Source organism: Oreochromis aureus, linkage group 10 (assembly GCF_013358895.1).
Source record: "Oreochromis aureus strain Israel breed Guangdong linkage group 10, ZZ_aureus, whole genome shotgun sequence".
NCBI lineage: Eukaryota > Metazoa > Chordata > Actinopteri > Cichliformes > Cichlidae > Oreochromis > Oreochromis aureus.
The window spans coordinates 9311915-9429250 of NC_052951.1; the positions used below are offsets into that span (position 1 = coordinate 9311915).

The window sequence follows — 117336 nt, forward strand, 5'->3', positions numbered from 1 at the left end:
TTGAAGCTCAAGATTCACACAGAAGGCTTTTCTTTTTTTTTTTTTTAAAGATAGTGTACATGTACCTCTCACTCGCCCTTAAGGCCTGCAGTAATCTGCACTCTATCTTCATTCTTGACTCACCACAGTGTCTTTGGAGGCAAAACATTTACAGAGGTTCTGGGTGTCCAAAACCAAATAGAATGACTTGCAAATAGCTTTAAAATATGAGTTTACACGTGCAGGTTATTTGCTTTTTATACATAAGTTAGTGAATTTATAGATTTTCTTGTAAGGAAAAAACAACAACAACAGCAGAAGTCTGAGAATAAGTCAAGTATTAAGTCTGGTATAGGCTACCCTAAAAATGCCATCTTTATATACTCTTGTTGAACATGAACGTGGCTGTTGTGATGATTAAAAGGAAGGCTGTTAAAAAGAAAAACATCATCACAAGAAGCTCCAAAGACCGAAAGAACGACTTCAATGAAAACGCACTGAGCTCAGTTATTCCTCTTCCTCCAGCTAACTTTGAGGCTGTTCCATCAGCAGACGCTAGGAGCTGTCCGCGGTGCTGAATCCTCGGCTTCCTTTTTCTCTCTCCCCCCCTTCCTCTCCATGTGCCGATAGCTCACACAGCCAGCAATCCGCTTACTGAGCGTCCAAATTAAAGAGGGACCTCCGCATTTCACTTGATTATTCTCGACGGTCTTCAGTCGGCGAATTATTGAGGAAGTGCGAGAGCATCCCGCGAGCCTTTGTTTAAAGTCCTCGCCTTGCTTGTTTTTATTCTTTTTTTGTTTTTCCTCCCCTGGAAGTATTCTTCTTCTTCTTAACACAAGGACGTGCTCCGTAGATACGGGAAGAGCGACCTCGACTTTAGTAGACATGTGCGTGAAACAAGGCTGCCAATTTCAGACCCTCTGCACGGTTTTGCTTCTCGCCGCCACCGTGGCCGAAATCCGCGGGCAAGGTAAGAACTTGCGCCTTGGTGCTTTTGTACTTTTCTGGAGAATTTGTTTTTTTTTTTCACCCCTCATTTCGGGGGAAACTGTCGGCTACAAAGCGAAGGCAGAGCTCAATGACACCGGGCTCACGATTCTCAGATCTACAAGTGTGATACAAGTGTTAATGTTTCCAGAATGACTCGTTACCTTTGTTAAGTTTATGACGTACTGCACTACAGCACTGCTTGGGCTAAAAGTTGCGAGAGGATAGTCCTGTTTGTTTTCTCTACTGTACACTGTAAACTACCGGTAGAGGGGAGTGGAATCTGAATTTAAAGCGAGAGGCAAATAAATGAGTGCAAACAGAGCGTGGTCAATTAGAAGTTATGGCGCATCACTGGAGAAATGCGTTTAACAGTCAGTCACATAACAATAGGCTGTCCAGCACAACTTACACAAAGTGGCTTTAATTTGTTCCAAAGACACACACACACATCCACGTGGCCACATAAATAGCATGAAAACAGCCTCTCTCCCCAGCTCAACCAACCACGACTACCACCACCAGGCAAGAGGAAAACTAAATAAGACAACCAAAAACTAAACACCAACAAAGATGAACCTGAACCTAATGATCAATTTTCCAGCAGGATGTTTATTCGGTGGGAGTAAGCAGTCAGGAAGCGACTTGTTTGGGCGCTGAGGTCTGTGTGACAGACGGTGCTCGGTAATAAGACTCTAATCCTTGGGAATTGCTGAAGATTATTGACCAAGCTGTTTGACACAGATGAGTGCTTGTGGGAAGCTGCAACGGATTCATGCACAGTGGCCTTGTCCTAATTATTTCTCTAGTGTGGGCCTGCCCTCTCATCATCTATGCTTTCTGCTGGACACTATCTGTGTTTCCGCTTGTCTGCACAGCTTTACTGTCACCCCCCCCTCTCTCTCTCACACACAGCCCTCTTTTGTGGAAATGATGTATATCTATTATTGTTCAAGTAACTGGATATGGACAAGAGCCACCACAGAAATAGTGAATGTTGAGTTTGCAACTCACAGAAAACACAAGGTGAAACAAATGCATATGAGTTTATTATAAAAGTAGGATTTCTGGATGTTATTTTGCCATTTTTATCTAATGCGAGCAACATGTAAAGTTCTGGGTCAAACAGATGCCGGCAAATCGAATGCCCCTGTACATCCTCTTGTGATGAAGCCTTTTATGAAAGTTGTCCGTTTGGTGCTGAAAATGAACACATTCACGAGCAAATAGTGATTACTAAACAATGCAATAACTGCGAGAGTGCATTCATACTGCCTGGGCTGGTTCAGTCATTACATCTCAGCCCTTTGAAAACTGAACTGCAATTCCACACCAGTGCCTGAAGCAATATTTTACACCATCAACAAAACATCAACTGATTGAATATCTAGTGGGAGAAAGGTGTGCTGTACGGGACAGCATAGACCTTTTATGATTTTTATATAATAAGAGTTCAAATCCTGATCTTTTTGATACACCTGAAATACATTTAGAGCGTTTAAATCTTAATTAGCATGTGAATAAATATACACTCAGTGGTGGAGCACAGAACAATGCCGCTTTGAAAGATGTGTGAATTTTTGACTGTTTTCGGATTCACGATTGCACAGATCCCAGGCACACACCTGCTCTATTCGCCCGCTGCTCGAAACTCTAGGGAGAGTGAGAAATGCAGGGTGCATTATTTTTAGAGCAAAATAAAATTTAACAGCTTCCATTAGCTGCTGTTGCTTACCCAGCAAATGTTCACACTGTAGTAAACTCTCCAAGGTGGGGCATATCAATTTTTAATTCTTGAAAGTTTGCCATTATCAGGAGTTTTGAATGCGTACTCAGTTACAGGAATGATTGACTTTGTAGTTTTGAAGAGGTCCCAATCTCTCATTTGTGCTATGACTTGTTATTATGAACTTGATTAATTTACCTTGCAGGGGGAACACAAAAACAACCATTCATTTTGTTGTCAAGTTTTTTGGAACCGTGCCATTATTTTCCCACCTGAACTGGATTTCTTTTTTTTTTCCAAGAGAAAAATCAATCTCAGGTATTTATTAATGAAACACTTTCATTTAATTTATGATTTTTGCTTGACTCTAATGTTTCAGTCAGTAGACGTAAAGATTGTAAAGATGTATAAAAGACTCTTAATAATAATTACAGTATCAGTCCAAACATATTTGTGCTGGCCTTCGAACAGCACTCAAATCATCCACCTACATATGTTACTTTGGAAACGTATTACTCTGCCCTTTATTTCGTCACATTAATAAGGGGTGATTTGCAGAGAGAGACAGAGGGAGGATCGCTAAAATTCGGACCAGAACCTCCCAGCTAATAAAAGCACCATTACCTGCAAAAACAACGAGGAAAGCCTTCCTGTACAGCCCCTGTATATATCCTATGCTTTTAATTAGGCATTTACTTTTAGTTTGTCCTCAAACATCTCCAGGAGTTCTGTGTGTACTCTGCATGGTTTCCTTACACTTACATATACACTTAGATATCCATGCTTATATTTTCTTCATCTTAAACACAGACAAGCCGACACTGTGTTACGAAAAAGTCTCACTTCATAAATAGACAAGCAGAAAAAAATCTATAAATCATATTGAATATAATTAAAATGCCATTTATGGATTGCAATTTAAACATACTTTATAAACTACTGCATATGTGTCGTGAGAACAATACAAGAAGCAGCATTTTTCATCATATTTGTTGTCAAAGGGTAACAAGCCCTATGCAGTGCTCACTTACACTCTCTGCAGGATTTTGATTGCCTTAATACACAAGTCTGCTGGTCTGACTTGGATAGACAACAAGAAGGTAACAGCTTGAACTTTTATTCAGTGACAAATCAAATTTACCCTCTGATCGACAACGCGTTCTAGCGCTGGGTCAAATCTCATTGTAGGCCATGCAAGAAATGCTAGAGGAGTGCACTGCATACAAAGTCTAAGCAGCCAGAGAAAGAAGCCCACATGTGACAACCTCCTTTATCTACTTAAAAAAAAAGCCAGTCTGCTAAATCAAAATGTACTAAAAAAGCATATTATATTTCGACTTGTTACAAAGTCATTACCAACAAAAACAAAGCAATAACTGAATTTTTTCCAAGAGTATTCAAACAAGTATGCCTAATAAGATGCCGCAGATGTTAAATAGCTCATTGTGCAGTCATTTAGTGTGCAAAGTTTCTGTTGGCCCTGGTGTGAAACTTAAAGTGTTACACAATTTAATGACATTCAGCTGAGCCTATTATCTTTATGCATGCACATTATCCCTGCCTGTTAATAATGATCTGTAGTGATCTGGGAGTTGCAGGAGATGTGTTTTATGTATTCTGAAGTTCATTAAATCAGTGGCGATCTCCTCCTGGCAGACAGAATTCTCATTGACACACCGCTGTTGATTTTAAGAATGTATGTTGAATTTTGTAAATCTTTGTTGTCTGAAAATATAATATTAAGTGTCACGTATTCTGTCGATAAAACAGTTGTAGGCTGATAATAATATTATTCACTTTATGGGAGATTAGATAATGTAAAGCAACAATTTTACATCAACACCACTAACATTTACCCTGCTGTAGTCCCTAAAACTGATGTGTGTTATAAATGAAAATGTCTTTATTTGGTCTTAATAATGGATGAGATGCATATTAAAACCACCGCCAGATACTGAAATGTTGGACTCACAGGAAGGATGAAACACGTTTCCGTGCTTATGCTTTTGTGCTGACACCTGTTACCACTACAGCACAATGAAGCGCCTTTCATTTCAAGCAATTTTTTTTTGTATGCTCATTCAACTCGGTGGCAATTCTTCCTGTTTGTCATACTAATGGTACAGGTTACAGAACAAGCTTTCTGTCTTCCATTGCTGTATGTGTTGTTCTCATTCACATATTCACACAGTTTGCCAAGATCATGGTTATAAGGTGGCATAATTCTGCCTTTGGGTAGATTGCTGCTACGAGCGGAAAAAAATCCAAACATCCTATAATTCCAGGGGAGGTAACAGAAATCATTCAACACCTGTTTGTTGGATTGCCAGTTATTAACTTCATCAAGGGCTATTCAGCATCTGTGTGCTGTCATAATTAGTTTAACTTTCCCAAGGCCTGTCAATGGTAAATGAGAGTCATTATGCCAGAATGCCCCTCTTCAAGGCTTGGCGCCTGCTTGCCTGCCTCAGTCCCTCTCTGTGCCTGTCTCAGTCTCTTTCACTGCCTCCTAGGTGGAGCTCACAGCTTGGCTGAATGCGACTCATTTTCAACTCTTCATGTGCAAATGCCTTTCTCGCTCTGTGAGAATGTTCTATGCATCCTAATTTGACTCATTGCCTCATATATTTTCTTCCTCAAAAAGTGTGGAGGCTTTATTTGTGAAAGGCAAATGGCTATTTTTGGAAGGATTTTTTTTTTTTTTTTGGATTTCATCGCCGTATTGCTGGGATACTTCTCTAACAGCTGGAGACTCATTTATAAAAATGCACTCAGATTTATACTTGTCTTAAGATCATTCCTGGTAGCGTGCTCATGTTTGATTCATGAAAGATGCTGAGCATAAAAAAAACCCCAAACCAAAAAACATTGGTTAAGCAGGTTTATGAATCGATAAATCTCAATCAACTTAAAGTGACAACAGCTGTCTTGCGATTTTTCCTGATGTAATGCCTGCACGAATAAGGGTTTAGTGTGAAACAGCCATAAACCAAAACAGAAAAGCGAACTTCATGGAAGATGAGATTACAGCAATGGCAGAGGTAATGCTAGGTAACATATTATTCAGTGGATTAAGTCGTGGGGTGACAAACAAAGCATAACACGCGGCTTGAGAGTCTGTCTTTGGTGTAGTGAATGGGTAGAAACACAAAACCGTGACTGATGTGTGTATGAGAATGAAGGATGGATACATAATTGCTTACATGAAGTCTTGACTTCAATGAAAGGGATGAGAGAGAAGTTCATCTGTTTAATTTGTCCTTAAGATCAAAACTGATTGTTAGATTGTTTAATAAATGAGGCCTTTCATATAGCGTGACTAACACTTCAAATCTAGATGAAAACTGTGTAAATGACTTGACATGTTTTTAACTGCCCAGCATCTTGTTACTGTGTGGTTAACACACCTTAGGCCAGGTTCTATTAATACTAAAATGATTGGATTGGACTAATCTATTCTAAATCTTAACCTGTGTAAAGCAATACAATGGCACTAATGTGTTAGCTAAGAAAACAAATGTTATCTGCCATACATTCACACTCACGTGTGTGTTTTGCTTTAATATTCATCAGCACTAACATACATCAGTTGTCACTTGGCCATTAAACAATTTAGCAACAGAACCAGTGCAGTTTAAGCACTGAGCAAAGCTGCTCTTTAGTCCTGTACAAGGAAATTATCACATACACACTAGCATGCTAAAAGAATACAGGCACAGTATTAACCAATTATGATTTATGCAATGCAATTTGATTTATCTATCTACACTACACAAAAAAATCAGCCCAAATTTACATGTAAATTTTCCATGTGAGTTTGTTACATAAGTACAATGAATATATTAAAATGATAAATTTAATTGCATCTGGTCAAATGAAATTCACAGGATTGGTATAAATTGAGTTAATACCAATCTATCTATCTATCTATCTATCTATCTATCTATAGTACTTATTTATCTACTAATTGTACATTACTAACCCACCATTTTTCACACATACAGCATTACAGCTAATAGCAGCTGATCTCATTTCAGCCCCAATCAGATGCAATCTATCTATATGTCTATATTTCAGACTAGCTTTTTTTGCTGATAGCGTTTCACAGTCTGTTTGTTTAATCAGCCTGACAGTTTGGATAGACCTGAAATGGGTTCCTGCATCTAGATAATTATGTGAGAGGGTTTTTTTTCTTAACACAATCACCTCTTAAGAGAGTTCAAGTAACATTTTTACAATGAAATTGTCAACACGTATCCTCGGCAAAGGAGAGAGTTTTCCTCCGGAGCGGGACCAGGCAGTCTGAGACTGAATGCTCCCTTTTACAGTAGATGATTTGGGCAGGACCCTGCAGGAAACTGTACGGAGCTAATTTGGGGAAGGGGGATCCATGTCTAATTTATATCAAGTGAATAATAGTGCCCCTGTAGCAAAACTCTAAATGAAGAGATGTCGACCACTTTGTCAAGGCACTACATCGAAGGCTTACTTTGTACCTGTTTTGCCTTTGGCCTTGTGCCTTATCGATTTCGCCAGTTGTACACTGGAGGGTGGGGATGGGATGGATTGGTGGGCGCAATAGCAATAGCAACCACCAGGCCAAGCCTCCTTTCTGCACCTTTTTACACTCTGCCTGGCTGTGTACACACCTCCCTAATCAGGACTGGCGTGTTTTGCGGCTGCAGTGGGGATGGCTCTCCGAAACGATTAGGCCTGGGGACAGCTCCAGCTCTCTTCCCCTCTTCTCCACGCCAGATCCCATCTAGAAAGCATTTCATCTGTGGCAGTGGAAAGGCTTATGTAGGGTCGGAGAGTGCTGTGTGGAAAGCAGCAGCTAATAGGCTGTGTAATGTGTTTGGGGGAGTAGTTTTAGTATTCACAGTTAGTGCTGACCTCTGGCAGGCTGAGCCACCCCCACAGTAATTTCCTATGAAAAGATGTAATTGAATTCATCAGGATGAGTAAACATATTAGAAGGAGCGGAGAAAGATAACAATGTTGTGGATAGATCCAGGAAGGGGATAGTTGCTCACCAAGTAATTGAAAATAGTCAAAGACAAACACAAGCAAAGAAAGTGTGTAGGACGGTGGGAAAAGTTACAGCATTTACGGTAGGGAATGATTTTGATTGTATTTCTTCCTCTCTGTCATTTTAAGCACAAATATTCTCAACTGCCATTATAAGCTCACCCAAGCAGTTTTCTAGTGGAAATAACATCCATCAGTTTGAATCGCTGAGTGCTATAAAGTATCGCAGCCATGCATACATTTTAAAACTTTTATATGTGCGGTGACATCTCCAATACAGACAACACGGAGGAAAGGGCCACGTTTTGACTGTAAGCCTTTTGAGATATATTGAAGTCATGTCCCAGAGGACCTTGTGTATAATTTACAGATATCGAACATTTTCGGTCCAAGCTGCTGCTTGGTGGTCAGGCAATTGGCTGTCAGTTATAAGGCAGTCATCTGCCTTTGGTTCTCTCTTGGTGATTGTGGTCGCTCTCATCTGTCAGAGCAGTAAGGCAGTCTTTAAAAAGAATACTCACCCTTAAAAATGGATTACTTAGCGGGGAACAGCCGGGGCTCTGTTAGACCATGTCATTGATTGCTGGACTATACTGTAGCCCTTAGCTGCAAAAGCAGGTTTGTGCATTTCTGACATTAGATGGTGTGTGAAATAGAAGGTTAGTAGCGTCCTAGTGGAAAAAGAAAAGCTTTGCAGACTCAACAATCCCCTTTACAGTGCATTCTGCATTCTGTTGCTTATCATGCATATTTGTGTTTCAGCTGCATTGGCATGGAATTTGGGACAAATGCTTAGTGAATCCCCGAATAATAGCTTTGGGCAATATAGTAACATTTTCCAACAGCCATTGTGTAACTGTTGATTGCTGATGTATTTACAGAGGTGTGTGCACAGTGCAATCCTGCTAACACCTCTGTTTGTGAAGCAACATGTAAGTATTAGCATGAACTGCAGGGCAGGTTGTTAGTTCAAAAATTTGTTGGACATGGGAATGGAGACTTTCACACTACTGCTTCACTGACCACAGGAGCCCAGTTCTACATGGCACTGCATTGGCTAGTCATTTACCAATCATATACATCAGTGTCTCTGTATAAACTTAAACTCATGGTCAACACAACAATAGAAGAGACATGTTTTATTTTTAGAAATTGTGAGCTACGAGTTAAATTTGCAAGCCCACGAAACAGTAAATCCTTCAGCTTATTTAATTCAGGGATCCAAAAATAAAATAAAATAAATAGATAAATACAATAAAAACAAATTGTACCTCCATGTTAGAATTACCACAGTGGCAATGTTACCATGCTGAATGCACACTGAGTGACTATTTTCATATCTCATTTCTTTTTGTTAATCAGATTTTTTCTCCAAAGACATGAAATAAAGACATAACTTGGAACACTCATTAAGTATTAAACCACAGATAATGTCCAGGCTACATGACTTATCTGAAGTACCTGTTACATTTGTTTTTGTAAAAGAATTCACCGCATTTGATTTGTTGGAGATTTCTCGGCTCAAATGGCATTAAGATGTGATTTCCCTGCATTCAACTGCTCACGGTTCTGTTTTCTTTTTTTTTGGCATGTTGATTTAGTGAATCCATTGTGTTTGCATTGAAATAGAAGTGTATTTAGAGGGATATGTCTATGCACATATTGTCATTGTTAAGTTAAGACGTTTGCCTTTTAAATGTGGATTCCCTGATGCCCTATAAGGCCTGTGCTTTCATGCGATGTGAATCTTAAATTATTTAAATCCCTTAAACATAATTTATACCCCAATAAAATCTAACTCAGGCATAAAACTAATACCTGTAATCAGTTTTTAAACAAATGATGACTCCTTTTATTCAATTTTAAATGACACTAATTGAAAAAAATAACCTCTTTGCCTTTTTTTATGCTTTCTTAGTATATTTGTTTAATAGTTTTCTTTTTCTCTTTTGTAGTTTTTCTTCTGTGAATTTATCTTTATTTAATTTTTCATTTTGCATTAAGATGAAAAATTCCTTTTTGACTTCTCATTTGACCTAGACGTTTTTAACATAGCCTAGTAGCTTGGAGTGTATGTATTCAGTCCATGAGGCCTTGTCGTGTATTTTGAAAGATTAAATCTGAATTATTAAGGCAAAGAGAGACAGAGAAGGAAATCTGACAGTAGGCGATCAGCATTGCAATGACCAGACAAGACCTCACACATAGTGTATACACAAAAACCCCAAAGTGCTCAAGATCTGGCTGGGTGGGAATAAGCCAGATATTTTTATACCAGTTTTTGGAGTGCTCTCCCTTGTGATAAAGTGTTAACATCATTCCTTTTATGAGAACAGCTGTAAATTAACTGTAATCCAGATAACATCACATTTTCTGTCATGCTCTCATATAATAAGAACATAAAAGAAAAATCACCTGCTTGAAAAGATCCCATTGTGGAAGTGAGCTATTGAAATATACTGCAAAACAGTATTATCAACCCAACCATGCTTGTAATGTAAATGTCTTATGTATAACTATAGTTTGAATATTGCTACAATCAGATCGTTATGTCTTTTTACTTACTATCTTGATTTCTCAGCTCCTCTGGGAGCTTAGTGTGCTCGCCAACCTTTTGGCTACAGGAAAATGAAAAAAATAAATACCATTAATATAATGTGTATAAGTTTAACAAGTAGAATTTCTACAAATGCAAATACTTTCGGTGATTTAACATTGCTTCATTGCAATCCTGTTCATGCACGATTCTGCATCAGGCCTAGATGGTGACTGCTTTGTTGAATCAAACTTGCAACATGCAGACAGGAAGGTAGAGATTGAGGAAGAGGACTTGATATGACAGGAAAATTATAAACAAAAAAAATTCTAGAAAACAGAGAAAGCACAGGCAGTAAACAGGTAACAACGGGAATCAAACAGGCAGACACACAGCTGTAAAACAGATAAGGGAAGCAGGAAAAATAAGAAGATGCAGCTTGGGACACAAGCAGCAGGTCAAAAAAGCCGGTTAGGGGATGAGTCACAGGTGCTCAGGTTAGTGGAATAGTGTGGACACCAGGGGCTGAACGCTGAACGCTTTATAAATCTGAAAAAAAGAATCTGTATGCACATTTTTTTTATTTGCCCTTGTGAATGCACGCAGTTCTTGTACACTGAGTACATTGTGGACAGGTTTATTAACTGAAGACATTTTGACATGTGTAAAAATAAAGTTATTGATGTGCAGATTCCTTTTGTGCACTCTGACTCACTCGGGCAGTTGAAAAGACTAGAAAAGGAATATAATTCTGAATAGTGAGATCTTTCTGATGTTTTGATGTGCTGAATACTCTTTCATGTACTACATGATGCACTTATTTGTCTAGTATGTTGACAGGTTAGCCTTTGACTGCAGTTGTGCTAGCTAAAGCAGTTTGCAACATGTCAAACCTCTGACCATTCATCATGGTTGATACAATGAAGAAAATGTAACATACATGAAAACTTTAGCTGAATTGCCTGCTGAATGAGTCAACTGTTAGTTCCACTGCATCAGTCTAAAGTCATACCAGTTAATTATGAACATGTGGAGGGTCTACATTTATATGTCTACATGTCCATATGACTACATACAACATTTCTCTACAGGGGAGAGCGACTTTGAACTTCTTCACTTCCTTCTTGCACAGCATCTTCCCAAAGTGCAATTAAAGGATTGAAAGATCCTCCATGATGGCATACGCGGAATCATGGGAGGAGAGAGGAAGCATAAGTTTGCATAATGAAAAGCACCCTATGGGTGAGTCTTTTTGCTGCACCGGGGCAAGCACATAATGAGCTGTTACATATCTCAGAGTCTCTGAATAAATACTCTTGGGCAGAATCTGGAAAGGGAAACAAAGCAGAGTTCATATTTTGAAAAGCTTTCTAGTACAAAGAGTTGCCTCTGGTGATAATATTATTAGAATTTTGACCTTTTCGAAGAATTCCCCTTGAGGTTGAGGTCGTCTTAAAGATACAAGTTAATCACAAAGCATCTTAGTCCTCTAGAGAACTCCTAAGGTGAGACTATAGGAATTAGGAGTTGGCAGGAAGTCTTTGGAGAGACTTAACAGCTTTTAGCTCAAAGGAGAAAATGGCAGAAAGACAAAGGACAAATGTTCTCTAAATATGAAATAATAGCAAGGAAATGAAGTGCTCCAGATTAATACCTAGAGGGATGTTTGTGGTCACTCTCAAATAATCACTCCAAATCTCTAAAATGAGGCTACTTTGGGATTTTCCCTTGCTACAAGGGGATGCCACAGCAAGTAGCTCCACATGTTTGAAGAGATTAGCATGCCTGACTGGAATTGAACCAGGAACCTTTCACTTGTCAAAGTTCTGCATTAGCCACTCCACCACTGATAACACTTCCATAGCTGTCAAGCAACTTTCCAAAATGATTAATACACATACATTGTGCCTGCCCCCATTTAAGCAGACGAGCTCTTGGCTGACCTTCTCTCTTGAATATCAACATCAGCGGCATAGAATTCAGTGAAGCCTGTTTTGCAGAAACAAAAATACCAAGATGCTTATCTGCAAGCAGCCTCGAAGAAGGCAAAGAAAATCCTCACACGGGGTATTTTTATGAGTAAGTGTCCATGCTACTACCAGCCACTCTCGCATAGCTCGCTGTTTCTATCGCTCTATTTTACATGGAATATGCTTCCACAGCCACATATTTTTCACCAGGACAAAAGGAGCAAAAAGGGAATTTGCAACACACGAGTGCAACTCTTGAAGTAATGACTGGGTTAGACTCTCCAGTGCATCCTGTCTTTCTCATTCTCCGTTTTTGTTCTTTTCTGTTTTCTCTTTTTGCATAGGTAGCTCTGCTTTTTTCTTCTTTTTTTTTGCTGACATTGAACTCATATATAGTGTAGCATAAAAGTCATATATTTCAATGTGAAGACTAGAACATCTTCAAAGAACAAAGCTGTTAGAGTGTATCCTTTGTTTTCACACTAAGGATTGGGCCTTGGCTCCCCTGAGGTATAGCTGGTAATAAACAATTTGACAAGGAGGGTGCAAAACTGGGAACAGAGTTACAAAGACATGGAGGAAAAATAAGCCAGAGTAATGGGGGATCCCCAACATCTATTTTCTTATATCAAATTTAGGATATCCCAGCTATTATTTGGCAATATTGTTGGGGTAAGCAATAACAAAGACACCGTGTTGAATTAGCAACAGGCAACATAACTAAAAGCTGAAAATGTCATTTCGTGCATGTACACAGCAGCAGGGCAGTTGGTAAATAGCCTTTCAATGTCAGCGACCATTCCAGCTCGTAGGTGACATGTTTGCGTTGAGCTGAATTTGTTGTTTACCCCTGTCATAGTTTCGCTTGGCGAGTAGACAAACCCAGAGGTTCTAGAAGGTTTTAGTAAAGCTGGAAAAAAAAAATCTCATCACAAAAGTGCACCACTTGGCTCCAGTGCAATTACCCTCTGTAAATGAAGCTCAGCCTGTCCTGTGAGAAGCTTACCCTCTGTGCAGGCGGTTTGCACATACATTGTGTCAACAAAGTAGCACAGGCCTCTGTTTGGAAGGTGTGAGGCTGTTTACCTTTGTTGCTGTGTGGATTGATGAGGTAGCTCAGGCAGAGGCAGGGACATGATGTGAATAGTTGGTGTATTACTGTGGAAAGAGGTGTTTCCCCTCAGAGGCGGCTAACTGAGTTTGACAAAGCTGTTTCTGCTGAGAGGCTGTAGGGACGCTCCCTGGCTCTGGTCCAGGGACCTGATGCCTAAAACTCTGTGTAGATTCCAGATGAAAGCCGTGTGTACGCATAGAGGCAGAAATGGGCAAAACTATTCTATTCGTGTGATTTATTAAGCCGTGCGTGTGTTTGGTCCGCTTATAAATCTCAGTAATCGGGAAATAGTACGCACGTGCACTAGCCTGGTTTCCATTCCTATATCAGACAGATGTGGATGCTCCTTTAATTAGTCATTTGTATGTAAAAAACGCCATTTGCACCACATGCTATTAGACATGGTGCTGAAAACAACAGCAAAAAAGAAGAAATGTGATTTCAGCAAATTGGGGACAGTTGTGAAATACTGAAATGAAATGTTTTTTCTGGTGGTGTTTTGAAATCACAAGCAGAACAAAAACTCAGGACAGGAAATAAAAGGCTTTAGCTTTGGAAGTTAAGGGCAAAGCTTTAAAATAAAAAACGCTCATCCCAATTATTTAAAATACAGATTCGATATGAAAAATTGCAGATATTAATATGGGATTGTGAGTGCGTGTGACTGTGTGTGTGAAAACAAAATATATATTAAATGCAAGATCTGTGAAATTGCCTGTTTCAAGTTAAATTCTGTCTTGCTTTGCTTTTCCATTTCCACTTTATCGTAACAGGCTTGACTTGCCTAAAAATATTTGTGTAAGAATGGTCTGAATTGTGCGTGAGATGTGTACATTTGTACTGAGCTTTCTCCCTTCACAAATATCAGTTTATATCTGCCACAGTTTCTGTGCAGGATGTTCATACACACCGCCTCAGGAGCTCTCTCTCTCTTTAAGTAATGCAAGTTAGTCTACAAAACTATGTAATGCCTTACTAGCATGACGAATGTGGAATAATGATCTAATGGTTTGAGATCTGTGTTTTCTTTCTGTGTATTTATATTTTTAGGTTTTGGGAACAACTCTAGAAAGGTCTGCTTTTGAATAATAATCCACAATGTAACTTGAAAATCAACCCTGGAACAAAAGGGAGATTGCTTCATTCCTTTCAGTCCATGCCTGTTTTTACTTGGTCACATCGATTTTTACTTCTTTTCGTGTGCAGCGGATTCCCTTTAAATCGGTCTTTCTTGTTAGATTATTGATTTATTCTGCTTTTGGTGATTCGGGATTGCCTGATGGTATTTGGATGGCATATAGCCATCCCTGTGGCTTTTATAGGGGACAAACCACAGTGGTTTCTGCACAGCTTTGACTGCCAGGAAAATTGGATTAAACTTCTGCTGTGATTTTGGAGTCATTTTATTCTGTTTCTTTTCCTTTCATTGTCTGTATGTGAGCTATGTCTCAGCATCCCTTGCCATTTCTGAGTGTGCTCTGTGCAACCTACCACCCTGTTGTTTTAACCTTCGAAACTCTTAACAAAGTTAACCACAGACTTGACTTGAATGCACTCAACTGTAAAAGAAAGAGAAAGGTTACCCCTTAAACCACTGGGACTGATGAATAAGCATTTCCTACTACAGTCAGTTCAAATTCTTATAAAGAGAAATATACAGACTAATTGAGAGTCAAATTTGAGTTCAAACATAGGGATTTCAGGGATTAGATGGTTACTAGACACAAAATTGATGTCACTTTATATTATAAAGTAAAGACTTTACAATAATAGAAAGAGAACCCCCAACAATCAGACAACCTACTCTGAGCAAGAATTTGGTAACGGCGAGAAGAAAAACCTCCAGCAGAACCAGAAAAAGGGAAGGGCAGCCATCTGCCGTGGCCAGTTCATGGGTGGGGTTGAGGGGAGGGAGACAGAATAAAGACTCACTGTGGAAGAGAGCCAGAGATGAATAATAACTAATAATTAAATGTAAATTGGTGTATAAACACACACAGTGAAAAGAAGTGAGTAAAGAAGCCCCCAACAGCCTAGGCCTATTGCAATGCAGGGTCACCTGATTCAGCCCTAAAAGCTGATTTTCTTTCCTTTATCAAAAAGGAAAGAAAAACAAATGGTACCAAATATAATTTATTGGGTATTTTGGGTAGTTAACAGATATTGGATCTTATTTAACAGAGTGTTTCAGATGTTTCACCGACTTAAAAAATGTTCTATAATGGTTCGTTGCAATGTTGAGGTTAAGATGTGTTAAATTTATCTTTGGTTGACATTTCACTCCTTTTAAAACATACTGCATACACGGTTCAGTGAGGAGGGAGGAACCAGACGCAGGACACTGCAGGCAGTGTGCACAAAACCAAAGGCACCCTTTACAAGTTTTTCAATAAAGGTTACAAAAATAAGCCAGATAAAAGTCGGGAAGTGGTGGGAGCAGAGTCCAAATGAACGAGTACAACAAAAGGCAACAACAAATCCTGTGGTTAACACATCACACGCTGAGATAAACACAGACGAACTGAGGGTGCCGCATGGACTATAAATACACCAAACAAAGGAGGGAAGACAGGAAGTACTGACATTTGAGCTTTCAAAATACTACAGGAAACAAAACAACAAATAAAACAAAAACACTGTTAACTCACTGGTGAGTGCAGCTTTCACATGTTTACTGTTTCAGTGTCATAATTCATCTTTTTTCTTTCAAACACAACAACAGGAAAAAAAGAAACACGATTAAGTTACCTATTAAACGCACTGTGTGTTTAACAGCTAAAACTGCAACGCACAGACAAAATATTTCAAAACATGAAATGTTTCTGTGGACAAAAAAAGAGAAAACACCCCTTTACCTTCTAAATAAACAAACACATTTTGAAATAGTCAATTTTCTTTTCCCTCGCAAAAATCTATTATGAGCAAAACGATCTGTCTGTCTTTACGGTTTGCTTTGAAGAAGCTAAAACAAAACTTATTGACCAAGCCACACACTGGCAGACAAAGCAGGTGTCATATTCAACCCTTTCATTGACTCATGAATGGATTCTCAGAAAAGAAGTGTTTTAATAGATCCTCGGGGGTGGGGGAAGAAAAAAAAAAACCCAACCCAAAACACCAATCTGGCTGTTTCCATGGTGATATGAGTGTGGCTTGTTAGCTTGCAGAAAGTAATTGCTGGAAGAAACTTTAGTTGAAATAAAGCGGATGCAAACAATAGTAAAAACATTAAGGAGCCCTCATCCTTTAATTAAAACATCTCATCAAAGCCGAAAAAGCAGTAGGCAGAGTAAAAAAAATAATAACACGGCATACAAAAAGTATGGAACGATTGCTGGAGCAGAGTGGCATAAAAGGTTGTAACAAAAAAAAAAAAAGGGTCAGTGCATGCATACAGCAGACAGCTCTGCCATTACGCAAATGGATCTGGAAAGGCACTTCAGTATGTTTGCTCTTTGTCTCAGGCCGTCTGAGGATTTGGTGAGCTTGAAGACAAACAGCCCCTTGATCTGAAAGCTCAGAATCATGGAGAAGATACATCAAAGCCCGCTCCTTCTCTCTGAGAAGCTTCCGTTAGAGTCAGGAAGATTGAGGGAAGGAAGGAGAGATAAAGGAGGAGGAGAACAGAGGGCAAAGTTTGTGTGTGTGTGTGTGCGCGTGCCTGTGTATGCAGTGTGTGTAATTAGGGTGTTTTTTTTTCTGGTAAATGCGTAGGGTCGGAGATAGATCTGCTCAGAAAAGCGGCAGAAGTAAATCCCTCTATGTGGGTCTCGCATCCCCTCAGTCACACAGGCTTCACGGCCCCTGTCAGACGCTGCGAGACAACATGAGGTCTGCTAAATGATGTGCGCAAATTAGAACTTGAAAATGATACATCTGCTTCTTAAGTCAAGAAAGAAAAAAATAAAAATTGTGTAACGATTTCACCCGTTGCTAATATGAGTATGGCGGCCACATTTGACTCACTCACATTAAAGTTTGAGAATTTTAACTTTGGAGGTTTTTCTGGCTTCATCAGCCAAATCAATAGCTGCAGCACATTTCGGAGAGCGTCGAAGAAAAGAAAATATTATCTCACATTAAGTTTATATTTTATAAAGCGTTTAGACCCTCGCAGGTTCTTGGCTATGCTCGGCATTCAGTTAATGATTAAGCAGAAAGCTGTCCTTCTGGCCTTTATTTGAAACACTTCCTGTGAGAGAAGCTTCTTAAATTAATTATGTTTGCCTAATGAATAATTAAGCCGGGGGAAAGATAATTTGGTGTTATGCAGTGAGCCAGGCCATTGTGCGTGTAGAGGAACCGGCGCTCCGTGTGCCGGGCTGATTTCACATTGGGAGTGTGAAATGAGAATTAGCAAACAATTTGCCTCCTGTTTCATCCTTCACCATGACTAAAACATCACTGCTGATTATGTCTTGACAAGTGTCAATACGGCACGCCTGTTTGTTAACTGTACCAGACACAGGTTGTTTACACGGCTCCATTGTTGCGCTTCTCAATCGGATCCTGCCGCTGATTCACAGTTGGAATGAAGGCAGACAAATACCACCGAGCCAGATTGTACAGTCGCATAAGTTGAGGCAATGTTTTAATGGCAGCAGACATAAATGGTCGTTAATAGCATCTTTTCTGTTGAGGGGAGACACAGATGATGATAGAGATTAAGCCAAGAGAGAAGGCATTTAATTATCTAAGTCATGCCAATTGTTACAGCTGAATAAAACATGGGTGAAGGGTTCTAAGATAGCACACAATCCTACAAGGCAGTAAGGTTTGTAATTAGTTTTTCTCTCAAGACCCTAGTGTTGTTCCACATAATACATTTATGAGAGAAAATTTCATGACATTATTTTTTGATTTTACTGACTTTTTACACTCATTTTCTTCCTCCTTTCTCTTGCAAAATATAACACAATCTGTCAGTTGAAAGCAGCCTTCTTGAGGTTGTTTAATACTTTTGTAACACATTTCTAACTTTCACAGCTCATTTTTTGATAACATATCAAATCAAGCAGAAGGAGAAATTGGAATGTGTTAAGGTATCCTTCTTTATAATACACACACCTAGCTTAGATACAGTGAAACAAGGCAAACACCGCTGACAGTTTCAATTTTGGTGCCCCCAGTGATTTATAGGCTCCATGAGTTAGAGAGAGAGGGAAAAAAGATAGAGGAACAGAAGGATATAGACACACACCCATTCTATCTCTTTGTCTCCTTTTCTCCCCCTCTTTATCCCTCCCTGGTTATAAAGACACGCCAAGAAATCATTGGCTCAACAGAGAAAGGGCAAATCCTCTTCAGCCAATTTAAATTCTCCTGAGCACACGGTTCAGACTATTCCAAACTAATTAATAGACATGTCATGAATAAAAACACTTTGATTATGAAAAGAGGTTGCCCTCTGCCTCCTTTTAGGCTTGTCATTAGTATGAGGACACATGTGGTGAATGGCTCGAGTGTTGGTACCAGCAGACAGAGACAGCCACAGATGCCCTCTCTTGATTAAATTTTTCACTCCATGTTTTATTCAGCGCCGACTGCATGCACCCAGTACTGCGGTCTGTGATTAGCTCTACCTGTACCAACAGGAAAGCTGGGGCCAGAAGGACCAGGAGGGCAAAACCCATTCAAAGAGCAGGACACAAAGACATGTGACCCTGGAGCCCGCTCTCACACAGATGCACTTCATCACCCACTACCTTCCTGCTCTCAGTCAAAGTGACATACAGTGCAGATCCTCCTGTTCTTTAGAACCTGCGCTCGCTTAGTTTTATTTATGTGGCTGCTGCTGTGCACTGTGAAGTCGTGGCAGCAGAACACTCATAAGAATAAATTAGTTCTTAGGAAGCAGCGGGCAACAGTTTGTCTACCGGGATCAATTAATAGTGAGTGTTTACATTGTTTGCGTGACTCTTTTTCTTTGGGATTTTGGTGACAATGACTTTGCTGTGTGCACCCATATTGTTACATTTATAAAAAAGCCTTTGAAATTCTTAATATTAATACTGCTACTACTATTATTAATAATAAAAATAATAATGATAATCCTAGTTAATTAGTCATTGGTAACAATTACAGGCCATTTTAGATATGCTGCTATTTATATTTAGATCTAAAATCTTGTTTTAAAAAACAAAAACCTACTTTATCCTTATATGACAATAGTATAAGTATGACACTCCGTTGCAATGATTTACGGGGGTATTAGTTTTCAGAAGGGAAACATCACACACCATGTACAGTCAAGAATGGATGCATGTGGGAGTTGTTAGTGTTACACTTGGCTGCTTTATTGATCGTGTGGTAGTAGCGGAACATCAGAGGGACATGCATGGTCTCACAGCTGTTATGGATGACTCTGTGGTGCTGCATGTTGCACTGCAAAGAGGGTCTGCCTGTCAACATGTGGTCTTCAGCTCAGCTGACTTGTCCCAAAGGGGAAGCAAACCCCCTGCAGGAGCCATCTGTATCTTGGACAAGACTATCCATCATCCTCACTGCGGTGCTCAATTTAGGGGTTCTGTGCAGACAGCTCCGAGCGGCATTGAACAGCTTTACATGTACGTGTCGGTAATGAGAGCCCTTGAAACCTGCTCTCAAAGCCAGCCTCAAGGGCTAAAGGGAATCAATGAGCCAGTCCCCGAGGCTCAAACCACACCTATGTTTCATCTTACAGTGTTGTTCCAAATATGGGTATCTGCAGTACACCGTGCAGCAACATTAATTAAGAGAAGAGGCAGATTAGTGTGTTTAGTATTGTACAGTATCATACAGCCATGGCATCTGGGTCAGTAACTCTCAAATAAGCTGTGGTATTTGAGTCTTGTGTGAAGATTTCACAGAAAATTGAATCTGTCACTGCAACTGTGGATTGTGATACATGGCATCTAAAACAAAAACACTTAGAATACCACATTACACCCAGGAAACTGCTGAAAGCAACCCTGAAACACTTTATCAGTCCATTTTTACAACTCCTCTGACTTGATTTCCCAGTTGCTCTAATGATCTATTCATGCTCTTTAATATTTTGATCAGAGCAATGGTCTCCTTGTGGCACTCCAGCACCATATTTCTTTTCTGTTGTTCTTGTGGAATTTACACAATGTTTGCATTTATTTTAGCAGTAATGCAGACTTATAGCTCCCATTCATTTGCATCCCAGGGGCAAAAAGCTGTGTGGGGAAGGGAGGATTATATGCAGTTCTTGGAATTGCATTAACTCATGCTTGAGGGCTGCCTGCTGCAACCAGAGAAAAATTCTTCTCATTAATTTCTACAACCTAGACTCCTCAGGTAACCTCCAGACAACAAGGCTGCTTGTTTAAACTTAGGATACCACTGGCCATTGCTAGGAAACAAATACACATATACGTCAAACAATCAGCTCTGCCTTTGATGCGGTGCAGAACCAAGAAACTTTACTCAGAGCCCCTGAAGATCATGCCAGAGGTAAGAGCTGATTTCTTTTACAGTCATTCCAGTTTTATAGCATGATACACACCCCACAGAGGATTATTAATAATCTATTAAAGATCTGGACGAATCAATTTCAGCTCCCAGCACAAATGCACTTAAAATGGCTCTACAGTGTGTGATCTCAATCCAGGAAGGCTTTCAGTTGTAATGATTTATTTATGATGCATTTATTTATATTTAACTGAATCTTGGTTACAAACTATTAATGAAACTCCGTCCACCACGCTATAATTCCTTCATGCAACCCAGCGTAAGCTGTTGTGGTGGTAATTGGTATGCGTGCAGTCTGACACATAACGGCCGTGTCTTTTCACTGGGTGTAAAAAAAATAACCCCTTTTGAATTAGGGGATGCAACATTAGATCAGATTTCAAATGCATTGCTTTTGTGAACTGTAAATCATCTCGTATTAATAGCGTAGCACCCCGCTTTTCATACAGCTGCATCTTAAAAGAGCAAGATCTGTCAAAAGCTCTGCAGTTTTACTTTTTAAGCCGTGCGGACGAAATATTCCAAAACCATTTAAATTCTGCTTGCTTGTCCTCACCAAATATTTTGAGGTTAGCCCTTGGAAAGAATGTAGTCTTGGGTAAACAACAATATTTGCAGCTGTACAAGGGAACGTTGGAAGGTAGAAAACAAATGGAAAATGTCTACAAGTACAAAAAACTACAAAAGAGCCATTATTGTAGCATTCTTGCCATATAACAAGAATACAAGAACAGACATTTTTTTCTTTTTCATAGCTTTTATCCATCAGCATAGTCCTATATTTTTATTTCCGATCGCCCATCCAGTGGTAAATCCATGCTCTACTTTTGCCCTGTTTATCCTAGTTTATTGATAGAGTGAATCAATAAGATCCTCTCTGATGTCCTCTGTCCACATCAAGACAGTTTGAACCAGCATTACAATTTGAACTTTTAAAAAGAAACTTTTTAGAAAACATCTTCCATCCCCCCGAATGCAGCATTTACAGTTTCTACTATTGATTTTAAATGTCTGTAAGTTGTAGGCAATTAAATTTGCTTGTCAAATGTTTCTGTCTTTGGTTATGTTAAAACTGCTTTCTTGAACCCGAAAGAAACAGAATGAGATCCCTCTCTGCCTCACACATATCTAAACCCATTTCTAATTTACCAAAAAATATTAGAGAAAAAATAGCAGCCAAGGAAAACCTCAGAGCCAAGAGAAGCAACATTTCTGAGAAGTGCCATAAGGGTTCAAGAAGCAGCAACAATCTCTTAATGGCTGCTGATGATAGCATGTGGTCTGTCACTGTACAGTGTACATGGCTTTCGGCTTGCTAGAGCACAGGACTCCATGGGACAAGCTTGTTGTCTGACAGTCTAAAAGTCCCTTTCCACGGGCTTTCAGTATGTTTTAGAAAAGATTTTCAGATTTTACTGCTTATATTAGTGAAGCGTGGTGTTGATTCTCTACTTATATTCTGACCTCTTAGCACCAGATATTCTTTGAGAACAGAGAGAGCAGAGGTCTTTGGCCTGGTCTAGGGGCCCAGCTGAAAAACTAAAGGGGACATTGCAGTCAGGGCCCCGATCTGCCCAAGGAAATCACATCAGCTGAGTCAGTGACCTCCTTTGGTCTCTTCTTTAAAAATACTTGGGAAAGAGTCTCTGAGTTTTACTCAAGTTTTTTTTTTTTTTTTTAATTTAGCTTGAATGCTATTTATTTATTTAAGAAATCTCCCTTTATTTTCCCATACTGACATTTTCATGCACATTTTTTTTGTAATCATTGTAGTGGTTTACACTTTTGCCTAACAAACGAAAGGTCCCTGGTTGGATCCTGGGAAGAGACACAAATCCCTTTGGGGTTGGGTCAGGAAGGACATCTGGCATAAAAATCTGCCAAATCAAATATGCTGTGGTGACCCTATGTGAATAAGGAAACAGCTGAAAGTAGCTTTTTCTTTTCTTTTTCCAAAAACGGACTATTTTATTGCTCGTCTGTTTTATTTTGCTGCCCTTGTAAAGCACTTAGTAAAGTGGATTTTGAAAAGTGCTCCATAAATAAAGATTATGATTATTACACAATTAATGTCTGTCTAAGCCGCTATGTCCTGGTGAAAGCTTGTATCAGACACACTTTAACTGCCTGGATTCAAAGTCTGTCACTGATGCATTTATCTGTGCAGCAGGTTGAACAAGCAGAATCTACTTCGTGTCAATTAATTCGATCACCATCAGCTGACTACTGAGCGCTGATGGTACTCTCAGAGACCACGGGGGTTTCAGCCAAAAAAAAAAAAAAAGATAGGAGGATCCTCCTGGCAGGAGGGGTGAAATGTCATAGCCCACTGCTCGGGCCAGATGATGCTGAGTTACACACCAACTTGGCAGCTCGAGACAAGATAGCTGCAGCTTATCACAAGTAAGCTCAGGGAACGAGGCCAGTGGGCTTTCCCACATTTTGTGTTGTTGTACTGAGTCCACATCTCTACATTACAAATCTCATTCTTCATGGTGGTTTGCTGAGCTTTCATACAGTTTCTCAATAATCGCATAGGCTGGTTGGCAACAAATCTAAATCCCTCTCCTACAGGTTCCCAATTCCATGTGCGATGCCTGATGTTGCACATTACTGCAGCCACTAGTCAGCTCCCACTGACTCAACTTATACTGTAAGATGTAAGATTAGAGGATGGAGTTAAGTCTGGTATCTTAACAAAAGAAATGCTAAAGCATGCAGAAGAATAGCTTCAGCTTCAGCTTAAATTAACCTAACTCTGGCATTTTTGGGAATATGAAGCACAGAACATAAACCTCAGCAGGACCATACTTCCATTGTACTTCTAGTTATTAGTGTGTTTTTTTTGTATTTTGTTACTTTTTTTCATTCCACTTGGTTTTGCGAGATGTGCTTTGACAGAAGCAAATCTGCACAGACATGTGATGTCAATGAAATACATATTTTAAAAAGCCAAATGTAGTGCGCTTTTGTTAATACAGTATTACTGGAAAGTTTCAAGTTTTATCACACTGAGATATTTAACTGTGGAATGCTTTGAAACCAGTTGTCTTCAGTTTCTATCAGTGCATTTAGCTCACATGATTTGTAAGCTTATGTTTTGCTTCTATTCTTAGGCAGCCCCCAGAGGGGCCCTTGCTTTTATTTGGATCACACAAGACTATATCCTGATTTTTCCAGTGATCATGCGCTTCCTCACCATCTGTCGGACTAACAGCAGGCCTTCCTATAGACAAACACCTACCTAGATTGTCAAAAATGTAGGGAAATACCTCCACAACATAGATCCACCCATTTGTTATTTTCTGATTATTCAATTCAGGGTTGCAAGAGGGCTGGAGCGATAGGTGGGGTACACCCTGGACAGGTAGCCAGTCTGTCATAGTGCTAACACAGAGAGACAGACAACCATTAGTTGTTAGTTAACTCAAAGTTGTCTGTGTCTTTTTGGAGACAATGTCCTTCATCAGCTTTAATGAAAACATTGAAAACAAAAATGAGATTTTCTGAATATCTGCAAGATGTTTAGCTCCCGCATTTAAACCTCGTGGGTGTTTGTGTGTTCATTCTCACCATGTCTGTATCTGGAAAATGTGTGTGTGTGTGTTCGCCGTGTATGAATCATGTGTGAACAGTCGAACATGTGGCCGAGGGACTGTCACTAATAACAGAAATTACATTTTTGTAGATAAACATATGGAGATTGTGGGCTGTGAAATTGACTTCAGGCTGTGAAATTAAAGAAAAACAGAAAAAAAACCCCACGAGGTGATAGCTCTAGTTGTTCAGAGGAGAGTCATACTGCACTGTATGTCCGCATATACTGCAATTCAATTAGTGTCCTTGATCGTCTTCTTTAGCAAGTCTGATGTGGTGTGACTTTGAGATCCAGGCACAGAGAAGCCGACTCAATTGCAGAGAGAGAGATGCTTGATTTATTTATTCATTAGGAGCTCTCTCTGTAGACACAGACCTCTCATCAATCCCTGTTCACACTCAACAAGAACAATCAACTGACATCTCCTTTCATAGCCAAAGGGAAATACGAGAAAAATTGCTATGCATCATAATCATCGATAAGGTCGCACCCTGCCAAAATTTTCAACTAACCCACTGCTTGGCAATCCCTTCCAAAGTGGATTTTATATTGCTTAGTTTGGCACGTGTGAGGAAGGAGAGGAGGCTAGTGAAATGCCAGGAGGATTAAGTCGAAGTGGATATAGTGCAGCAGCTATCCTGGAGTTGCTGTTTCTCAATAATACAAATGTCAGGAAGGGGAACGGGGAAGAGGGGAGAAGGGGTTGAGGGGAATGTCTTAGAAATCACAGCCAGTGTAGAATTCATCATTATCACTACCCACTCACAATGACTTTAAAATGGCATTAACCTTTGCTGCTGAGAAAGTTCACACTTGTTATCTAGGTGAGACTTTTTTATTCAAATGATTTGGAACAAAACTGCTTGATAATGAGAGGTTAGTGCAATAGTTTCCCCTCAATGAAAATGTAATCAATTGTTCTTCATTACGCTCGCACACAGGCACACAAAACAAAGCATATATTTGTCTTTGCAAAATAATAACAATTCATAACATTCTGTTAATATGCGGTTCCATTTAGTGAAACAAACATTAAAGCAACCTTGCCTTGTGGAGGCAGTGTTGTTCATCACCATTTTCTCAATTTTCTTTTTACAGTGTTATATTTTTACCTGAGCGATCACATTGTCAGCATCAGTAATTCCTATAGTAAATCCTACCGCAGAAAAGATTAATCTATGAGCAGTGCTGCTGCCTGCACTAATTAAAATTCTGCTGGATGGCCAGGGTTTCTCCTGCCATCATTGCTTCCAAGCATCAGTCACTGTCTTTCTTACTGTCTTTGTCCTTTTGTCCCTCACAGCAGTTTTAGTCTCTTACAATACATTTCAGGCCTTTTGCCGTCATTCTTTGTCTTTAAGGGGATGATAAGCAGAAAGAACAAAGGGCCTTTTCAAGAAATAAAGCCAGAGATTGCCAATGGCAGCCATCGACTTTAACGGCTTTAGATCTTATCTCTGGGATCATGGTTATATACAGTATTATCTAGAAATGAAAGATTTTGTTTCTTTAGCAGTTCTGATGAATTAGAGGTCGCCAAGTTTGATAGCATGCGTTGCATGTGGGGTGCAGCATCTGGATTCGCTAATTTCCCAATAAACCCACCATTTTTATTATTTTATTTTTCCTTAAAAAGTTATGCAGCCTTATAGTGATGCTGTCCAGAAATGAACTACGGCTTAAGAAACTTCTGTTATCCGAGACTGCCTGTCTTGCTCAATAAAGATGTATTTTCTTTATGACACTACGGCTCATAGCTTCACACATATATTCACTCACAGACAGAAGGGAAAGGCATTGTGCATCTCTCTGCAACATCAGCATTATGCAAAGTCAGTAAATTCTGTTGACAATGTCTAACAGCCCAGTAATTTATAATTTTCACACCCAAACTTGACGCCTTCCATTTGTAGTTCACTCAAATGAAGTAACAGACACCTTTGCATGGGCTCTGTCCCTCTCTATCCATACAGCTTTATGGACATATTATGGCAAAAGGTCACCTTAAACCCTATTTAAAGACACATACTGTATATAAACTATATTTACAGCCACAGTGTGTTTTTTTTTCTTTAACATCTTTATCATGAAATCCGTGGTGTTTTTTCTTCTTAATAGCCCTTGAAAAATGGCACCAGCAGTGTTTAGCTTGGTTCCCTATAAATCTGCTTTCCAGGTTAAATCAGATTTTCTTTACTTCGAAGAAGGTTGTTAGTCATAGCACAAAGTAGCTAGTTAGCTGTTTGATTAAGCTTATTAGCTGTTAAGCTAACCTAATGAAATGATATGAATAATCTTCAGAAGCCGATACTACAGCAGTTCTCTGGCAGTCTTACGATATAAGAAAGTACATATAGTAAAACTTTAGTTTTTAGCTTTTTTTGTTATCTGTGGTGTCACACACTAAATCACTATTAGCTGCACACTACTCGCAAAAAGCACGAGTCTGTTTGAAGTAGACACGCAAACTAATATGACGATAATGTTAGTATGTAGAACAAGTACAGTACGTTGAGGCATTGCTAATATAAACAATAAACATGTTCCTGTTAACACCTTTCCACCCTCCTCTTTATAAATTAAGGAGCATAGAAAGGACAAAATCATGAGAAGCTATTTTATTTGTCATATAAAAGATGGCTGAAGATAAAGTTTTACATACAAAACTTACAATGTTAACAGGTCCTCAATCTATCGCCCTCTGGACACACAGCATATATCAAACTGGTCCCATACTTTGCCCAGCATGTCTGGAGTTACTCTAGCCACTGCTATTGCTGTGCTACCTGCTAGCTATCGTGTGAAATTTACGAATCCGCTTTTTCAAACAGTACATGTTTCGATCGTTACGGGTGAATGGCTGTGGAATAAAAGCACATTCAAATCAGATGATTCCATCTGATACACTCTGTATGTATTATATAATTTAATATACAGACTGTCACATCTAACTATTGTCTTCATTTTGAAGAAATGTGTTGTTTATATTGAAAGAGGAAAATTAACAAAGAGATAAATTCATACCTTTTTCCATGATTTTGATTCTTAAAGATACAATACAATAAAGTATCTGTAAGGAAATTATTTATCATTCGCTCACTGCTGTCACAATAGTATCTGCTGCCTAAAGATTATACAGTTACTTCAAGTCATGCCATATTAGAAACATAAATCTTGTGTAAACAGCTGATTACTGGCAAGGAGAGAGCTCTGGGAGATAAAAGTGTTTCTTCCACTATTCACACCTCTCCATTTGCTATATCAAACTCATTTCCTGCATAAAATCTCTGGGTGAGAAACAGGAGCTATGCAGACAGAGAAACAGGTTTCATTCCTTTTAGTTACACACTTAACTAAGTGACAGTGTTTTGCTAAAGACCTGTTTCTTCATGTCTTGTTAGAATGACAGCAGTCAAAGAAGTGACAGATATAAAAATACTGTAAAGCAATCAGTTTCTTATCTAAATCTGTCACAAGGCAATGGTGCCAACTCAGTGAAGCTCAGCAGTATGCTCTTTGAAAGATCTTTGATGACAGTAATCTGCCCTGTTTCGTAAGCTGTGCGACAGACCATTTTTCAGACTATATGATATAGCGCCATCGTTCCTGTCAGTTTAAATTTATTCGTGCCCCATCTTTGCCTCTTATTGCCTCAAATGTCATCTGTTTATCGGCTCTATCACCTTATCGAACTACCCTTTGTCTCTGCCTTTTACAATTGATTGATGAGTCTGTGTCCCATTTGTAAGTTCTCCAAGAATTATGTGCAAGATTTCTAAGTTTTAATCAACAACCTTGCCCACTTATTGGGAACCTGATTTTGTTTACAGCTTTGGTGACCTTTTCTGTTCCATTAAAATCTGCCTGTGCCACTCTTTGTAATATCGTAGGGTCATCGCTTCATCGGTTATCTTTCTGCTATAGCAGGAACATGACCTAGACTCCCCCCTGTCCTCAGCCATCAGACAGCGAGAGATAGATGGTTTTTTATCTGTAAATGTAGCTATTGCACTACACATGCTGACATAAATTCCCAGATGATAAGAGCAGCACTTTACTGGCCTGATGGCTGGTCGTGGTTGCATCCTACCATGAAGCAAAAGGAAAAGGACATGAACACATGGGGCGCATAGTTTTGTAAATACAATTGCATTAAGATTGTATTTGGTGGCAAATCAGCTATTTTTAACCCACTGAAGCACGTATTTATCAGAAATTTGCTCTTTTAACTTTTTAATTTTTGCTGTAATTATAAAGTACCTTTGAACAGTTATATGTGGTGAAGAGCAATGCAGCAGTAACAACAACAATACCTGCCAAAAAATAATAATTATTGTTTCTGCTCTCTGGATAAACCTTCTCACAAGTATTAAGTGAGTTGATTATCCCTCTGGCACTGTGCGGCACGTCTCTCATTCTCAGACCTAAGACCCCAGCGAGTCAGCCGTCAGTGCTATTGATGCTGAGCTTGATAGATAAGGCATGGTAGAGAACATCAAATGAAGAACCTACAGTGGAGTGGAGTGAGCAGCTGGGTTGTCTGGATTACGGATTTTACCACAGAAAATTTGCTACATTCTAAAGCAAGTGCATACCAATATGAGCAAGACAGGAGAGTTTATTTAAATAATATGGAAGGGTGGGGAAAATTGTTAATGAACCATTTAAGGTTTTATTTCATAATAAGAGCTAAACAATGCACCATGTTGATTAACAAATAAATGAGCACAGAAGACCTCAGGGTCATTTAACTTACAGACCTTTGTTTGTAAATATTTAATTTAGATTCATCATTCTTTCAGTCATTTGCATGCTCATTTTTATTATTTTCCTTTGTTTTATTTTTTGTTTTTATAACATCTCAAAGCACGGCCGAAAGGGTTGAGGAATTTGTATTTGTGTTTTGGGTCTAGAATATTAAAATGCGGGTAACAATGCCTGATGCTCTCAGGCTCCGAATCAGATGAAATCTCTGATTTACTTTTACTTTTATTTTGTTTTCTCGGGAGAAGCATGCAAATATATGAGATATCGCTGGGAGATGAAAAAAAAGCAAAGAAAACAAGTCTCACAATCTCAGTTAAGATCAGAATTACCTAACCTCTCTGTGGACAGTCATACATATAGGTTGCTGTCCTTTTAACCTTGTGGCAGGCACAGCTCGCAGCACTGACACTCTGATGTGCTGGACTGCTTGCTTATTCACCTTCCCACAGGACAGAGCAGACAGGTAGCTTAAACTGTGTGAGGGTGGCTGGCTGACATTGTAGTGATGACATTTGATTATGTAAAAAGCCTTAAACAAGACTTTCTATTATATAAACATACTAACACTCAGTTGACGATTCCACCAAGATTTCAGGTGGGCTTTTTTTTTTTTTTTATGCCAGCATGACATTTTACTGCAAAGTCAAAAAATGTCAACTTTGAACACCAAATTTTAAAATAGCACTACAATTAAATATAAAAATACATAATTTATTAAAAAGTATTATTTATGCTATTAAGGAAGATAATTGGTGTTTTTAATGGCTGCTGCACGGTTGGAAATCTGTCCATTTCATTTATTTAAACATGTCAACAAACAGCAGGTGACCAAAGCTCTTTTCACACGAGACCCAGCTAATCAAACATTTAACAATGTGACAATGTCTAACACGTAGTATGTGTTTCCAGAAATGCTGGCTTCCCATAAGCTGGTAGTTCTGCCAAAATTTAAGGGATTAGAGAAGGGTTGCATTTTCCATGGTGCTACAGACCACTTAACCCTGCACTGCTGTGACAACAGCTTTCCACTCAGATTAACCATCTTACTGTGGGATAGCGAGCTTAGTACTGCTTTCCTTAGTAAATGTATACCCATACAGTGTAAATATGCACTTTATATATTTCAAAAATAAGATGTGATTAAGTGCTTGGAGTTAAGCAAATTCTTTACATACGTATGAGTAATTTAAAATAAGCACAGGAAGTGCAGGACAAACCTAGGTCTAATTGCCTTGTACTTACAAAAGATGAAACAAGTGGTATCACGGCTAATTGAGGGGTTTTGAACAATTTTTTTCCTCAAGATAATAGCTGTTTCATAATGCTAGCTCTTGAGATGGCTCCCTAATTACTACTTCATGAACTAATGTGCTTCATTTCATGCCAGAGATCATTTTATAACAGTAGGTGCTTTTCATTTCTAATGTTTCATTTCTACTCCTGGCATTTAGCTGTTAATAACATATAATGAATTGTTGCTTGCTGGGTTGCGGTGCAATGTTTCTCTTTGTGAAAGCACTGCTGAGTAGCTGAGGCAGAGCTTTAAATCAGCTTGCAACTCACTACATCAAGGCGGTGACATTGAATATCTGATTTTATCTGCTTAAGCATGAATACAAACAGGAAAACTGAATATGGAAATGCATGATTTATGTTGCCCTAAAGGTCAAGTGGCTAGACATGCAGTACAGAATGGGCATGCATTGAAAATCCTTTCTGCTGCTGAATGCAGAGCCTATCTATTGATGATTAAAAAAATTACTGTGGCGAGATACTTTCTCTGAGCTCTATCTCAACAGTAGAGGATCACATATGGTAGCATGCTGAACCAGTACTATGGGCTTTGTTGACTATTCTTGTTTAGATAGACTCAAGTTTTAAATTGGGCTGAAGCCTTTGGATCGAAATAATGCCGCATTATTGTACTGCATAGTAAAAGAAAAAAAAGAATCTGCCGTTTCGGGTTTGATAGGTTTTGATTGCTATAGAAATACAGCCTCACATACACATCTGTTTAAAAGTCAAATCAATAAAATTCCAAACAAGTAGAGCCTATGCAGCATTCTTCTGCCGCAGCCCTCACCGATTGTCATATAATACTCTGGGTTTCTGGTATCCCTGGCAATTCAGACTGCTTTCAGACTGAAGTTTGTGACTGTGTATGCATCAAAAATCTTAACAGATACCTTTACTGCCAGCATTTTCCATTACACTCGTGGCTTTATCTAGACCTTTACCATTTATTTAGTAAATGCAGGCTACGTGGTAGATCTCGGCTGTGATGAAGGATGACATTTGTGATAAATGCACTGACCATAAACTGTCAAATCATAGCAGAACCTGCCTCCCAGCTGCTCCCTTAGTTACACTCTGTACCCTTCCCTTCCTGTCTTGTCCGTGTTTCTCCCCTTCAGCCCTGCACGGCTGCCACGTTGGAAACACTTGGTCAGAGTTCACTTTGATGGTGAGTCACTGAGTCGCCAAAGGCGTTTGGCAGCTAACGTTAGTCACCATTAAACATCTCTTCACCTCTTTCGACGAGTCTGCTTTTAAACTGTAGAACAACGCCTTGATCTGCACTAAAAAATTCAGAGGAATAAATTTGGAAATCTTTTCACGACATACACAAACAAAAACAACAAAAAAAGAAGCGTAAACATATATTAAAGAACACTGCAGAAAAGTGGATGGCAGTGAGTTACTTACATCTCTTAGCTCCCTTTTATTTTCTTCATGTCTTATTCATTTGCCCAGTTTATCTCCTGCTGACAAGTTGTCATCCTCCAATTGTCTTTTGTCCCTTTAAAAAAATACATTGAATTATTCACCCTGATCATGCATGATATTGCTGCTGTCAGTATATTTCACTTTGAAGGGAAATGCTGTTGGATCATGTTTGTGAGAGCTTCCAGAGGATATTGATTAGTGATGATGGCTTGTGGTGGACTTTTTTTTTTTTCGTCATGCGGATATGGTTGTGTGAAGTCCTATCAAGATTTTAGTTCCTGCTAGAGTCTGAATCTTTCTTTAAAATATGAGCAAAACTGTTTAAAATTCTAGGAGATACTGGCCTCAACTCAAATGTATCACAGTTTAAACTGAGTAGAGTTTATAGTTTTAAAGAACTGCTTCAGCCTGGTGACGCTACAGTAAAAAAAGAAAGGAAAGAATATATCAAAACAGGTCAAATGTGTGTAGCCTACATCTTGAGCAGCTAACATCATAAACACTAGGTTGAATGCTGTTATCTGTCTCTGCTCCTGGTGGACAGAGTCAAGATCTCAAAAGAATATGTGAGCTGTGTACGCTGGGATTTTAGAAATTCATGAAAAACCACCCAGCTGACAAAAACAGATTACATGGCAATGAACTATGTTTCCTTTTCAGGGGGCAAAAAAGATCCCATTGTTATGTACTTTTTCTTTTTCTTTTTTTGCAGCTGGCAAGTTTGATGTCGCAACATGGATGATCATGGTGCAGGACTTGTGTGTGTGTATTTATGCTAAATAGGATGCTAAAATCAAGAGCTCTTCATCTCCTTGCTGCAGAGCTACAGAATAAACAAAAAAGCTGCAGATGTGAGCATTAGCTTTGATGTATGTCTCTTGCAAGTGTGATAGCACAAGGGTTAGTGCTGGCGTGGGTGTGGTGAACACCTGCTGTCTTTTAAGACCTTGAGGAGCTGTGCTAGATTCTCAAGAGGGTTCAAAGAGGAGCATACAAAAGAGACATGAAAGAGGCAGATGAGAGAAGAAGAGTTCCATCATTGATAGAACATTGTCAGTTGTGTTGCCAGTCACCTACCAATTAATGCTCCTCCAGCTTCCTTTAGTTCAGTTTAATCTAGATGGGATCCAGACACAGAGCTCATTATGCTAACAAAAGAAACAGATTTACACTGAAAGCCCTATTTCAATATGAACTTGATGCTTTCCCTTTTTTTTCTCTTCCAGAATGAGACAGGATAATTGTCCATATTGTGCAGTTTGGTTTGCAGGTAGCCTTTCTGCAAAAGGTTCAGTTTAGTATTGTGATTTGGATAAGCAGAAAAAAGATGGATGCTTAATTTGGTGATAAAACTGCTTACATATCCTGTATCATCAACACAGCAGTACGAAAAACAATCAGCTCCAATTCACAAAAAGGGTGTAAACACAACATAGGTCCTAGCAACACATCTTTCTTTTAAATACTGTAAGGAGGTGGGTCATCTATGCCCCATAACCCTGTCGCTGGCTCACCACAGTTACTACCTTGGACCACTTTTGATTGATCCTGACCACTGCAGACTGGGAACACCCCACAAGAGCTGCAGTTTTGACCCAATTTGTCTAGCCCTCACAATTTGGTTCTTTTCAGACTCTGAAATCCTCACCATTTTTTTCCTGCTTCTAACACATCAACTCTGAGGACAAAATGTTCACTTGCTCCCGAATATATCCCACCTACTAACAGGTGTCATGATGAAGAGATAATCAGTGTTATTCACTTCACCTGTCACTGCTCATAATGTTATGCCTGAATGGTGTACATATTATATATTAGTATTACTGCAACTATTTCAGCAGTTACCTGCCACTGAGTTCGGTGGCTTTTTATGGGAAATCTTAAAATGTGTACCATGTACATCACAAGGATCACAGAATGTAATAGCGCACACTGGTAAGGGCTGGGAATTTACAACTTCATGCATTCTTAGTGTTCTTAGTGTCTCAGTGTTGTTGTATAAAAGACTGCTCAGGTTGCTCCTCCTCTGAGAAAGTAGCTGCAGTTGATCTAGTAGCATAAGCCTAAAATCCTAAGGGCATGGTTGTGCTCATCATATTATTTTTAATTACTAGTTAGTTATTATACAGAAAAAAGTAGACGACCATAGAGTCCTATATTGTTGCTTAACTCAATACAAAAAAATTTTTGTTATAAGAAACATAATCCATGGGATTACAAATAAATTATTTAAACATCAAATACTGAGAATGTTGCACTGTGTTGAGTCATGGTGGTTAAGTTAAAGCATCAGTGCTCACCAATGTTTTGGTAATTTGCTTACAGTATATAGTAGAAACTCATGACATCTGTTGGTTGTTGGGACCTATAGTTTAAAGACTGGATTAATGATGCAATGACCCACACATCAGTTCAGATGCATAAAACAGAGTGAGGGAGAGGAGCACACCCTGACCCTCCTGGTTTGTTTTGTTGAAACAGATACAACCTATTAAAAATGTATTTCAACAGTGAGAAAAAAGAGTAATTACCGGGCACTAAAATTTACTTTTCATGCCCTTAAATCCATTCAAGCTAAACAACTTTAATTTCAACCCTTATTTTTTCCACTCGGTGCTTTTCCACACACATTTGCTCTTGCACCACGTGTGTTTGTAGATCCTCTTAGGGTAGCCAGGCTTGAAATCCAATTTTGGTGAAGCTATAAAGCACAGAAAAAAAAAAATTAGATAAAAAGTTTACAAACTCTAATGATTCCTTTCATTACTTAGAAGCCTAAAGAGAGCAACTTTTCAAATTCAGTGCAGGGATAGGTGTTCTGTTTGGTTTTTGTCACCAGTGCTCATGCGATGTTTGCCAGGATATCTGTCCAACTATCTGGTCTGTCGATGTTCTCTGGTTACCTGGGATGGTAACCTAGCAGGCTCTTGCACCACATCCCCTTCTGTTAAATAAAATAAAAGCTGAATATCAGGTGTCTCTCAGTCATGAGCGAGTGCACTGTGCAGCAACAGTTTATTAAAGCAATAAGCTACAAGCAGCTGTGATTGGCAACGGAGCTGCTCAAAAGAGCTATTCTTAGCTTAAACATCCTGCTACTGTAAAGTGGGTGACTGTTAACGCGATATGATGAATAAGTGCTTTGTTCTTTTTAATTAATGTAATTTTCTTTTTGTTTCCTTTACCTTTCAGGACCTTTTTGCCTTCTGAGCTGTAAAAAGCCTGGCAGTGCCATATGTAGAGAGAGAATATGAAAAGTCCAAACATAAACTACAACAAGTGTCTCGCTGTTGATTTCAAATATAACCATCGCAGTGGGAAGAACAACATCAATTTTATCTGCTGAGTGCAGCAGAGGCAGATAATATAACATTGTTTTTGGAGAGGAGGTTTTTGACCTTTAGCTGCTCTTTTTCTTGTCTGAGGCCAGTAAACTGATCTGTTTTTAGGTGTGACACTATTGAGGAAAGGGAAGTTAATACTAATGCACATAAACCTGACACAGTAGCTTATTATGACTGTGCCATAATACATACTGGTCTTTAGTGTTTGGTGCATTTTGTTGTTGCTATATTTTTTTCATAAATTTGACTGTTTTTAGAAACATTGCAGATCACTAACTTTGAGTAATCTAGCTATTTACTTTACCTAAAGAGTGGTGCAATTTCAAAAAGCGAAGATGTGGAGGCAAAAATTTGCTTTTAGAGACAAAGCAAGCACTGCTGCACATTAGGAAAGAGCTTTTAGGAATATCTCACCTTTATTTGTTGGTAATATTTAAGCATATATGTAATAATGGACCCATTGATGGCAGAAAACACCGTCTATATCTATGCAAAAGAAATACATTAATGTTGCACACCTACTTTTTATAACGCACATTTTACTCGTGTAACACACAAAAGGCCCCTTTTAGTCTAGAAAACAGTGCTTCGTACCTGTAAAGAGTCCTCCATCCATCAGACCTCTACAGGAAGCAACACCATCCATCACTGTCGGTGTTAATATTGTTTCCCCTCACCTCCCAATAGGCAGCTTGTGTTTTGGTTTACAGCGCTTATGTTTTGAGACTTGTGTACTCACAGGCCCTCACCTGACTTTGCTCTTTGGCATCCACCTGCCAAAATGAATAAAAGTAATTTAAACTTTACATGCAGCTGGGATATTAAAATGCTTCTGGTCAAAAATATGTTTGTCTCTCTCTTTTGAACTCTCTTATCCTCTCCTTTACTGATTATCATTTTTTAAATTCTCATTCTTGTTTTGAGATAAAATATTGAGTCTCTGAAATATTAAAATGTTGCAGTCACCCAGACTTAATCCAGTTAGAGGACAAATTTATATTTTAATTGCTAATTTTTTTCAAACATTTGAAAATACCTTTCATTCTTAAGAGGGTTGATAAAATGCAACAGTTAGAGCTGTCCGAATGTAATGGCCCAATGTCTATGCTGACTAAACTATCACAAAGCATGCTGAACACACTAAAATAGAAAGCTTCGGGGCAAAAAATAATTCAAAGCTAAAAACAATAACAATAACAATGCTGTCTAGCCTCTTCTATGTTTGTATCAATACTGTCTCTGCATTTGGATGCAGTTTTCCAGTAAGCTTGTCACCCTGCTTGAAGAATAGTTACCTAATTGTGGATATTTCTTAGTGTCTGCCCTTCCTTGAAAGAGATTCAACTGTCGCATCTAAAAACATATATCAGTTTTGCCACATTGTGTGTACGCTGCTTGCATTCTTTTCTCTTCTATTCTAAAAAAAACCCTGATCAGTTATTTTACCCGCTTGCTAAGTCAGAGTGCACATAGAAAATGTCCAAAATGCTCTGATTTTGTCAGATCTAAGAGTAAAAAGAGAAACAAAAAACCAAAACTGTTTTTGTCCAAAGGTCTGCTCTCTACCTCTATCCACCTAATCCAGTCAATATGGAAAAGGTTAAGGTTCACAAACATGTTTAATCCTTTGATCAATTAGTACTCCATGGGATCATAAAATATACTGTAATTTTTCCTCCTTATCCATGCTCATTCCACCCATGCATCAATTTCTACAATTCTCTGCTTCTTTGGGGAGGGGGTGCTGAAACATTAGTTATCACACGGTGAGACTCGGGGTACAGTCACCACTCCATCACAAGGCTAACAAATAGGGAACTACACACTCACATTCACACCTATGGCCAATTTAGATTAAAAAATGAAACGATCTTTAGACTGTTAGAGCAAGCCGGAGGGATTTGGCAGTGCTAACCCATGCACTACAATGATTCAAACTGTGTGTGTGTATGTGTGTTTTTTTTTTAATAGAAACATGTAACACAATATATAGAAACAAATATTTCTTGGCAGATTAAAATTCAGGTAATCCAAATATATTCACCTAGTAGCCACATCTAAGATCACAGATGAAATATAGCATTCAAGTCACCTAACAAGCTACTCATAGCAGCATGTGGAAATGAGCAGCACTAGCCTGAAGCAAGAGATCAGAGTACCAAGACCACAATTTGAGCTATAACACCAAATGCATTTTCAAAAACAAGTGCCCACAAAGCACTTTCATTAATACCGTCCTGAAACATGATCCATTTGCCTTAACTACTTTTGTAGTTAAACTGCTTGTGCACTTATGTATCATAACATAAGCACTGTGTCGAAGCTGAGTGTCAAAACAGTGTTGGGTGTGGGTTTAATATACATCTGTTTGAATGTGTTGAAAGTAAGTGTTGTGTCTGCACCTGTTTTTAAAGACATCTCTCACAGTCCTTGTCATGCAGGCAACATGGAAAATGGAGCTTTGGAACAAGTGGTAAACTTTGTTATGTATAATATTATTTAATATTTCTTATTAATTTTTTAACTATTTGAACCCAAACCTTGATCCTTTTCTAAACTTGAAGTAGACTGCTGCTCAATCCAAACAAAACATGAAGGGAACAGAAAGCAAATAAAAGGGCAACATAAGCGCAAAAGGAAAAAATACCAGATTAAACTGTAAAAGAATTTGAGATTTGAACTCTATTCAAACTGTACTTTTTTGACTAATGAGTTTCTTAATGTCTGTGAACAATAATTAATAGATAAAATTTCTTGACTATTTCACACAGTGCTTTGTCTGTGTTGGAAGCAAGGTGAACTGTGTTGGAATTTAAGACGGGACTAAATGGAGCCTGTATCTCATTTTCTCCAAATACCAGGAAGCTTATTTAAATGGAAGCTGACTCTGCAGGAGGAGATTTCTACAGAGTGTAACACTCGGGGAAAACATTTTTAGTTTTCAGTGCATTCAAGCAAGTGCATTTAAAACAATTTGTGTATTTGTGAAGGAAGAAGTGCTGGATCTGTTCTACATAAAACAAAATATGTCAATATAGATTATTGTTAAGGGATTTTTCAAAAAATAGAGGTTTCCGTTTGATGTTTGCTCTTCTTTTCCCCATACTTTCTGCAGCAATGAAAACACATACTGTAAACAAACTAAAAACTAAAAATGATTCTTTGCCCTTGTAAACGTGCACCTTTTGTTCAAGAATAACAGTCATTTAGAGTAAAATGCAACTGAAATATTTAAAATCACAGATTTATTTATTGAAATAACTAATCATTAGGGAAAATATGTTTGATATGAACTCATTATATAGCATGTACTTAAGTAACAAAATTACATCTAATCAAATTACTTAAATGTTTCGTCACTCATCTAAGTGGTTTCTTTCATTTTGATACAGCTCTTTTTCATTAGAGTGTTTGAGATATTTTGTCTCTGCCTGGATTCTCTTAATAAATTCACTGTGTTTAGTTTTTTCATTATGCACTGAGCCGAATGCTGATCTGAGACCTGCATGTCTTCCAATTTGTCTGCGATGACTGCAGCTTCCAATATTTCGGCCTTGGTCTGGACCCTCGATCATTTTTCTTTCTGGACTCTGAGAGTGGTCAGCTCATGAGTAAGGATCTGCTTTTCAGCTAGATGCTTCCTTTTTACCTCCTCAAGTTCCTGGAGAAATTCCTCCACTGTGAAGGAGCAGGCTACCCTCTTCTCACTCATCTCATGATTTTTCAAGCCTTCTTGACTCTGCAGCTCATTTTTCAGGTCTTCAATTTCCAGGAGCATGACCTCTTGGCCCCAGTACACTGTGATAATGGCTTCCCCCCTCATAAATACCTCAAACATAATTCTAGAACTCTCACATATCTCACAAAACAAACCATAAAAATAACAAAATAAATAACAAAGTGCTTTTTTTCCCCTCTCTTTTGTCTGGCTTCAATTTTCAGGTGGTCTCTACTATCTGATGAAGAAGGAGTTCTTGAGGCTAAAATGAACCTTGTTTTTGTGTCTGGTCTAATTCAGAGTTATAACATAAGCCTCCCCATGAAATAGAGAGTATTGACAGGTGTAACGGTCCACATTGGCAAGTCGATCTATAACAAGTACACGGATGAGATTGAAAATTGCTGGGGTGGCTCTTTAGTAGTGTTTTCCTTGAGCTGATGGATTTCCTGTAGGTTTGGGAAATCATTTGAACGTGGGCAAAGGGTGTGACATCAATCAAGTAGCTTTTAAATTCAAAGTAATGTCTGCGCTGTCACCAGAAGAGCCACAGATGTACACCGCGCTCTCTCTCAGATAACTATATTTACGGGATAATGATGCCGCCTATTTATGCATTTCATCATGTGTATGCGTCTACATGCTGAATACCTGGATGCATTTGACAGACACGAGCAAATGAATTCAAAGTTTTTTTTACTCAGTCTTCCAACTTTTTTTTTTTAACTTTTTTTCCTTAATAACTGTTGTTAAGACACGGTGGGGTAATTTTCTCACTGTACTGTAACTGGCTACAGATTTTAAAGTTGTAGTTCTTGTTTCACCAACAGCTCTCTTCTTAATTGACTCCACCATGGAGTAAATGAGAAGAAAATGAAAAGATAAATTACACTAATGGAAGGAAATGAAGTGTGAAAACAGACATTCCTCCCAGTATTTTTCTAGGATGCAGAGCAATAGTAAATTGAAATGCAACAAGGCTTTGGCTTCTACATAAGACAGATTCTATCATGATTACGGAAGATGATGTAATTTTAATGCCAGGCATTTGTAAAACAAGACACGTATTCATTTATTATTTGTTCTTGGGCCAAAGAAAAGCTGGAAAAAAATTGTAAATAAAAAAATAGCAGAGGTTTTTTTTTTTCAAATAACATTCAGCTGGCAACAGTTTATTACCAGTTAAAAAGCTTTTCAATTTCCGCTTTGGTTAAGAACGACCTGCTACCACCTGCAACTTAAATGCTTTACAGTAGGTTTTAATGCAAATAGTGGTGATGTGTAACTCTGTTTTTGTTCTTCTCCAGCTTAAAGGTCAGGCCTTACGAGCTTCATGGCACCATTAAGACACAGTTTGTTTAAAGGCTGTCTGAAGGACGATGTTCAATGAACCGGAACTCAGAGAGGCTAGAATAAATGAAAGGGAAAAGTTATGGTTCCGCTCAATGAAGTCAAAGGTCACATGAAGGATAAGAGCGTGTCTCATCTCAATATGCTGTTATCCTCATGACTCAAAAGCCAGACAGACAGTACAAGGAAAATGTGATGCTTTGAAATAGGAATGTCAGTGCAGTCATGGATGCACACTTCTGTTTTTAGACATAAATTACTGCCTGAGAAATAAATCGTGACTTTTTCCACCCCCTTTTTTCATGGCGGTTTTATCCAGTAATCAATTTAATTTTCCTCATTTCCTTCCTTCTACCTTTTGTTTGTTTATTTATTTCCCCTTCCGTGCACCTGTCACACCCACAAGGAAAATTAAAAGATCAATTCATTAAGTTGACTAATGGAATCATTTATCAGTTTCACCCCATTATTTCCTCTGGTCTCTCCTAGTCGTTTTATGCAAACAAGTGTAGAATCTGCACATACTCTGGGAAATGGAGTCAAAGTCAGCAACAGGAAATTTTTGCCTTAGCATTACAATGAATTCATGAGTGCAAACCTCCACTGAGAATCCTAGAAGGAGTTACGTAGCGAGACCTGAAGGCCTTGTATCTGAGCCCAGCGGAAGTGGCTTATTGATTTGCTTGTCTAGTGGCTCTCTGTAATAATAAGGAAATAAAGCCCCTGGATATTAGGAGATTGATGTCAATCAGAAGCCTGCCTCAAGTGTGGCTTGTCCCATCTTATTAGTGCTCTCTCCATGCACTGAGTGTTCACTGATGACTCCATTTATATGCAACTGAAGAGATGAGGCTGTCTGTTGCCATCTTGAGGAGCGTTCCCCAATGATTGCTCACTCTGTCATCTTAGTCAGTGTAGACTGAGAGATTGTCATGGATCCATGGACAAAGCATGATCGTGTGCCTCCAATGTAAATGATGCACATAATCAGGATTGCTGGAAAATCTTTATTATAATTGGCCCTGCAGGCCATAGGACTGTAAATATATTCTTGGTTTTCTACATTCTCATGTTAGCCTTCTCTAAGGATTTCACTAGATAAAAACCAAATCACAGCCTAGTTGAAATTTATAACATTTTGCACCATTTAACATTTGTTACGGTATCAGGGTGACATCTAAAGGATGCAGAGTTGTCTCGGTTTGTTAAGGTTATTTTATATCACGAAGTCTAATATTCCCGTTTCTCAGTTTTGACAGCAGAGCTGGTATTTCTTGATGTAACGGGGCAAGAGAGCACAGCAGATTTCTTTAGGGGCAAATGAATATATTCCACACTCTTTAAATGGTTTCCTTCCTCTCAGATAAGTGCCTCTCATAAACGTGTACTGAATGTGCTCACAAAGGAAACATGTCACTAACTAAATTTCCCCCGGGACAATAAATGGCATTTTATTGTACTTGTTCTAATGCACTGAATAATATCACAGTAACGTCATTCTGTCACTGCAATTACCACCTTTAATTTATGAATTAGCTCTAATTAACCAGCTGCAGTGTGGTGTGATGTGATTCAGTTATACACGTAACCTCTTTAGTGTGCAGCATGGTTGCTACTTTTAGCTGTTGCACGTCAATAAATGATGTTTACCTGAGGTGCAGAGAAACAACAGCTTCCACGAATGATAACAGCGGTTATGGCTTTGTGATTTAAAACAAATCTTGTCACAATTCTCGTGACTTGACAGAACTTGCCTGTCACTGTTTACAACAGCATGACATCTACTCCACAAACCTAACAAAACACATAAAGGTCACACTTTAAAAAAAAAAAATTACACTGTGTATAACAGTATATTAGAGTACATCGACACATGATTAGACAATAAAGTTAAACTGCTGGGCAGTGTGGGGAGATTTTATAACTATATACCTCATAGTCATGTGAAATAGAAACTAAGTACACCCTTAGTGCTTCCATAGGAATTAAGAGGGTAAGTAGCAGCCAGCCAAATGCACTTGATGAACTGATCATCAAAAAGTTTGAGCGCCTCTATAACAGCAGATGTTTTGGCAGTTTTATGTAGCGTTAAGTCACAACAACATTCACCTCATGGTGCTTTATATTGTAAGGTAAAGAGCCAACATTAATACAGAGAAACCTGTATCATATATATAATCAGAACACCCATCATGAGCAAGCACTTGGTGACAGCGGGAAGAGTGAAGAAGAAAGATTCAAGCATCACGGGAAGCCCTCAGCAGCCTAGACCTATTGTAGCATGACTAAGATGATGCTACAATAACCTGATGCTGCTCTAACTATAAAGTTTAAAAAAAAAGTAAAGTTTTAAACTGGGATGTACACTCCATCTCCCCAGCAGTAGAAATCCAAGCAAATTACCAGGAGAAAGCCTCTTCTTTCTAAAAAGAACATGACAACGCAGCTTAAGTTTACAATGTTGTATCAGAACAAACCACAAGACTTCTGGTACAATTCTTTTGGGCAGACAAGACCAAATGGTCAGCACCACATTTAGTCATGATGATTGGAGATGATAATTTGGGCTTTTTTTGGAGCCTTGCAGTCACTGAATTGACCATGAACTTCTCTGTATACCAAAGTATTCTAGAGTCAAATGTGAGGTCATCTGTCAGACAGCTAAAGCCTGGTCAAAATCATGTCATGCAACAGGACACTGTTGAACACCAGCAAATCTAAAGCAGATTGGCTGAGAATTAAAAGAGATGATGTAATGGTCCAGTCAAACCTCAACCCTTGAAATGTTGAGGTGGGACCTTACGAGAGTTGTGCATAAAAGAATTCCTGTAAACCTAAAGGAACTGAAACAACGCTGCAGAGTGGGCCAAAATCCTTCTGCAATGATTTGATAAAGGTCACATCACTTCCCGTTATTGCTTCTAGAAGTGGTTCTACAAGCTACTAAATCATGAGGTATACTTAGTTTTTCCCAACTACATAGTCTTACTTTCTTTTTTTCACAACTTCAATAACAAGGGTGTCTGTGTTATGAGGAATGCTGCCTGAAACCCCCAGTTATTTTTCATAATGTAACATTACCATGAATAGCATCACAATTTAAACATTTGCATGACATTTTGAAAGCTTTGCTTCTGGTCTCGCTTTTTTTTTTTTTGCATTACTTGAGAACGTGTATGAGAGAGGACTAAAATTACAGTTCAGGCTGCTTAAGCAGAATATTATTTTTGTTTAGGCCACTGTGGAAAAAATTCCTGGCAAATGAACCCCACAAATGGTGAAGTAAAAACGTCTTGATGCATTCTCAATCATCCAGGCAAGTAAATCTCCAAAAGTTGAATCTGTTCATCTGGACGTAGCGTTTTGTGGGAGAAACGCTTCGTCACTCATCCAGGTGACTTCTTCAGTCTCAGCTGACTGCAGGTTTCCCCAAATCTTATAAACAGTACATTTGCATAATGACTGAAACCAGCCCACTGAAGGAACAATGGGCTGTGAGGTCAGTTCCTTAATCATAATTATGCAAATGACCATGACCATTGATCAACAACCACTGACCAAAACCCACTGATCAAAGACCACTGATCAATGGCCATGAGTACCATTCACAGAGAGTTGGGGAATGGCTGCAATCACAGCATTGTAAGATGGCGAAAGATGTACCCTTAGGCCCCCTCCTCGATTCAGAGATGGTCTTTCCCTCTTCACGTAAATGGCCTCCTTGACTCTGCGCTCAAACCAGCGTTCCTCCCTGTCCAGGATGTGTACATCCTCATCATTGAAAGAGTGTCCACTGGCCTGTAGGTGTAAATAGACTGCAGAGTCCTGAAAGCGAGGTAGCTCTTCTGTGTTGTGCCATCCGCTTCGCTAGAGGTTGTTTGGTTTCCCCGATGTATAAATCCTGGCAATCCTCCTGGCACTTAACAGCGTACACTATGTTACTCTGTTTGTGTCGGGGGACCTGATCCTTGGGATGGACCAGTTTTTGGCGCAGCGTGTTTTGGGGTTTAAAAGCCACAGAGACCCGGTGTTTAGAAAAAATGCGTCTCAACTGCTCCGATACTCCTGACACGTACGGGATCACTACAGGTTTTCGCTTGGGCAGCGGTTGTCCTTCTCTCCTCGATTGGCTGGAGCTTTGTTTAGGTGCCTTTCCAGCTTTGACAAAAGTCCAGCTGGGATAACCACATTTACTCAGGGCCTTCTTGATGTGCTGTTCTTCTGCCTCCCTGGCCGCTGTGTCAGTGGGGATGGTGTTCGCTCTGTGTTGTAGCGTCCTGATGACACCCAGTTTGTGCTCCAGTGGATGATGAGAGTCAAACCTTAGATAATGATCCGTATGCATAGGTGAAGTAAAAACAAACAAACAAACAAAAAAAAACAAAATGATGATGATCCTGGCCATGCTCTCAACCTGAGCATTCACTTGGGACTTGGACGAGATGGTTCTTCTACCAAAACCAGTGCTCATTAAAAGTGATGATCCTTGACATCACGACAGCTGAGCCAGTTTGAAATAAAGGAATTTTAAAAAGGGAAATTCAAGCCAATGTTTGGCTTGAATTACAGCATTAGATAATTAATTATATGCAGTCAGTATTTTAATGATGTACCTGGATGAAGCATAACTATTTTTAACATGTTTTTTTTTCAGGTTGAAACTAATAAATAAATTACTTTCCTGATTAGATTGCTTCAGAATTATTTTATTGATTAACTGTCCAATTTGTTGAGATAGCAAAAATACATGTTAAAATGCATAAATACTAATAGAAATGGTACTTAAAATTCAGTTTATGCCTGTTGCTCCAAACCTCAGCTGTAAACAGCCAATTAAAGTTTGGAGATTAGAACAATATGGTAGCAGTGCCTCTCTGTAATCACCACAGTGAGGTCTTCAACCTGTACACATTGATCCTCTATTGATCTGTGTATGAGAAACTCTGGTTCAACCCAGCCTTCCATCCTCACTCTCCACATTCACTCAATATTCTGACTGGAGGGCAGAAAATAGATGGTCGAAATCTGTGCTACAAAGATAGAGACAGAGGGAGAGGAAGATAAGACAGCAGGAGGCAGGGTTTAACAGTCACAAGGAGCAATTACAGTAATTATGATAAAAATAAATAAATGAATAAAAAAACCTCTCAATTTATTATGCAGTATGTGTGTATGTGTGTGTGTGTCTTTGAGATTCTGGAAGGCCAGTCTTATATACTTCAATCATTTATGAAGACCCCCCCCCCTTTAGACTCTTTATTCTCTCTGCTAGAATGACATGTCAAATATGCTTAGTTTGCCTTTATAGAGCCATTCTTGCTCCCCTTGTTGTGACAGAATAAGGCTACAAGGAAATGTTTCTCCTCCATCTTAGAACATCAAAAGGTCTTTGAATTGCTTCTGTCGCCACAAAAGATGAATGTGGCGTTGTCGTGTTTGTCAGTAAAATGTAAAACCATGTGTCAATTCTGTCCGCCTAGGAGAGGCTTTGTAATAAAGCTGTTTACTCTTCCTCTTGAATAGCCCAATCAAAGTTTTATCAATGTGCCGGATGGTGGTAAAAAGTACTCTGCATCAGCAAAATGTTATAGAGCCTTACAACTTCTTTCAAAGTTTATGAGCTAAGCAGAGCGTCTTCTTTGGCACAGCAATTTTTCACATTTATTCAGACACTATTTCTTTTTTAAAAACCCAAATGTATGTTTCCTGTCGTGGAGATCCTTAGGAAATCAATAACTTCAAATTTGACTTTGCAGGGTGAATGTTTACCAACTGGGAGGCTGATTTGAGCCTGAAGTATATGCTATATTTCATATGCAAGAAAGTGACGGGATCTTATAATCAACTCATTGAAAAGTGTCGGTCGATTGAAGAATATGAAAGCTTTATAATTGAATTGGATGTGAAGAAAGAGGATTAAACAGAGAGTTCTGTAAGAGTTCACACTGAGGATCATGTTATAATTTTATGTACAATTCAGAAACAGGCCTATCTAGAATTTCAAGGCACAAACAGTTGTAAACACATAATAAGCATTATTTGCATTGTTATTTAATGCGCTGTGTATCTATGTACTCAACATTTTTTGTGCAAATGACCTCTAAGTGAATCACAAAGGCCTAGAGACCAGTGGATGATCACCTAGCAGCCTCTGGTCACTATAGTTAAATATTATCCAGACAATATAAAACACAGATGCAGCCAGGTTGGAAAAATTAAGCCATCGCAGAAGTAGCTTCAACATGCACTGTAACTGAAAGTGACCAGATGGCAAGAGTTGTGGTTGCAAAAAGGGTCCCAATCCTATAGAAGTCTACAGTATGTGAAAACACTTCTCTGACTTGAGGTCTGTAAACACTTACCTATTAAGTTTATACTTACTCAGTCTATTTTGTAAATCTTTGTCATACCGTCTTCCAGAAATGAAGAATTATCTATATGAAACCACATGCTTATTGACAAATGGCTTGTGAATCACAAGTTGTTAGTCAATGAGCATGTGGTTTGATGCTGTGTAGTGGAAAGCCAGAAATCCCCTCAAGTCAGACTCAGATTCGGAAAGTCGGAAAAACCCCACCATCCCCAACTTCACAATACAAGATAGTAGCAGTGCATGTAAACTGAAATAAAGCTGTAAACCTTTTTATGTTTGTGGAAAAGTCAGTGTCCTCCATGAATACCAATAGTGACTTTCAACCTGCTAGCAATCAAAGCAGTTGCAAGGTGCATCACTGTATAGTTCTTTGTGACCAGTTTCACACAAATGATCTGTCACTCATCAGCCTGTCACAGAATACTTATTTTTCCTCATGTCTACCTGGAGTCACTGACCACTCTTTTGACCTGTGTGAAGGAGGCTTTAGCAATTGATTTCACAGCAGCTACCTGCAGCAACCGCGCACAACTAGTTGGGGAATACACGTTTTTTTCTCAGTTCCGGTGGTTGCCAGATGGTTGCTGACAGGCCTTTAGGCTTGTCTGACTGAAGCCCTAAATATATAACGGAATCTTCCATTGGTTTTGATTTCAAACTTAGATTCTGTCATGCTCTTGGAGTGCTGTAATAGAGGCACTCACATAGGGATATCTCATTGATTTGCTGCCACAGTGTCAACAACATCCTTTCATCTTTAAGTGTGAAAAGTGTGCCGGCAGCTATTCTGCCTCATTAAGACAAACTGTCACCCCAAATGCAAGCTAATTAAAGTGCCAAAGCTGACAGCATTGTTTCATGTTGACATATGTGTATAAAAGAAGATTATATGAACTTGCAAACATTAACAAACCCTGCATATTATCGAAATAGTACCAGGCTGACGTGTCAAATGCTGAAAGTTAGATATATTTTTTTAATATTAGAAGTGCCAGTATCAGAAAGGCAAAATTACTATTTAACTGGTTGATGATAACTGATTTTACCCATGACTGACTAATAGAGAGCTTGTTTTCATTTGGTGGTGTTTTTACTTTTTTTCTTGTTTATCCAAAAGCTAGACTACATCTTCTCAGTCTCACGCCAAGCTTTCATTGAATGGACAGTGTAATTATGGAATCTGTTTTTGATACTACCTTATTAATTGTGTTCATGGCCTTAAAAATACCCTAATATGTTAAGTACTAAAAGTTTTTTACATTAACATAGAAGATGGATACACTCCATGTGTTTAAATACTCCCTCTGTACAGTAATATGCACACTATATATTATATTTATGTCAACCTATTAGACTGACTTGGTAGTGAATAAATTTATAAAGGACTTTATTATGGTCATAGTTTCTCCAGCCTCACTGCACACAGACGCACGCACACACATATACACACACATGCATAATGAACTGATTAAAAATAGCAAAACGCAAAAAAGAAAGTGTGGAAGAATTATACAGGAGGAGAGCCTCTCACCTCATTAGGCATAATTTTGCAAGATTATAGGCTGGCAGAGTTGATGATTCTATAATGAAACTGTCAAAAAGACATACTACTCTCGTATACTGCATGTTGCTTCTATAGATCACTGGACTGTAATATTTTGCTTAATATAACTATATTACTTTTTTTTCTTTTTTCTTTTAATTTTCAGTTGCAAAAGACAGTAACAGCATCAGTAAGAGGACACTGGACCTAGACAGGGACCTCTTCACACACTCATCAATGCAGGACACAGAAAGTGAAGTCCATTCCATCACTACCGTCTCACCAATGAACATCCCCAACCACCAGCCAGTCTTCAAGGGGCTGCTGCTTCATGAGCATCTTCTTACAAGGGACTTCCAGGGGGACCAGCATTTTTTTAGGAAGGATGGCTCTGTGGCCGCATATCCCACCATGCCAGGCTCTGTGTCTGCTCCAAATGCAGCAGACCTTGTCAGTCAACTTGTGCCCCATGAGGATGCTCCAGCTTTTTCAGATATTGCCTCTACTGCTACTGTGGCTGCCACATCACCGCTGACTACATTTTCCCCCACAACACCAGCACTGCCCGTGTCTATGCCTCAAAAGAAATCAAAGGAGAGGACCAGGGGGACAGACAAGGTCGAGCCAACAACACACTCACTTACCACCCAGGTGACACCAAATAACAGAGGTTCAGGTGGTGAAAACAGCGGAGTACATCCCTCATCTTCACTAGGAAGTCAGCCTCAAAGTTTGGGTGCTTTTCCGGAAGAGGCCACCTCGGGGAAAATGGAAAAGGGGGAAGCTAGTGAAACTGCACTAAAAAACAAAACCAGCCCTGGTCATCAGCTCCACAAGCTCACTCCGGCTTCTTCAGAGAAAGACACCACAACAATGTCCACGACTGTTACCACAACTACCACCATCACCACCATGCAAACATCAGGTAGGCAGAGTAATATTCTTTTTCTTTTTCTCTGACCTTCAAGGATGTACTGTACTGAGCTGGACATTTACCCTTAAATATAACACATGTATCCCAGAGGAAAAGAAAATTAAGCATCAGATCCTCAGCATTACTCCTGTTCATTTTGCATTCTGCACACAGCTATTCATCTTTCCATCAGGGATAACGGAGTTGCTCATGTGTCAAAAACAATCTGATTTTTCCTGATGTGTCCTGCCCGCCCTTCCCACTGGCCACAGAGGGCTGAAGGCCCAGATGAGTAGTGTCAGAGAGGATCTCTGCAGAGATAGTTAGAGGGTTATAGGGCCAGGGAGACACAGGTGGGCTGTCAGAAAGATCAGTGATCCGGGAAAAAGGGAATCACTTGTCATTTTACTTTCTTCCACAGAGCCGTGTAGTCTGAATTTCACTGACCCTGAGGGTAACATTGAAATCCTGCAGCAAGTTGACTCGGGAGTGGAGTGTAACTACTTGATTACTGTCTACCTGGGATATGGCATCGAAGTTCAGGTCAGTGCTAAAGGCTCACAATAATTATAATGTTAGTAATTTGATGAACTTTTGATGAAGTGGCTCTTTGGTAAGTTTCAAAACTCAATTAAGCAGCTAACTGAGAACAGGCTAAAACCAGCTGTAGCCAAAGCACTGCGAGAACTTTGGGATAAAATTTGAGGTCTGAAAATGTGACATCTAATGATATTGTCAGGTTGTGTGGAGCGTAAAGGTTAGGGCCCAACTGCAGGAAGCTGAAGGCTGAAAAACCACAAAAGGTGATGGAAAAATACAAGACAGTGCATGAGGAATAGACAAGGGAAAAATAACAAATGCTATGACAAATGCTAACTCTGCAGTCTACTAAAGGGAAGACGGGACTATTTATAACAGAGGGCTGATTAGGGAATGACAGATAGGAGAGTGGTGAAGGCAATCAGGACAATCAGATAGAGACAGATAGGAAGTAAAACTAAGAAAATAAACTTTCAAAGTAAAGCAGGAAATAGCGAGAGAAGACTAATATAATGAATGCTAACATTCCTCAAGATGCCAACCTAAGAGAAAGATAAGGAGACTCACACTACACATGAGGAAAGAGACAAAGGAACCAGAACTACAATCAAGAATAATTCAATTTCAACTCAGTTTTATTTATACAGTGCCAAATCACAACAACAGTCGCCTCAAAGTGCTTTATATTGTAAGGTAGACCCTACGATAATGCATACAGAGAAAAACCCAACAGTCATATGACCCCCTATCAGCAAGTACTTTGGCAACAGTGAGAAGGAAAAACTCCCTTTCAACAGGAAGAAACCTCTGGCAGAACCAGGCTTAGGGAGGGGTAAGAGAAGGAAGACAAAAAATATAAATATTAATTAAGATGTGAACCAAAACACTGGATTACCAAAGCTGAACTTCATTAGAAGGTCAAAAATAAAGTAATATCAGGAACTTTAGACTGAAAATCACAAGAACCAAGGTTTACAATGGGATACCAATAGAATCATGTAAAAAGGAAATCCCAGTTTTTAACATATACACACAAAGATCAAAATGTCATAAATCTTTAAAACCCCCCCAACCCCACTAAACTTTTTTTAATACTGAAAACAGCTGTCAGTGTCTGGAGAGAGTGAACCAAAATACTAACTCTGCAGTCTGACAAAACAATTAGCCGAAAAAGGCTATAAAGCTCATGGGAGCTGGGAGGAAATGCATAATTGTTTGTGGGTTTGTCAGAGCGACCCAAAAAACATGTTCTATTGTTAATCTAAAAATACTGATTATAGCCATTTCAACCTGAACTGTGCTTTCTGATGCTTTATAAAATGCTTATTAAACCAGTAAAGAGCAGTGACATATTTTGGTTTAGTTTAAGCAGTAACAGTAATTTCTGGTCTTGTGTGGGTTGATAGAGATAGAAATGCAATGAATTACTGGGGTGAGTGGGTGGATGGGGACACAAGTGACGGGGTCTGTCTCAGGTTGAATGTTTGCCTGGTAAGTCTTTTCACAAAAGGTTATAAAAATTAACTGTCAGTGCATGCGTTCCCTGGCATTTGCAATTCTTCAAACGCCTCATTTACCATTGGAGACTTTATAAAATGTGTGAGCTTTGTCTTGCTGCCTCTGGGGGGCGAAGATAAGTCTTGACAGAGTATATGTTTGAGAGTGTGCCTTTTTTTTCTGAAAGCTTCCTCTGGGTAACTTAAGTAAATCTTGAAGCACTTATAAGCACGTACACACTCACCCGCACACGTGCATGCATACCCACATAGGCATTTGATGTATCAGCTTTTTGCTTTCACAGCTTCTCCAGTGCTTTTGGCAGAAGATTTCTTAAACTGAAAGGCTATAAAGCTAAAATATATAGACATTTTATATTCACACATCAGTCGGGCTTGATAAAGAAATAAGATGAAGCCATGCGTTTCAAACCGCCATGCAAGCAGACGGGGGCCACTTTTTCCCCTCCCTCCTGCAGACAAGCTGATAGTGATCTGATGGCAAACTTACAGACAATTGCTTGGCACGACTGAAGAGATTGAGGAAACAAGGCCCCTGTTCCTTGGGAATGCATGTGACTGAAGGTGGAGAGATAGAGATTGAAATCAAGCATGTGTCATGCCATGCCTTTTCATCAGCACTGTGTGAAGCTTTTCTTCAGGGAGCCTATCCAAGGTTTGGAAGGTTTTAAAAGGAAAAAAAAGATTATCACAAAGTAGCAATGTGGAGTAGAAGTGTCCTCATACAATCATATGCAAAGAGAACAACCTTAAACCATAAAATATAACCCAAAATTGGAACTGTTTTAGTTTTTCACTTGTGAGTAATTTGTGCAAGGAAGCAGAAAAATATTGAATGCAATTATTCCTACTTAATAAAAATATAAAATTAAATATGAATATTTAACATTAATAATATAATAATAGTAATTCTTTACATTACTCGCTACATTTTTTTTGCACTACTCCATAACATGTTACCAGTAACCAGATTACATTTTTCACTGTTTAAATTCCATTAATAAATTACACAAAGGTTCTTCAATTATCTGCATGCTGGGAGGATAGAGGAGAAAAACATCAAACAAACATGCTTTTTGTCTCCCTATGCTCTTGCACTACCTGATTTCAGTTCATCTGTGGAAGAGGAAAATACTGGAGCGGTCATTACATTTATCTTTAGTAACCAAAAAGACAAGAGACAAGTGTATTATACTGCTAACTAAATAAATGACTGCTAATTAGCATGCTAACACAAAGCTAGCCTAGAAGTCAGAGCGGCACTAAAGCTCAGGGCATCCCAACCCCAGTCTAACAGCCTGATGCTGAACTTTTTTCAGGTAACAAAGGCAGTGATGAACACAATATTGTTCCTCAATGTTTGGTCTCCTTCGCTTCTGTCCCAACTGTTGAGAGAGGCTGGTTGTTTTTAGGGTGCTTCTAGGTAATTAGCAAGTGAGCACAAAGGATGGGAGTTCACTCTTGTTGTTTCTTTTTTAAATCTGTGGGTAAATAGATGGTAAATACCTTTTTTTCCCTCTTTTTTTTTCTCTCTTATCTCTCTTTTCCACATGTATAATTGTAAATGTATGTAATGACTTTAAATATATGTGATTCCCTTTGTTTTTTGGTTTGTTCTGTTTTGTTTTTGTCTTTGTCCTGATAATGAATAAAAACTGTTGAATCATGGGGGGAAAAAGGCAGTGATGAGCAATCGAGTCACAGCCTCCCTTTCTACCTGTTCATGTTTTTAAAATAGGATCATCATGATGATACTTTGAGCTTTGCTTTGTGGTGTCAGCTTTGTGTTCGCGTATAACAACTAAAAGAAAGCGCCTAATGTGTCCTCATTAGGATAGATTTGTATGATTTGTATTGGTGTGTGGAAATGTACCCTAAGGTTTGTATTGTTAACTGGTAATTGTGAGACATTGCATTTCAGGTCATTTTACAGAGTAACAAGAAAGTAATGTAACAAGTAAGTGACAAATTACTTTTCTCTGCTGACAATATAAATAACACCTTACAGTCCGGCATCCCAAAACAGTTCCCAATCCTAGTTAGAACACAAATAGAGCCTTCTTTAAGTGTTTAAGCCAAAGCTGAAGTGTTGAACCCTAAGCTGAATGCAAAGCAAAGTTGAAGCCCAAAAAGTACTGGTAGAAATGGAGGCTAAAATGGTACAAGCCTGTCTTCTTATCACTGCCTTTGTTACCTTTTGAAGATCAGGCTCTGGCTACTGGGCTGGTATCAGTATACACTGAGCTTTAACATCACTCTGGCTGCTTTGCTAGCTTTGTGTTAGCATGCTGTCAGTGGAGATCCTTGCAAAAGCTGATGATGTGTTGGCAGTATACTTTTGTTTCTTTCCTGAATGCAGTTTGCACTTTAGCACTTCGCTCTCATCCTTTTGTGCAATAAAAGTAAAAGATCCAAAATTCCTCAGAAATTTTCTGTGGACCACTGTGGACCACTAGACCATTTCCCACCTCACTTATTATTGTAGGATCTTTACCTTACAATATAAAATGCATTGAGGTGACTGTGATTTGGGGTTATATAAATAAAACTGAAGTGAAACTACTTAAGAAGAAGTTACTTCATCTAATCACTCTCCTGGAAAAAACACTTGGAAATCAAAGGGTTTCACAAAAGCCACCATTTGGCCCAACATTAATAACAGGAGTATAATCAAATAAAATGCTTATTAAGATTTTCAAGCACTTTCATGTTCTGTAACAGCAGGTGTCTTCTTTGTACGCAGCCCTTTGTGTGGAGGTTTTTGGGAGATTTTTCACTAAGATATCATTGCAAATCAACAGTTGATTGTTTAAGTGGAAGGGTATAAAGTTGGTCTCTACTAAAGTTTGAAATCCTTCCTTTTTTTTTAGTAATTCTGATAACAGATAAACAGACAAAAACATACCCATGTTGGCAGGGATGAAATAGATTAAATTACCAGTTGTTGTCAAAAAACAATTGATTGCTTTCACTTTTCTGATGAGCCTATTTGCAATAATTACATATTGATCTGTGAAGGGATCACACCTTCCCTTCAATTTCTCCAGTTAGGTTATGGATTTGTTGGTTTGCTAGAAACATACAAAATAACTCCGACCTGGGTTAAAAGCTCTTAGTGCCCACTTTTCAGGCTGTGTACTGATACAATTTACTTTACCAACCATTAACACAGATTGAATGCACCGCACTTTGTTCCAGAGGAGCTGTAGTAGAGACATTATCATGAAGGGGCCTCTATTCTGGAAGGTAGCCATCAGTACAGAAGGCAGGGGAGGAAAATTAGATGAAGGAAATAATCTGAAGGGCAAATATGGAGACTGTGATAAATATTTATATGTTGCTGTTATGTACCTATGGCTCAGAGAAAAAAAAATCTAAACAGCATTCAGAAACCCCCACTGAATTCTACCAGCATTGAAAAAAAAAAAAAAAAAATCCCGCAGAAATTGGTGGGGAATAAATAAGCAAGATCAAACCTTTTCTGTATTTAGTCAATATTCCTTTCAGCAGTCTGGCTTCTTGTGAGAGAGGGAGGATGAAAAATGCATCACGAGAGTTTACTGCCCCCAGCCTGACTGTTCAACCCCTCTGCCACGGCTAACAGAATATAATGCATCGCCCCATCTGGTGATTCTGAACATATAATGATTTTTTTCCTGCAAAATAACTGCAAATATTAAGAAGCTGCTCTAACATGCCTTTTAGCACTAATCTAAACTATTAGTCACTACCCCCCCACCCAAAACCAAACAAACAAATAAACAAACAAAAATGACCCCAAACCCAAAAACCAAACCTAAAAGTGGTTTTGAAAAGGGCAGGACACTTTGACATTAGGTGCAGCTTTTAATTGTTATGTCCTGGCCTGGTATTCAATAGTTAAATACAGAAAATATGTACAGGATGATAGCCTGTGCAAACTATGAGCTGGATATGAGATGTAAAGTACTGATTTCCATCTGACACTCACTCCTATTTTATGAGGTTAGCTGTGATGAATTCCTTTAAAGCCACAACACTAGGGACTAGGGAGAAGTTTTTTTTTATGGGTTTAATTCCATCCTTGGCTCTGAAACTGATTGTAGATTCAAGTTGTGAAAATAGGAAGAATTAGAATCAAACTTAATTTAATATTGAATAAAAATAAAGACTCATGGGCTTACAGATGCCATTAGACAGTCCGATGGAGTACGAATGCTACCAAATCAACAGGAAGGAACATATTAGCCCCTTTTCCCACTGTATAAATACATGTGGAGGTGGGTTTTTTTTCAGCTGTGAATTAGTGATATCTAAAGCACATCTTATCTCTATATCAATCTCCCCTTGTACTCCACTGGCACTTTTGCAATAAGGTTTTAGTGGAGGACAGATGGAGGTTTTCCAGAACTGGACTGTGGCATTAAAGTGCTTAGAATCTGTTATGGTGCTTTTTTTTTATTTATTTGATCAAATAAATCCAGTGGGTTAGCTAGATATCAGTGCTTTCCAGGCCATCTGTCCTGCTCTGATTTCTCTGTTTCCTCTGCTTGCTGAACTACCTGCCTGGCTTTCAAGCAGAAACCATTTGAGGCGATGCACTGGTTGTCTCAGTTCTGTTTCATACCCGATTCTACATTCTAGCTCAAAGCAGCTGTAATGTGTGAGTACCATTGGTTAATGCATTGCTAGAATTATAAACCAATTGCAAATCTCTCCAACTGTGTTGAAGTCTGATTATATTAGTGTTTCCATTTACTGACAAGCTTATACTACTATCATTCACGATAATGTTCAGGAGTTACTATGCAGTCAGTACTCTCAATTTTTTTTAGTCTTTCACCGTCAACTTTTATTTACTTTACCCAGTTATTTTTCCACCTTGCTCTCATCTATTTTTCCTTCCTAATTCCTTCTGTCTTCTGCTTTGTCTAATCCAGTTCAGAGTATTTTAGCAAAGGGGAGTAAATTAATAGAATATGGCAACCAATTAGCATGACTCCTGTTGATCTGATGTTCCATCCATCCATTTTCTTCTGTTAATCATGACCGATCATGGGGACAGCAGCCTAAGCAGAGGCCCAGACCTCCCTCTCCCTGGCCACCTCCTCCAGCTTGTCCAGGGGAACACCCAGGTGTTCTCAGGCCAGCCAAGAGATATAATCTCTCCAATGTGTCCTGGGTCTGTCTCCTCCGGGTCAGAAATACCTGGAACACCTCACACAGGAGGGTCCCAGGACCCATCCTTGTCAGATGCCCAAACCACAGCTGGCTCCTTTTGATGTGGAGGAACAGCAGCTCTCCTCTGAGCTCCTAAAGGATGGCCAAACTCCTGAACCTATCTGTAAGGGACACCAGCCACCCTTCGGAGAAAGCTTATTTCCGCCACTTGTATCCACGATCTTGTTCTTTTGGTCACTACCCAAAGCTCATGACCATGGGTGAGGGTAGGGACTTAGATCATCCGGTAAATTGAGAGCTTTGCTTTTACCCTTTTTAGCTCTCTCTTCACCACAACGTACTGGTACAGCGCCTGCATCAATGCAACTGAATCTGTCCATTGACCTCCCACTCCTTTCTACCTAACTCATGTACAAGAACCCGAGATACTTCAACTCCTCCACTTGGGGCAGGAACTTGTCCTTTAACTAGAGTGGGCACTCCACCCTTTTTCAGCTGAGGACTGGAAACAGATTTGGAGGTACCAATTCTCAATCCTGCCACTTCACACTCTGCTGCAAACCGCTCCATTACAAGCTGGAGGCTGTCACCTGAAGAAGCCAACAGAACCACATCATCTGTAAAAAGCAGAGATGAGATTCTGAGACCACTCAAGTGCAAGCCTTCGCTCGCTTGGCTACACCTAGAAATTCTATAATAATAATTATGAACACAATCAATTCTGTTCTGACTTGATGTTCTTTACCTTCATTTTTGCTGATTATGCTGGTTAAAACGAGTCAGATATGATATTCAAAAAAATCATTTAAAAGTATGGTGCAAAATAGGTATTGCAAACGTGATACAGTTAGTAAATAGAAAGTGGGCCTGCTACTGCAGGTTTCCATGATCGCAGCAGCTCTAACCAAGCAAAAATGGTCTGCTTTAAAAAAACACATCTTATAGTAAAAGAAAAGAAAACTTGCCCTTTGTTTGTTTCCTTAATTAAACCTTAAATATCAAAGGCTTTCAGTCTCAGTGGAGAAATGTAAAACTTCCAAGTTTTTATTTTCCATCCTGAGAGGAGTAAATATCGTTTTAGACACTTCTAAAGTAAAACCAAACTTGAAAAAAACAACAACAACAACAATTAAAAAAAAAAAAACACTCAAGAAAACAAAAAATAACAACCTAATTAGCTCAGGGCTGTATACGCTAATGAATGACACTGAAGGCAGGGCCGCCAAGGATGACCATCAATGAAATGCCCCTTTAAGGATTAAGATGTTACAGAGCATGCCAAGAGTTTATAGCTAAACCTGACTAGAGGGTTAATGATTGGTATTTGATGCTGCTTCTGTGACCATGCTCCTCTGACTCCAATCAATAGTCATGTTAATAAGCGGCACAAATACTTGACACACAGGCCCCTCTCAGTGCTGGTTGAATTGCTGTATTGATCCTTGCACTCTGATTTTAATTCTAGCATTTCTTACAAAAGAAGCAAACTGCACAAGGCATTGACCCTGGCTGAGGGTGGCTGATGAGGGAGGGAATTAAATTTGTTTTGTTGGCGTTCAGTGACCGCTGGTGCTCGTTTCAGATGGAAGTGCCACAACAAAGATGGAAAGATTTTCAACAAAAGCGAGTCACAGCACTTTTGTAAAAACAAAAGTTCCACTCTTAAAATTCTTTGATGAATGTAATCACGCGGTCTTTTAACAAGGTAATGTTTAGGCCATTCTTTGGATCGGGTCCCAGACAGCACAAGCGACAAAGGACACAGCAGATGTGTCACAGGGAAACGAGTCTGACTGAGGAATGGAAGCCAGCAGAAGCTTGCTGCCTTTAATCAACTTGAGATGAGGCAAAAGGAAACCTTCATCAGCCTGTGCTGTGGGTGAGTAAGTCAGGTCATAAAGAAGGCCAGTTTGATCTTGATGAGCTTTTCAGGGCTTTGGCGAGATGAGTTTTCATGGCGCCTTGCAATCCTGAGAGGAATGCTTTCAGGTGACACTAATTGCTCCTCCACCCAGCTAGCTGTCATAAAGGAAGAAGAAGAAGTCTGTCTGGCAGAAGGTGAAGTCCCCCCCCCCCCCACAACTCTTTTAGTGCCATGATGAGAGTGGGAGGGTAGAGATGCATGCTTGAAAATATGAAGAGTAATCAGTAATGCATGAATTTAAATCTATGCAAAAAATGCAGTGTAGCAAATAAAATGAGGTGTCAAGGCCTGAGAGAAAATGAAGCTGATTTATCAAAAAGAAAGAATCTCATCTAATGAAATGGCTTCTAATGTCTGAGTAACTGTAAGCAAATAGAACAAAAAACGAAAAACAAAAACCCAACATGCACTATTTAACTTATCACTAAGGTGGTTGCATTTGGTAAACTCAAGAGCCAGCTCAAATTAAACACAAGGGACAATGAGCAAGTTATTGTATGCAGCTTCTGGCACCTGCACATTCTCATTAACATTCAGCATTTGCTTATTGGTAAGAATCCATTGTTTTAGACAGCAGGGCAAACAGGAAATGGCCTTGACTGTTTTATGTAGAGGTGAATGTTCAATTAAGATAACGTTTTTATATAATGAACACTACAACTCCTTTTTCTTTTTTTTTTGCTTGCACAAATCTATCCAGAGATGCACGAAAACTGCCAACTGGATGTGCCAAAAATTATTCAAATGGCAGTGGCTGTGATGGTGGTTGTGGTGGGGCGGGCACAAGCAAGGTAGACACATTTCTGGTATGTTCCAGTTTATAAGCCGGGGGATTTTATCATAGTAATTATGATACTGCAGCTGGTGAGTCCAGTGGCTGTTGATTTATTGCCCCCAGCGGCAGGGTCATTTAATTTCCATGTATAGCGGTATCATTTTGATTACATACAGCTCATTTCTGCATAAGCAATAGCTCCTGTGAGTCAGTGTAAATGTTCATTACTTTTTGCCACCAGATGTTTTCAACAATAAAATATCAGCGAGAGCAAGCCTCTGTGGACAGTTAACTCATTTTGCAGATAAATGAATAAATTAGTGAATAATGCCCATATCTCACGTGTATAAAGTCAGATTGGTTTGATATAGTGTCTATTTTAGGACACCAGGAGAAACATTTGGGTTTTGTCCAAACTGCATTTGTACTTTACATTTTTAAACATAAATATCAAAGTTTGAAGTAACTCCTGGCTTTATAATATGGATTATTTAGTTTATGTTTAGTATTAGATTAACTGTACAGTATGATGCAATCACTCCCTGAACTCTGTGTTAGGCTGTTTTCTGTTCGAATGTGATAACATGGATCTTCACCCCTACACACTGTTGACGCACACAGTAGTACAGTTCAAAGAAAGCTCCTTGTTCTACAGGGCCACGGGTAACACATCAAGATCAAGGTGTTCAGTCCTACAAATATCGTCGTCTTTTTGAACATTATAATGGACATTTTCTTTCATAGTTAGTATTCCAAGTGCAATTCTAGGCCTGACAATTGTACTGTAGCCTTGCAGGATGGTGTGTTTATTACAGTGGTTTGATTGAAAAGACACAGGGTAGAGGAGAGGGGTGACCTTCTCTCCTCTAGTCCTCTCATTTTGATTCGTCTGTGGAAAAATATTGGACCAAGGGTTGGGAGAAAGATAATGCTACTAGAGAAAGTGCACCTTATCCGAGGCCGGTGTTGCATTTCTTTTATTGTCCCGAGCTTATTTCATGAAAAAAAAGACAGAAAAAAAGAAAAAAAAAAGATATTCTTTCCTCTCTCAACATAATTCTGAAAATGGAACAGCATACTGTATAGATGGCATCCTGTGATAATGATGTGGTTGGTGCAGAAGTGTGCTTGGTCAGCCAAATCCCTGGCCACACAAATGTGTCTGCTGAGGCAGAGATTCCAGCTAGGACTTACCATAATACTGCTCTCATTACAGTCCAGAGGAACACGCATGTGTGTGTGCTCTTCCACACACACACATGTAAGTGTATGTGTGTGTGAGTGAGACAGTGAGTCCCCGTGGGCATTTGGCTGTAGCACTAGAGAAGATAAGGTAGTCTGATGTCTCCTGACATGGTCAATGATTCATAATTGAGGCAGGACAGCTGTTGCTGGGTGCACTGACAGGTCCCAGGGTGGATGACAGATGATAGGGCCCTCTGGGGCTGAGCTATCTATCAGTCCAAATGTTCTCTGTCCACTATCTGCTCACCTATCCTTCATAAGCCTCCCTGATATATGTAAACCAAGTAGTCACAGATCCACAATCTTGTTCTGCTCACTGAATATGATAAGTTGTTGCAGTATCAAAGACTACCGCCGATACCATATCCAAGGTGGACATCAAATAATTAAGAATCCAATGCACAGTCAAATTATCTTCTGTGTTTCAGTGAATTAAAATGCTGTTTTTAAACAAGGGCACAAAAAGCTCTTAAGGGAATATTAAAAATGACAAAAATAAAAAATGTTAATATTTAATGTTCTCCACCAATCCCCATAAATTGCACAAAGCAACATTTATAAATTTGAACAGCTGCCCCTTCAATGTAGCACCCTTCCACACATCTGGACCTCTTTCCAACGGCTAAATGTGTTTTTTAGGTGTGTTGTAATCAGAGCTTTTCTAGCAGGTCCACCCACAAGCTCGTGATAGTGAGAGCAGGTATGCTACGAAAGTCTTTGTTTCATTGTGCTATGAAAGCCACTATATGGATGTCTCCTCTGTTAAGACACTTTTATTGTGAGTTGCAATAAAGGTGTCACAGCAAGTGTTAATCTTTTTTTAAGGCGTCAACATCAAACGTCTGAAAGCCAGGACAAAGCACATTGGTGACAAAAGAAATAGAGAGGATATGATGCACTAAAGTAAACCAGTGGGATTATGTAATGTTTTACACTGTACAGTATATACTAGAGGGTTTTTTTCCCATTTCAGAAGGAAATTATTGTATTTATAGCACAGAAAAACTTCTTATCTCACAGAATGAACTTTACATTTTGCATGTGCTTTTACCTGGAACAACGGTGCATCTGGGAATCGCCACTAATTGATTAGTAATAATAATAATAATAATAATAATGATGGATTGGATTCATATAGCGCTTTTCAAGGCACCCAAAGCGCTTGACAATACCACTATTCATTCACTCTCACATTCACACACTGGTGGAAGCAAGCTACAGTTGTAGCCACAGCTGCCCTGGGGCAGACTGACAGAAGCGAGGCTGCCATATCGCACCATCGGCCCCTCTGGCCAGTAACTACAAATTAATTACAGTTTCCTCAGTAACTGTAACTGTACAATTAAATGTACATAATAACACAATACAGTTAAGATGACATCATTCACATCTGTTTTCTAAGGCTTTCATTTGCTAAATTTGACAGACTAAATTGCAATTCCACATTGACTAAAATTCAGTCTCATTCTTTGAATATATCAGTGTGACTGTTAAACTCAAGGAGAATTTCTGTGCTCTCCTGTGAGCCTGTAGGGAGAATTATTAGGTTATAAAACAGTCAAATAACCTAAATAATCTGATTTCCAAAAACACTCCGTAGTGAGAAACAGCACAATTCAAGAAAGAAAGAACTGTGCCTACAGCCTTGTCATTCTCATTACCCTTGAGGAATTGAGAATCTGATTCTAAAGTCACGTGTCATTCTTTTATTACTCACTGTGACGCTCCTATTTAAGGCTCATGCAACTATGCAACTACAAAAAAAAGCATCTTGGCATCTTTGACCTGATGACTGACTGCTTGTTGTGCACCTTGTATCCCAGAAAACCTTCAGAGATTGTGTTTAAATCTGGTATTGATTAAAAAAATCAAATAAATCAAAGTGGCTGATCTCATGGATCATTCCGGAAGAAGTCACCTCTAAGCTCAGGCTCGCAGCGTCCATCAGCCTCTCTGCAGTCATTGTCAGCACCTCCTCGACTGAGTGACAGTTTGTCTACGTGACCAAATTCATTTTGCTACCATAGTGTGACTAGTACTCATCCTGCCCACTGTCTCAGCTTTTCCAAACTGCTGCACTAACAATCCTGCAACACATATTACCTCAGGGACATCAGCCTAGGGCAACCTTTTTTTGCCTCGTGACATACCTGAAACCTAAGCCCACTACCTGTGACAGCATTCAGTTTCACATACTGTGCAGACCTCTTGAGTTTTATGCATGGCTCAGAAAATGGGAAGATATTTTAGAAGACATTTATTTAAACATATGCAAACATACATGAAATACAGTATATAAGGCAAAAATTTAGAGTTACAGTAACAGTTTACAAAATTCTACCAAGCTTAATCTTGTGAACATCTCTTGTGTTGTTCTTCTTCTTGTGTTCTTGGCAGAACTTAGTCTTTTCTCATAGTTTTTCATAGTTTCTTGACAGCCACCCTTCCAGTAAGACTATTTCTAATGATGCTTTGACAGTAGACGGTTGAACAGTAGAAGAACTAGTGTCAGATCTTTGCTTAATTGTTTCTTGTTTCTTAAAGATGTGACTTTCAGATACAGTTAATGCGCTCTCAATAGTTTTTCAGCCTGACACTCCTTTTATCCTCCACTTTACAGTTTCCTCCGAATTTTTAAGGATACACTGGTCACCAATGCCATATCATTTGGGAATCACCTTGTTGGTGCAAAAATAAAATGACACAAACTGTCCTCCTCTCAGTCTTCAAACTCTGGAAATGAAGCCGTTTCTTCTCTCGTCATATCTCCGCGACGGAGGTACAAAGAGCTATGAAAATCGCAGTCAAAATACACCAAAGTCCGCTGATTCACCCAGTAAAAGAATTATGCTGCTAGCCCTCCTAGTTTTTGAGTTACACGACGTTTTGTAACTCCAAAAAACGGCGTTTTTCGCCTCTCACCGCGATCTATTTTTTGACTGGTCATGTCTGTGTTTTTGAGCCGCCCGCCCCCTTCCCAGGTGGCGCAATCAGTAATGACACGGCTCTGCAGCTCAAAGGTCGTGGATTCAATCCCACCTTGGTCCACATGTTTTTTTTTTCACTACAAATTTATACACTATCACAGACCTGTAATTTATATTGATAATTTATTACAATTCTGCAAAGTTTTATGATTTTAGCAGCTTTTCTAATATGGACCTCAGATTCTTGTTAGCGCTGCATGGCAGAAATACATACAAGTACACAGCCTGATGAAGCAGATAGAGGCAGTACCTCTGATTGGTGAATTTGAGCAGAACCAGGTTGTTCTGCCTCTTTTCAGCAGAAATTCTGCTCATTCACCTCTTTTCAGCGCAACTTTCTGCATCTTTACCTCTTTTCTGCAGAAATTCTGCTGATTCACCTCTTTTCTGCAAAATTTTCAGCTTTTTCACCTCTTATCAGCACAATTCTCAGCAGCTTCTGCTCATTTCAGCAGAATTGTCAGTCTGTCCACCTCTTTGTTGTGAGAATGAGATTGGCTGAGTGAGATGAGTAGCTGCCTTGAGTCCAGGAGGGCCAGGTTTGAATCCTGCCCATGGCAATGTTTTTTTTTTTCACCACCATACAACTTTTTGCAACTTTTCATCTTTTTCATCTTTTCAGCAGACAGCTTCAGCGTTAAGGCATCCACACAGCATTTTCGCAGGAAATGCAAATTTTTCTAGTTAAATAAATGATGCTCCGAAAGATGTCATTACACAGACCGTTTTACTACATACAGTAGTCCTGATTCCTTTGCCAAATTTGGCTGCAGATTCTGAATCCAAGACATAAGGCGTTGCTAACAGACTATTCTGCAGGCAGAGAGAAAACATAAAAAGAAGAGGAATTGTGCAACAAACCATTAGTGGTATGACTCAGATAGATTCTACTATTAGTCAAAAATATGTTTTCATCCCAGCTGCAGGTTATCAAAGAAATGAAAGCAAACATGTTTTCTGAAGGGGAATATTAAGGGTGAATACATATGCTCAAACTAGTACTGAAAATAATATGTATGCAATGTAACATTTGATAATGTGTTGGTCTAAAAAGACCCTTTGGAGTTTTGTTGGAAAAAACTTTTTTTGTTTAGTTTTCCTGTGTTACATGATGACTACATTATATGTGACGCACAGTAATGAATTGCAGCAATGAGGGCTTTTGTTTAATTTTACTGCATGGGTGGTTTTTTTTAGGTGCTAAATGTGAGCGTGTTGGAAGGAGAGCAGGTGACCGTGGAGGATACAGGAGGTCAAGAACCCTTCATCCTTGCCAATGAGTCGGTTTTGATGACTGGCTTAGTGCTACGCAGCTGGAGCAACCAGATCTCTATCAGTTTCCGTAGTGAGAAACGCCGCAATTCAGCATATCTCCTACTCCATTACCAAGGTGAGCAGAAGCTATACAGTACTAGCTTTGTTGCTACATCATTCAAACATGTTACATTAAACATGACAAACAGCTTATTGTTAAGCAGCAGCTTTCTATCAGGTAATGCTTATCCTCAAGCAAAGATGGTGGAGAGCTGGTGAGAGGCTGCAAAATGGTTGACTAATTGCATTTAAAATTGCTCTATTTCAAAACACTATCTGTTGACCTTCAGCTGGCCAATGATGTGTATGTGCCTTTTCCATTTTAATTTTTTCATTTGCCATTTCACGGATCACATTTGTAAAGAATCATTAAGTGTAATAAAGTAGTATCTAGTGTGTCAGCAAATCCTGTCAGTAGAAATAGTTACTGTGTTGTTGGTGAATATAATGGCCTATAATTTCCAACCTCTCCCTCGCTTATTTTGTGTGTGACATTGATCTTCTATGTCTGTAACAATGTCTGTTTATCTTAGCAATCACACAAAGTGGCCGCCAATTACATGCCCCATCGATTTGAGCTGACGGTGGTCGCTGGTGGACAATTCATTCTACCACATTACCGTGGTACTTTCATCAGCTAGAAAATGAAAGGGGCCATCAGAACTGTGCGGCTGATGTGAGATAAATCAGCCCATCGCTGTCGGATGTATGAATATCACTGTGAGGTCAGGTCGAATGATGACTGTGAAGGGTCACCACAGAACATACAGGGTGATGTATAGCGGGGAACACATGGTGATAAACAGTTGAAATATATATAAGTATTGTTTTATATCAGTAGGTACACTTTTCACCTTTACCTTTCCCATTTGGATTTTGCATTGTTTAAACACCTCAAACTCAATTGAGGTAATGCAATGCAAATGCAAAAATGCAAAAAATAACATTCAATACATTATGTACTGTATAATATACAGGACATCCTTAAGTGAATAGCATACCTCCACCTTGGCATGGAAATTATGCATGCTGTATTTGCTGTAAAAAAACCCAAACAATTTCTAGATTATCCTATATTGCACCAAAATAGGTCAACATTTTGCTGTGTTGCTCAGTTTTAACATCAGCAGGGCATTTTCCCCCAAAATTCCTGCCCACTATGAAAACAATTTAACATAATAGGCTTCCGTATTATACTTCTTTGGCAACAATGTGTCAAAAAAATGATCACACGTGCAGCTTTGTCCGTCTAAAAACCTGTTTGGTTTGAAAGTTGATGGAACAAATTCAGCTACATTAATGAGAAAAATACCAGGAGCAGATTTCATGAAGATTAGACATATCGGAGTCACGGAAGATATTTCAATTTGTGTTCTTCTGCTTTGCAAGCAGGGTATCTTCTTGTCCTTTACAATGGACTGTGAGAAATGTAATTGGACAAGCGTGGAGAAGCAGATAGAACTGTGAAGAGACGCATCTCAGCTCGGGGTAATTAATATTTGCTGCAGCATGAGCTCTGCTTGTGATGGCAGACTGATGTATCTGTCTATAACATGAGCAGTTTGACACTTGGAAATAACTTAAAGTGTTTTTTACTGTTTATATTAAGAGAACATAAAGTGTGGGAATGAAGAGGGGCTTACCACTCTCCACATATGTTCTTATAAGCGTCTTTTTCTCAATACACCCACATGTTTGTGATCTAATCTAGAATTGAAAATATAATTAATAATAACATCTTAAGAGAATTTATGTCTTGATTGTTCAAATATTTTTCTTAAAAGCTGATTTTGTTAAAAAAGGAAAAATCAGAATAAATACTTACAGTAAGGGATTATTTGACTTTTTCTATTGCACAGATTAGCCATTACATGGAAACCGACAGATGAAGTGAATATGATCTGATGTGATTGAGCAATCTGAATGAGCATCGACGACATGCTGTGGATCAAGCCCAAATCCATGGAGATTCCGGCCCACAAACCCACAGAACGCAAAAGAGCTTCTGCCAGTGTTGTGTGCCAGACTCTACATGATGCCGGCGTAGGTTTCATTGCCATGCCGCAGTGAGTTAGAGCTGCTTTGGAGGCACAACAGGGAACACTATATGAAGCTAGTGGTGTTAATGCTGGGGCTGATTAGTGTACAGTTTTGGTATTAATAACAAAGGAGTTGGGTCAATTAAAAAAAATGCACACAACGAAATAAGCACCCACCCCCCCACCAATACATTTTTTTTTTTTTCAAATTCAGGCATCTATTCTCTGTAGGATTAAACTGAAAACAATTTAATTTCTCAGTCAGGCATTGCTGTTTAATACAAAATAACAATGTGAAAAATTTATGATATTGCTCTTTTAATGAGAAGAATCGGTTTAAATTTAAGTTTTAAAAATGAATTTGCATGCTACAGTGCAAGTAAGCATTATGACTTATTTTATCCCAAACCAACCCCTGCTTTCTGAAAACTACTGATTACTGATGATGAGTAAAAGTAAAGCCCACCTTTTGGCTATTTTATATCTATAACATACATAAAGAATTTTGTCTGAATTAAATGTAATACTGATGTAATGTCTGTAATATTAAATGTAATACTGCCAAAGCCTTATTTGATTCCAAAATGTTTGATTGAAATTATTTACAACCTCTTTGCATTGAGAGGATGATATAATAATTGTATTTGACATCTAAGGTGAGTTAGGATTTTTTAGCTGTATGGAGTAATCCATGCTGCTGATGGCAGCGGTGTTTCACAGCAATTATTGATTGGTTTTAACTTAAAACCTGCAATGACAAGAGATGTGGTCAGAGGACCCCTGCCGCTGGTAGCGATCCAGCATATGCCACCTGTTCTAAGTAGCATTGATAAGATTCTTGTCTCTAGCTCAAAGTTATTGCTTTTTAATGGCCTTTATTGAGTAAATGGCCATTTAGATTGAGGCTTTAACCAAACCACATAAATATCAATAGGCTATATCACCGCGGAACTATCGTCTGGCTTTGTACAAGTGAGGCACTTTACCAGAGACAACACTATTGATGTTTCTATAAAAGGTAATGCTTTGATGCACAGCCAGGTCATGTGGCTTAGATATATATTGACAGCCACACTCTCCCACATGTCGCCTACAAACTGAGCGACTGATGTTATATCTGTATATTAAAACAGTAACTGACTATTAAGATGACTAATCATTGCCATGGAATCTTCGCTTCTTGCACATTTTACTCTAAATGTCAGTGTAACACACAATGGATAATATTCTCCAAATATCGTGCCATTATATATAATAACAATCTACACTACATTCATTATCTGTGTTGTGTTTTCTGTCACCTCATTTCATTATCTGCTGCCTTCACTTTGCCATTTTTGATCCTATTCCAGCTCTCCACCTGAAGGGATTCAGGCAACACATACAGGAGTGTAACAGTTTATTAGAGCTAAATTGAAATGCATTTTATTTGTTTGGCCAAATACACTGTGGGTAACTGACTATTACTAGCTTCCTCAGCTCATCTATTGTGCCCTAGTCAACAACATTTGTCCATTATTGGTTGAAGAGCAGCATTCTCAATTTGAAGTACTCAGGCAGATGAAAAATGTGCATACAGCTGAATGAGGCTCATTAATGGAAGGAATGTGTGAGTGCATGCAGGTGTCGCATCAGGCGTTCTTTTGGGAAATGTTTACTTTCTTTAAATGTTTTCCGAAGGTTGATCTTAAGTAAATGTTGATAGAGGGCGGAAGAATGGGGAACTCATTATTGGATCCCAAATACACATTTAGAGTTCCACATTTGAAATTCAAGTTTGTTTTTTGTTTTTTGTGCCAACATGTAGGTGTGAAAGGGCAGGAAGCAAAATAAAAAGCATACTTTATATACAATAAAGACAGTACAAATCCACAGCTTGTGCACAGATAAGAGAAAGAGAATAAAAGAGAGAGTGAGTGAGGAAAGAATGGCAAGACAGGGCACGCGTCCCTTGTGCTTTTTTGTAATACTGACAAAAATAAAATCCAAAAAGACAATTAGCATGTGCCCAGGTTCCTTATGGTTATGTATTGCTTGTGACAAGGTACAGTGTAAAAAGAATTTCCTGTTTTTTAATCCATCCCATATAAATCCAGAAGTGTTTTGAGCTACTTGTCCTCTTCTATTTTTAATATTTACTAAAGTGACATTTCATTCCATATACTGTCGCATTTTTGTCAGTAATGCTTCATTTTGACATCATCCAAACATTGTAATATACACCGATCAGGCATAACATTATGAGCACTGACAAGAATAACACTGATTATCTCTTCATCATGTCACCTGTTAGTGGGTGGGAAATATTAGGGAGCAAGTGAACATTTTGTTCCCAAGGTTGATGTGTGAGGAACAGGCAAAAATGGGCGCGTGTCAGGATTTGAGTCTGAAAAGGGCTAAATTGTGAGGGCTACATGAAATCACAAGTGGTCCAAAGAAGGAACAGTGGTGAACCAGCTCCTGGGTACTAATAGGGTCAAAGAGCCAAGGCTCATTGATGCAACACAGCATGATCCGATCCAACAGACAAGCTATTGTAGTTGAAACTGCTATAAAAAAAACTTAAAACTAGTTCTGATAGAAAGGTGTCAGAATACTGAGGATACTGAGAATACCTGGGGAACCCCTGGCACCTGGAGGCACTATGGGAAGAAGTCAGTGGAGGCAGTGTGATGCTTTGAGTAATGTTCTGCTAGTAAACCTTGGGTCATCCATGTGGATGTTACTTTGACACGTGCCACCTGCCTACCCACTGTTGCAGACCAATGTACACCCTATCATGGAAAAGGTACTCCTTGATGGGTGTGGCCAATTTCAGCAGAATAATGTGCCCTGCCGAAAAGAAAATATGGTTCAGCACAACGATGAGTCTGAGGTTTTGACCGCCAAATTCCCTAGTTCTCAATCCAGCTGCGCATCTGTGGGACTTACTGGACAAACAAGAGGGCCCACCTTGCTACTTAAAGGATCTGCTCAGCTACATCTCAGACTCTATAGGTCTCTGTTAGCAGGAATTAAATGTCAAAGGTCATGAAAGCATATTTACAAAGGACTGACTTGTTTGGAAGGCTTGCCAGCAGAAAGCCTCTTTTCCCTAAAACACCATGGTAGCATGGCTTAGGACTGCAAAGTCGCATCTGAACAATCACAAAATTCCTGGAATAATATCCTTCAGACAAACAAGACCAAAGTGGAGATGTTTGGCTATAATGCACAGTGCTGTGTTTGGTGAAAACCAAACACAGCAAGTCATCACAAACACCTCATACCAACTTTCAAGCATGGTGGTGTTGGAGGGGTGTTGATTTGGACTGGTTCTGCAGTCACAGAACCTGGGCACCTTGCAGTCATTGAGTCAACTATGAACTCCTCTGTATACCAACATATTCTAGAGTCATCTCTTTAGCATCTAAAACTTGGCTTAAATCAATTAACGTAACAAGACAATGATCCCAAGCAAAGCAAAAAACGCCCACAAACCTCGATGTACTGAAGCAATGTTGTAAAAGACAGTTCTTCCACAACAAAGTCAGTGACTGATAAAGTCATTCAGAAAATGGTTACATCAAGTTATTTGTTCTAAAGATAACTCTACAAGCTATTCTATTGTTGGGTGAACTCAGTTTGTCACCTATGCTGCTTCTGCATTTTGGCATCACTTTTATAAAAAAAAAAAATACTGAACCAGTGTAATATTTATGTCTTTTTGTTCATCAGAGTTCGTGTTTTCCCTAGGTGCAAGTCCACATTGTCTTTACCACAATCGTAGAGTAAATGTGTGGTATTTAACAAGTAATAAACAATATTTTAATGAGAGAATTTGAATATTCTAATGATACTTTTGCAACTAGCTTATGCGTGTACTGTACTACTGTGGGTTTACATGAGTATTACTATGACTTTTCCTCCCCACTACAAGAAAACAATAACTAAAGACATACGCTTCACATCTGTTTCCTGTGGCTCTACAGCACCATCAGCTAATCTTCCTGGCTGTCTGCACTGTGGATCTATTATTTCTAATGGTGAAACAATCAGACTTTATGGCCCAGCACCACATCTACTGGAATGGAGGCAGCACGTAATTTAATACTTCAGGAATTGGCTCCACAATTTTTGCCTCTGGCTCTCCCACTGCATGCTCAATAGGGATGTAAATGCTGCTATGATAATGGCAATAACTAGGTTCATTGGAGCTAGTGATAAACTATGAATGGAATGGATGACCCAGGGGCAGTGTACCTCGTCCCTGTGGCTCACTGATTTACTGCAACGCAAAGGCCGGTTTCATTATGGTAGAAACCAGTGGCTTGTGTAAAAGAAACACATAAGTCAGTAGTTTCACAAACCTTTATGGCCGTTATGCATTTAGGGCTGTTTTCCCTCGAGTTCAAGTTCAAAGATTGATAGAATGACATTTTTTTTTTTTGAATAGACAATTTAGCTTCAAGGTAATGGTAGAAAACATCACTAAAGTGATGTTTTTTCATGTCCAAATGACTTGGTTGAAATGAAAGCGCTTCAAATCCAACCTGCTGCATAGTGTCTAATCTGTTTCCACTGTTTAACCTCCACTTGCCCTGCTTTTGTGGAGGTGGGCCAACAACCCTGTCTATGAAGTGTCTGCTATTGCTTTATACATGTGGCTACTACTCTAGCACTAAACACACCATCTTAAGATGCCAGTCTTGTAGCTCTTTTATTGAGGATCCTGTGTCAGTGCTTTCTGGTATTTGAACCAAATTAGACTCGATATATTGAAGATAAACCCATTTCTTGATGTAAACGTACTTTTTTGATGTTATGTAGCCATTTGTGAAATCATGCAAATATATATTAAAATTATGAGCGTTATACAATTCACTTAACTGTGAGCAAGCTACCTTTACCATACATTATCATTATTATTATTATTGGCCATTGTGCTGTAATTTAAGACTTTTAAGGCTGCAAATATGATTTCAGCAAGACAGTTTTAACAAACACATGACTACCAACTGCCCTTTGCTTTATTATCGTTGTCTGTTAGCACTTGTTTAGCTTTCGCATCCGCTCCATTAAGCTAAAGCATGTTATACAAGGCTTCTAGCTTTCTGTACTTCTGCAGCTTCACAATCACACTGTTATTATAGCACAAGCCATAGTGCGTCCAATTATATTCTGTTGTTCACACATTTCCAGAAGTTTAAAAGTTTTAGTCTGGTCATTAAAGTGCCTACACTAATGAGGTAGAACAGTGTGGTTATTAGACAGGAAGAGAAGGTTGTTTAATAGCTTCCATTAAAGACTTGGTTAGCTTACTTCATTATCGAAGTGAACTCCATGCCGTCCTACACCATTTATTTAAAAAGGGAACAGGACAACAATGCATAGCAAGTCTGGGAACATTGATCTTACCCTGCTGCAATCGCAACTCTTTGACAACCACTATAGAGGCTATTCCTCAGCCTAACGTTACAGACCCACTATGATGTTCATCCAACCAACCATGCATCGATTTGTCAAAGTATCTGCAGCAACTATACACCAAACCAAACAGTGATGATAATTACTCTAGTGCCAAGAACATGTCTCTGTACATTTGCATACTGTTTGTACTGGTAAACTACAATTAAAAGATGTAGTGTATATAAACAAATCTGAAGGTTGGTTCTAATAGCGTCTTTAATTGCATGTTGAAGAGAAACAGGAAGACAGAGACAGATTCATTTGCACAAATTCACAGTCATTTTAAATATTTATGGGTCTTCAGCAGTGGTTTGGAGGAGAGACAACTTGGTCAACAATGAATACACAATGCAGGACATAGAGGATTATGTTGTGCAGCCAGTTAACATTGTTGGCAGTTTGGTCCAGGACTGAATTGTGCTCAGACAAATAAAAGGCTGAAAAACCCTGGAAAATGATTTTTCTAAATGCTAAATTAAAATAAATAAATAAATAAATAAAAATAAGGTTAGACCAAGCATGTCCTTTCCCAAAATAATGCATTTAGCTATTTGCACTGTGATTTCACGGCTGATAATGGTGAAATCAATTACATTAAAATGCATTACTGGTCCTATTGTATAAACATGCTTTGTTTCTCTGTCTCTCATTCCTGTCACTACTGTATGACATACTGAACTTCATAAATAGATACATTGCAACAAAAATGATCAAATCACTATATTTAAATTGAATTTATCACAACATTTTCATTCTTACAGTAAAGCCAAGGAAACTTTCAGATGGGTTTTTGGCATAGGGATGCCAAAATAAATGAACAAATACAAGTAATAACACTGTAAAATAATGTATTCATGAGAGCACCTTTGTTTCCCTTCCCCTCTATTTTTGACTCCTTCCTCTGCAGCCTTTGTGCTGAGTTGTGCATTCCCCAAAGAGCCTGCTGGTGGAGAGGTTTCAGTGACGCACCTGCATCCTGGCGGAGAAGCCTACTTTCATTGTTTCACCGGATACAAGTTACAGGGTCCAAAAATGCTCACCTGTCGTAATGCAACCACGCCTTACTGGAGTGGAAAAGAACCCCGATGTGTGGGTAAGGCAAACCGGTTCTCTGGATAGACAAGTTTGCTAGTTAACATTGCTGGAGCAATTCTGGGCAATGAGACCCCCCCCACCCACCCAACTGATACTCCAACAATAAAACTGCAAAGAATGTAATTAAACTAAATGAAATCTAAACGCTATAACAGTGGGTTATGGGCTTATCCCTTCAGCTTAATTGGAATGTTGGGTGATTTGGTTTGATTTTTAATTTTGCTTTGTAAACTAAATTACCTTCAGGCTCGCTGCCTGACAGTCAGTGTTAAATATGTTCAAGTAGTTAACATTGACTGCCAGGCTTCCAAAGCAAACATCTAAGTGTTGCTATTAATTTTAATCATTATTTAATTATTCTTATATTTGAGATTTAAAAGAAAAAAAAGAGTTAAGGAAAATAATATGCAAAGTGAAACTTGCAATTTTAAAGACGCAAGCCTGTTTCTCTTCAGCTTTCTCTGAGAGAACAGGTGATTTTGATTAACAGAGCCTTTCACTGGGTTGTCTCCTACTGAGTCACACTCGGAGGGCAAATGAGTGTGTTTGCATGTGATTAGCAACACAGGGAGCTGTTCTTTGGAGACGGGGCAAAATAAGGCCATTGGACCTGGCTGCCTTAATTAGAACTGGGCCACATGACTCTCCTACTCCTGCTGGTAAAAACTCATCTGCTAGTTCCAGCCTTTCACCGCGCCTGCCTGCAGCTGTTCTAAACTGATAGTGTTACTGCCGCTGTTTTGCTTTTACCTTCACAAACAATCAGGCACTCTTAGACCCAGGAGAGCCGCCTGGTGTAGCTCAGCCACAGTCCACTGGATATCGATGCAATCTATGCTCAGACAGGGACTTTTCTCCAAAATCCCCCTACCACAGTTCGAATCATTACTTTTTTTCATCAAGTTTTTACTTCCTACTCTTTTTCCTTTTTTCTTTTCTTTTCTTTTCTTTTCTTTTCTTTTCTTTTCTTTTCTTTTCTTTTCTTTTCATACAGCATCCTGTGGGGGAATGATAAAAAATGCCACATATGGCCGCATCGTCTCTCCTGGTTTTCCTGGCAACTACAGCAACAATCTGACCTGCCACTGGGTTCTGGAGGCACCTGAAGGCCACCGGCTTCACGTTCACTTTGAGAAGGTGGCTTTGGCAGAGGATGATGACAGGTAGTTTATGCATGCTGTTAAAATCAAAACACACATTGAGAATAAATGTGAGCATAGTGTGGAAATGTGAGTGGCGTCGAGCTTTGAACTCTGAATAACAGTATTCCTGCAGATGGAGGATTAAAATTCTCGAGGGCTATAAATGACCAAAATCTTTAGGGAGTGACAGATGAATTTGAAAGGACCTTTTATCATGATAATCCTTTAAGTGTGCTCTGTCAGGCAAATGAATTGAGGGGACCAGAAGGTAGTGAGAGGTAGGAGACTGCAATTGCATTATGTATCCTTCTGTAACCACTGATCCATATGGCAATTGTCATGCATGCCCATTCACCTCATTACAAGGTGTAGAATGTTATCACAAAGTTATTACAGCTGCAGCTGGAACAATGAGCAGGTCTCGGCTACCTTGTAATTTCTTTCTTTAACATCTATTTTAATCCCATCAGCGCTCTCTCCCTGTTTTCTTTTTTTAGGTTGCTAATAAAAAATGGCAACAACATAGACTCTCCCCCTGTGTACGACTCCTATGAAGTTGAATACTTGCCCAATGAGGGAGTGCTCAGTACCGGACGTTATCTGTTTGTGGAGTTCACCACAGACGGGACGATGACCTCCACCGGCGCAGCCATAAGATACGAAGGCAAGCTGATGAGGCAGAATGCAGAGTTTGCTAATAATATCTTGCACCATCCTTGTCACTTATGTTCAATGTCATACACTCTGTCTGCAGCTTTTGCGAAAGGGATGTGCTACGAGCCCTTTGTGAAGTACGGAAACTTCAGCAGCAGCGATTCCACCTACAGTGTGGGCGCAGTGGTCGAATTCTCATGTGACCCTGGCTACACACTGGAGCAAGGCTCTGTGGTGATTGAGTGTGTGGATGCACAAAACCCTCAGTGGAATGAGACCGAGCCAGCTTGTAGGGGTGAGTTAACAGATGTCATGATTGCAGGGCATAAAAAAAAATAAAATAAAAGTGCTTCCACTGGGGAAGAAGAACTTGGAGCAATATCAGATTGACCCAAGGACCCGAAGCTTTCATTGTCTGCTTGATCACTGCAGGAGTTAGTTTTTCTAATATTAAATACCAGTGACAGTTAACTATATCTTCCTAAGCTGCTTTCCTCTGATCCGTGATAAATTTTCTCTCAAAACTGTAACAACGATTTACTTTGAAATGTGCGCTCGCAGGGCAGATTTTCGAAGTGCTCGAGATTAAAGGCGCACAATAGCTGGCCTAAGATGAGAACTGCCACAGTTCACAGGCGACGCATCATATTTAATAGCGGCCCAACCCTGAGCCCTTCCCTTCCCCTCTCTGTTTCACTCCTCCCACATGCACATACACACAAACATGACATGCTGACCTTACTCTTGGTCTTTAAAGCCTTCATGGTTATTCTGCAACAGAGTGAAATTGAAAAGCTCTCCAGTAAAGCTAGCTATAAGAAAATTTAATTTCTGCTCGTATGGGTCATGGTCACCAAGTGGTTCAGTGTCAGTTTGCAGTTTTGCGAGGATCACACCAAGACGCTTGCACAGCACCTGATTTCAGCTGTATTTTATCAAGCATTAAGGTCACGGGCATAATCTAGCTAGTCAAAATTATTTATGTACCAACATATATTTTAAGTGAATTGATTTCTAATTTGCATCTTACTTTCCTGTATCTTCAAATCTTTTACAATTTGTTTTTTCAGCCTGTACTGTTTGTGTGTTGCAGCTGTGTGCAGCGGGGAGATCACAGACTCTGCTGGTGTTGTGTTGTCTCCTAATTGGCCCGAGGCTTACGACAAGGGGCAGGACTGCATCTGGGGTATCCATGTGGAAGAGGACAAGCGGATCATGCTTGACATCCAAGTGTAAGAGACTGCACCCAGGTGTAAGACTAGAAATCACTCAGGGAGGTCAGAGAGGATGTCAGACTCCAGATATAAACACACACACCCCTCTTGGTTATTTTCCCATCCTTTCTCTCATCTACGCAGACACACTACAAAATGCGAACAGGAAAGTGTTTCTGTGGTTGCAGTCACTAATTAGATTTTTTTTTCAACATCCCCTACATTAAGAATTCTGTGTTGCTTCCAGCTCGCTCTCTGACCAGATTAGCCAGTAAGCCTTCCTGTTCTCACTTCCCTGGTGTCTGCCTCAGAGTTGGCTTTGAAATGAATCTGCTCTGGCAGTCAACTACTCTGAGCCACTTATTCAGCCTACCCAACTGTAATTCAGCACACATGCACAGAGATGTCAAAACAGACAGATGCGCACACAAAATCCAGGCACACTGTTTCACCTTCACCAATCACTCGTGCACAAATGTCCCCTGAATGCACACACATTTTGTTTCAGTCTACACCAGTAATTGATCTTAACTGAAGTGAAAATAATCGCACAACCTTTCTTTATGGTATGTGGAGCCCTTCTTAAAAACAAAAAACTCTGCAAAATTATATATCTTGTGCCACTGTCTTGTTATCTTTTATGGATTTATTCCTTTGCTTGGGTTGAATGATTTCCACAATATTGCCTTGCACATGCAGCCTATAGTAAGCACAAAAACTACAGCATAAGTGATTCCTGTTGTTGCCTGAAGCACTTGCAAACAAGAGGGCACAGAGAGGTTAAAAATAAACCAATGGGAATACTGCCTGAGGTTGTAAAAAAAAAAAAAGTCGCTGACAAATCTCAACCAATGGCAATTGGTCAGAGTGGTCAATTGTGCATGCGTGCATGAATTTGTTCCCTTCACTTTTCATATTTCCCATATTCATAATTCTTTCTGAACAGTGTGATAAAATGAGGACATAATCATGAAATGAAGTCAGAGGCTGTACAGACAGATTGCAAGCTGTCCTTAATAGACAACCTCCAGAACAAATCAAATCACCATCATTACTACAAATCTACCGTAGTGAACGGCAGCCAGAGGTGGCAATCATGAAGCTTTTTCACTGATTTAAATCACTCCATCATTTCAGTTAAGACATTCATGGTCACTTTTGTGCATGCATAGGGAACAGTACTCACTAGGTTAAGATTCAGCACTAATGCACCATCTTCAATTCATCATTGTACATCCTATGCATTAATGTCAGTAGCGGTATAACTGACGTTTGGTCAGTTGCTCAGCATTTTATTATTTGAGCTATTTAAATTTAGATTTTTCTTCTGTGGAATTTGTTTTAAATATGTTTTTAATAAGGAAGTAACACAATGTGAAACATAATAAAGCTGAGAATGCGGCTCTGAAGTTCCACCACTGAAAACGATTAAGTCTCTCAGGGATGATGGCAATGTTCCCTCTAAGCTGCGCGCGTGCGCAATTGCGCACTGCTGGCACGGTCTCTGCGCACAGAAAATCTGCGTTGCGCACACAAAAAAAATCTAACCTGAATTGAAATTAAAATTAATACTTTAACAATTCTGTTTTGCAGTGTTAGTCAGTAAGTGACTGGCTGCTCCCATATGGGATTAGAACGATGCCACCTTATCCCATAGTCCAGCCAATGATGCGATTCACATTCGTACGTCCTTATTCGTCCTTATGTGGCGACACCGGTGTTTTAGCTAGCAAAGCGGCGTGGCTGATGTGGAGTGAAGCCACGTTAATGACAACGTGTACAACCATTGGAGATGTGAGCAGGACAGACGGAACAACTGATGGAAAAGTGTGGACTTTATACCAGTTTTTAAATTGTGTTGATAGGCCACGTAAAACCAGAGTTATGATAAAAATATATGCAGTGTTTGGTTTTCTTCCTGAATACTATCGTTGTTTATATTTACTGCGGGAAGAAACGGTAAAAACAGCGTTTTATAAGGAAAACCTCAAAAACACTCTCCGCCTGTGAGCAAAAATGACGCCAAAAAAATCCCACCCTTTCCTATTGGTCGAAAAATGAAACCTGGTCGACCAATCAAAAATGATATGGCAAAATGGCATTTAGTTTTTTAGGAAGGGGGGAGTTTTAGGAGTAACTGCGGTGTTTTGAGATGTGAGAGATTTTCGACATTTAGCGCAAATCTTGTGCAGTTAGTGTGTATAAGAATAAGAATAAGAACAACTTTATCCCGAGGGAAATTCTTTTGTCATGTACATGCTCAAAGCAGCAGGAGAGACAGAGGAACAGATGAAATAGATATAAGATATACAATATATACAATAAGAATAGTGTACAGTAATATACAGTAGTAGTGTAGTGTAGTCAATAGTTTTGATGTGTGTGTCAGAACAATGAGGCGACTGCTGAATGTTACAGGTGTTACAGGAGTGATATATCTCCTGTTGTCAGGCCTGCAGGTATCAGGCTGTTGTTCTCCTTTATCTCATAGTGGACAGAAATTATTTTTTGGAGTGGAACAAATAATTTGTGTGGCATCAAATTTGATGCAGAACAGCTGATTGTTCTGTAAATAGTTTGAAATGTTTATTTTAAAAAAACGCCTTGGCTGCACTTTTAGGTAAACAGCTGCAAAAAACTTTGTTTGCATAACTCAGTTACTTTTTTGAAGAAGTAACTATATAATTAATTGCCCAACATTGGTCATTATATACTGTATTTTGCAGACAGAGAGTTACAGGACTCTCTCCCAGACCACAGACTCATACTCACAATACTAGTCAGAGCTTTATGAAAAACAAAAAGAAGAAGAAGAAGAAAGTTTTGTTTTCAAAATTGGAGTTCAAGTTATTTTTGCTTCCAGTAGTGTTAACATACTACACAGGTCATGAACAAGATTTTTTTTTTTAAATTTTCATTGTAAGTGGGCTAAAGCAGTTAATTAAAAGTAGTCTAACATAAATGCTGTAATTTGATTATTTTAATAAACCATGTAACTTGGATGGATTCGATGCTGGCATAACCACAGTGCACACGTCTGATGTCGCTCACAGTGGTCCAAGGGACCGCTCAGGGAGTTTGCGTGTTTGCTCAGACACATGAAAAATTAGAGGGAACATTGGATGATGGCAATTTGGTTGATGTAGACACTATATGTATATATATATGTGTATATATGTGTGTGTGTGTATATATATATATATATACATATATATATATATATATATATATATATATATATATATATATATATATATATATATATATATATATATATACATGTAACTGTCATCATAGTCATCATATGGCATTCTTATCTCTGTGCAGTGGTACAGGAATTGTGCTAAGAATCAGAGTGAGGTGGTCACAATCTACAACCAGTACTGTACTCATGAGTGGCTCTGTTGCTATAAACTGGGATTTGACTAAACTAGAGACTGTATTTTTGCTAAGAACTAAAAATATACTGATAAAATAAACTAACCTGTTCATATTTAATGTACACTGGAACAACAGTAACAACAGTAGATATAGTAAGAAATACTGTGTTCCACTGGAATGCTCATTCATCTTTTAAAAGTTGCTGAAGTAAGCATAAAGATACAGATTAATATCGCCCAGCTGTGTCGTACTGAACATTTGTGTGGGCGGGGATTATTTCTGCTCATGCCCAGTTTTGTATGCTGCTGCGTGGTCTAAATACGCATCATTTCCCAAACTATATCTGTCGGGCATTGAGATATGAGCCATCACTCAAATATGAGCCGCAGATCAAAAGGGAATAAATGCATTAGAGGATACCAATACAAAACAATGTCTGAATACAACACTGAGCTTTATGTGACCCCGCATGCCACTGTGATCTTTAGATAGAGATTAAGACCCAGTGATTAATCTCTGTTATTAAAAGTCAACCAGTGCACCTAGGGTAATAAAAAAAAAAAAGATCAGAGAGGATTTTTTTTTTTTATCACGCAGAAGTAAACAAGTTTGATTAGAGGTAAACTGATTTTCATTCAGTGCCCTCTTTTTAAATTGCACCAGCCTCAAATTTCTTTTAATCCTGGCCACATGAGACTGTTCACTGTAAATTAATGGTGGTGTGGCCGGCTTTAGTTTATCTCAGGGTTGGTCATGTGTAGCTTTCCTGGCACTTGAAACCCGCAGCTTGTCTGATCCCTGCGGACCCCACCATTACCTTCAAGTCTGGTCCGCTCTGCTTGAGAAAAAGCATTCCTTTAGGCTCGGCCAACATGTTATTTGCATCAACGTGTGTTTGTGTGCATGCCTTTTGCATGTTAAAGTGACAAAAGGCTCTTGTGGATAAGAGTCGTCTCATTATAAGGGTGGGCACACACTTTTCCGCAGTAATGAGAATGTTTTCTGTGTTATCATTCATCACTGTGCCAGTGCTGGCAATTACAGAGGAGCAATGTGCATAATGAGGACTGATTAATTAATTTAGGCCAAACAGGAGGGCCGACTCCTTGCTAATTAGCATGGAGCATGGCTCCAGCAAGAGCCAGACACAAGAGGTTACAGCTGATATCCCCACCTGTGGAATATAGGTAGGTAAGTGGTGTTTTAGTGTTGAGCGTATTGTATCTGGAAGTGTGTTTCACCAGACAAAATGATCACCAAGTCTCTTTAACAGTGCTAATGTTTCAGTTTAGTGAGCAGGATTGGAGACTTTGCAGCTTGAACTTACTGGTTTTTAGAGTCCTCTTGTGGTGACTCTATACATGACATGCAACCTGCAAGTCAGCTTATGCTGTAGTTATGTGGGTGCCTTTTTTTTTTTTTTTTTGTTATTTGAACTGAGCAGAACAATTTAAATGTCAAATATGTATGAAAAAGATGTTAGAAGGTTGCTTTTGAAAGTATGGTACCCTGAGCTATTTCCATTCTGTTAAAGTTAATAGAGATTTGCTGGGTTCTTTAAACTTGACTGGTCAGTGAAGGTGACAGAATGCCTACAGGCTTGTAGAAAACAACTGTCATTCCCTCATCTGCAGAACTGAGCTGGTGGCATTGGTATGCAGAGGAGTTTTCAGAAATTGTTTTTCAAGCAGACCTTGGAACTTTGCAAATGCCTGTGCCAAGTTGGTGAGGGAGATGTTCAGTCAAGTAAGATCTGACTAAATTTAGTCAAATAAATAATCTTCTTTAAGTCTGTCTTGCATTCTCACCCGTCTTTGTTTGTGGCCAGTAGTAGTTCGTGACTGTTGTTTATCAACAAATATCTCAGATGTTGTCGCTGTATTCCCAGAAACACAACATCTTTCTAAAATTGAGAAGAATTATGAAATCATGGATACAGAGCAAATGACACAGGGACAACATATTTCTAAGATTAGTTACTAGTTTTCAAACCAGGACAGGACTTGCTTTTCATGACTTGGGGGCCATCTTTTAAGAAAGGAGCCATGTGGGATGACATTTGGATGCAGTGATTGCCAGATTGGTGCGGTGTGTGGCCGAGTAGCCTGCAGTGACTCACTACTCAGTGCTGTGGATGTCTGGACTGGAGGCATCTTGCATTTGGCAGTCTTCTGTGGTGTCACTGGGATTTTTTTAATAAACTTCAGGTAGAAAGGTTAGAGAACAGATGAGGTCAGTAGGGCAATTTAAAACCAAGGTTGACCGCAAGGTTCTTGACGAGCTACCGTGACTGAGGGGGCTATTTAGGAAGCCAGACGTGAGTGGTTTCAGTGCATCGAGTGGAAAACCAAGTTATCCGCTGATGGTGCCCACTACAATATTGATTGTTTTTGGATATTACAACAGTGTTGAACATGATATCTAAGTGGAGTGGACCTAATACCACTGAAAGGCAATTTTAGATTTGACAATGTCTTTGAGTGTTAAGATATGAGACAAAGTTGTGCACCTAATTATTTTTCAGAACGTCAACTATGGCACTAGTAAACATATTTTTATCAAAACACTTTAAAGACCAAATCACTGCCAAAACTGAGGAAAGATTTCTCAGATGCACTGGTTTGCACAAAGGGAGCAAAGATCAACACAGCTGACATGGAGCTCACCATACATCATTAGTGTCAAAGAATGTGGGCCGTGGTGCTAATAAACCACCGTAGTAGGGAAAAAACAGGAAAATCAATCACAGTGAAAGTAGTAAAATTAGAAACTAGCCTCATTTTAAAAACAAGAGAAAAAGAACAGCCAGTACATTGGCAACATTTTATAGTATGTGGCAAAAGGGATCAGTGGGTGTTGGTATATATTTGTGACGGGAATGCAGAAACTGGATGTAATCACACAGTATGATGACCAAATGACAGATCTACATCACTCCAGGAGGAAATCCATGAGAGACGAGAAGACTGATAGCTTTTATGACCCAAAGGTGAAGGAGAGCTCAAACAGAAATGAAGATTCCATGCAGTCACTATAGTGTATGCAGAATTCATGTTATTCCTCAAACAGATTTAGAAGAAAGTGGAAGTTTAGGTCAAGAAAGTTTTTTGCCTATCCTGTAGATGCCCTCATAGAAGGCACCAGGTCTGTATTTGCACAGCTTTTACAACAGGGCAATAGCCCTGATCAACGCAAATAGCTGACCTGACTGGCTACCTACCTGGACTTTTTGGGGGAGGGGTTAACAACGGTAAAAACAGTAATAATAATAATATTTATATTTATAACAAGGTGCAATAATAATTAATGTGCAATAATAACAGTGTGCAATACAAATACACTTATTCTTCTTTTTTATTACTAAGTTATTATACTGTGTTGTGTTGGTTGTGTTGGTTGTGTTGTTTGTGTTGCGTTGTGTCGTATCGTGTCGTGTTGTGTTACATGTAGTGCCGACGTAGGACAGTTTTCCAATTTCATTGTACTATTGTACTATGTATGACTGTGCAATGACAATAAAGAGTTATCTTAGAGTATTATCATGGAGATTTGGAAGTGAAAATTGGCTTTGTCATTCCTGTCACTTCAATCCACAGTGGTCGATTGTCAAAGAACACGGAGGTGTAAATTGCCCTCATAGTGTTCCAGCTAACCAGAGGGAGTACATTGCCACCCAGATTCATGCAGCCCACATTCATTATTTGTGTCCAGGAGGAAAACCCTGTCCAACTTTCTTTATATAAAAAAAAGATCCACCCATCATTCTGGCCATGTTGTGTTAAAATTTTATTTTGCATTATTTTCCACAGAAGCAAACCTTGTGGGGCTAATTAGATCCGCTTTTTGTTCATACTGTTAGTCAACATAAAATATTCAAGATTTATTCCTAGTCTGATTTTAACAGCAGTTTGTTTGCTCTCAGAGGAATTCTGTGGGGAGGTTCTGGGTAAAAGACTGAGTAGAGGAGAGGTCATTTGTTTCCCTTTATTATCAAACTCTGTCAATCACAGATAACATGGCCTTATCTCCTATTACAGTGTTTGTCCCAAAAAGCTGAAATGTCAGTGTGGATGTGGACAGGACCCAAATGTTAACTCAGGCAAGCCAAAAATAAGCAAAGAGCAACCCTTTTTATTTGGCTGTTTTGAAAATGGCCAAACATATTCCAAAAGGGAACAAGACATATATCCAAAAACAATCACCACGACGATGGAAATCAGAGTATAAACTGGGTCTGAACATCAAAAAGGAACAACAGATGCTCTGACAATAGACAAGGCGGAGACAGGACTATGCATAAGGGCTGTATATAAAGAATATAATAGGGCTGGGCGAAAAAAAAAATGATACAACATAAAATTCCAGTATTTTGTGTGGCAAAATTTTTTCTATACAGGGACACCAAATATTGATATTTTATTAAATATTGATTAAAAAAAACTCTGGGAATACTATGAACAGGAGGGCTCATCAAATGCACCACCATCTTGAAATAACATTAGCTGAGCAAACTTACATTAAATTGGCTCAGCCAAATTACCATCAAACACTGGACATACTTGACAAAGCTTGCTCCTAATACACAGCAAGCTAAGAAAGCTAATAGCTCAGTCAGACGAATGAAAATTAAACAGCAACCTTCTCCCATCTACATAAAATCCTTGGCTCCTAGGTGATTGTATTGAATTTTTTAAACATTCTCCAACCTCCTGCAGCTTGTGGTGACTGAATGTCTGCCCAGAACTTGAGAGTGTTGCACAGCATGACAACTTAGGATCACAAGGCAGTTGCACAGGTCGTTCCTGATAGGAGGCAACCTTTCAGCAGACATTATAGTCTGACTTGGACTTCCTGCAATCACTCTCAGAGAGATTGTCAACAGTTTGCAACTATGAATTAGTTTGCAACTTATAAATGCAAACTGATTACCAACAAGATGGGACTCGACTCAACTGCCTGCCAGCTGGTTACATTTGGTTTATATTCCTATAGAACAACACATGGTTGACTAGGTGCAAATGTGGATATTTCTGTTTGTGTAAACAGCAACAGATATGTGATTTTTGACAATTCATTATTTAATTGCTGTATTATCAGAAACAGATAGCATTCAGTTACAGACTGATATCAGGCTAATAGCAGGCCCTGGTAATATTTACAGCAGGTTTTAGTGACAGTGTTGGCATGTTTGACAATTTCAAGTAATTTATTGGATAAAACTATTTAATTTGGTTGGCACAATTTGAAGTTGAACAAAGGTGATCACAATCACAGTATATGTTTTTGCTTCAAATCTTAAAGACCACTAGGGTGACCGCAAAACTATGACTCAATAATATCATAACACTGAGGTCATCATAAAAAATAACAATGCAAAACTGGAGCCTAAAACTCAATCATTCATTATTGTTAATTTATTTCAAACATGTAAACAATATGCAGGTACATTTAGTAAAGAAAATGAGAGAGAGAAAAAAATACTATACATAAGTCAATACATTTCAATATTGCTACCGTTCATTCATTCAATCAAGAACATCCAGAAGCTAAAAGATACAGTAAGCAAATTTGGGGATCATAACAGCAAATCAGCTGGTAGTTGCATTTTGTCTGTCCTCAGCATGTGATTGAAAAAAATTCTGTCATGTTGTTGCAATGGCTCATGTGTACATCGGTCACATATATCAAATCTGGTTGAGCATGAGATACTTGAAACATTCACAAACATAAAGTAGCACAAAAATGCAATAAAAGCAAAAAATACTATAAAAGCTGTAGTTTATTACTTTACTTTTCATTCATATTTTAACATTAAATATTTATTACAGATCTGTGCTCTTTATATGCAGAATTGTGCTGCTGAGATATTTTTTATTTATTTTTTAGAGTGTGAGCATATGTTTGCTTGAAAGTTTGTTTTTTGTCAGTATTAATAATCAGCTTGTCAATGTGATTTTTTTTACATTTGAGAATAGCATATTATCTCAGAGCTTATTATTATTAATATTATTATTATTTATTTGTAACATATTCTTACTCATTTGTGTTCAGACAGTTGTTACAAACCAGTCACTTTTCTTATAGATGAGCTTGACTCAGAATTGGATATCTTGACAATATGGATATCTCTGCAGTGTTACTGTAAATCTATTGCTCAGACAAATACATGTAGAAAAGACAAAGACACACCATTTAAAAACAAGCCGTAATTACATACAGCAGCTACAGAAACTGCACATTTTTGAGGCATCGTAATTTGAAACTTGTACTCTGAGCACTCTTTTCTCACCACACTTTGTGCCCTTGGTTGGTCACTTGATCTGGCACAGTAAACAGTGATGTACAGCTTGCATGGGAGACGGGTAATGGCTGTATAGGCACCGCTGCTGGGCTCCCATGAAGCATGTGATTGAAGGCATTATGCTATTCTTATTCTTAATTTTTAAATGGTACAGTTCAGTGATTATTAACACAATCAAGTTAAGTCGTAAAAACTAGCTGCACTGCTATTTCGACACCAAATTTAGTCACGGGTAAGAGCAACCATTTTCTTGTCCTCTACAGCTTATATGACTACATTTCTTCCCCCCAGTATTCTTCATACTCTGTGTCTGAACAAATGTCAAGCTTTATTGATGCTGATGTGATTACAAAGACATATGAATTTTCCAAATCGAAAAAGGTTAATGCATTTTTATGTTAATCAGTAACAGCGAAGAATCCACCAAACTGTGACTTGACTACCGTATACTCTATCACACATTAACATCACAAACACAACACAAAACATGTAGAACTGAATTCATACGTATTTATTCATTATTTATTATCTATTATTTTTTTTAACAGTTTTTGTAGTCCTTCTATAATTCCGTTTTTGGCAACTTTTTGTAAAAGGCCGGAAAAAGGACAATTCAAAAGGCAATTCCTTTGGATTATTTTGATGATATGCTCAAATACCCCTATATGCACACCAGTATATATTCATGGGATGTGGGGTGGGGTGTTGGGGGGCATCAGACAGACATGAATCATGAATAATTTAATGTTTACATTGCATCAGATGCATCTAATATAAACAAAATTGCAATTTTCCAAGTACTGCTGACACTGTCTAGTATCATCAGCTTGTGCTTTCATCAGCGTAAAGGGAGACAGAACACATTTACCAGCTGAAGCTCTGAGCACAACACTCAGCAAATACACCTCAGAGCCAGGGAACTCTGTCTAAATCTGCAAAGTTACTAAGGGGAAAACAAACAAAAAGTAAATTTCTTTTTGTGATGTCAATCCTAGTCTCCATTTGGGAAAGAATGACCTGCTGACCTTCTATGATGGTGATGACCTGACTGCCAACATCCTGGGCCAATACAGTGGCACGCGACCACATTTCAAGCTCTATACCTCCATGGCTGATGTCACTATTCAGTTTCAGTCTGATCCTGCCACTAACATCTACGGCTACAACAATGGCTTTGTGGTTCACTTCTTTGGTAAGACGGTGGTTCAGTTTCATTTCTCTTAAAAAAAAAAAAAAAAAAAAATATATATATATATATATATATATATATATATATATATATATATATATATATATATATTATTACATGCTTTTAATATAAGGCATACATTCTTCTAATTCTCTTAGGATTACATATATTGTATACTTTTTACTGTAAATGTACCACAGGCAATGGACCAAAAATGGTAACAAATGTGGAATGTAAAATGTTACTCATATCTGGAACCTAACACATCATCATTTAGGGAACGAAAAAAAAAGAAAGGTGTATTTGTTCCCCTGTCTCTTTGTTCCACACTCTTGCTGTGCCTTTGTCTATCTGTCTTCTGGCTTATCCCAGGTGCACAGGATTAAATAACAACAAACACGAAACATAATAATAGTGTTCACTTCAACATCAGCTGGTTTTACCTAACTCTTTGTGTTCCTGGCCATGTATGCTGTAGTTAGGGAGGCACAGATTGACTGGTGCCAAACCACATGCTGCGCTCCTCCTAGGAAACATCACAAGCCTCTATTTACATTTTCTTCCCAAACAGTTTCTGTTTAGAGCACAAAGAAAGCAAAAAATCTGCAGTCGTATTTATTCCCTGCAGTGGGGGTTGCATATTAATGCTCGGCTTTTTCCTTGAGGATCCTCATTATTCCTTTTAGATCTAGATCTGCTCTAAACAATAAAAAATTGTTTGTTATACAAGAAAATGGATTATTAGGAGAATATTTATATATCCTCAGTAACACATTGTCCTCACAATTTTTGTAAATCCTTATTTAACATCCTGTCTCTTCTCTCCCCTACCTGCGCTGCATGACACCAATGGCACCAATGCCAACAGAGGTGCCAAGGAATGACACCTGCTCAGAGCTGCCGGAGATCACCAACGGCTGGAAGAGCATGTCGCATCCTGATCTCATACACGGCACTGTGGTCACCTACCAGTGCTACCCAGGATACACACTTGTTGGCTCTGAGATCCTCATGTGCCAGTGGGATCTCAGTTGGAGCGGTGATGTGCCAAAATGCGAGGAAGGTGAGAGGAAGCACATAAAACTTTCTAGTTTCTCTTTAGTCCACCTTGGGAGTTAGAATAAACCATCATTGGTCCAAGTCTCAGACCTTTTTGCTTAAATATTATAGTAACATGACTAAATACAGGTTACCTTAATACCTGGTTAATTAGTTAGTTTGATATAACTATGTTATTCTGTGATTGTTCAATTTTAATACATAACATGAGGATGCATTGTCATGTGGCAAATAGTTAACAATATAACATTTATTGGAACAATATTTAGTGCAGCCGGTGCACTTCCTTTGCACAACAAAATTAATATTTTTCATTGTTAATTATACTTTTTATCACTCCTGTACCAGCACCGGTGGCAGTAATAACTAATTATCATCACTTGTTTTTGGTGATGCACCAGTGATGACATGCCAGGACCCCGGGAATGTGCAGCACAGTCGTAAAGTGATCACTGGCAGTCGCTTTGCTGTTGGATCGACCGTACAGTTCATCTGTAACAAAGGCTACATTCTGTCAGGCTCCAGCCTTCTAACCTGCTACAACCGTGATTCAGCTATGCCCAAGTGGAGCGAGAGACTGCCCAAGTGTGTCCGTAAGTTCCCTAAGTCAGAATAGCATAGATTCGCAAACATGCAATTATGCACACCTACACTGTTAGTGATGTGCAGCTAAGCAATTATGAGTAAAAGGCAAAAGTTACAATGTGTCACTGTTTCTACTGTACAAAGATGCATGAAAATAATAATAGTCTTAATCAAATATATTGTACTGCTCCTCAGCTGAAAAGTATGAGCCATGCAGGAACCCCGGTGCAGCTTCCACCAGCATGCAGAGCTCTGAAAAGGCTTTTTATCAAGCAGGAGAGATGCTGACTTTCTCCTGTCACCCCGGCTATGAGCTGCAGGGTTATGCCACCATATACTGTGTTCCTGGACACCCGTCACAGTGGAATAGCACTCCTCCTGCCTGCAGAGGTAAACCACGTAACCTTTAAATACAGTCAAAATATACAAAAACGTAAAGCAGAATCTCGACAGTTTTAAGTGCTGTTTACAAATGCAGGTTCTCTTGAGTCTTTTGGCCATAAATGTAATGCATGCACTGTGATTCACATTGCATAAATATGGTCTACATACTCATTAAACTGCAATTATTTCTTGGTAGCGTCCTCGTCACATTATGTAAATGAACGCAGACTAGATGGTAAGTCATATTTCAGTACCTTGCAGAATTGATTGATATTTATTTGTTGACAATCGTTCACAGGGGTAATTACATGTTATGTCCTTTTTTTTCTTCTTCAAGTTGTTAATACAAATTATGGCACAGAAGGAACCAACATTGCCCTTGCAGTATTTATTCCAACTGCAGTCATCTTGGTGATTGTCCTTGGGATTTACATCTACTTTGCAAAGTAAGTCATAACTCAAAATTTTATGTAATTCCCTTGTAATAAAGGCTTTACATGATGTTTCCTGTTTCTGTACTCTTTGCTCAGACTTCAGGGGAAGTCTATTAGAATGCCAATGTCCTCTCCACCGTATGACAACATGACAGAAGAGTCAGCTTTCGACAACCCCATATATGAGAGTGGAGTAAGTACAGATGTCATGAGCATGCAAGACGTGGATTCACAGAACACCAGCGTGCTGTCCTGATCTTTTCCCATCCGGCTGTCATCCCATCGTCATCTCATGCGTCACCAGCAGAGGGCGCCCTCACACCTCATCTTTCGTCATCATGTCACTCATCACTGAGAGCTAGTGGTCTGAGAGAGTGGTCTCTGTGAGAAACAACATTTTTCCTCACCTTACTCTAATATCACATCTCATTTGCATCCTGGATTTCCATTCTCCATCCTCTCAGAGAAGTGAGAGTGTTATGTTAGAGCTCATAGTGGTAACTTTTACCCATGTTATATACAACTTTTCCCTAAAAGTTGTGGTGCTGTGTAACGCTGATTTGGGGGCAACAGCAGACTAAATACAAAAACAAATGAAATTTTTTTAAAATAAGAGTGTTTTAGCAAGATTAAGAAATGCTTCAATGTGAGAGACAGGATAGATAAAGAACATTTAAGCGTAATTTACCAACATGTATTTCCAATACTGCATAATAATATAGATTCAGAAAATCCAAAGAAATGTCTGTAAAAGGACAAGGATCATGCAATCGTCAAGCACCCAAAAAGCACTGCTTTAAAAATGATTCTGTAACAGAAATCCATTCACACGTTCAGGAACACTTTTAAGAGCCATTATTGTTGCTGCATCTACAAATCTAACACCACAGCACAAAGGAGGCCTTTAATTTTCAACACTTTACATGTTGCCTCTGTACAGGTTTCATTTAAATATGGCTTTTAAAATTATTTGGAAATCACTCTGTTTTGTTTTGATTTACATTTTACACAGCATCACAATTTCTTTTGGAAATTATATAGTTGTATGTTTATCATGCTATATGCTGCAGTCCCCGTGTGTGTATAAAGGTACAGTTTGCTCTAAAATCTATGCAAATGAAATCTAGCAAATGAACTTTTGCTCTGACGTTAATTAGCCTTAAACTAGCATATACTTATAAAGTGTACTTTCACCTTTGTAGTGAGAAGAACCTAGAATTGCATAAATGGCTATTTTCATTTAAAAGGGATATTTAGTTATTATTTAGTTTTTATAAATTTTCTCAGTCTTCTTATGAGTATAGTTACCAGCTGATTCATAAGTCAAAAGGTACACAAGGCACATAATATATGCATAGGCTGTTGTGACAATAGTAATTCTATTTTCTCCTCTTTGCTCCTTCAGCACTGGCAGACTCATTCTAGATACTAAATCCTGTCATTATGTCCAGTTTGGCTGTACTGCAGAACAACTATGAGGTGAGGTCTCCTGATTCTGAGATCGCATCTTACTCCAGTACTCCGACCGTTCAACGATCTGTTTTTGACTTTATCTCGATCCTGCCACTTACTCACTTTTGTCTGAAGAATTTTTTTTTCTCTTAAGAACCACTGGTTGGTGAGAATTTTGAAAGACATTGTAGGTCTGTCATGAAATATGTAACATATTGAGAATGAAATGCTAAATCATGTTTGTCTATACCTAAATAATGGATAACAGATAGGCTACTTAATAAAAAAGAAATATCCCCTTGAAGATGCTTTGTCTATCACTGCATTTCAGTGAAGTTCACAATGTTGTGCTGTTATTGAACAACAATTTTACGTGTGGCTATAACATCTATGTATTTCATATGCAGACTTGTCAAACTTCTTTTTAGTATTGTCTTTTTCAGCACCCTGCTTTACTGTTTATAAGTGAAAATTGTTTACTCACTTTCATCAGAAGAAAAGATAAAATGACCATAAGCTGATGATAGACTTTTTTTTTGGTAAAAGCTTTAGCAGTGGTATTTGAAAAAAAATGTAATGGCAATCCGTAACTGCCCAGCTAACAAACATTTCACAGGCTTTTGTTTTTTTGCTGTATCATTGCCGTTGCAGCCTGTATTTTCCTATGTTCAGTTTAATAAAAATGTCCAGGACTGATCACCAACACTTTATAATAAATCATCCAACTACTTGCTTTCATCTAAGCTCGCACTGCTCATTTTGACAACATTGAATCAGAATGGTAATAACATCTATTAGAAAAGAGATTTCCTGTAATATTCAACAGCTGTATTGTAAGGAGGAGCATATATACTTTGGACTTCACAAGCTGCACCATCCTCAATAATTTCCTGTTTTTTTTAATTATTATTATTATTATTATTATTAAGCAGATTGCTTTGTCTGATCTGTACAGGACAAATGAAAAAGGTTAAGAGTGTTCCATTTAGAGCACTTAAAGGAAGAATTACTCAAACTTTTTGGACCATCTCTGCACTATTCATCTTTTACTCCAATATTCTTTTTTTCTTTTTTCCTCCCCATTTTACCTATTTTGTGTATTACTGTAAATATGTCTTTCTCTCCACAGTCAAATCAGTTAATCTGTGGAACATCATGGTGATATTTTTCTAAAGTAAATTGTTGATGACTGTCAGTGATTGAATGTTTTCGAGTCCTTTTTATTGCCTCGAGTCAGTGGCAATTAGAGATTGGAGGAAATTTGGCTTTGATTGTTCAGCTCTGTTGGATACAAAGGCCCCATCCACCCAACAGACTTTGAAAAAAGAATTGCCATTATTACTTGCTTCACTTTGTATGAGTCTGCTATCTGTAAATAGACTGCCTGTCCAATATGAGTGCCTCACGACTGACTATAATCTGAGTCATCACAAAGGTACAATAACAGGTACATGAAAGATTCATTCAAGATTCATTTACTTTCACTTATGATTCATTTCTATCTTAATGTTTCTGATTAAGAGATTTAAGAAATGATCCTGGATATATTACTATGAACATTTGTGTGGTTCTGACAGCATACGGCCTCAGAGGACTTCTCAAATACATGTTTTCATTCAGGAACCATTAGCTATGCATACCGTTCTTCTCATATCACACTGTAAAGTCTGCCTTAAAGGATAAACATCAGCTAGCTAATTTGTGTATGTTACAAAGTGTGGTTGCGCCACATCATTAGCATCCTAGGACAACAATCATCAAAACCTAGTGACAGAATACAGTAATCGGCTCACATCCTGATCCATGTCACCGAGTCACTGCGTTACAAAACAATTGAAATCATGCAGTGTGCAAAATAAATCCCTTTGCAACAGATGGTTGTTTACTTGGGGTCATGTTGTGGTGCATCTGCCTGTGTTCAATTTTGTAGATAGATCTCATCTCCTTTGTGCAAATCCTTTCTGTTCTAACAAATCTTTCTTTCAGTATCACAGCTGCTGTGACCACATACAGGAAATTGCTTCATCTTTAACTATCTATAACCCTCTCAAAATAAATTAAATTGTTACTTAAGTATTGTCACTGACTCATTAATGACTAAACTCGTCTTTTAAACTCATAAAGAAGTCCTTACCTGAGATAATAACAGGGCAGACATGTAACATTATACGTCACAAGTCAAACGAAATCGATGCGAAAATATTGTATGAAGTATTGCAAGCAACACCATATAAAAGTTTTCATACATTTGCGCACCTCTAGATGGCAGCATGATAACAAGACATGCACATGAGGTACTCACAAGCCTTTGTGATGAGCATGCTGTAGTTCTCATCCAACTTATATTAGTGAATTATAACACACAGTGTATTTGTTTCCTCTTTTCATCTTCTTCTGAAGCATTTGTAGATATATATATATATTGAAAAAAACCATCTCTGGTGTGTGTTCCTCAAAGCCCACTAGAGGCCTGAGGTTCTTAGCTGACCTAGGGCTTCACTCTTCCATTGAAGTTTTGGGTTTTACAGCTCCTAATGCCGCAGGACCACTGCGGAAGTGCATATATACATTGCCAGTTATGCCAGTGTTTCTCAAACCGTGGACCATGGACCTTCTCCACAGGTGAGGCATGGACAACCAAGGGAAAAATATGAATAATAACTATGTTAAATTTGATTTATAAAATAGACACAATAAAATAAACATAGGCACTTTGCTGTTGCCACCATGCTCCACATCAATCCTATTTCTATTGTTAACTGGAAAAGCAATGGGATGTGTAAGGGTTGTGAACTTCTTCTTAAATGGGACATGCCAGAAAGGATCCCAGAACCAATGAATAAGATGAGCAGTTTTGATCATGTGGTCTTACTCATTAGCATTCAAATAGCTGAGTATGGCTTTGCACTCAGAGGGTTTTTGTGAGGACCACAAGTAGAGTAGCAGTAGTAGCAGATCTGACAGTCTCATATGAAAAGATTTGACTTGCACTGCAATATGAAGAGTCAGTTATGTTGTTTAACAAAAAAATAGGAAGAGCCCACTTTAAATAAGTAGCAACAATAGTAATGAGTAAACAACAGTATAATGCAGTTATATCTAAAATACAAGCATTTTGTCTATTCAAACTAACAGAGGGAATGAGACTATATTTCTTTTCTGTACGCTTTAAAGTACATGAGGGGATTACCCGATATTTGGACCTTTTTGATATACTAGTTAAGCAAATGAAATGCTGCTAAAAAAAACTTGAATCCCTGTGTATATTTAATCACTCACACAGTAAAGACATCATATAAAGTATTTCTGCTAGTTATAATCTACGTTTGACCTTATTTCTGTACAGTGGTAATCTGCACAAGCCCTGGTGGCTTTCTGTCTTGTCAGATTATTCTTAGACTGTGATCCCCTATTTTGATTGCATGATGGTTAAATGTATCTAATAAAATAAACATATGCTTCCACCCAGAAGATTTATAACCATGTCGAGATTTTGTGTTTTTGTGCTTTTGTGTATAAGAACCTGTTGTTTTTCTGTCTTTCTTTCTTTTTTTCCTGTTCTCAGTAAATCATTTGGAAGCAGTCACCCATGATTTCAGCTGAGCTTTCACTCTGATGCTGGGGACACGGAGCAGCTTGAGCCATTAAAATGTAAATTGCCTGTGCAGTCTGAGGAAGAGGGCCAGAACAGGGATCTACTCATGCATTATGTTGTTGTCTTTACTTTACACGTTAATCATTGACAGAACAACGCAGTGTCTGCTGTCAGGGACAAGAAAAAGAAGAAAAAGAAGAAGGAAGCTACTGAGAAAAATGTGAATATAGTATAAAAATGCACAGAAGGAAAACATGGCAGTGCTGTACTGATATGGTTTTAATGCTTTGCATGTATTCATTTTAGAGAAGGAGTGACAAAATAGTAAACTTCTCCAAATGAAGTAAAACACATAGATTGCATATACGATGGAGGTGGCCACCTTGGCATGTTTTTGCCACCATGTTATTTTTTTGCCGCCACAATCTGCCATATTTGGACATGTTAGTGGAATGCTAATATATTAGCTAATGCTAGGGTTCTTTTAGCAAGCTGCATTCAACACATATACCAAACAGACACATAAACATATTAGGTATTTCCATTAAAAATGGCCAAAGGGATGCCACCACTACCTGCACAGTGGAGAGGTCCAGAGCATGGGAGGCCAACAACAGCTTCAGCTACAGCTGCTTGTGTCAGCACAGCTGTCAGTCTAAGAAGCTAACTAACTTTAAGCCTTATTAGCATCCAAATGGAGGAGTCCATAAAGGAAGGGGGGGACTCTTGTGTTGTCAGCATTGCAGGCATGTCGAGTGTATACAGCAGTCAGCCTCACTGACCTGCGCACAGAAGACATTCAATGTACAGAGGATTTTATATTTTAGCATCCGATGAGCCAATACCAACTGTGATGGTAAAACGTATTAGTGCTTTTGTATACATTTTTTTTTTTTTTTGGCATGGGTCAGCAGCATGACTGTCCTTTGTTTGGACTTGGTTATCATCAATGAGGAGTTATTTTTCTAAAACTCCAGCAGGTGGCAATCTACTACTGAGTCTGCTGTGAAAAGAAGGTCTACATTATGAAGACCATCTCCAACACTCACTACTCCTACAATGCACTCGTGGTGGGCTCACAATTAAACTAAAATGCCCTGCCTACAATCCAATGGAGACCTGGACATGGCAATTAACCCACTAATACTGCAGACCATTAGACCTCCCTCTCTGTGTCAGCAGTCCCAGTGCATACAGTACACTTACTACTGGACTGGGTATAAATGACAAAAGATAGTTTAATGTAATGACCCGTTTGAGAGTCTAGGGTACAGTGTGCACTCATCTCTGTTAAGCTGCAGCTGGTTATTTAATAGTAGAAATGCATTTCAAGACAAATTCCAGTTTTACCTAAATTGTATGGATTCAAATTAAAATTATTGTAAGTTTCCAAATGCACAAACACTATCATATGGAGATGCACAGTATAACAGATTAATATTTTGGTAATTTTATCTTAGGAAAAAAAATATATTAGCTGCAGTGTAATATTTGAAATTTAATCGAATATTTAAAGCTTTGACGGTTGTCTCTGAGACTTCTTTCCTCACCTGTTTTAGCTGAGATAGACTGCAGCTCTCTCTTTTAATCTGACGTTTCTGACTGCAGTGGAGGAAAAATAGAAAATAAACAATAAAACTACTACACACTGTCTCACATCTCTCTCTATTCCCCTCACAAACCTTACTTAATGTTATGTAGCCTTTAAGCAAAACAATATGCAGGGAAGTACCAGACTTAAGTAACATAACTACAGTTTTACTTCACTGATATTAAGTGTAAAGGGATGAAATATGAAAACGAATACTCAAAGAGGTGTCCTCTTTCTATTTATCCCCTCAGTTCTAGTTTTCATGTAAAACTATCTTTAATCTGCTACAGTGCTGCATTTGTTACAGTCCCTGAGGACCAGTAGCTGATGAGGCAGGCAGCCATGTCATATCGCTCAGACAGGACTCACTGTTGTTATTACAAACTGCAGCCTCAGGAAGCCATTTTGCGCAAAACAAAGGGTAAAACCCTGCAAGCCTCTGGTATTGCTTGATGTGGCAAGATGCCAAATCTCACTCTCTACCATATGCAGGGGGTCTGGGCTTCCCTAGCGCACTCAGATCACTGAGAGTCATGTAAACAAAGAACTGCCTGAATTAGATATCATCTTCAATCTCTAGAGCCACAAATGGCGAAGATTTTCCTAATAGAAACTATAAACTAATGTAAAGTCAAAGGAGAAAACGTGCAGGAAAAACACCTTCCTCTGAGATTATCTTCATTTATTTTGAGTTATAAGGAAGAGCTTAATTGCATCCAGTATTTTTATTCTTGATAAGTCACAGAACCAGGTGATTACAACCAAGTAACGGGACGAGTCTTTAGGAAACCTTATTTGCAAGTGGAATTAACTGGTACTCTTTAGAAAAGGTTGTATTCTGTATGCTGAGTATTAGAAAACGCACAGCTTTATTGTTGCATTGTTTCAGTACAGTACAAAGATGTAGCCTTACATGCTGCTTATACAGTTCGTCTTCACCTCTTCCTGCAGCACTTCTGGTTCTGTAGCACTTGTGACCAAATATCTTGACCTTTCACATATTATCATCTTGTGAAATATATATATATATGAAACATATATATGGTGTTTTAATGAGAACTTTAATTATTTTCTAAAATGAATATAAGGATGCTGGGAGCCTCCTTTGAAACTAGCTTTTGGGAAGCTATGTGTGTAGCTTCCCAAGTGTGTTACTTTTTGTGCAAGCAGAGGCCTTAAAGTGTTAATGTGTAGGTGTATGTGTGTGCAGAGAAATCACATCAATGTATTATCTGAGGTAGAGCAAGATAGGACATGTCTTCCAGGATGCTGGGCAGGCTTGAGATTGAAGGGTCTGAACAGAGAAGGTACAAAAGCGAGAGAGCCAGAGGGCGGAGACGAGTGGATGAGCCGGTGAGATGATAATGCAGCATGACACCTCTGAAATGAATCCCTGGTTACCATGGCAAAAAAAAAAAAAAAAAAAAAGACGGGACAGTCTCTCAGGAGCCTCAAATAAAGCCAGCTCTAAATGTTATTTGATTAGTATTTAGATCATGTTCCTGTTCAACAGAAGCATTTTGTCAGCTGTTTGTGCACAAGTACCTCCAGTTTTGTACTTATTATTAAAAAAAGGAGCCAGGAAGACTTAATTCCATTTTTTCTGTTCTTTAACCTTGTCGTTCACCCATCACAAATGTAATTATTAATCACATATGCTCTTCTTTGAATGTTTTCAAAGCAGCATGCCTGTGCATTGTGATATGATAGCTTTTCCAACCTACATGTTTAATTTGCAGCATTTATTTATGTACCTCAACATGTAAAATAGATTTTATTTGATCTATTTGACAGTCAGCTGGGGCATCTTTACATATCGTCGCATCACAGAGAAAAGGAAAAAAAACATGTATATAGTAATTTGGCTTTTTTGTATATCCAGTGGAGTGTACAAAAGGTCATATTACCAAAGTCAATATAAAGTATAGAGATGACATTTTTTCAGAACACATTGCAGTTGCTGAGTAATGTAAAGTAAAGCACAGCAAATGTCACAGCTATTTGGAAGCAATATTCCATTATGTCTGAATTACTGAATTGCATAAATGTCAGGTAGAGTGTATAGCAAAGTTGGATTGGTGCTGTAGGTAGACTATCCTGTATGTAATAGACTGTGTGCCTCATGTCCAAACTGCTGGACTCTTTTCGCTGCTGCACTTGCACTTCTCGGTTTTCTTGTCTTCTTAGACTGCTGACCAACCCTGAACTAATCACATCTGACTGCTATCTGTCTCCATCAATTACATACTAGGCGCCTCAAGCCCTTCTGCTTCAGTGCTGTGAAAGAGGTCGTACAATGCTACAAGAGACACTTGCTGATTTGACTTTACCTGCTTATTCCTATAGAGTGCCTCTAGTAATGAGGGTCTGGGAGCAGAAGGGCGGGAGGTGGGTCTGACTTTGATAGAAGTGGGTCTAGTGGGTGGTGTTGGATGGTGTGTGTGTGTGTGTTTGGGTCACTCACAATGGAAACACAGATCGACAATCGCTCACTCACACTATAGTCAGTCAGTCAAACAAGTTATTGGCTTTCCTGACCAGCTTTGGACTGTTGGAGGAAGCACAAATACAAAGAATAGGCAAACATGGGTCAACTAAGCTGGGTAATAACTGAGCAGTATTTTCTTAATATATGTTAAATAACTCCTGTAAAAGGTTTACAATGTAATGCACTATCGTAATTGATGGTGTGTGTTAACAAATCTTAATTTGTTGCTAATTCTCTTTGATAACCAGCTCAATGTGTTTCTGTTATGAACAAGGCTGTCTTTGATAGCTGATGCTAAACCCAGTATTAATTCAGCTAGCTCCACTGAATCTTTCTTTCTTTATATTTGATCTCTTACCATACGCCATCCTGGACATTCCTCTTATTCATTGCCTGTCTTCTACTTGCTCACTGTCTGGCCGTGTTGCATGTACAGGAGATGTCTGACAGAGACAGATTGCTCAGTCACAGCTTAAAGGTGACTGCCTTGCTCTGTGTTCCCGAAAGCGATGGATCATTTGAATCCATCATGGGCAGCAGCTCTGGTCTCCATATAGACAGAGCACATGAAAGAGACAACAACAAAGAGGGGGGGCTAGAACTTGATGACAAGAAAAAGGGAGATAAAGGGGAAGCATGGAAGACTGCGTGAGAGTTTTGTGCTGCAAATGCTGAGAAGCGCCAAAGCAGTGATGGAACGGAGAGAAGAGGAAAACGAAGAGCTGCTGAAGATCATCACCACTAGTCATAGCGTATGGAGCCTTCTACTTGAGAAGAATGTATGGGGGTTGGGTGTGCTTGGAGGCATTTATCATTATTGGCTCACACCTCCATCCCTTGCTCAACCTGATATCCCTCCTGCCGTTGACATAAATCATGATTTTTCCATAATAGGTCTCCTTTCTGCCATGTGGGGAAGAATGTGCAGTTCCCATCGATTTTAGCCTCCGTTTCTCCTTCTTCTCACACATCAGCTCAGAATAATGATGCATATCCATTATCAGCCATTTGTTTTGGTAGGTAAAGTTTACTTTTACAGTATATGACCTAATTTGGATGAATGAGGTACTAAAGGGAGTAAACAGTGCTTAGTTTGGAAAACTTGTACAGCTATCTTTTTCTTTGGTAATATCTGTTACCTGTCCATGTATTAAGAGATATAGTTGTTTGACAGAGCTGCATTTTAACTCAGTATTTCGGCATGCTTATACTACCAGGGAGGAAGTATACTCTTTGTTTTTCAATGGTAGCTCTGAATCAAAATCAGCACTTAAATCATTAAAAGTCATAAATATTTCATTTGAGATCGTTTTTATAATTAAACATTAAAATTTAATACATTCTTTAATATGTTAACCAGGAGGGACTACAAGACTATATTTTACAAGTGGTGATTAATCACTTAGGGGCAAATGTATTTTCAAATTATACTATAATTAATCATTTAGTCATTTTGTTTCAGTTGTGGCTGAAAATATATGAATAAGAGTGGAAGGAAATTTCCACTCAAGGAATGTGATTTTATTAACAAAAAGTCTTTAATTAAAAATACTGCACATAACTCACAAAGGATGACGGAGCTCCTTTGTTTCTGTTATACAGACACTGACTCTCTGTGCTATCGAATCAGCCAAGTGCTGTTATCTCATGCTTGATGTGTGTTACAAGACATCTGGGTAATAGAACATTCAGAATGGCTGAAGAACTTAACAGAGGCTTGATTTGTGAATACTCATTCGTACCCTCCACCAGTTTCACGCCTTGTATGCCAATTCAGAGTCATTTGAAGACCAGTCATGTAAGAGAGTAAAGTGTGTCAGCATGTTAGGCTGAAGCGCCTATTTTGGAGGCAATGTCTAAATATTAATTAACTTTAGGTATTGATTTTCCTTTACTTCTTTATGAACTGTGTTATTTCTGACTTAGTAGGTAAAGTAATTTCCTAGCCATTTACTTTTTTCCCATTTAATAAACACTCATTGGCCACTTTGTTATTAAGAAGATTTTGGTTATGCTGACATGACAGCATCATGCTGTTACTGCAAATTTGTCACCTGCACATCCATGATATGAATCTTCAGTTCCATTACCTCCCAGAGATGCTCTGCTGGATCTGGTGACTGTGAGGGGCACGTGGGCACAGTGAACTTGTTGTCATGTTTAGGAAACCAGCGTGAGATTATCTAAACTTTGTGGAATTTTGCATTATCCTGCTGGAAGCAGTCATCAAAAGATGGGTACACTGTGGTTCTAAAGGCATGAACACGGTTAGCAACAATGCCTTAAAATTATGCTCAGTTTTAATAAAAAGAGGCCCAAAGCGTGCAACAAAATAATCTCCCATACCATTACACCACCAGCTGAAGCCTGAACCATTGACACAAGGCAGGATAGATCAATGCTTTCATCTTTTTTTTCTTTTTTTTTTAACATCAAATTCTGACTCCATCATCTGAATGTTGCAGAAACTAAGACTCATCAGACCAGGCAATGATTTTCTGGTCTTCCTCTCTCCAGTTTCCTGTTCTTAGTTGACAGGAGTGGTACCCAGTGGGGTCTTCTGCTGCTGCAGCCCATCTGCTTCAAGGTTTGATGTTGTGAATTTGGAGATGCTTTTCTGCATATTTTGGTTGTATCAAGTGGTTACCTGACCAGGTCTGCATTTCTAAATGCTCTGGTGTCATGTGATTGGCTGATTAGATATTTACGCTAACAAACATTTGAACAAGTGTATGTGACATAGTAGCGGTTGAGGGTAGCTGTCTCTTACTAGCCTGCACTGTAAATGTATGTATAGAAAATTATATAACCTCTATTATGTTTTCACACTTTTCACACAGGGGCAAATTTGTTTGGCTAACTTTTTCTCTTAATAAATGATAACCACCTTTAAAAACTACCTTGAACTTTGATAACCTTTGTATTTACTCAGGTTATCTTTGTCTAATATATACAAATGCAACATATACAGAATATATTGAGATATAAAGCACTATAAATTCTAAAATAAAATAAATAATTTTTATATTTGTTTGGTCATATGATTTGAAATTGTGAATTTAAACAGCATTAACAATGATGCATTTATCAAGGCAGTTTGTTTAAAAATATATCAGTAGCTGGTGTGGTGGTGATTAACTTCAACTAGAAGAATGACTAGAGAAATGGGAGTGTAGAAGATGAGCCAGAATAGATTCCTGGCTGGATCATTTGATGATGCCTGAGCTTAACTGTCTAAGAGGGGATTAAGTATGAGGCCCATACATATAGCGCCTACATAAATGATTGCAGGGTTAATTGCATTGTTCTGTGCCTTTGGGTAATGGACTGTATTGAACTAATGATAAAGCATGAGCTCCAAAGCTTTTGGTTTTGCATCCCAGATTTCCATGCTTCTCTGTCACAGCTCTTTCCAAGATAACCTAATTAAGAAGAAAATTCACTCTTTTGATAATTAGCCTACTAATAGTTATTACATATCTTCCAATGAATATTATTGTAACGTGGTAACGCATCCAAATCTTTTGAAATCCCCCGCTGTGGGACTATTCCAGCGTTACAGAGAGTCATCATGACTACTGTATCTACTGTGGAAAAAACAGCAAAAAACAACAACAAAAAGAGAAAGAGATATTTTTCTTTCTTTCTTTCTTTTTTATTGTGCAGTCGTGTTTTTGAGACCTGGGGGGCATTTTTCACCTGTCATGACAAGTCATTAGACAGAGAACACTAACATTAAGCTATCCAGTCAGGATTATAGCTGAATCAATCCATTCAGCAAAACAAATAAAAACATGATACATTATACGTAGTAAGGATATCACACAGAATTTCTGTATATAACTGTATATAATTTTAGTATATGAAAATATATATGAAAATTGTATTGTCATATACTAAAATTATATATATATATATATATATATATATATATAGAGAGAGAGAGAGAGAGAGAGAGAGAGAGAGAGAGAGGGGGAGAGAGAGATATTATGATTGATTGATATATTGACTGATTATCCCTCTTATAGTACTAAAACATCTTTATTACATTTGAACTAGTCAATGCACTACATGTACATTCATTTATTCATATAATGATTAAGAAGAAGAGCTTCTGTGGCAGACATAAGTGAATCATTATCAGACCACAGAAACATTAACAGAGTAATGAAGGGCACTACATCAGAGGTCCAGCAACAGTTCACAACCTCAACAAGCCCTGTACTGCAGTCTCATAATGACTACAGTGTTTAGTGAAAATGCTAATCAGCTGATAACAAGACCACTTTGATTGTCTTTTAATTAGAGCATACCTAAACAGAGTGACCACAAAAAAATAACCATGAGACTTTTTGAAAAGCTCTTAGTTGAAGCTCTTATTAATTGAGAAGCAATTCATCTTTTACTGAATAAAAGGAGAACAAACATTTAAAAGCTGGTGCTGGCATATATATTTTATGTCACAATTTAGGGTAAATAGTTATAAAAGCATTAATATACAGGAAAGTTCAAATAACAATAATTTGTTGAGAAGAAGGTAAGAAGACCAACTAAATGCTGTAACTGTCAAAGTACTTCAATCACACAAAGGAATTGGAGACAGGAGGTGTTGGAGCAGTAAATGGAAGGGTTATTATGGCAGATTGTGGGGCCTAAGCCTTGTTGCCTCTCCACCTGCTCTCTGTGCTTTTTTTTTTTTTATAGTGCACAGAAAGCCTCCTCACCTCTAATGGCAGTTTACAGAATGTTTACCCACAACCAAAAGTGTCATAATTTGCTCTAACCACCATAATTATGCCATTTATTTATTTTTTTTTAGACATAAACTATATTAAATGGGAACAACAACAGTGTCTCTAATTATAACTTGTAATGGTTGTTGCACAATAGCTGTGGTTGAATTGTTGTTCAACTACAGTAAATTTCACTCTCAAAGCATAAGATGCCTCCAATTTTGCGAGTGTAAACGAGGACAAATATTTCACTCTTGACAAAAGCTGTAGACAATCAAGTGAACAAAAGCTGCAACATTGTAAGTGTGTTGTCTACAGTTTTAAAAAAGGTAATTTTTAAAGTAATTTAAGGGTTAGAGTCTCACTTGAATGCTCTTTGAAAAAGGTCAGACGTTGCTATTTTAATCTAATTTACCTTGAGGAAATATTCTTGATTCTTTAATTTTCCAAGAAAGAAAATCAGCGTTATATCATCAACCTTTGCTTTACTTAAATGACGATGTGTTAATGTTTGTACACATTTTCTCTACAGGCTGGCTGATACATAATGTACTCTCTGCAAACTACACACCTTTCCAATTATTCGGATGTTAAAATTCAGACAGCAAGTTTGCAAATTATGTCTTCTCCTCTTGTGTGGCTTATAGAGCACTTAGTCGGCCATCCTGGCTTTGCTTCATTTAGTGGGAAAATAAACATGATGACAAGCCTGAAGTATATCAGTTCATAAATATAGTTTGATTGTAAATGGCAGCAGTAAAAATAACCAAGAGGGTGTATTCAGTGAAAATGGATGGATGGATGGATGGATGGATGGATGGATGGATGGATGGATGGATGGATGGATGGATGGATGGATGGATAGGACTTGTAGACACTTTTCCACATCATTCTGATTGTGTATCATTACCCATATAAACTACTCTCTTCCATCAATACTGAAATTTTTGCTTTTGTTAAAGACGGAAAAAGAGCAAAAGAGTATTAAGACAGAATTTATGATTGTTCCTTTAAAGAGAAAAAAAGTATATAAAATATTTTTTATAGAATGATGTGCTCTGGTAATCATTAACACATGAAATTAGCCTTCAGGGTGGGTTTTCTACAACAGCTCTGCATATAACTCACAGTTCTCACGGCACACTAGAGTAAATGGTAAATGGACTGGTACTTATATAGCACTTTTCTAATCTATTTGAACACTTAAAGTACTTTCTTACTACAAGGCTCATTCACCCATTCGCATTAGTGCTTTTTCTATGCCGAAGCATCTTGCCTAACATTCACACTCCAATGAATGCATGAGGAGTAACTCAGGATTCAGTATCTTGGCAAAGGACACTTTGACATGTAAAGTAGGGGAACCAGAAAACTACTGACCTTTTGATTGGTAGATGACTCATGGCTGTTAAAAAATAAATAAAAATAAGACAGCACCCTCTTTCTGACTTGGAAAAATAGGTGGTTGTGTTTAATTATTTCGCTATTGAAGAATGATTTTCCACAGCATGTCTTTATCCTGTTTTCCTTCTTTCACCCCAACCGGTCGCAGCAGATGGCCGCCCCTCCCTGAGCCTGGTTCTGCCAGAGGTTTCTTCCTGTTAAAAGGGAGTTTTTCCTTCCCACTGTCGCCAAAGTGCTTGCTCATAGGGGGTCATATGATTGTTGGGTTTTTCTCTGTATTTATTATTGTGCGATCTACTGTACAATATAAAGCACCTTGAGGCGACTTTTGTTGTGATTTGGCGCTATATAAATAAAATTGAATTGAATTGAACCCATTTAATCCCACTGGCAACAATTGTTACCATTTTAACCTCCTATTACATTTACAAAATTAAACATATTGTGTGTATGGGAAGTCTAAGGAGTAAAATGCATGGACTTATTTTGCAGGGAAAAATTTGGGATTAAATGGAAGTAGTTGCGGGATGAAACTGGTCATTCAGAGGTTGACTGTTCAAAATCCTCAACTACTGGGTGACAATTTCTGATTGCAAGAAGACAGCACAGGTGCCCTCTGTGCAGTAGGGGACTCTCCAAACCAACTGGTTGTATACTGTTTATATTCCAATATAAAAGCACCATATAAAAGCATTCTGCACCAAAATTGTGATCCTATAACAACCACGTCACTACTTCTGGATGAATAAGTGAATTTCTGTTTCAAATCTACAAGGTTCTGGCTGGACTCTAGATGTAAATGTAGATTTCTGTTAAACATGAATTCTTGTGTTTGTAGATGGCAACAGATTTACCAATTTGTCACAGTTAATCTCTGTATTATCAAAAACAGAACGAATGTAATGTCCAGCTTGACCTCATCTAATTACAGACTGATAGCTGACTTTCCCTGTCTTGCTGACATTTTATTGCTGTCATGACACACCAAAGAAGCATTTCAAAGGCAACAAGATTGCAAGTTCATTGCACACAGTTGCAATAATTTCACTTGTGCCACAGTGTCCATCCACTGTCACAGTGTAATTGTAGCATTATTGCTGATGCTGACCTTTGAGTTCTAAACAGGACTCCCACACGCTTCAATGTGAATGGAAACCACATTGCCTTCACAACTGATTACTGAACATCTTTCATCAGCCACTGCTCTCCCAAAGGCACTTGAAATGAGCCCGCCTTATTTGCATGATAGTATTGCCTGAATGTTTCTGTGAGTATACCAAAGTGAAACCAGCACACTGTGGCATGAGACAGAAGGACATGGTGGTGATGATGGTGTTTTGGGGAAGTGGGGCTAGTAGAGGAAAGCTGCAGACCCTGATGAATACAAATAACACTAAACATTCATGTTACCCAACTTTTTTATCTGAGAGTGCTGAACAAAGGCAGTGCTCTCGTTTGGACAACATTATATTAGACCAAAAGATAAATGCATGCATTGAACAGTGAGAGAGAAATTCATCACAGTGATTCACCTTTTCAGCAGCTAAAAAAGTTTTGTGGAGTTGTTGAACACTTGATATAAAATAACCAAAAACTCTGAAAAGTACTTTTTCAATAAGTTTCCCACATACACACAAATTATTTAAGGCTGTTGGGTTTACTACTTTTGCAAATGTAGGGATACATACAATAAATTACAAGCCCAATTTCAAACATTAAAACAGACTACCATTTTACCATTCGGCCTCCTTTGTCATATTTTTCAGCACACAGTCTCTGTGGCTTCGTACTAGAAGCCCGTTACAAAGTATGCTAAACTGCATACTGCAGCATTAACCCTCACAGAGCTGCAGTATGCAGTTTAGCATATTCTTCCCTGAGAAAGACGTCATCTGCATGTTCCTCTAAAATCTCTATATCCTTTTCAGCATTGGTGGTGCCTTTTCTGGTGTTCTTAGAATCTTTTGATGATATCATGCAGCCTCTGCCCATCTGTACTGTAAGATGCTCTTTTTATACCCAGTTATGTTACTGACCAGCTGCCAATTCACCTAACTGGTTGCAAAATGTCCCTGCACTTGTATCTTTTTAAATGCCACTTACTTTTTGAGCCTTTTGTTGTTCCCATCCCATCTGTTTCAAACAAAAAATTCTTAAAATTATACAATTTCTTCAATTTAGATTTAAAATGTGTTTACCCTGTTCTACTGTGAATAACATATTGTTTTGTTCATATTTGCAAATCATTTCATTGTGTTTTTATTTACAGTTTACATTTTTGTAATTAGGGTTGTACAAGCACAACATGAAACACAGTCTTCATTTACTATATTCAAAGTAGCTGAATCTCATTTATGCAAATTAAGCCAGTTGTTCAAACTGATCTATTGAGAAAAGGCCTGAAACCAAATAATAACAGTTTATAAAACTTAAATCTGTTTTTTGTGATGATGAATGTAGTGTTCCAACAGCACTTTCTCCTTTTTCTCCATGTCATTTGCAGTTTTCTGCATGATCACATATGTGATATACCTTATGTGAGCCTGCTGGGAGACACACTGACTGCGCTCTGCACTTCATACAGCAAGCCACAGAGAATCAGAGCTCAGTAAGCCCGAGTAACACCCATAACAGGCAGGGGGCCTTTATACATTTCTTGATCCCTTATTCTCTTCCCATTTGCTCTCCCCTCCTCCTGCCATGACGGCACAATTAACCATCAGACACACAATAGGGGCACATGTCCCCCACAGCCACGGGCAGCTCCCTCAGACCTGTACATCCTAATAAGGATTAGGCTACAAGTTAACAATGAATGAAGAAGTCTTTCAGGAGCCTCTAATTCTATTCTGCCCTGTGTCACTTTTCATATGAGGTCTTTCACAACTGTGTGTTTGAACATAAGGTATAATCCTCTTAAATATCAAAGGTGGACAAATCATATTAATTTAGACATTACTTCCCCAGGCTCAAGAGCACATTATTCACTCGACACAGACCCCCAGTACCACCATCTGCTCTACTTTGTCACCTGCCACTGAGTGACAACCGAGTGCTCCTCCACTCAACTTCTTGCCTTTTTTCCTCCATCTGACTTTAATCCTTTAGATTTAGTTCTTTTCACTTCTAACACTCTGATAAGTAATGGAAACTAGATAATGTGGAGACATGACTGATGATCAGGACATAATTATACAAATATTTGATTCTGCGGATTGCTCCAACCAGTTAATCTAAAACTTTTGTGAAAAGTTGAATTTCTTTTTATATATTATCTACCAAAAGAGAAAATGACTTTGTCACTGGCTCTGGCAAGGATTTAAACCATCTTAGAAAAAGGTTACAAGTATGTTTGAAAGTATATGAGAATATGTGGCACACTTGAACTGATGAAAACTTAAACACATTATTTATGTTTTTACTCTCAGTGAATATTTCTCTTGTGGTTTTGTTAAATGAAAAAATTAACTAAAAAACATATTGTTTATTAAATATTGCTAAGCTTCTTCAATATCTTTTACAAAACTACAGACACTATGTTATCCCTTAGATGATTTAAAAACTCCACAGATCCACTTAACTGATACATTTCCTTTGATTGCATATGTAGGTAGAAACAGGAAGGGATCTTATTTGAAAATTGCAAACATCTGCTTTGTTTTTCTACTGTTTTATAACACAGTGTACATCCAACCTTGCTACATGTTTCTTTTGTCAGGAATAGAAATATTGTCCTGCTATTAGTTGCTGCTATTTTATAATCATCATTAACATTTCATGTTAATAGGGATGTTGCATTCAGATGCACTCAGATGTTCAAAATATATTGGTATTATATTAGTCTTTATTACAGGTTCAGTTATAATCAGTTGAATCTATAATTTAAAGGTTTCTGAATGTTTTATATTCTTACACATAGTCTTCAGTGGGGGAGAAGCTGATTGCAGGCTGACAGGAAACGGTGTGCTTTTGCAAAAGTGAAACCAAAACCAGAGTCTGGGTTTGTATAATGAGTTTATACATTTTACATAGAAGTTAAGATCATCACAACACAGGATGGCCTTAGCCTGGTTGCCTACGTGAGGTCAACTAAGGTTCAGAAAAGCAGATGCACACTCTGTGCACGCGCAGAGACATACACACACACACTGTTAGGGTGTAGGTGAGAGTTGACTGATGAAGCAGTAGATGCACGATGCGAGAGCTGAGCTGGCTTACGGAAACCACCGGGAGAAGATGGAAGCCAGTGTACTTTTAATTGTGCCTTAAGCTGTCAAATAGAACATTTGTGGTTTTGAAGCTGATGTATGTGATGACGCAATGAGGGGCGTCACTAAATATACTCTGATGCATATAAAACTGTATTTTGATGTTAGGAGGATGAGATTGTGGGGCTGTCTGCTTACAGAGTCCGCTCATTCTCCCACAGCGTGTCATTTCATTAAAATCATCGTCTTTACCCTTTGGACCAGTGTGGTTACTTGCATTCCTCCTGTGTTTCCTTCCTATATTTTTGAACCTTAACATTTGGGGGCTTCGTCCGAGGGGAAGTGAGACAGGATGGAGAAAGGTCCGGCGTCAGGCGCTCAGGCATTGGTCAGTGGTCAAAGTGAGTGACAAGCCGGCATATAACAAAAAGGTAGGCACCACCTGTTGATCTTATGAACCAAAGTGTGTCAAATTGGGCTGTGTAAATTGAAAGTCTACTCACTGAAACTACTGGTAGATGTCTGCTTTGATTTTGGTGAAAAGTTGAAGGTTGAAGTAATGATAATGATAAGGAAGTATAAGTGACAGTACTGAGTAATGAGAATAAAGGAATGAAAAGAGAATTAAAGCAGTTGGACTGCGAAGTGAACTTTAGAATGATAGGGAATTTGGTCATTGTGTGGGTTCAAGTCCCATTGGTTATGCAACCCTTAAGAACTTTCTCGGAGGTGACGCTCCCTGCTGGATAGAGAAATTTATCCTTCACCTAGCGATGACTAGGGATAGTTTCGGGCAACATTCGAGGAGGACTCGGGAATCTCCAAAACTGTTGAGGGTTGTCCTTAATCTTAATCCTGTTTTGGGTGTAGATTGTTGTTTCAAATTATTCTAAAATTACTTGAGGACGAGGAGTCTGGGACCCTTAAGAAGCGCATTTTCTCCTTGGTAGCGCTTGCGCTAAGACAGGACGCTGATCTTAGACCTACTAGGACAGTAGGGATAGTACCGTCGACAGCGGGAGAGAACTTGGGAACCTCTGAAATTGCTAGGAGTTAGAGTCTCCTATTTGCGCTTTTTGGCTACGATAAATTTGGTTAGGGCATTAGCAATCGGGCCACCGTCAGGGGACGGAATACTGGCTAAAATTGGTCGTAAAAAAGTCAGGGACTTTTATCGGTTGGACCGTTATGGATAAATTTGTCGAAATTTGTAGGAGCGACAAGGCCTAAAAAAATCTGTGCAGTTGTAATTAATAAGACGTCTGTAATATAAAATATGAGATCTATGAGTAAGATCAGTCTCTGTGTCAGTCATGCACAGCCGGATGTGCACTGATGGTGTGTGTAAATGCAAATGAGCAGCAGTGACGCGCAGAGAGGGTGGTTTCAGTTTTCGAGAGGACTGAGCTTTTTGCTAAATGCCTGTATATAAGAAGTTGGTTTTGATTATTATGAGAGTGTAAATACAGTGTGAATATATTAGTGTGGATGTATAGTAAATGACTGAATTTTGATAGATGTATATTTCGTGAGCCATAAAGGTTGGTGTGTTTTATTTTCAGTTATGTGTGTGTGGGGAGAAGCGGTGAGGCGATGAGAGGTTTCAGTTTTCTTTTTCTTTTTCTTTTGACTTGCTCTTTCTGATCATGGAAGGCATGTCCAAAATACTCGTATGAAAGCGTATTTTGCGTGATTTTAACTGTGTGAAGGCTGTCAGTATTTGATTTGAGTGACTCTGCATGATTTGTCTGAGTGAGTGGAAAATGGCAGTTTGAGAGAGAAAAGGCAGTGTGTGAGACGATTACTGAATGACTAAAGAGGTTAGAACTTTTAAAGGTGTGTATGGAATAAAGGAGTGTGAAATATATTTCTTGTGTGAGGAAAAGTAGGATGTTTTAAAGTTTGAAAGTGCTTTTAATTCAAGAAATCCATGAGAGATGTTATGACAGGTTGAGTGTATTTTTTCGATTGAAAATACATAAGTATATGTACTTGGGAAACCCAGTTAAGAGATTATTGGGTGACTGATGCTATAAAACTGACCTAAAGAATGGTCCTGTCCGTGGAGAAGTGTTAGTTGTCCTGATGTTTGGAAGAGCTCTATTTAAAAGTGTGTGTGAGAGGAAGGTGTGTGTGACTGATGATGTCAGGGGAGCACCCAGAGAAATAGACAGAGTTAAATTCTAAGAAGATGAAGCGAATGCATGTGTTAAGAAAAAGTAATAAAGTAATAAAATTATATTAATTACAGGGTTTAGAAAAGAGACAGACTGAGAGAAATAAATACAGGAACTAACAATTACATTAAGGAATTGAAAATGCACGCATACACAAACTGTTACATGTGAAATTATTGTTGGAAAGTTTAATAAAGAAAGCAGTTTACACTCCTTTAATTTCCAGAACCAGTGTGTCCCCTAGACCTGATAACACTCTTGCCCAGTTGGCTCCTGTAGTAGGCGGGCATGGAAGGCTGGACAGCCCATGACGGGTAAGATCCCACCTCGAAACCCTGGGACAACCTAAGGCAAGGCGCAGTCACGATTGCTCGAACCTAAGTCCCGGAGTGACCTTGGAGTCACTGGAGGAGACGGGATTTAACAGGTAAGGCCACTGGGCACAGGCGGGAGGAAATGTCATTAACAATGACCAGTGATGAACCAGAGAGAGAAAATACACCCTGTCAAAAGGAGTTTGAAACACTGCAGAAGAAACATTTATAAAACCACACATACAAACAGAAAATGCACTAACCTTACAGAGACAAGCTCATGAAGATTAATGAACAGATAATGACTTAAAACCTGGCTAAGAACACAAACATACGTAATTAAATCAGCCTGCTAATTTCATGAGGGTTAAAATGGTGTGAATGGTTAATACAATTGATGGAAAGATTTAAAAAGATGGAAAAAACAAAAGAAAAGTCTCTATAAGAGTGACTCAGGAGTGCTCTTGCACTGATTGATCAAAGTAAGTGATTAGTATAGAAAGAAAATGAAAATAATTCAATAATGTGATAAGGTTTAAACATGTATTCCTCTTGTTAAGTTGGCTGTTGAGCTGTGGGTTTATGCAAATTAGCTGGAGTGAGTGAGTGACAAAGACACTTCCTGTGTGCGTGTGTGTCGGAGGCTTTCAGTTCAAGAGAGATCGGGGCTGATGAAGAGTATGGGGAGAAATATATAATGGTAAAGTATCAGGATATTTGATTACGGTGGTCAGGTCTGTTCAGAGGGGCAGATTTGGACAGGAAATTTATAATTTAAGGATGATACGTTGTTGAAATTGGTTTTTATCTTGTGCTGAATGAAAACGGTCTTTGATCTTTTGACGAGGTTTTCGTGTGTTGAACGGGTGAAATTTAAGATTGTTTCAGATTTTTGAGGCCGTTGTTTTATTTCCAGAGAGGGTGTTTAATTAAGACATGGATATGTCTGAGAGGGGCTAAAAATTTTTGTAGTAGTGCACTCAGGAAAAAACCTGTCAGGTGATTTTGTTTTGTACTTTGATGAGCTAATAATCAGCTCTCTTTTTCATTTTGTTCTAAGCAGGCCTGGAAGAGAGTGAATGGACGGCGCTGACAAAATTACCAAGTACGAAAATCAGGTGGGCATTACGGAATTATAATTGATTACAATCAGAGACTGATTGGCGGCGAGTCTCTGTCTAAAAATGGGTTGTATCGATTCAATCCAGTCAAAAGTATAGAGAACTATTTTCCTAAAAAGGAAAACGAAACGAAACAAATGCAAATGATTGAGCTCATTTTGCTGATGTGGAGCATCTGATGACGTCTTGTGGGAGGCTGCAGATCAGCAAAAATATCATGTGTGAATGCATGTGAGTGAATGTGAGTGGTTGGACCAAGGGGAAATAAATAAAGGTTGACAAACAGGAGAAGTGGAAGACTTAAATCTGGGGATGCTGATGTTCCTTTGGGTGAATTTCTGCTTTGTTGATTTGGGTTAGACCATATTGATACATTATAAAATGCTAAAAGGGAAACATTGATGTAACTTAAGTTACCATTAACTGAGGTAACACATGATTAATAACTGTTCTGTTTAAGTTTATTTTGTGTCATGACACAGATTGGATCATATAGGGGAGAGTTGAGTAAAGGTTTTGTTTTCAGGAAATTCAAGGATCCAGACTTTGCATGGAGCAACGAGTTGGAGGATTTGACATGATGATTGAATTGATTTTGTTCCTTAAACACAGGTTTTCAGGGCTGGAGCAAAACACCGAGAGGAGAATTGCTGAGCTGTTCTGGGAAATGAAATGACTAACCTTTTTCCTTTTGATTTGTTAAGCTTGGGTGAAGCATGTTGAGTTTTTGCCACATGAGATGTGTCAAAAAGAGAGGATTTAAGATTTAATTTGTTTAATTTGAAAGGGGTTTTACTAGGATTTTATAATGATCGGGGTTGTTTGATAATTTAGAGATGGTAAAACTGAGGCAGAGATTGTTAATTCTAAAGAAAGGAGTAAAATGAACCGAATTCTGTTTAGAAGATAAATTGCTGGGGTTAATAAGAAGTTGTACACCAAATTTAAAGGGGAAATTGTGGGAATAAAGGATATGCTTTGGGGAAAATAGTGAAGATTTTATGAGTAGAAAATGTGGGATTTCTTTTTGATTTTTAGGATAAGTTGTAACAGTGACATAATGTTAGAATGTTGTTATAATGTAGTAAATAGATTTATTTTTAGGGTAGAGGAGAGCTTTTATGAGGATGTTAAAAGTCTCGCTGACTCAAATGAATAATATTGGAGATTATATATGTAGAAATGATTTTTCATACACATTGCATTTTGTGCATTTTTGTGGCTCAGAGAGTCGTCTCTTGAGGGTCACAAACTTTTGGTTAACGTTATGATTAGCCAATCTACTGTGAGAATGACCTGAGTTATTGAAGGATTGCACACGCTTACAGACATATAGAGTTCATTAAGACCTGACAGTATTGATTCCAGGCAAAAGGCCTGAAATCCACTTAGCATTTAACTGAATAGGAGTTTCGTTTGTAACTAAATTGGGTGACATGTAAAATATGGAGATAACACATGCAGTTCTAAATTAGTCCTCTTATATAAAATGCAGTTACAGGATAACAAATACTTGTTGAAGGGATCAAGTTTTTGCTTTAAACCAGGTCCAAAGGGGAAAAGCTTATGTATTTTGGTTAAAACTGATAAAATATAATGACTGATAAAATATAATTAGAATGTACCATTACATTAAAAGCAGCAAAATGAAATAAAATGATATATTCAAACAGGTTATCACCCAGGAAATGGGAGTTCAAAATACTGTTAGAGTTCAGCTTTTAGCTATGATGAAAGTTATTTAGGAGTAATTGATTATATGCTTAAACTTAGTTGATTAAAATGGTTGTTTTCTTTGATCCTTTTAGTAGAATAAGCCCTTATAATGATTTTATGATGATTTTGCTTGTGAAAGGTGACTTTAGAGGAGAGGCCCTTGCAGCAGTGGCAGTTTTGTGTACAGGATGTTGATGATCAGATAAAGGAAAAACAGGAAACGTATGACAGCAGTGCTGTAAGACTGTTAGAAAGCTGTAGATTGAGATGAGTGATGTTTAAGATTATATAGGAATAAAAGTCAAAAACCAAATACGAAATTAGGTTCATGTTTTGAGAACAATCGAGGAATAGAGTAACTTAGAGCATAGTAGGGAGAAAGTGTTTTGTTTCCTTTGCAGGAGGCCCAGAAGAGAGTGGGACCCAGAAGAGGAGCAGAGACCACTTAAGCATGAAGTGTTCTCAAGTGGGAGGGCATTTTATAACTAAGACCACCTAGATGACATGAGGTTGTCTGATTTGTTAAGTCACAGGATGCCAAGAGAGAGTCAGAGCTAAGAACAGTGATCCTAAATGTCCATGACGTCAGGGGTGGACAGGGAAGCAGTTGAATGGGCCAAGGAGTGACCCAACACACAGTATGGTGACCTCTTGTGGTCAAGAGGTCAAGAGAGGGAGTGTCAGGAATAGAAATATTGTCCTGCTATTAGTTGCTGCTATTTTATAATCATCATTAACATTTCATGTTAATAGGGATGTTGCATTCAGATGCACTCAGATGTTCAAAATATATTGGTATTATATTAGTCTTTATTACAGGTTCAGTTATAATCAGTTGAATCTATAATTTAAAGGTTTCTGAATGTTTTATATTCTTACACATAGTCTTCAGTGGGGAGAAGCTGATTGCAGGCTGACAGGAAACGGTGTGCTTTTGCAAAAGTGAAACCAAAACCAGAGTCTGGGTTTGTATAATGAGTTTATACATTTTACATAGAAGTTAAGATCATCACAACACAGGATGGCCTTAGCCTGGTTGCCTACGTGAGGTCAACTAAGGTTCAGAAAGCAGATGCACACTCTGTGCACGCGCAGAGACATACACACACACACTGTTGGGGTGTAGGTGAGAGTTGACTGATGAAGCAGTAGATGCACGATGCGAGAGCTGAGCTGGCTTACGGAAACCACCGGGAGAAGATGGAAGCCAGTGTACTTTTAATTGTGCCTTAAGCTGTCAAATAGAACATTTGTGGTTTTGAAGCTGATGTATGTGATGACGCAATGAGGGGGCGTCACTAAATATACTCTGATGCATATAAAACTGTATTTTGATGTTAGGAGGATGAGATTGTGGGGCTGTCTGCTTACAGAGTCCGCTCATTCTCCCACGCGTGTCATTTCATTAAAATCATCGTCTTTACCCTTTGGACCAGTGTGGTTACTTGCATTCCTCCTGTGTTTCCTTCCCTATATTTTTGAACCTTAACACTTTCTACAAGTGTAAGTGAAAAATGGCCAGAATCTGTTTCATCCTTTGAAGAAAGTCACAGTATCAGCCTATTACCTTCTTCCTTCCCTGGAGTTATATCTGTTCATTTGTACAACTTCAGTTCCACTTGAATTTTATCAGCCTTCTGTTGGCCTCTTTCGTGGAGATAGCGTATACATTCTGACAAGAATTAGGCTCAGACTAACCGATACGGCTCCTCCCCAGAGAGTTCATGTTCTCATCCTTTAGTTTTTTCTCTTCTCCTTTCTTTCTGACTGCTGCTTTCAGTTGGTTTTCTCTTCCTTGTCACTCACCTGTCTGTAAGACATCAAGCATCGCCTTTGTCTGACCGACAGCTGCTAGCGATGTCTGATGGAGTCATTTGCAACAAATGTACAAAACACAACTGATGAGAAAAATGTCATCCGAGGTAGTGGTGAACACTAGAGCAGTGTGGATGGAGAAGAAAGGTCCATTTCCATTCATCACAAGTACTGACAGATGGTCCCAGTTCTCATTTTCCATCTTTCTGTTCCAAGTCCCTCAGCTCATTAATGTTCTACATCCTCCACAGGTTGATTTATTCTCTACTTGAAGTCAGTGCTTACCACCACTTGAGAAAACAACCTGTGCATTTGAAGGTGTCGGAGCGGTTTTAAAATGCAACTGGAATTAGAGCGCTATACTACATAATGCAAACAATCAATATTTGTAGAACACAAGTCTTCATTTTCTGCCCCGTCGGGTCATTTAAAGGGAACTGGAGCAAACCGTCCAATTGTAATTTACATCCGACTCTGTCCAGATTCATTTTATGAACCCAGCACAAAAACGAGGGAAATTTGTATTTAGGTGATTATTTCTTTGTTGCAACAATCGTTCTTGGCAATACATTCTTACACAATGGCAAAGGCTGTTTATTTCCCCTTAAAATGTGAAATGGTTTTTCAGTTTGTCATTCTGTTTCTCCCTAGTTATTGTCCGACCTTTTTTCCTGTGTATCTTTGCTGATTTCATGAAGGCCTGGTTTGGATAACCACATGTTTTAAGAGCTTTCTTTGCATGTCTGTGTTCCTTTTCTTTGCCTTCTGCCTCAGACGGAACATTTTCTGCCGAGAACATTTCCTCTTAGGCAGAAGGGAAAGAAAACAACTTAACCTTTTTGATATAAAATGGTTTTACTTATTTTGTCCCATCATATCTCTGTAATTTTTTTTGAAAAATCGAGTTATGTTCAAAGACTTGTTTTATGAGATCACAGTGACCTCTAAACATCCAGCTGACTTCCATGTGAATATTTCAGAGAGAGAAAAACAATACCCTCCCCGCACCCTTCATATACTGTAACCTGTGAATGGGACAGAATGACATCCCAAAATGCTAATGCTTCCTGACCCACCTGTTGCTGGCACATTATAGGTGGAAAAACCTTCCAGGAAATAATGGTGAAGGCTACGAGGTGCAGGCAGGGTGTTTGACTTTGTAACACTCTTTGGTGTAAAAGGC

At 38.6% G+C, this 117336-nt stretch overlaps 1 protein-coding gene across 2 annotated transcripts; it reads left to right on the plus strand.

Annotated features, from left to right (window-relative positions):
• Positions 1–493: 493 nt before the first annotated feature.
• On the plus strand, positions 494–91724 carry LOC116313116 (seizure protein 6 homolog). 2 transcript variants are annotated; one of them, XM_039618935.1, is made up of 17 exons: positions 494–952; positions 48406–49164; positions 49574–49695; positions 64498–64690; positions 73009–73194; positions 74191–74359; positions 74836–75002; positions 75093–75287; positions 76086–76224; positions 86884–87080; positions 87946–88140; positions 88538–88729; positions 88917–89111; positions 89302–89340; positions 89443–89551; positions 89636–89732; positions 90945–91724. In XM_039618935.1, exons 1-17 carry the CDS (start codon positions 868–870, stop codon positions 90969–90971), a joined length of 3066 nt encoding a protein of 1021 aa, XP_039474869.1. In that variant the 5' UTR covers positions 494–867; the 3' UTR covers positions 90972–91724. The 2 variants fall into 2 exon arrangements, with proteins under 2 accessions (XP_039474869.1, XP_031586545.1); XM_031730685.2 differs by having other exon boundaries at positions 495–952; positions 89636–91724.
• Positions 91725–117336: the final 25612 nt, after the last annotated feature.

Bases quoted from the DNA above. Each gene is read 5' to 3' on its own strand.
- LOC116313116 (XM_031730685.2), top strand. From the start codon at position 868: ATGTGCGTGAAACAAGGCTGCCAATTTCAGACCCTCTGCACGGTTTTG. The intron at 953-48,405 runs GTAAGAACTTGC...TTTAATTTTCAG, and splicing joins GGCCGAAATCCGCGGGCAAG to TTGCAAAAGACAGTAACAGC. The intron at 49,165-49,573 runs GTAGGCAGAGTA...TTTCTTCCACAG, and splicing joins CACCACCATGCAAACATCAG to AGCCGTGTAGTCTGAATTTC.